Below are 144,179 nucleotides of genomic sequence, written 5' to 3' on the forward strand. Positions count from 1 at the left end.
ATTGCATAGATACAGTATAGGGTGGAGCTTTTCACATATGCAGTCACAGTGTTTGGGCAACAAAAACAAAAAAAACAATAAAAAAGAGAAAGAAAGAGAGAAAAAAAAGGAAGGGTTTTTTTGTCTGTGTATTTTCTGCCCATCAGAAGTGTCAAGTGGTCGTTCTGACTGTAGGTACTCTGTTGGTATTATTACAAACGTGATCACCACGGTATAAAAAATAGCCTTCCATTGAGGTCATCAAGTCTCCTGTGTCAGTGCTGATAGGGGCCCTCGCCAGTGGGGGTGGGGGATGGGGGCGTGGGGGGGTGGGGTGGGGGTGTCGAGGGTCACAGTGCAATGACAAACTGTACAGTGCACGCCGCCCCCCCCCTCAGAGCTCCTCCTTCTTCTTGCCGACCTTTTCCTGGTCGCGTCCTCTCAGGCTGCGCATGAAGGTGGTGAAACCCCCCTCCTGTGGGTTAGAGAGGGACAATAACTCAACCTTTACTGATCCTTTCAAAGCTTGAAACATTGTTAGTCTTCAAATGCCCTCCCTTTTTTAACTCGTCAGTAAACATTAGCTAATCTTGGCCTGATAAGTAAACACAGACTCTGAATATTGTTGCCAAGTTCGGGGTCAATTTGCTGAAATCCCTATCCACAATATGAACCCCTATCCAAAAACTGCTTGCATTATTCTCCGCTGTCAACACTTGTCTTATACTCCACTTAAGGTTGGACTGAGCTGTGTACATGATTATGGCTCTTGAGAGTTCTTTTGTCATAAATAATCCAGTTAAAACACTATTTCTGTCTACTTGAGTTCATCTGTACACTAAAACAAAACAAGATGAACAATATCCAGTAGATTACTTCTGAAATGCTACAGAAACTGAATACACATTTTTTTGCACAGCGAGTGAAAACCAGCAGCCAGATTCCTCATTAATGAAGTAAACCATGTAGCGTGACACAAACAAGCAAAGACTGAATTGATCTTAGAAATCTTTTTAAAGTAGCCAAATTAGCATTCTCATCAGGCTCTGAACTCTGCGGTGTGTTCATGGAGCTTATGCGCAGAGCTCATGCGTGCCATATTATTAATTCATAGGTCTAAACCAGTTGTGAGGTTTACCAGTCAGCGACAGCTTATTTTGGTGCCGAAGCAAAGGAAGGGTTTGTCTTTATATACCGATCGTGCACACGGTCTCATAGGTGACATAGATTAGTGTATGAGTATGAGAGGATGTGGTATGGTGTAACTTACCCCACGATCTCCGTTGTATTTTTCCACAAACTTGCCGTAGTTGTAGTAGTTGAAGGTTGGGTATCCCTCCACCCCTTCCTGCTTACAGAGCTCATGGTTCTGGCCTCTCGTACAGTCCACAGCAGCATATGCAATCTGAGGAAGCACACACACACACACACACACACACACACACACACACACACACACACACACACACACACACACACACACACACACACACACACACACACACACACACACACACACACACACACACACACACACACACACAGTTCAGTGAGCTGTTATATCAAATATAATTCAACAACTTGTGGAGAAGTTACACAATGAACAATAGGTCCTGCTACTGTTCTCTGATAATAAAAATAATGCTAAACGTGGTTCATTATAATGTAAAACTGGAAATATCGGCAACTGCATATATTAAAAATACACTAAAAATAAAAAAGAACAGATAATATACAGTGTAGGTAGAAGCAGAAAACCTGAATGGGCTCATTTGAAGCCTCCACCTAAAAACTGTTAACATGTCACCATGTTACAGACAATAAATTGATTGAAACTAAATAATAACATGAGTTAAAATGAGTGTGAGAGTGTGTACATGTGTTTGTGAGGAGGATATAGGTTTCTGTATCTGTATATGATACATGACAACTACAGTATGAGTGAAACTAATGAAACATAGATAGATGGAGAAAAGCAATTAGAAAGCAGCGTTAAACGTTCTTCTTCTTTTGTAACAGTTTTTTGTCAGGTGGAGAAACCCTGTCCATAATTCGGTCCCACCTAAATTGTATCGAAATTTGACCTCTGCAAATGAGAACTTAAAGTAAGTCTGAAACTGCTCAGGAATATTTCCCTTCACTTGAATGTATCTTCTAAATAAAGACACTTATATAAAAAGTATTGATGTTATAAATAAGTTCTCTTATTGTTCTATAACAATGAATTTAAAACACACTTGGCATTTTTATTGTTTTGGTTCAATTTGTCATTGTTTCTGAGTCTCTTCGGCACTCACTGTATATTCAGAACCACAAAACTTTATTATAATTGAAGATCAATACAAAAAAAATACACATGCTGACTATTAGAGGAGAATGTGATAGAAGGGTTCATTTTACAGCAACAGTAAAATGTGCATTTACAAGCAGCTCCTCATCCAAATTTAGACCTCCTGTTTGTCTTTTCTATGTTACAAGCCATGACATGATACATCGCTCTTCAGCTAAACTGTTTGGAGCGGGTGGCGGAAGAAAAAAAAAAAAATCCCACAACAATCACTCCCACATAAAAACAACATGGGAGATTTATGTTGCGAGGCCGTTTCATCGATTAGCGACAAGCTGCCCCAATGAGGCGAACACGCCGCCTCGCTGATACATGGCTCACTCTGCGTGTCCTTTTGGACAGCTGAAATGTCACCCTCTCTCTCAGGGCACTGAGCGCCGCACATTCAACTTGTCACCATCGAATAATCGCTGCCCTCGTCCGTCTGTCTTCTGGAGGTGTGTGTGTGTGTGTGTGTGTGTGTGTGGAAATGACAGGAAGGAAAATGTTATGAGACACTTTCTCCGCACATTCTACCGTGAAGTGATGATTAAAACTTCTTGTCCTAATTACAGAATACAAGTGCCTCTTTGTTTTGTTTTTTCTTCTTATGCAAATACAAACACTCAAATGTTAAGAATCTGCAGGAGTGCCAACATATTTTGAATGGAGTACATTGTTATTGAGTGTTGATGCCATCTGTTAACAAAAAGCAACACTAGGAAAGAAATAGTGTATAAAAGAAAATCCCCCACCTAGGGTCTGTTAAACAGGTGTCTTAAACTAAACCTTTATGTGCTGCAGCAAAAACACATTTTGAAGGACTGTTTTCAGCCGTACTGAAGAGTTCACTAACAAAAAAAGGAGAACGAACTTCAATGAAATTTAGCCTACAACACTCCTACTCATTCATGTAGATAGATACTTCTAGTCAAAAACACGTCTGTAACAAGCAACAAGCTAAAATCATTACTAATAATAGTGCCAGAAAGTGTACTTGGCAGCTTTTTCTATTTGACCAGCTCTGAGTTAGGACAGTATGAGATACACATGGAGTACTTTAACCAACAGCAACAACAGAAGAATCAACCAGTGACATAATGTAGCTACTGTCTCCATCTGACTGCTCATCCCTGCATGTAATCAATCACAGTTGCTGTGAATTGACATGGGAAAATTAAGACGTGGAGTTGTTGTTTTTCAAGGGTCTGCAGCCAATTCCGCTATTGATCTATCTTCAAGTGACGGAGGACCACACACTATGTAATTGATCGGACTGCAAAATTTGTGAGGAGCAGCATATTAACAGCTGGTCTGCTGGGCTCACTCTGTGACAATGATCAAACTCAGAACTCACTCTGTTCTCAAACAGTTCCTTTACTTTATCTCTTTACACACTGTTCATATTCTGCACCCTCAGTACGTTCTGAGTCAACTTTGACCCAGTCGAAAAATCTCCTCGTAAAAAGTGTCTATACCTAATGTGTTTAGAAAGCATCAATAGTGGATCTGACTGATCAATAAATGTAATTAAACCTTGATTCATGTTTCAGAGAGCAGAGAGAGTGTAGTTTTTAGTTTTTACACCAAAAACATCTCCTATCACACAATATCATGTCCTATTTTACCTAAGACATGAAAATATAACATAGCAATAATGATGGAAATGTATTTCATGTAAAGTGAAAATGAGCAGAACTTTATGGAAGTGTGGGGTTTATTGTATAACCATTAGAACCATCAGTCTTCACTGCTACATCATAAACACTACTATCTTATTAAAACTATTAATTATTCATTTCACTAAAACACATGTCAGTAGATTTAACACAGAGCAGCCTCAATGGACAAACATTTGTAGCATCTATACAAAAGTAGAACATTACAAATATTTTCAATTTAGTGCATTTTGGGCCACTTTAGGTAAAGTCATCAAATTTCAGAGTAAAAGACATTTGTGGAGTTCTTACAGCTGTCACATGTCAAAACGGCTCAAATTTAAACCCGAACAGCATGTAAGGGTTAAAGTACTGAACATGGATGACACAAAGTGGTCTGCAAGAGTGATATTGGAGCAGATGGACGATTATAATTGTATCAGCCATATAAAAAAAGAGACTATAGTTACATAACTTAACAAACTTTTCCTTCTTATTTATTTATTCCTGTATTTTAATCCAAACAAGGAGCCATACCTGCCGTCTGTGCTCAATTAAAACATACAAAACTAATGGAAATTTCCAGTATGAAAAACCTCTCATCTTTTTCCCTGTGTTTCACCTCTCAGGTCACCTTACTTAACAGGAATGCCCGCAGACACTGTTCAGGGCAAAATAAGATAACGCCAACTATGTTGTTTGAGCATAAATAAATGAATCTCATCTGTTTGTATTTACAGTGAATAATCTCCAAAAAGTATGCTAGAATTAAACATTCCAGCACTTTCTAGTAAAGATACATATCAGATATCTATAAGACAAACTACAACAGCAGGATATACAAAGACTTCTGATACTGCCATTATTCTAGTATATTAACAATTCCGTTATTTATTTGGAGGTCAAAAAAAAAGAGCACAACAATCATGCCCAAAACTATTAAACTAATACTGGCAATGAACTGAAATGATCATTTCTCACATTAAATGATTATTCTGAACTGTAACTATCAAACTCAAGTTAGGAAGCAAAAACTCTTTCTACTTGATCAAAATGAGGTCATGTTAAACATTGATGGTTCACAGTAGGGCTGGGCGATATATCGAGTATACTCGATGTATCGCGGCTTGTTCTCTGTGGGATGTAGAAAATGACTATATCGTGAATATTCGAGTATACATTCAATTTACACGCAGTTTGTTTTTAGTCGCGGCCCGTTGAACTACAGGTTTCTCTCACTCTCTCATCTCTCCGCACAGAGAGATAAAACAAGCGCACCTAGGTACGTACATCACATTCTGTTGTGCGTGCAACGTCATATGCCCGGCAGCATGTAGCAGCAGTAGCAGCGATCTCGAGAGCGGCAGCCAAGATGGCGCTCTAATCACCCGCGTTTGGACGAGCTCCGCAAACCTAACTGATTTTTAAAAGTGTAAAGTGCGAACAGACGAACTACCTTAATTGATAACGACTGTATCTTCACCCGGATACTTCTGGAGAATGTCGAAATCCAAAACGAAAACTTCTGAGAAAAGAAAAAGTGATGCTTTGAAGATGCTAGCGAGCACTGCTAACTGTGCTAGCAAGCCTGCTACGCCCACGCCTCCCGCTCCTGACGGGCTAACTGGAGCCAAGAATGCACTCATTGACACCATGCATGACTACTTCGATGCGAACAACGACCAAGTACAGGTATCACTCATGGAAGAAGAGTTTCCACCTCTACCCATTACACCGTCGAAGCCTCCTGCAGTTAAACAGAGAAGAGTTGAAGACACGGAGACGGCTGCCATCCTGTCCCAGTTCTCCTCTCTCTCGCAACTGATAAACAACAGAGCGGACGCCCTGGAAAAGATGGTTAGTGGCAACTCAAGAGTGATTACAGAGGTAAAAGAAGCGGTCAAAGAAAACGCTACACAGATTACAGGTCTCCAGGAGGCTTTTGAGTTTATCTCTGCTGACATTAAGACCGTGAAGCACAGAGTTGATCGCGTCGAGTCAAAGATTAAAGAACACGAAGCAAGCCATGACACACGAGAGAAGCGCTTAGCTCATCTGGAGAGCTATTCCCGCCGCTGGAACCTGAAACTCTATGGCTTGGAAGAGAAAGAAAAGCAAGACGTTCGAAAGGAAGTCATCCAGGTGTGCCAGGCTCTTCTACCAGAGGCCAAAGATAAACTACCAGACGTCGTTGACACGGTGCATCGCCTTGGGCCCAGGAAGCCAACCAACAACCAACCCAGAGGCATCATAATGCAGTTCACCTCTCGCATTTACCGCGATGCCATCTGGCATGCGGCGAAGAAATCATCCTTCCTGAAGAACAACAACCTGAAGCTAGCTGAGGACTTGTCGGCAGAGGACAGACTCAAGAGGAACCAGCTGTGGCCCGCTGTGGAAAAGGCACGCAAAGAAAACAAGCTGGCTTTCTTCGTTGGTGGCCGTGCTTTTGTAAATGGAACTGAAATTTTCCCACCATAGAAATATGACTGGTGAGCCAATGAGATGTTATCAGTAAGGTTTGCAATATGACCTTTCATTTCTTCTCTCTTCTCGAATAATGCCAGAGCCTGAGGGTTGTATGTTTTTTTTTATATAAATATATATTTTTAACAATGGGCATAACATTTCAATAGCAAGGTAATCCTAGTAAGGAATAAAGTGCCTTCAAGTTAAAAGCTGCTATTTTTTAGTTTACTTACAAATATTACTATTATTTTTAAGATACATTATAAAAGATGTTTCTAGATACAGTCTAATGCAGCTGTTTTTTAGTTGTTTACCTGCCTAAAAATGCAACTCTGCTCAAAAGAGAAGAAAAAAAGAAAAAAGAAAAAAAAAAGCATATAAGTAAGCATATTTTATTATCTCCTCAGTTTATTCCTCTACTTGAAACCACACCATAGGTTCGCAACTGTTTAAAAAAGGGTTTGCTCTTCTCATCTCCTGGTTAGTAAGTACACTCTTAAGGACCGTAAATTTCCTTTACTTGGTCTAGCACTTAATCTTTTTTACATTTCTATTTTTCCTTCTTATCCCTTATGTCTTTATCTGTTATTTCACTAAATGCGAGAGGTCTAAGAAACCATATCAAACGTAAAGCTACATTTCTTTATTGTAAACAGTATAACACTGACTTCTGTTTTATACAAGAATCTCACTCAACTGAGCAAGATCTTAATTTTTGGAGGTCACAGTGGGGGGGGGATCTATGGATGTCCCATGGTTCAGAACGCTCAGCTGGTGTTTGCATTTTGAGAAACCGTTTTAATGGGAAAGTTTTATTTTCAGAATGTGACAAAGATGGTCACTTTATTCTCCTTGTTCTTGAGATCGCTAATTTATATTACATCTTAATTAATGTGTATGGGTTTAACTCGCAAACAGAAAATATCACTTACATTGATACATTAGAAAATCGACTGCTCCACTGGCTTTCAAAATTTCCAAATTCTTCAATACTATTTGGTGGAGATTTCAACATTGCACTGGATAATCAATTGGACAGGTGGCCACCAAGAAACGCTGACTCCTCCAGTTCTCATTTGAAGAGGTTTATTGATAGATTTATTTTAACTGATGTTTGGAGAGATACACATGTATCACAGAAATCTTATACATGGTCCAATAAGTCAATGTCTAGTTTGTCACGTATAGATTACTGGCTGGTCTCTAAAGATCTGAAAAATGCCTTAACAGACATTCTGCCTTCGCCGTTATCTGATCATAAAACTATCAGTATAAATATTCCTTTATTGTCTTCCCCCTCCCCTGTTAAATCCTCATATTGGAAACTTAATAGCACCATTCTCAAATATAAAGATGTAACTACTGAAATTGAAAGATTGATCAGACACTATTGGAACAAAGCTCTGATTGAAAATGTATATAGCAATAATTGGGAATTAATGAAATATGAGATTGCTAAATATCTCAGGAAATACAGTGGAGACTTAGCAAAAGCGCGAAAAGCAGAAGAAAATGATACAATACTTAAGATTAGTTCTTTATTATCCAAACCACTAGAGGCTCTTAGTGAGTCAGAAAAGATTGAGCTCACTGAGCAACAACATAGGTTGGATGAAATTTACAAGCGAAAAGCTGAGGGAGCATTTGTTAGATCACGTAGAAAGTGGCTTGAAGAAGGGGAGCAGAACTCTGCCTACTTTTTTAGATTAGAAAAACACCAAGCTAAAAACAATACTATACAGCAATTGAAAATAAATGGTTTAATTACTGAAGATCAACAAAGAATAGCTAATTATTGTGCTGAATTTTACGGTAATCTCTATACCTCCAAGTACTGCCATCAATATAGCTCTGACTTCTTCGATTCTATTCCTAATATTAATCAACTGAGTGAAACAGATAGTTTTTCTTGCGACCAACCTATTGTTTTGAATGAAATCATCAATGCTATAAATCATTTAAAGATTAATAAATCACCTGGAATAGATGGTTTTACAGCCGAATTTTATAAGCAGTTCTGTGAAAATTTAGCCCCATTCCTAAAAGAAGTATATGCAGAAAGTATAGACAGAGGTTCACTCCCCCCTACACTATGTCAAGGTCTTATCACCCTCATCCCTAAACCTAAGAAAGATCACCTCGTATTAGATAATTGGCGCCCAATATCATTATTAAATAATGATTACAAAATTTTTGCACTTGTATTAGCTAACAGGCTTAAATCTACACTAGATACCATAATAGATGAGTGTCAATCAGGATTTATGCAAAACAGACATATCTCTAATAATGTAAGGTTAGTTTTAGATGTATTAGATTACTCAGATCTTATTCAAGACGACAGTTATATTCTTTTCCTAGACTTTTATAAAGCTTTTGATTCCTTAGAGCATGATTTTATGATGGTAACTCTAAATAAATTTGGTTTTGGCAATTTCTTTTGTAAAGCAGTAAAAACATTATATACAAATGGAAATAGTTCTATTAAATTAAGTCATGGTACCTCTCCAAGATTTCCCTTAAATCGTGGTGTTCGTCAAGGGTGCCCTCTGTCTGTATACCTCTTTCTTCTAGCTGTACAACTACTTAATCTACAGATCAAAGCCTGCCCTCTAAAAGGTATTACTATTGCCAATAGGGAAATAATCATCAATCAGCTGGCAGATGATACAGCTTTATTTCTTAAGGATGCCTCTCAAGTGTCAGTCGCAGTCAAAACTATCCAGTCCTTCTCTAAAGCATCTGGGCTTTATCTTAATCTTAACAAATGTGAACTGTTACCAGTAAATAACGGTACAGTGTCCTCAATTTTTCACATTCCTGTCAGAGACTCTGTTACATATCTTGGTGTTCAAATTGTTAAAGATAGGAAGCTCAGAGGCACTTCAAATTTGGTTCCAATTATTGAAAAAACACAAAAAGTCCTCAACCACTGGCTACAAAGAGACTTATCTCTGAGGGGCAGGGTTCTGCTCACTAAGGCAGAAGGAATTTCACGGCTCACCTATGCTGCTCAATCATTGTATGTGAATAACTCCATATGTAAATCTATTGATAGGATGCTCAGCAACTTCTTATGGAAAAACAAAACACACTACATGCGAAAATCTGTTGTTTTAAATGAATATGACAAAGGTGGACTAAATTTTATAGACTTCAGCTCTCTTAATAATACATTTAAAATAAACTGGATTAAACAATATCTAAAAAATCCAACCTCTATCTGGAACTTTATCTCTCATCATGTCTTTTCCCATTTGGGTGGCCTTAAGTTCATTCTGCTTTGTAATTATAATATTCAAAAAATCCCACTTAAACTGTCCAACTTTCATCAGCAGGTACTTTTAGCTTGGGCGCTGATTTACAAACATAATTTTTCCCCACAGAAATGCTATATTTGGAATAACTAACATCTTGTACAAGAATAAGTCACTATTTTATGATAAATGGTTCACCAACGGTATTCTTTTAGTGAGTCAATTGTTTAATTGTAGGGGACTTTTGTACAGTTACTCTGAATTTCTCGCCCGCTATAATTTACCTGTAACTCCAAAAGAATTTGCTGTAATCTTTGATGCAATCCCATCTGGTCTGTGTATATTATTTAAGAATGCTGACCACTCTCCACCCGTTTCATTGTCACCTTCTGATCCATTAGAAACCCCATTAGGTAAATTTTGCTTTTCTTTTAATAAACGTATGAATTCAAAGGTAAGAGCCCTGTTTCAAGGGGATTTGGTTTCTGCTCCTGCAGCAACATTTTACTGGAGCAATTTTGTTAGTAATATTAACTGGAAAAAAGTTTGGTCGTTACCACAAAAGTTTCTTCTAACTAATAAGGTAAAGGAAGTTTCATTTAAACTGATACATAGATTCTATCCAGTCAAACATTTCTTACAAAAATTAAAGAATGATATTGATGTAAAATGCTCCTTCTGTGAAGCTCTTCCTGAAACATGTTCTCATCTTTTTTGGTACTGTGAATTTACTCATGATCTGTGGAATGAGATTAATAGATTTATAGTTACCTGTATTTTCCCAGACCTTGTCTTATACTATAAACATGTTTTATTTGGTTGTTATGAACACAGCTGTAAAAATGAGGATGCTTTTTTTCTTATTAATTTGATTTTACTGTTAGCTAAATTTCACATTCACAAATGTAAATTCACAAGCAAAAAACCTAACTTCACTGTGTTTATGAAAGAAATGGATCAGTATATTTCAACAATTTCCCCCTCACAGAACAAAAAAGCGATCAAAACTCTGAGTGTATGCTGTACTTTTAAGGTATTTACGTAATCTGATAATTTATTCTCGCACCTCTTTATTTTATTACTATTTATTTACTTTTATTGCTGCTAATATTATTTTTATTTTTCTCTCTCTCCTTTTTTTTCTTTTTTTTCCTTCACCTCTCATCTCTTTGTTAATGTTTTGTTCTCTCGGTGTTGTGTTGATGTTCACACCAGCAACAACGTATTGTATGGTATTTACATTTGTATGTGCTGGTCACTTTCAATAAAATTTTTTTGAAAAAAAAAAAAAAAAAAAAAAAAAGTAGCAGCGATCTCAGGTCGCGGGAGCAGCAGGTGATATTGACAAGTGGAGGAGGGAGATTAATTCCCAAAAAAACAATTCAGGATCCATCATCTGGCGGTGGTTTGGGTACAAGAGGGAGGACGTTGAACAAATAACCGTAATATGTAAAGTATGCCATAAAAGCGTCACCACAAAAGCTGGTAGTACAGCAAAGTTATATCACCATGTGTGCTTGAAACTCTGCAAAAGCACATCTCCGGCCAGTGACATATTGAAGAAAGCACTGACGCAACTGAGTCTGGCGTCTGAGTCTAGCGTCTTCTTTTTCCAGAACAGCAATACGACTAAAACAGTGAAAAACAGAAGGAGATAACGTCCGCAGTAACACACCACACAGAGAAAGACATGGCCCCAGTGAGTGTGGTTAAAAGCCCGGTTTCAGAAAGATCATCGACACACTTGATATAATCTACCTAGCAGAGACAGCTCTACCTTTATATCCTAGTGGCATTATGCACAAAATGTGCACTTTAATTTAGTGTTATTTTGATGTGTCATATTAGTTACATCATGCATAAAAGACACTATATTTGTTTTGAAATGACATGTTTTTGCCACTGCTTAATAGCTGTTTAATAAATACAGTTTTGATGAATTTGTTTAGTTGTGATTTACGCTTTTGGCATGAATGTTTAAAATCAGCATATATTAATGTAGTATGAACAATGTTTTAATGTAGAATCATCATACTGGTATGATTGTATGCATCAAAGTGTTAATTCAAGGCTAAGGCAAAATATCGAGATATATATCGTGTATCGTGACATGGCTCAAAAATATCGGGATATTAGTAAAAGGCCATATCGCCCAGCCCTAGTTCACAGTGTATTAGTGTTCAGTGAGCTGCAGAGGTGAAGTCGCTGTATCAATAGGGAAACATTTTCCTCAGGCCAGTCTTAGTTTGTTAGATAAACCCATCAATAAATGTCAAACTCTGTGATAAAATTGTTCTCATTAGTGACATCAGACAGCTTTCTTTTTTTTTCATCTAGCAGTTTGAGCCAATCTGCAGCTTTAATGCTGCTATTGATTGGAATTTTGGGGAAATGACAAAGAGCTCAGAAACAAACCCTGTACACAAATCCCTCGCCACCATGAAGCACAGAATGAGGACTTTAATTGTTTGCATCTTCAAAGCCCCAGCTTATCTTGTGTTTGTCTTTGGTAAATGAGGCAAGGGCAGCTAATAGACTGTGATCAACACTGGCCTGGTACAATACACTGGGGCTCAGCATTATAAATAGAAAGGATTGGAAGTAAACACATGGCCGCTTCTCAGATCGACTCCTTGTACAAACACAACTTTGCACCTCCGCCGGCCTGCTGGAGGGACGACGAGAGGGGAAGAGATCTTTATACTTGTGCTTTTATATAGAACCTTCAAGCGATAGGAGGGTCCCCTGGTTTGGCAGCTTGTAGAGATTGCATCATGAGCTTTTCAGATCCAAACACTACAGCTGAACGGTGAAACGATGCCAAAGTGCCTTAAGCTGTTATGGCCGCGAGATATCGAAAAAAAAAACAACCTCTCTGACTGTTCTGAAAGTCCTAACTTCTCTCCTAAAATACAAAGTCAATATTTTTTCCAATAGGTGCTTTCAGTACAGTACATTGTGTTTTCTTGGTGTTCCATTAAGCTTATGTTTGTTAGACTGACCTGTACCTCGCAGCATTTTATATACTTTATGCTGATTGTGGATTTCACTGTTTGCTTTGACATTGAAAGAACCAACAAAAAAAACTAAAAAAAGGTATGTATTATCTCCTGAGGCTGCAGCTGAAGGACAGTACTGTGAGACTAGTACAAAAACATTACAGCTCATCTTTTGAGAGTTGAAAGTTATCTAGGAATGTTACAAAGAATTGCCTCAGAAAAATGGGATGATGAAATTGGTCCGGACACGTCACCGCTTCATTCCATCTGACAATGATTTTGAGAAATTCCAAACAAATGACAGAGCCTCTGCAGCCTGAGAGCCACTGGAACAATGTGCACTTAACATTAAGCATCACAATGTGACTGTACAATTAAACAATCGGACGTGTTTTTGGACGGGGTCGGCTCTGTACGCACACCAAAGTCCACGACTGACTGACTGACTGAGTGATGAAGTTACGCCATTGGTTGGCTGGATGCTGCCTTTTCCTGTCAGCTCCTCAAATTAAAAGCCCTGCAGCGGTGCAAACATTAAGAAAGTTTTGACCTCGTCTTGTTTTTTTATGACTAGCATCAGCGTGAGATGATGAATTGCATCGCTGAGTTTCCGCCAGACACACACCAACAGTTTTTGTTTTTTTTCAAAGCATGCGTATGTTTGCGTGTGAGTGTGTGAGTGAGTCACACATTTAAAGAGGTTTGGAAATACTGAGCTCTGCAGTCAAAGGGTATTGCTATTTACAGGGAAAAAGGAGGAGGAGTGGGAGTGTGCCGGGACACGAGTCCTGAGGGAAAAGGAATGAGAGGGAGTAAGATGATGATGGAGAATGAGGATTATCGTGTCTTGTTGTGACTGTTTGAACCTTCAGTGACCCAGAGTGTGCTGAAGATTTGTGCTCTTTAGCTAAGTGGTTGAATATCTATCCAACACGTGGACAAATATTCAAAATGAGGATGAAAGGAGTTGTGAGACCACCGTTAGAAGATTTCAGATTTGGGGTATGAATAGCTGCTTACTGTATTAAACATATATAAAAACGATTTAACTGTAGCAGAGTAAGGGGAAAAAGTGCAGCAAATGACAGATAATACAGTTAGTAGATAGCTAACTCAGTCATGTTACAGATGAGCACCTAATCCAGTTTGCAGGAAGTGTGCTGGCCTCATTTCAAGTATTAAATATGTAATTTCATTATGCTTTACGAGTGCATGTTACAGGAATGCTCTTATTTTGAAAAATATGCTTGTTTCCTTGACTTGAGACTGATATGTATTTCTTTTCTGTGTGTCCAGTACAGACATGCTGTATGTGCAGGTTGTGTTTAGCATAGCTTAGCACAAAGACTGGAAGCAGAGGGAAACTGCTAGCTTTACTTTTTACATTGTTATTTACACACTGCAACTTGTGTACTTAAAGAAATGGTGAACAACACATGTTAACATGCACATAAATAACCAGGACAACATTCTGTTTTCTCCATCAAACTGATTTCTTTCATTTTATGTGAACCAGAAACCTGGTTTCTATAATCTGGGTAGTGGATTAGAGAAAGCTGGTTTCCCTGGGTAGACTTCTCTACTGTGTATACACATAACTGGGTTTCTAATTGGCTTTTCACGTGTAAGCATGTGTATAACAATAGAGTGCAGACAGAGAAAGCACAATGCAGAGTGGCTGGATGAAAGGAGAGATCATTACATGGTGCAACACGTCTGTGTACCTAAAATAACTCCATCCAGTTTTTGACAAATGAAACTAAAACAAAGTAGCCTGTCAAAGTCTAAATAAGCCAGTTTCCCCCACTGAACATTTGACTGGCTGTTAAATTTAGACTCTTTTGCGTAATGAGGTAAAGCTCCACTGTCTCTGTCTGTGTGTCTGCTTGCCTGTCTCTGACACTGTGCTGCCAGGCTGCTCACACACCAAATTAAAAAGAAAAAAGGCAGTGTCTCTTATCAATATTATAAAATATTATAGTTTAATGGTTGGGAGAGAAATCTGGTTAATGATCTGCTGCATGTAACCTGGTTTCTCTGACTGTTGTTCACTTCATAACCAACAACAGACAGGACTATATACAGCATCTTTGAAATCCCCTCCTAATATTGGGGGGCTAGAGATGCGCCAATTGGACTTTTTCAGTCCAGATACTAACATGTGAGCTTTGGGTATCGGCCAATACCGAGGTCTGATCTGATCCCAGTGTTTAATGAATAAGCTGTTTGTCTTTCATGTGTTAGCAACATCAGACTTGACTTGCTTTCCTAACTTTGTAAAACATAATGTAGCAAATAAATACGTGAATATACATTTGCTGAATTGTTATTTATCATTAAAAATCTTCAAAATTTCAATTCAAGTATAAACTTTTTAAATGCAGCAACAAATTGGTCAGGGATAAAATTCCAGTCTAAAACAATACAACTGCATCAAATGAGAAGAAAATGTACACATTAAACTGACCAATCAAGCTATTTGAGTCAGTACTGAACCCATATATGTGAGAAATGAGTTTTTTATGTATGTAATTGAATATATATTTATAGAAGATAAAGATAACTTGGTTAATTGATAAGTCAATTTATGTGTAAAATAAAGATAGTTTATAATGATATATATTCTTATACGATAAAGCTAACTAGTTAATTATATATGGATATATTATATGATAATGATGAGTAGTCAATGCATATATAGATATATTTAGTATAAGAAGTAAATAGGATTACATTTGATATTAATACACATTATGAATGTATGCATTATACAAGACAAAATGTATGTATCTTTTTGGGCATGTAAATTAGTGTGTTTATAAGAGTGTGTTTATTGATTTCACTGTGTATTATACTTTCATTTCTGGGGGGGTTTTGTGTCATTTTTTGTTTGTTTTTATTATCATTATCATTTTTACATGTTTGAAATAAATATTCAATCAATCAATATCCGATAATGGTATTGGGTTAAGCACTAGTGTAAGTGCAAAACCCAGAAACCTTTTGGATGCGTTACGTTTGGCTGTCTAAGAAATAAATAAGTCAAAAAGCTGGTTTGAAATGCTCTCCTCTGCTTCCTGTCTTTGTGCTATGCTGGGTTCAACATGTTCTTTGTGCTGGACAACAGAGATGACTAACTGTTGATGAGATGATGGCTTTTTCTAAAAATGCAGGACTGTTGCTTTGAGTGTTGAGCTGGAGCTTGAAGGATCCCTGCAGCACTCTTTACAGCTCGCTGTGAAAATGCGCATGCACTTGTACTTTATGTGTGAAGAGGAAACACTTACCTTGCGGTCCTCTTTGAAGAGCTCTGCTGCGGTGGTGAAGTGGGGGACGGCGTTTTTACAGTGCGGACACCCTGAGAGAAGAGAACACACAGGTGAAACATTATTACAACACACACACACACACACACACACACACACACACACACACACACACACAGGGAAAGAAACACAAGCTTTATGTCACATAAACATGACATGACTATAAAGCTGTATGCACATATTACAAACACGAACACAATCACTTCCATACATCATTTACTCCATCTCAAACATGTTCATAAAGCTTGTGACCCCATCAAAATCCTGCACTGACTAAGAGCTTTATCCCACATTAGAGATGGTTCACTTGTATGTTATGAGAGACTGTAAATCTCTTTATTGCCATCATAAACACAACCTCCCTGGCTCTCTCTGCTCCAGCAGGCATCTGTGTATAATACGTCAATACTTTCACAATAAATGCACCACCAGGTACCACAACTACACATCACATTCCCAGCGGACTATTTCAATTCTAGGAGGTGGATGCAAAAAGATTGAGGTAAGTAATAACAACTGACCAGCTTGTACAATAACTTATCATTCGTCAGGATAGATTTGTTTGTGCTAGATACATCTTGCTACAGTATGTAGGGATGGATGTGTTTCTGTACTGCACTTGCAATCAACTTGATTTTTTTTCCTTTGAATTTCTGTTGACTTCCTGTTGTTTTGATTTTTCCTGCTCATGTCAAGCACCCAAGTTCCTCTTCTATTCATTACAATCAAACTGTTGTTGCTTTTGGAAATGGAACCAGTGGGAAAAAGGAACTTGACTTTGAAGAAAAAAAAGCAAGCAAGTAGAGTGAAAGTTTTCATGTATGCATTTAAGGTTGAATCTCTACTGTCGGTCTGGGAAAAAGAGCTCCAAATGAACAATACTTCTGGATGTTGTTTACTGCTTTAATTTGTATAAGGGAGCAGATTTTCTCTGTGAATGTTTTTCCATAAGTTTGGACACCTGAACATTACACCTGTATGTGGTTGCTGAGCATCTTATTCTAACACAACAATTAACAGAACAGGTTTTTAAGCCTTTTTAAAAAATAGTCTATGGTCTGCAGCTCTCAGATGGTTAGGAAAGCTGTTCCACAAGCGCGGTACAGCACAGCAGAAGGCTTGATGCCCCCATGGTACCAAGCTTAATACTGGGGGCTCAGAGGAGCAAGCTGCTGGTAGATCGGAGGGTGTGGTTGCAGGTTTATGGGTTAATGGGGCACCTGTCTGTTGATAGATTTGTGTGTCAGTATCAGGACTTTGAAGTCAATCCTCAAGGAGACAAAGAGTCAGTAGAGGAGAAAGGTGCTAGATGAGAGGTGGAGGTGCTAGATGTGAAGTATACCATCATGGAATAGGTAAATCAGGTATTTGCAGGAGGTATTTGCACAGTTTTAGTTCAGCCTGGTGTATGATTGCTAAAGCAACGCCAACACCAGAGCTGCAGGCTGTAGGCAGGACAGCAGGCCTCATTAAGCACAGAGTGGTCCCTCGGTTTGTGCCAGGTTTCAGTTCAGCACATGACATCATGGCCCCTGTCCAAGATAAGTCATGTATGAGGAAGGACTTATCAGTGAGAGATTTTTGTATTAAATAGCTCCATATTGACAGGAGTTATAGTTGAGGATGGAAATCTCTACAAATTCCACAATACACTGTGATCCACTCCATATTCTGCATCCACCTAGGTGGTATAGGTTAGTCTCAAGATGAGGCAAGTCTCTAAGGATCCAGCCAGGTCTACTTCTTAAAATACCATTTTTTTGCAGTGGGTTAAAACCCCTTGTTGGGTGTAATTAGGAAGTGGTGTTAACAGTTGTGTCATTTGGGCGGAATGGCAACGCTGGTAACAGCAACAGTGATAGTCACAACCTGAAGACCGTTACAGCAAACGTGAGGGGAGTGCTAGATGAAGAAAAACCTCAGTCACTAGAGTCCATCAGGGTAGAGAAGAGCAGGTAGGAAACACTTTTGGGACCATTTGCTGGACAGGGATTAAGTCTAGTCCGACACTAGACTTGTTGCTCAGTGGATACTTTCACAAAATCTTGTGTTTTGTCTAGGATTAATCTTAATCCCTGTCTGAGAAACTGGACCTTTATGTTTAATAATCCAAAATCCTTGCGGCAGTCCTTATCTTTAGTTGATCCAAAGTCCACTAGTTTGACAGAATGTATTAAACTCAGGCAGTGATCAGAACACACAGACAGAAAACGGAAAACCATAAAAAGCTCTATCCTTCGTAATGCAGAGTAGTCTTTATCCCACCACAACACAAGCACCACTTTCTACCAGATGTTGGAACCTGGCTTCAGGGATTTGTTTCCATTCAGTCACAAAAGTCTTAGTGAGGTGATGTTGGGTGATAAGGCGTCTCAGTTCACAGATGTTTGATGAGGTTGGGGTTAAGGGTTCTGTACAGGCCAGTCGAGTTCTTTTACACCAAACTGCAAAAAACATTTCTTTACAGACCTGGCTTTGTGCTTGGGGGCATCCAAACAGAAAAGGGACAAACTGCTGCCACAAAGTTGGAGGCACACCATTGCAGAAAATATAATTTGTACGTTGCAGCATCAGGAAGTCCCTTAATTTGAAATGCACTTGCTCTAACTAAGATTCAAGCCACATTTCAACGTGAGGCATCATCCAGATAGAGCAGTAGGCTACATCCTATCTTTCAAAGATTTTATACCACTAAGTTTGTAACCACCAAGTTATGTGTACATTCAGTTGAACTCGCCAAAAGATATTGTAGGTCTAACAAAAGTGGTGAATGTATTTACTTCCTCATAAAACATTCACAAAGCAGATTTATTAAATAACGTTGGTTACATCCATGTTTACTAGCGCTTTTATCAGTGGAATCCATATGCATGCTTTGTATCCCATCATCCACGTGCACATACATAAGTGTACAAGACATCCATAGTGCTACTCCAGGTCACAAACCACATAGGAGTACCGCTATCATTAGCACACATTACCCACTCTAAATGGATTTACAGGCTATAAAAGCATTGATTGATATGCCCGTAGTTATAATTAAGTATTTCTACTGTAGCATGTATGCCCAGAAGCACACACGTGTATATACCTTCAACTTAATTATACAGCAACTCTATAACCATCCATTTACTTTCTTTTCAGAGCAGCTTCTCTAAGCCAGTGTTCACCCACCACTCGGAAAACAATTTCCTGCTGAAGTAGCTTTTAGCTGCAACATTAAATGGCCATTAAACCTTTAAAGGTTCTGTTGCAATTCTGAAACTAATGTCGGCTATCAAAAAAAACCAACAACACAGGATGTGGAGATTTTTGGGCTTTTTTTTTGGAGAATAGAGTGACCTAGCAGGTCACTGTGACTGCTCAGAGACCTGCTGTGAGTAGAGAAGGAGATAACAGATACATGAACAAAGGGCAGGTAGCATCACACTGCATCCTAAGTGCAGGAACATTTCACACCTAACAGACGTGCTGTTATCCAAGTGGCTTAAAAGCCGCTAAAAGGCAGTTCTGCTGTTGATAATGAGACCTGCCTTTCCCCTGTTTTTCTTCTGTCCGCACAGACATTTTCACAGGGTGACTGTGAGGTGCACAGAAAAGCAGAGAGATGAATACAAAGAGTCTTTTTACCATCACTCACTGATAAAAAAAAAAAAAAAAAAAAAAGTGCCAACTGGAGAATAAAGTAAAGCAATATAAAATAACTCAACATTCAATGCGGCAGAATGTTTTGTTTGGAACTGAGCCACACTTAACACTATTTAAACTGATTGCTGCGAATGAGTATTTAGGAAATGAGACAGCGCATTCATTTAACAATGTATGTATGCAGCAGTGTTGCCTGAGGTCAAGACAGATGAGAGAAGAGAGAGGAGATGTGATGTGATGGCATTTAGTTGCAGTTTAGGTTTAATTACGCTTCAGGCTGGAAGTTAATAACCCAAACCTTTGAAAAACAATTGATTGTTGTGACTGAGGCGTCTCCAGCCACGATGTTTTAGCGAGTTGCTTTATCTCATCAAATGTTCTATTAGACGCGAGCTCCCTCACTGATAAGACACCAGTGAGCAGGGTGCAGATGGGGTGGGCGGGCAGCATGTTGTTACTGTCTGATGTGCATCTGGAGTTTCTCTTTGTAGAAGGAAGCACCAAAGGGGCCCCGACGGAGGCAAGCAGCCTGACCGCTGTGCCCTGCCTGGCTTTGAAGCCCTCATCAGATCAGGCAGAGGTGTATGTGTGTGTAAGTGTGTGTATGCATGTAGTGATAATTAAGCACGTTAGTTACTCTGTATTCCTTCTGTGTGTGTTTTAAGAAGAAATGTACAGGGTTCCCACTCTTTAAAACAATTACTTTTCTAGGACAAGTTCAACCAAAAAGAACAATGCTTTTCTTCTTGTGTTAAACTTAATTGTTACCACATCTGACTGCAATTGATTTTAATGATGCGCCTGTTTAAAAAAACAGCTGGATTCAATTTCAGAAATCGATTCCACTCAGTATCCAATAATTTGAGACTTTTTGACTTGTCAGAGCAGGAAAAGCACAGGTAGAACACAGAATGTTAATGATGGCTTATTTCCCTTCAAGTGCCCTACAAAGCCACACTTGTTAACTATCATGCATTGCACCAGAGTCATGAATAGGAAAAAATGAAATGTGATTCAGCCATCATTAATTGCACCTGTGCTTTTCCTGCATGTTAAAATGTCTGTTATGTAAAAGGTCTATTGTGTGTGTTCGTGGTGATCTTTACGGCATTAAACGATTTTTTGAGCCTAATAAAAACACACATTTGAGATATTATCACCTTTTTTCAAGATGTAATGGCTAATACATTAGCAAACCATTATCTTTTGGCACTTCCAGCAGATATTAGCATTCGTTTGAGGTCTTGTTTTTTTTGTCCATCTAATGAGCAAAAATCCACCGTGCGCTTTCCTTTCAACCCCTTTACAAAAATATGTGGCTCCTTACCTGGTAAATGTTTCACTTTCACTTGCCTTTTTGTGGAAAACAAGGTTGATGAGAGCACTGACACTGAATCATCCAGTAAATGAGCCGTAAAACAACTCAGTAGAGCACTAGAGTTGGTGATAAATCTATGTGGGTTCATCACCACCAGAGAGCACCTTGGTTTGATTTATTGTAAGTGTAAAATATATTGATTAGGGGTGTAACAGTATGTGTATTCAGCCTGAACCGTCATGGTACGGATGTTTTGGTTCGGTGCGTGCAGTCATACTCAGAATACGCTCTGCGACCCAAATAATTACTGTCAAAATAGTTTAATATGCTTAAACCAACGTGTGGAACAATGATTCTAGAGCATGAGTTCCACCTCATGTATGACAAGCCCAGAGGAAGAGCACCAGGCGTTGAAACATTTTTGGCGTAGTGGGCGTGGAATTACCGCAAATGTTCTAGGTCTGACAGGAGCTCAACTAGCATTGCTCCTGCACAGAATCAACTGTAAAATGATAGATACATGTTTTGAGTGTCACAACCTCCACAAAATGACTCATTTCATTATCAGGATTTGACCGATTCTGTCTGATAACATTTGAAAAAGAATTGGTTTAACCACATTCAAGTTAGCCCTCTTGGCATTGGAAGTCTTGTTGCACATGTTATATGGGTGCATTGGGCCTAAGGAGTGTACGCAGTGTGCATCCATCTGGGTAATTTCTTAACAGCAGGAAGTGTTTTTTTTGGCTTCATGCATACTGAGCAACTTTCATAGAGATGAACAGTCCCTTCCTTAAAAGCTGTATCCAGTTCTCTTTATACATCCATGACATATGCTAGCCTGGTTACCCTGTAGTGAGACCCATCACACTGACCAAGTGCAACACTATTAAAATAAATTTTCTGACATGGTTAAACTGCATGTCATAAGAGCCAGTTCTGAGAGAGAAAAATGCAGTTATAAAGTACGAAAGTAAAAGTAAATGGTTTGGTCCTTCTGACTGATATATTTTTATTCAACCTTTATTTCACCAGGATGTCTCGAGATTAAAAATGTCTTACGAGGCAGACCACGAGAGGTCAAGACAGCCACCATGACGGCACACCAGCTTCATTTTAAGTAGAAATAAAACACACAAAGAAAAGACTAAATCCAACTCAATTAACACTGCTTTAAGATTTCATATTTGATATCTATTATAATATATGACATCATTAGATTATTAATAGTGAAACATCAGTGTTAGAGCAGTATGTTACTGTTTAGCTGCTGAAGGTGGAGCTAGTTTACACTACTTTATATACAGTTAGACCATAAATCAGCATAAAATAGCTGCCAGCTGCTGTCCTAACTCTCTACAAGAAACAGAAAGCTTGTTTTCCTTTTTCCACTGCAGCAACTAAATAGTTTCAATGATAGTTATGACCAACGAGCCATTGTTGGTTGTTTCCTTTCTTCAAAATAAAATATATCTTCTACCTTTCTTTTTTACTGCTGTACTAAAATGGTACCAAACCTTGAATTTCGTATCATCGATTGAACTCTGAGAACATGATGCCACACAATTGCAACTCTTCCTCATAACTGACCGGGCTGCCAGCTGATGCCAACATTTTACAGGACAACTAACTTTTATCAGACCCTTTCATGATTGTTATGGTTTGCCACGATGCATGGGAACTCTGAAGTGAGAGGTTGAACATGTGATATATTGTTCTCTTTTTTTACTCATGCACAAATCTATTCTCAGTCATCTAAATCATTCCTTCAGTCTCCCTATGGCTTAGGTGGGGTTTACATGCTGTGTGATGAGGAGCTTGGCAGGCAGTTCGTAGTTACGTATGTGCACTGGTTTAAACCCAGGATATGATTACACCAAGGCCAACCGAGCAGAACTGTGATCGTACTTGGTTGCAAGGACTTCACACGCTTTACATTTTAAACAAAACAACCAAGCATATGAATTTCAAGAGTCTGTCAAAAAAAAAAAAAAACACAGCTGATGCCAATTACAGATGAGCCTTTCAGGGTAACTTTTAAAAATTGTGTTAAACCAAGTATTGGGTAGAGTTTGTATGATCTTAGCTCTTACATGGAGCGTAGAACATGACCAGAGCGTGTTTCTTCTTCTTCAGCGCCTCTCGGAAATCCTCTGATCCAAGATGGCTGACGCTGGAAGGCTTGTCCTCCCAAGACTGCTCTGGTGGAGGAGGGGCCTGTGGGCTGGAGACATGAAAGAAAGCAAAGCAATATTTATTATAGATACTGCAACCAGCGAAAAACACTGCTTTGCCTTACTTGTAAGAAGTAGAAACAGTGTAAAAAGATGTATGCATGTATATAGTATTAGTCCACCGTGGGAATCTAATATGTGAATGCTAGTTATGTAATAGAGGACTGAATGAGACTTGATGAGCCATATAGAAAATGACGTCTGTTGACCTCTGGTCGCAGACGTTTCCTTTATGGAGTCTATAATTACAACAGCTGGACTGATGTCATCACTGGTCTATTACTTTTCACAGTGACCCTTTCCAAAGTTGAATCTACTACACTAGGAGGACATTATGAAAAAACTGTTTGTGCACTTCATACATTTTGTTCTAGAGGGTAAAAATAAAGAAAGCTGTTTGGCACACAAAAGAAAAGAGGGAGCAGTTGAAATGTTTATATTCAGGAGTAAATTACTGCAATGCACAGTGAGTGTGCATCGTGTCTTAATTTGCACAGGCGGCATTTGTTGAACAGAAGCAAAGGATTGGTTGAGCTGCCTGTTAATTGCGTGACCTACTTGTGCATAAACTCGATGATCTTCTCCTTGCTTCTGAGATGTGGCAGCGTGAACTTCTCCTCACCTTTCTCGAAATACTTAACGGTAGGGAAGCCAGAGATCTTGAAGCGATCCCCTGCAGCCTTGTGCACTGTGGTGTCCACTGCTGCCAGCACACCTGGACTCTGTGGAGAGAGGGAAAAAGGTAGATCTTTAGTCCTGCTGGGAATTTGCTAAAATATTACCTATAGTATGTTCAGTTAGACCAATAGAGATCCCCTCTGACTAACCTTCTACATGACACCAATTAACACCAACTGCAACCTTTGGAAATGATCCAAGCTCAACTGTTGCAAATGGACCACAGAGCTTTTTGTGTGTGTGAAGGTGCTGCATTAGTAATACTAGCAGAGAAGCAAAGAGGAGAAAAACTAATGATATGCTGGGTCTTCAGGGCTCAGGGTGAGTCCATCCATATTAGATAATGGCCCGGCTTTTCCCACTGACCTCCAATGCCGGGCAGAGAGCCACAAGGAGAAGGTCCAAGCCACGGGCCAGGGGGATGCTCACGAATGAGATAATTGCTACAGTCACCAGACTGGAGTTTTATAGGCCCTGCCCCTGGCTGGGGAGCGTTAGATTACCACAGAGGACAGAATGGCGGAGTGAAGAGGTGAGGAACACGCCCAACTAATCAGAAACACATCGAGAGCTGGGCTGCAGGACAGACCGACCAGCGTGTCAGCTGCATCAGCCAAAAAGCCTTCAGGCCAAGAGGAGGGATTAGTATGATCTGCTAATGAGGCACCACTAGACCCATGTAGTTCTGAGTGTTCACATGTTTGACATATGAAAAATGAACTAGTGTAGTATGCTACGCACATACATATAAGCACAACAAACCTACCTCTGCACCTTTGTTCAGTATTTCAGCAGCTTCATCATATTCTGGCTTCATCTTCTTGCAGTGGCCACACCCTAATGGATGCAAATCACATATTAGTGTCTGAATGACGCAATATGTCCGACACTAATGAAAATTTAAAACTATTTAAAAAACAACATATTAATACAGCAAGGATATTAAACTTCAGTTAGGACAAATAAGGGGAAGAAATCCATGAAAAAAGACCCATGTAGCACATTTATGTACTAAAAGTTTAATTTGCATGTTGGCCAAAATATGCACTGATACCAAATCATTTGTGATAAGCCAATTGTGGAAAATAAAAGTGAATGACCTTATAACTAATATACAAATACATATTTTATGTTGCGACTTATGATAAAATGAAGTGAAAACAGAATTTTAGACATGTTTTGCAAATGTATTAAAAAGGAAAAAGTGAAATATCACATTCTGACACTTTGCTATGGCACTTGAAATTTAGCTCAGGTGCATTCGATTTCTCTTGATCATCTTTGAGATGTTTATATACCTTAGTTGGAGTCCAATGTGGTAAATTCAACTGATTGGACATGACTGGAAAAGGCATATACCTCATTATGTAAGGTTTCACAGCTGACAATGAATATTAAGAGCAAAAACCAAGAAGTGAGTTTGAAGGAACTGCTTGCAGAGCTCAGAGACAGGATTGTGTCGAGGCATAGATCTGGGGGAAAGCTGCAAAAAAAATTCTGCACCATTGAAGGTTCCTGAGAGCTTTCTTAAATGGAAGAAGTCTGTAACAACCAGGACTCCTCCTAGAGGTGATAGCCTGGACTAACTAAGGTGACCAAGAACCTGATGGTCAGTCTGGCTGAGCTCCAGAGATCCTGTGTGGATATGGGACAAACATCCAGAAGGACAACCATGATCTGCAACACTCACAACAGAGGAACTACAAACGCTGGAATGGCAAGTCATAAAGTTCTTTGAAAGTAGAGATATTATCATAAAAGATAGGATCAAAGAGGCAACATAGCAGCTTGCCATACCCTTCCACGAAAGGACAGCAAAACAAAGCCTGTCATCAAAGTTCTGTTTGTGAATGGGAAGTACAAAACTGAGCTAGGTAGGTCAGAAAGCTGAGGGGGACAGGGGTGTACTTAAATGAATATCTTACAAAAAAGGAACGCAGAGATTGCCAGTCATGCATGAAAAAAAACAAGATACAAGCATAATGGACAGGAAACGGCAAAGTGATGATACATCTAAATGGAAAACCGAAATAAGCCAAAGTAGTTTCAACAAAACAGATAAGGAACTAAAAAGGTTTGCCTGTTTGTTATGATATCATGGAATATTTCTATTTGGACACATTGTTGGCTGAGGATTGGATTGTGTGGGCAATTGTGTGGACTATTAAAATTATTATCAGTGACAGATCATGATGAGGATTATTTGTTCCTGTTCAGACACATTGAAGAGGAGGAGTCTGTAGACATTGGATTGGATTGTGTGGGCGGTAATAGACGATATACTCAGTATGCACATTTGAACTATAAACTTACAAAACAAACTATAGGAGATTAAAAATTATATCAACTATAGAAATTGTTTTGAAAACTACCTGCCTTAATTCATTAAATGCTAAATCAACTGGTACGTTTGACAAATTGAATGACGGAAAGGCTTGTGATATTTTGATTGGTTAAAACCAAATGGACACAAAAATACAATACACAGCAACGGCTTTTTTCCAACATAGTTTATGATCAATTATCACACCCATAAATATGTTTTTTTTCAGATATTCTTTCTATTTCAGTGTCATGTTTACTTGATAACCAATATTCTGATAACCAAATATTATAATCTTTGTTTTATTTAAATACAATAATTGATATTAACATGCTCCAGAATAGAGCTATTAGATGTGTAGATGAATCAGATTATTATGAACAAACAAACTTACATACATTGGAATTTTGTGATGTAGCTGATCATAAAATGTACAATGTACAGCGCACAAAGTAATTCATTTCCTAATTGTATTCACAGGTTGTTTGAAAAACAAGATAAAGGACGGATATAAAAAACAGATGGTCATCTTTTCAAAGTGGTTAACCTGCGGAGGAGTTGAGACAAGGAATTAAAAATGTGTAGTTCACTTTGCAAATGTATTTATTTAAATAAGGTTGTAAACAAATATAAAACTGAGGTATGATCTTCAATGTGTGCACCTAAAAGACCCTCAGACGAGAAACAAGATTCTATGGTGATGAAACCATGACTGAATCCTTTGGCTTCACTTCTAAGCTTCATGTCTGGAGGAAACCAGGCACTGCCCATCACCTGCCCAATACCATCCCAACAGTGAAGCATGGAGGTGGCAGCAGGGACCAGGGGAACTGATTAGGGTTGCAGGAAAGCTGAATAGAGTACAGATATATCCTTAATGAAAACCTGGTCCAGAGTGCTCAGGACATCAGACTGAGGAGATTCACCTTCTAACAGGACACTGACCTTAAGCACACAGCCAAGAAAACATAGGAGTGGCTTTGAGTCAACTCTGTGAAACTGCCAGAGCCCTGACTTGAACCTAATTGAACATCTCTGGAGAGACCTCAGAATTACTGTTCACTGACGGCCCCCATCCAACCTTAGAGAGCTCAAGAGGATCTGCAGAGATGAAATGGCAGAAAATCCCCAAATCCAGGTGTGCAAGCCCTGTCCCATCATATCCAAGAAGACTTGAGCCTGTAATTGCTGCCAAAGGTGCTTCGAGTAAAGTGTCTGAATACTAATGTCAATGTGATATTTCAGTTGTTCCTTTTTAATACATCTGCAAACATTTACAAAATCCTGAGTGTAGATTGATGCCAGAAAAAAATTGTTTGAACTATTTTAGCATACGACTGCAACATGAGAAGATGTGAATTATACATTCTAGATGCAGTGTATGGTATTCGTCTTTTAGGCTAAATGACACAGCTGCAGACATCACCTCTCACTCTTGCAAAACATATAAACGAGATCTAACTATATGTTCCTGAGGAAAATGACTTCCATAAAAGCAAAACTAGCAGCTTTAATGCTGCAATCTTTGCACAACATTACACCCTCAGAGCTGTCTTGTTGAATTGATGCGTCAACAGCTGGTGTCTTGCTGTTTCGCTTGGCTTTTTTCAGGGGGTTCAACTGCTGCCATGCAGAGGGGGGAACTGTAAATGGGATGACAAGAGCCTCTCATGTTTACTGAGAGGGTTTAGTCATGTCTGATTACTTACTACATGTCTCACTCTCGGCCATGGGTGTGTTTGCGTTTGAGTAAGCACGTTAAGGAGAAACTGAGTGAGACTAAGAGCTGGGTGTGAGCGAGCGATGAGGACAGTGGAAGGAGAGCAAGGAGAAGACTCCTTAGCAGCGCCGAAATGTAGGCACAATAGAAACAGAGACAGAACCTGTGACCATGGATACACAGATCTCAAAGCTCCAGTAGAGGAGGGTATAGATTAGTGAGAGGGAGAAATGGAGGGGAAACAAAGTGGTGGAGGAGTGGTGAGGGCTGGACTATACGGTTGAAATCAATATCACAATTAGCGGTGTGCTATTGGTATGATACAGATAATACCAATAAAGTTTAAGGAAAGGAAAGTGGTCAGGCTTCAAACATGGGCTCTAAATATAAACTTAACTACTCCATCGACTGCACATTATGTCTCAACCATAAACTCGTGCCTCCATGTTTCTGCAATTAATGATAAAATATTTTGAAGTATTTATCATATTATCATTAATATTAGTTCATGAATGTCCCTGTTTTAAAGGCAATAACCTCTGCAGCAAGAAAACTACAGCTGAAGTGAGAGTATTTTCATCTGCTGTTCATCCCTTCAACTCGGATGACTCCCCAGAGATCATCCATATCTCTACAATAGGTCTTATATAAAATAGTCAGACTGATGTTCAATCAAACAAACTGTTTCATTATTATGCATAGCAACAGACTTTTCTCCATACTTTGTGTAACACAGAAGTTTTTTCAAAAAAAGAGTAATGAGTCATCATCACTATCTGTTTCCACTGAAAGTCACTAAATGATAATATGAATCATCTCCCAGCTCTAGATAGAGGTGTCGGTGGCTTACTCGACTTGAGAGCAAAAAATTCAAAGAGAATGAATTCTATCACATCAGACAAATAGTGCACGTCCTCTGTTCTTAAACTTTGAAGCAGGACATTGTTGGTGTTGTTTTAGCTTTGTAGACTAGTATGAATGTGTGTGTTTGTTTTGCGACTGTTCTTTTCAACAGATCCATACATGCTCCGAGCATCATGAATAAACTTCATGTTTGAGGTGCACTTAATACTTTATGAGCCGTGAGTGACTGGCAAACATTTTATTTCTGGATTTAAAACAGCTTTCAGATACATAAAACAATATTTGTCTCATACAATGTACAAGATGTTTCGTCTTAAGATGGAATGAATATGCTGTTTGATCAGGGATGAGCTGTGAGTGTATGTGTTCACATCGCTGTTGTGCACAGATGCATGAAACAAACTTGGTACATTTCCAAACGTGGTAAATTGCCCTTGTCATAACTGTTCAGGAATTCCTTTCTTCAATATACAATACAGTGCTGACGCAAGCTATAAATCAAGTGTGATATGCCTCATGTTTAAAAAAAAAACACAAAACACAAAACGCAAAAAAAACTGCCTTTCTTTCAACTGAGTCACTGTAGTGTGTGATCATACAGGCTGTGTCGAGGCTTAACAGAGGAACAGAGTGACTGAAAATACTTAGTCTGACCCTTCAAAGTGATGAGTAAGAGAGAAAATGTCCATCCTGCTCTCTGCATCAGTTCTGCTCCACATTCAGAACAAGTGGTGCATAAGGGGCAGGGTCAGTGTGTGTGTGTATATGTGTGTGTGAATGTAGGGGCTTACAGTAACACACAGAAATATTGCTGATTCAGACTGAGCGTGGGGGAGAAGAGCTCAGAGTTGAGAGAACAAACAAACTGGCCTTACACCACTGTAACTCTAATAAAAAGTAAGCCTAAGCGGAAAAAGGGCTGGTGTGTTCCCTCTGCTTTACAGCAAATGCTAGGTGTTTGGGTGTTGTAAGGTCATCTTGTCTGGGTCCACAGCAGTAGCAGCAGAGAACTGAGCCTGCGGCTGCTTTCTGAGTGGCCAATCAGGAAGAAATGTTAAAAACAGACCTAATTGCTTCCTAGTGTACCAGCTGCAGCTCAAACACAAACATTTAGGGGTCAAGCGTGGTCATATTTCAGGCTTATCTGCTGGACCATGATTTTGCAGTGCTTTTTTTTTTTCAAATAACACCAGCAGAGAGGAACTTTTGTTTTGGAGTGGGACATAATCAGGCTCGCTCTGGGAAACAGAGCGTTCAGTTGGAGGTTTTCGCCGCTGTACGAAGCAGCACGCAAACAACCCCCGCTGAGTGCTTTTCAGAGGACGGTGAGAATGGTCGCGCTGAGAGGTGGACAGAAATGCAAGCTGATGGTGGTGGTTTGGAGACTATTAATCTCACACTGACAGCACAGCCATTAAGAAACTGCATCAAAGCAGCAAGAGTGGGCATCTGTGTGTGTGTGTGCGCACGCATGTTTTTGTTACCTCATTGGGTTCCAGCATAAACACCAACGTTATGGGGACCAGTAGTCTTGTGTGTGTGTATGTGTGTGTTTGTGTGTGTATGCGTGTGAGAGAGAGACAAAGAGAGAAAGATATACGGTGTAATTGTGTGCAATAATAAATGTTTGTGTCATGATGTGAACAATGTCTTTGATATGTGTCATTTGTGTACAAATATTTGTGCCAGTGTATGTGTGTGTGTCTGTGTGTCTGTGTGTGTGTGTGTGTGTGTGTGTGTGTGCATGAGAGCTGAAAGGATTTGATGCAGCTGGTTTCAGCTGGGTGCCCTTGATCTGAGTGTGTGGGTGACTGGCTGCTGTCCGCAGGGTGAGTCAAGTGCAGGATAAGCGTCTGTGGAGCTATGACAGTGCATACAGAGAGGAAGTCTCATTCCAGCACTACTCAGACATCCACTCTAATATTTTTTTTTATGTACATTCAGGAGAAGGAAGGTGAAAAAAATGTAATCATCTGTATTTGCCCTAAGTACACCGAATAATGACACTAAAATCATCTCTGTACACTCATAATGTGTAATGTGTTTCAATACTTTAATTAATGGTATAATAAAAGGCAGGCAGCAATTCTGGGGCCAAGTAACTACATTTTATAATATTTAAAGTGAACAAATTATATTTTATCACATATGGCATTTCTTGGCAAGTGGTATAAGTGGGATAAAACCCTCCAAGTTATTATCCATTGCAATCATGGAGTGCACAGCTTTATTATTCCTTATATAAGGTACTGTACGCTATAGCATCAGAATGCTAAAGAATTTGATTTTGGTACCAAGAATACTTGTGAAAATGATCAAATGGCATTAAAATATTTTGGACAATGTCTAATTACAGGTCAGATTAGAAGATCGTGCAAAGAGACCAGCCTGACCCTCATGGAAATTGAGTTCAACAACACCAAAGCTGCTTGATTTACACGTTATCTGTTTCTATTTAGCTCATGCAGAAATAGAAATGAGACATGCAGCTAGGTATGCACTCAAGCTATGTCCTAACCAAAAGCCGCAAAAGCATCTTACACTCATGAGGGTATTGTATAACTGTTTGTTTTTACATCCCAAACGGATTGCTCTGATAAATCAAATTCTATCACTTGCTTTTTCCTATTCAACACATCACATTTACAGAAAAGCACATGACAAGAACGCAGTGTTAGAGATATTTGACGTTGTTTCTTGCCAACTGGCAGAAGTATGATTAAATAACTATTTTTCAGTTTTAGGCAGTGAGTAATGATAGCAGCTACAGCAGGTCCGACTGCAGTGTGACTGTTAAGGATGTGTTTTAATCACTTCAACAGCTGGAGAGTGTGTTTGCCCTCTGGGTGGAGTGCAGTGCTTGCAGCAGCCCGGAGGTATGAAAGCTCTGCAGCTCTGAAATTTTGAAAACAATGAATCATCATTATAGTGAAAACTACGGAAGAGGACCCCATTTTTATTTACTCGTTTATTTTTACAGCATAGGGAGATTGGATACAGAGGAGAAGGGATGAGGGGTGACGTAATCAGAAGTAAAGAGGAAGGTTAAAAAAAAAAAAAAGTAATCAAAATGTCCCGAAATCAGTTGTGACTATATTCAGATTGTGTCGTGTGGCTGTTGCACTCACAATGTGTTTCTAAATGGGGGAGAATCTATTTGCATGATTTTACAGCTATAGGTCACATTTATCAACATGCAAAATCTCCCTCAGACAGCTTCCTCACACGCAGGAGGGCTGAAGGAAAGCAAAGCAATCTGGAACTGGGGGAAAAAATCTAACCCACTAACAAAATCTGGCATATTTACAAAGTTTTGCGTAACAACAGCAGTATGGTGCATGAATAAAAATGACAAGCGGGCTTATGTGAACCATATGGCAACAATGAAGTATTCTGTTGAGAGGATGTATGTATGTGTGTGTGTGTGTGTGTGTGTGTGTGTGTGTGTGTGTGTGTGTGTGTGCTACACAGAAATGTAAAGTTACTACAGGAGTACTGGGTTTGTTTTTCATTTCTAGTCTTTGTTAGGTTACTTTCTCCAGTTGACAGTTAATGCTGCGAATGATGGTGAGACTGTGCTATTCAGAATCAGAATCGAGTTGAAAAAAAGGTTTACACATACAAGGAAGTGGCCTTGGTGGTTTAATGGTGCATATTTTGTATGACTAAATAAAAGTTTAGCCTGAGAGAATCTGCAAGAGAATGCTTTACTCCACAGACAGACAGGGATGTCAGTGTAGAACACTTCTTGCACGTTTTACAAATGTCTCTGTCTCGGATGGTGAAAAGAGAGTTCTCTTTCAACATTTATGTCTGTCTCACTATTAAACACGCTTCCCATGAAGCTGCTTTACTCTACGACAGTCTTGATGGGCAGATAGAAGTCTGTCTGCTACCTAGATGAGTGATTCTTTTTGCTATAAAAGCCTGAGATTACGTTCTCCCTTCAGTCTTAAACTTCTTCTCGCTCCCAGAAGCAACCTCTCAGATGGCAGGTATGGCTAATAGATTAGTAGTTCATAGAATGAGCTAACCCTTCATTGGCTGAAAGCTACATGGTGCTACGTAGAAATCTGAGTTCAGCAGCTAGGCTGTCACAAAACTGTAGCTGCTATTGTTAGCCACCATGCTAACTGCTTACCACAGCTTGACGCCATCACACAGCTAACCCACCCTGATGAGCTTGAGGGCAGCTTGATTGGACATGGACATTGCAGGGGACGAGTCCATTATCATCTGAAGAACGAGGAAGGTGATGACCCCTTTATCCTCCCATCAGCTGCAAAGCCAATGGCAGATTTTCAGACCCAACTGCTGGTATGGACCTGCACAATGTCTGCAAGAAGCCAGCTGCAAAGCTTGACATTGTGTGGCCAGAAGTCCTCTCTAAGGTCACCAAATCTCATTATGAGGGAAAAGCCTAGTCTACCTAACATCATCTACCAGACACCCCCTCCTGGTGGTTTATCCTGAGTGCCCTCATTGCCTGGAGCCAGGAGGAGGTGTGCTTACTTAGACTGGGGGGAAAACGTCATGTCAGGCTCTTAAAGGAGGAAGAAGTCCCTCCTCTAGAGAGCAGATGTCACGTCTCTCTGCCAGTCAAGACTGGTGTAGTGTAAAATAGCTTCTGGGGGACAGCATGGGGAGCGTGTCCCTCAATCTTGTTTCAGGCAACCAAAGTTTCTTAACTTAAAGTTGTTTAAAGGGCAAGGCTTGTGATGTTCTCACTGTCAACAAATCCAATGAAAAGACCAAAACCAACAATGAAATAATCCCACAAAGTATTATGTGTATCCAAAGCCTGAGATATCTTATTCTGTGAGCCACATGACATGTTCCTTCATTACAATGAACACAGCCACTGCAGTTTATTTGGAGTCAGTCCCACATACACTGTCCTGCTGCCAGTAATACTCACACAAGCACAAAATAGAAATTCATTTGCAGCTGAAAACTGTCCACACCAAATGCATTTAACCCTGCACTACATTTGCTTGTCTTAAATCATTATAAAGTCAAAGTTAAATCTGTCTGGGTCTCTGAATATCATTTTGACATTATTTTGTGCTCTGTGAAATTTTGATGTACAATTCATAAAATTGCACTTTTTATAAATCAAGTGATTGATAAAGAACATGATCATAAATTTGAGTCTTGCTCTTTTTTTAACTTGCTTTCTTACTCACAGGGAGCGTAGAACATGATCAGGGCAGCAGGATGTTCCTCCAGGAAGCTGTCAAAGGACTCATCGGTCAGGTGGAAGACTGGCGAGTCTGTCTCCGACCACGGCACCTCGGGGGTCTTTGGCTGGGGGGGCTGAGGGCTGAATTAGGAAACAAAGACAGCAAGGGCAACAGAGGTGAGGGACATTTAAAAAGCAGAGACATTCCAGCTGGTGTGTAATCTGAATGGAGCATAAATCAGACGCAGCTGTAGCCCACACTCCACCCAACGTGTCGCACAAACACACGCATCTGGACCGAAGTAGACCCGCCTTGATGACAGAGCCCGGCGCTGCAGTGCCAAGAACGAGTCGACACAGATATAAACAAATGCATACTTCCTTGCACTTGCGCACACACAAGTCATTCCGCAATCTTTTCTCATCCTCACGCACTCTGGCTGGAGTCAATGTGCAAAAGACTGATGTGGTTGGATGTTTTTTAACAACACTAGGTCAAATCCTAGTCTATGGCTGGACCATGAGGACACTAGAGGGCTTTTAATGTTTATGCTTTCCACTAACTAAATAACTAGAATTATTATTCCATGTAGGAGTAAGTGGGCTATTTAACTATTTTGACAGTAATTGTTTGAATCATGGTGGAGCATGTGCGGGACGAATACATGGACTCATACAGCCCTATAACTCACCTATGGAGTAACATCAAGGTAATTACTATATTGACATGCTGCAGTGCAACACTTTGTACTGGTGCTAGGGGGCAGCACTTGACTCACCATGGTGCTGTGTTTTCAGCTTAAGTTACACTGATTTATATTACACACCATTCTCCTTTGGTACATACTTCTAGAACTACTCTTGCCTGAAAAATACTCAAACTTAATAAAGTGTTATATCCAAAGTCCCTCAGCAATTGTTACAACAGTGTGAATGTCAGTGTGAAATGTGTTCTGGGAAACTTTTGCCTTCGCCCAGTCTGTCAATGACTCAGTGACTCAGTGACGGACAGACCAGTGTATAGGGCTGGCTGAAAGTGACAGAATGGAGTGCTGATAAATGCTGCATTTCCTCCACTTTTATCCAGAATGTCATTGACACTCGTGTACATAAAAAGTATCAGAAACTGAAGATACATTGGAAAGTCAGGTGACATCTTCAGGTGCTCTTCTTCAACATGAGGTGCAGTTCCCTCCTGTGCTCTCAGTATACAAACCACACCACTTCAGTTCTACCCTGTTATCGGTGTAAAACTGCAGCAGAGGACACCAAGCATACTTAACTCTACTTCTGTGTCCACTTATTGCCTTGAAGCAAGGATCCGGTATCAAGCAGATGTCTCAAGTGATGTTATGATATGCAAAGCACCAGAGGATGGGACTTTTCCAATGGTGTGGCTGGAGAAGAAGTGCTACATTACGACCTCTATTGTCCATTGTTCCTTAAACAGGCAATAGAGGGTCAAACAGGAGATATTAATTGTGGAATTAAAAAAAAAAAAACTGAGACAGCTGAATTTGAACAGAAACTTCAGCAAAACCTGGGAAGCGGAGTACACCCATCTTTTTATACCCATATGCAACACATTTACATGCAAATAAATGGTTGAAATCTAGTCCATACATGTGAATTTATTTGTCATGTTGTGCCAGAGAAAGAGGCTAAACCACTACGTTTAACCACTCTGCAACACTGTAATTACACTCTGATTATCACTACATTTAAAACGTAGCAACCATTTTGTCTAATGGATTGCCCGATTAACAGCCTGGCAACCACTACTAAAACTTACAGCTGGGTCCTGAAAAAGCAGAGCAGTAAAAAGAAAAAAAAAATTCGAGCTAGGGAAAACTGTCATGCCTGTGAGGCTGTAGAGACCGGAGCTAGAATACATCCTCCGCCTGTCTCGCTCCGTTTCCTGCGATAGCTGTGAAAGTGTTGCTCTGTGCCCTCTGGCTGCAGCTCTGTGGACAGTTGAGGCTTTCCTGCCAGGCCACTTAACAGGCACGGGAACGAGAGGTGGAAGGAAGAGAGAGAGAGATAGAGAGGGAGGATACGGTCAGAGAGTGCGGGCCAAGGTGAGAGAGAAAAATGAGCCGGAGAACAGAGCAGGTGCAGATTGATGACACGGTGGCAAGGTGAGTCAGGTGAGGAGAAGAACGGAAAGCTGTGATGGAGACCACAGTGGAAGGAAAAGGTGATGCCAGACATTTAAGGTGAGAGGTGGAAGCTGTTTACTTATTGTAGAAGGCAGAGGGCAGAGATGTATTTTTAATAGCTACCAAAAAAACCCCAAAGCAAAACAAAACTTTGGATGGATTTCTTAACTTTAACAAGTCTTAATGCTTAGAACCATACTCACTTCTTCATCCAGTCTGCAATATCCTTGGCTGTAGCTCCATAGTTTTCATAGTGGTGGAGGAACTTCCCCTTCCTAAAAGATAACAGAACACAGGAAAAGTTCTGTAAATCATCAGCAAAAGGACAAAATTCTGACATGTTAAGTTCCAATATGATATCTGCTGTTTGACACAAAGCAACACTTTTTGTGACTTTTGTTTAGGCATTATATTTATATTTTTACAACTTTTTTATTTAATCTAGGATTGGATAATGCTACAAGAGTAGTTAGTGCTTTTTACAGATTAAAATGTGTCAAGGGTTAGGGTTAGGGTCAGGTTTGTTGTCAATCAAAACTGTCTGTGATGATGTATTTTCAGGGGAATATTCCTTTAACAAAACTTTTCAATTACAAAAGTCATCTCAAAGGAGAACTCCACATAAAGTCTGTTTACAGGACCTAGAGAGTAGCTACTGTAAAATATTTGTATAAAGCCTTCTGTGGCTCCAGAGGGAGCTGCACAAAATCTGATGAATTGCCTCGAGTGATGTCAGTTGGAACTGAAGACTACAAGTTTAGGAATGAAAAATAAATCTGGGGGTGTGAAGTTAGAGAGAAGTGAGGTTACCAGACTTCTGCAGCCTGCTCCTCATCTCTGCTGGAAGCTAGAGGCTTGACACTACATTAGCCGCTACTAGCATAACACATCCGAATTTCTGACAGTTGCAATTGGCAAACCTGCCGGTAGTTGAGTTGCATGATGGGTAATGTAGGCACCAAGAAGAAGAATATGTAGAATTAAAAAAGATGACATTCTTTTGTAGTGATTCCTTTTTAACCATTTTGGTCCTTTTTTTTTGAGGGGCAGGGATTTTGGGGAAGATAGCAGGTCAACGGTACATGCTATATAGAAGTGGTACATCATCTAAACCTGGGAGGCTGAAGATTAATTTGAGATGCAGCTCAGCAGTGCGTGTCAAGTTTTAATCATATATCTGTAACATTGTGTTTTGGTTAGGCGTCCATTCAAATTTTGAAAGTTTAAAGTGTATAAGGGCTTAGAAATGTATGATTCAAGTATATGATGGCCATTCCCATGCTCAACTATGTCTCATAAGTCGTTAGCTATTATAAGTCAGCTATTTTCAGGAAGTTCAAAAATCCCTCCACAATACTACATTTGGCACCAAGACTTTGAGGAACATCATAGAAAATTTCATGCCATGATTTGGTATCAAATGTTTTGGAGATTTCTGTAAGATGTGCATTTTTTCAGGGGTTGGTTAGACGGAACTTCTGTTCTGCTAACATTTGGCTCAGAAACCACCTTGCTGTCAGAATACTTAGGAAAGCCATAAATCCTCTGAGTGCCCGAGGTTTTTAGTTTGTGGTTGTAAAGTGTCCTGGGGCTATGATTATTCTGGAGGTCACAATAGATCACTTTATTTAGTGAGAAAAGCTACTATGGGGACTAATATCATCACACATGAATACAACTGGGCTCATTGATTCCTGAGCTTTGCAGTCATAACAAATTTACAGACTTCCAGGACTGTTTAGGGACCCCAGTTGGCAGAATGATTCAAATACACCATTTTTCAAATAGAAACAACGCATTTATACTAAACTATAAAACTGCATGGTTTTTATCCAAAACTGCATGGGGTCAGCATAAATAGGAGACTTGTGGGTACCCATAGAACCCATTTCCATTCAGATAGCTTGAGGTTAGAGGTCAAGGGACCCCTTAGAAAATGGCCATCCCATGCCAGTTTTTCCTTCACCAAAATGTAGCCTGAATTTGGAGTGTTATTTAGCCCCCTTCTCAACAAACTAGCATGACATGGTTGGTACCAATGGATGCCATAGGTTTCATATGATACCAGAGTCTTCACTAGCTTTACAACGGAGCCTGCTCCAGCCACTGAAAGACAGCAATATTGTCCACAACACCAGCATCCTTGTGGAGGTTACGAGGTTAAAAAAACGTCTATCTTGAATCAAACAATGTCTTTAGAGTGCAAATCAGTGTTTATGACAGTTGATGTTGAGGACGGGGCTCGGACAGCACTAAAAGAGTAGTGAGCTTTGATATCTCACTGCTTCCTGCAGGAATGTCACTGAAGAAAGCCAGTAATCCAGGTCATGTTTGGACTGAAGACAAGATCCTAAACACAATCGTAACCACAACATAACCCAGTTTCTAAAGACAAAGAGCTGGCTCAGACCTCTGAAAAACACAACAGCTCAAAGCTCAAATGGAAATGTTTTATGAGAGCTGATAAAAGACTCTGCCAAAGAGTTCAACAATGATTGATAGTATTTCCTCTATACTATATTCTATATATTCCATATATATATTCATATATATATATATATATATATATATATATATATATATATATATACACACACACACACACACACACGATGCCACTGACCTGCTGTAATGCATTTGAAATGAGCTAGAAGCATCTTCTCGGCACCACGGTGTGCAAAGATTCAAAACTTAAGCAGATTTTCCTCTCAGGAATGAGTTTATCTGCTCTGCTTTTTTCACTGTGATTAAATGAATGCTGGAAGGTGGATGCGGTGGCTCAGCCCAGCGCCAAAGGATCAGTGTCAGTAGTAAACTGGCTGTGGGCAGTATGATTCTGCTAAACACACACACACACGCACACACGGGTGGTGACGACCGTGGTTACAGCTCCTGAGATACGGAGCGGACACTATTAAAGGTGATACGCGATTACACATGCTGGATTTTGTGGCTTAAAACTTGCATTTTAAATGAACTGACAACTGTGGAGGAAAAATGGCTGCTTTGAATTGAATGGGTGAGATTTATGGCTAACTCTTTATTCGTTTGCTTTATCTCTGCTACTGTAAAGTACACTGGAACCTTGTAAAAGAAAAAAGTTTTGAGGAAATGTGAAATAAATGTCATTTGCACAGTCTTTGGTATTTTTCTTGGTTTAAAGGACACTGCGAGGACGAAGATGCTGAAGTAGTTTCACTTTTATATTTGATTAATTGATAGAAAGTTGTAGATGTGTAAGCCTTCGTAACAGACAGGACTGAAAAAGAGAAAAAAAAAAAAAAAGACCTTGAACGCTTGGACTTGCATGGTGGGTGCAACAGTGAGATAACTCCAGTGGTGTTGATGCTGATTTACCCTGCAGTGATTAGCTGCTGTTTATCAGTGAGGGGCTCATTACTGAAGCCAATGGGCTCGGATGGTCGTTAGCTAGCCCTGCGCTGACACTAATGTGCTCCCAGCTAAAGTACTGGCTCCGACTCGGCTACACATGAATGCGCGGGAACACACACACACACACACACACACACACACACACACACACACACACACACACACACACACACACACACACACACACACACACACACACACACACACACACACACACACACACACAGAAAGAACTGCACACACAGGAATAGGGAAAGCACACACACACATACACACACGGACTAACCACAGAGGCACTTAATCAGTCCCGGTCTAATTAAAAGGCCAGACTGGAATGAGAGAGTGTTTAATGTGGAAACAGGGATGATAAAGCTGGTGCAGGAGGAATAAGAAGCAGAGAACAGAGCACCAGCAACACGTTTAACAAAATAAGAGGTAAATAAATGAATAATAAATATGAGGACGGTGCAGGTATGCTCTGGCTGGGGGGGGTTTGCATTAAACATAATCACTCAGTCATATTCTCCTGCTGCTGCTGCTGCTCCTGTTGTGTGTGTGTGTGGTGCGTATGTGTGTATGCATGCATATTCAGAAGATCATTTCCCAACTCTAAAAAAGAAATAGGTGCTTAGAAGCCTTTACTTAATCAGGCATACAAAATATTAAAAATGCAAGCTTGTTGTGAGTCGTAAGTCCATGTTGAGACAGACAACAGCACTATGTGAAAAATGTAGCCCCTCCATTCATTTTAATGGGTCTACAGCGTTGGCACAGTGTGGTCCCTAAAGTAGATGGCTCGAGCAAAAAATAAAGGGTAAAAAAAAGTTGAACTTTGCTCAGCTTCTGCCGCAACACACACATGTATATAATGTAGTGAAAATGGCCAGATCCCAATCACTGGCCAATATCAGATCTCCAACTCTTCCTGACATCTGTATTAAAAGCTGCATCCACCAGCTATGTCTGACCCAAGACTTTTCCTGCCTGATCATTCTGCATTTTGCAGCCTACTGAGCACTCAGATGAACTCCTGAGCCTTCATGCTGACGGCTGACCTGCATGATAGACCCCCTGCCCGAGCTGCAGGAGACCGCCTACAGACTGCACAGTCATCCTGCAGTCATCCTTCACCGCACGCTGCCACAGGTCCTGTCCATTCATCATATTAGGTTCACCAGGCATTCCGAAGTCTTTTTACTAGAAATAATCGAATTCTCATATATTTCGGGAGCAGGTACCATCATAGGCTATCATTAAATCTGGAGTTGTCATGTATTTTCATTATTTCCATCTATATTTTTTTTATTTGAATCTATTACATGTACTGGTTCAGTCATTGATCACTCTCTCGCTCTCCCACCAACATATTATGATCATTTTATGATTTATTTTGAGACATTGCTAACCTTAACCCATTGATATATTCTCTCTGTGTTCATGATAAGTGTAAATATGGTAAATAAATAAGTATATAGCTGTTGTCATTACTCTTTTGTGTGTGTGTAAATCTTAATCTTAGTAGTCCCTGCAGGTCACAAGAATGAAAAGTGAAAGATAATGTCTGGTTTATTACCTGAAACAAGAACTTTGCATTCCCACTGTTTACCTGGCTATCATTACAAAAGACCTTAGTATATATGTGCAGTGTTTTGGTGTCTGATAAGCCTTTAAACTCATACATCTACATCTCTAACCGCCTTAATTGGCTCACTTTTCAATGTCTCGCTGAATTAGCACAAATGGACCTACACAGCCCCTCTCCTCGTTTTAACTCAGGGATGTTACCTGTCTGAACACCAGGTGACAAGGTCTTCAGTTATTACATACGGTTCTTAATGACATACAGTTATTCATATTGCGAAGTCCCACATGCAAATCGATTGTACAGCCAATGACAATAAACGAGAGGTCGAAGGTCATAGGCTAATCAAAAAGGGTGTGAGTGGAACAACTTAAATGTCATGCACTGATCATTAAATTTATCATGATCTCAGTACATCACATTGCTTATCCCCACACTCCACACTTACTTCACATATCTTCATGGTCAACCATACAGCACCACCTATATGTTCCCCATGCTTAACAGTGGCATACAGGTGTATTCAAAACCCTCAAACCCCTCCAGTGAGTTTACTTTTATAAAGAAGTGAATACCCTTGAGAAAACACATTTCCTTTGAAAATGCATAAAAGGAGAAAGTTTCTGTCAAACTTTCTCCTTTGCACCTTTTAGATGCAAGTATTGAACCTTGAGGGCCAACTTTGTCATCTGTAAGTCTGTCACCATCTTGTCTGCTTCTGTTTAAGTGACCTGGATCACACTATCTGTTTGAAATGGCCCTGCTCTGATGTTCTGTAGCTTGGAAGTGAGGGCTAAGCGTTACGTGAGACAGATGAGAGGACCCGACTTACTCAAAATAGCAGAAGGTCGGGTAGCCTTTGACGTTGTACTCCTGCTTGAGGCCGTCAAACTCACCCGGGTGCACGTTCATCCCCGCCAGTACCTTCAAAAGAAATAAATAAAGGAGAAAATGAGGCAGGGGATGTCAGGGAGGTGACGAAAAGTGAAAAGGTAATAAGACAAGAAAGAAAAGACGTCAAACATCAAAACAGGTATTATCAGAGGACTGTAAAATGAAAAAAGATGGATTGCTTTGAATAAGAAAAGAGACTGCACTGTGAACCAACATAGATTTATTGAATGTGTATGAGCGGGCTGTAATGAAACACTGTCACTTCTGTTTTAGTGATTAACTTTTTATTGACTTTTAATGTAAATAAAGAGGCAAACCATGGAAATAGTTTGTTAGCAGTATTAAAATAGTCTATTATGTGAGTTTAGAGATGATTAACGCTAACAAGAACCACCTGCCAGTAATTGATTTAGACAGATTTATTTTGCAACATGACTGGAATAAAAGTCTAGCTACACTACCAACCCTGGGAAGCAATACCAAAATAACACTGTTGGGTTAATGAAAAGAGACAATGTTGCTACTTTTAGATTTTTCCAAATTGTGGGACAAAAGAAAATTAAGTTTGTGCCAAAAGTGATGTCAGAGAAAAGGCCATGTTAAGTTTTCTCCCCTGTATAAATATAAGCTGGACTCAGCCAGCCTCATCGGCATATTGATATGCTATTAATATGCTAATGTTAGCATTCAGCTAAACGCACTGCTAATGTTAGCAAATGTTCACATTTTAACTTACATGCCAACTACAGCGTACCAGGTTTACTATATGCTAACATTTAACTTTTGAGGTGTCAAATATATGCGTGTTCTCATGCTAATGATAACACACTTAGCATATTAAAAAGCTCATAGTTAGCTAACATTCAGCATAATGTATTCTAACATGCTAACATTAGCTTGCTAACAGGTGTAGAGTGAACTTAAAATGTGAATATTTATAATGTTCATATATTTTTAGAATGTTAAAATATACTAGGAAAGTAGCAATACTTCACAAGAGAGTAAATTTGTAATGATTCAAATCAGTGAGCGGGAAATTGAATTGTGATACTCTTTTTAAACAGCAGAGTTTTGACTTTGCTTGTTCAACATCCTACATCATTCGCCTCAGTAACTGTGTCAAGTTGCACATTTCAAAATTGCCATCCTGTTTCAAATTGGAGGTGTGGCAGCATTTTGGTTTCACTGATTAAGAAAATGAAGAACCTGAGAAGATAAAAGATAGGACAAAAACAGTGTGCTAATATGGAAAAAGAAATGGATAAGTACAGAAGTGAAACATTTCCCTCACAAGCTGGATGCTCAAACATTGTAAAAATACCAGACACCTCTATGTCTAGTGAAAGGTTTTTTCCAACAGCAGGGGACTTTGTGAATGTCCTGAGATCTCAGCTTCTGCCTGACAATGTAGATACGCTAACACTCTTTTAAAAAGAACATCCAAGCTTGGAACACGGGCCAAGCCTTAGTTTGTTTATTTGAAGAGATGTTCTTTATGTGTATTATTTGATTTGGGATTTGTTTTCAATCCAATTTAGTTTTTTTGTTATGCAAGACAACAGATAGTCAGTTTCATTTGTACAAAGACAAGGAAATATGCATGATTTTGTATAGTTTATACTCTATACATATGTGTAACATGACAATGTTAAGCATGTTTGCTGTGAGCCTGATATGTTACCAATAATTCTGAGATTAATTCAGCATGAAAAGAATTTCACCATTACTTTTGAAGATATGTGGCCTTGTGATTTTGACCTCTTGGCGTTGTTACATGAAAGAGTCAGGGGATCACTAAAGCAATCAGATGAAAAGTTGAGATATTTAACTTTGGAACTAAGTGTTGGATTGATGAACACGTTCATTATAAAAGGTTAGAAAAGGTTATGTAAACTTTATTATGAGAAGAGTTGATTGTGACTTTTAACATTAACTGGCTTTGATAATTTAGTCCTGACTGGCTGACTCTGCCTTTTAGACAAGTTGATTACTGTGGTATGTGACATTATTCAGTATGTTACATGCTGAAAGGTGATTTCCAGGAAGATAAAGTACACACTTGAGTGTTTCTGCCTTTGCAGGAAAATGAAGAATACTGTGCTTTTTTAACAGGATACAGTTTTCATTCCCAAAATGAGAAAGAGTCAGCCTCAGGGACAATGACACCTACGCACATTTAACAATTAAAAGTGAAACATCAAATACATAAAAAAGAGTGAGATATCTTCCAATTCAGAGATTTCTCAGCTACAAAGTTCTTAGTACCCTCTGAGGAAATATTGTGCAACAATACACTGTTCATGACAAAAATAGCTGGAAGAATGTCTATGAGTCATGATGAGCTCTCGATGTCTCCTTCACTTATTAAAAGTTGACACTGTTCTTCAACAACATCCCCTGTTATGTACTATGTATCAAGACTGGTGCAGGGAGATAGTATGGAATATGCTTAAAAATGCAGAAATGATACAGTTCACACAACCTCCAGCGTTAATCTGTGAATCCTTTGGCTCATGGCTACTTCAACCTGCCAAGACGCAACACTTCAAATGCCACCTTTACGCATTCTTGTTCGTATGACACCAAGGTGAGAAAAGTGTTGTACAACCTGGCTGATCACCAAACCTTTCAGTGTCACTATGAGCCTCTTATAGTAAAAAAAAAAAAGCTCAGCCTCAACAGGGGACAAACACTTCAGAGTGCTTGTATGCATGTTAATTTGCAGTTGAGAGGCTGAAATATTCAATACTCATAAAGCATGCTTGATAATCAAATAAACATGCAGTCAATTATCTTTTCATTCATTTCCCGCTTCACGCGAGGCGAACACGATACGCTTCTCTACTTCGCCATCTCCTTCAGGCGGCTGCCTCTCTCAGCTCTCATTGTAACAGGACACTTTCCCTCAGTGTCTCCTTCTTCTTCTAGTGCTCCAGGAGAAAGTGTTGATGAACACAAAGGGTTTGTTTCCCTAGCTGATTACACAGGCCTGCGATTCCTCTCCAGGGCTGTTAAAAACCATTTCGTCGGCTTTGGAACGGTGCACTCTCACCCCCGCACCTACCCACCCACCCTCCCATCTTAATATTGCCTGTCTGCAAACTGACAACGTGGCTTTTTAGGAGACCCATGAGACCAGACAGGGGTGGAAACGGGATGAAAACAGGAGGGAAAAGTAAGAAAGAAAACACTAAGACTAGGCAGGCTAAACTGACATTTAATCTATATTAGAGGTTGTAAACTTCAGCTGGAAGGACATTAGCTCTTAGTTGCAGGGCTGCAGGTGCCAGCTAAAACCAGGCAAGAAACAAATCTAATACAGTCGCTGATTATATACCTGTACAATACTATAAAGCACTAAAATCATTAAAAACAGACTGCTGAGGTACATTGCTTCAAATGAAATACAGTTATTGCTACGTTGGGTCGATGCAAACCCAAAATACAAGATAACTTATAAATCAAGTCAAGCAGGGAGGAGATCATGGCCGCTGAATTGCTTTTAAAGGCCATTTGGGTTATTACCCTGCTGGACCAAAAACAAAAAGCTACGGAGGAGAAGTTGCTGAGGTGTTGTCCTGAGCTTTCATTAGGCCAGACTGTTTGTTTGGTTTTTTGTCTGAACAGGCTAAAAATGTAGACGTTGGCTGCTGACACATCTCATCTAATCTGAGAATTAAGAGTCAGAGGATTAATGCAAGTGGAGACAGCGGCCCGATGTAGCACACTTACATATTTCCCCTTCGTCTCTGTTGCCGCTTGCTGAAAGATGGGCTGCATCCTCTTACAAACACCGCACCCTGCCACAAACAGAACAACAGAGGTTATTACAGAGAGCTCGATGGGAACCGTTCTGCTCTGACAGCGTCGATACGACTGTCAAAAGATTTCCCGTCATCTGTTTGGGGAATGGTTTTTTTCTTTTTCTTTTGTTTTTTATGTCAATAACAGCTTGCAGAGGGCTATTCACTGTGAAAAAATATGTAATAAAAACCACTGACCAGAACTGAGTAAAACACACAAAGCTCATATACAGTAACCTATTCACTATGGAGCATCAACCATGGTCGCTTTTTTTTTGGTTACAGCTCAAATGATCCTTAGGTTGAATTTAACTGTCAACCATTTAAGAAATCAATTATTCCTTTAACTCCAATTTGAGGACAATGAAAAAAACATTTACAGTCTCCAGCTCCCCAAATATAAGCATTTCATACTCTTCTCTGCTTTATATAATTGTAAATTGAATATCTTTGTGTTTTTGTAATGCCGGTCAGACAAAACAAGCAATTACAAGTTACCTTGTGCTCTGGGAGAAAGCTTAAAGCAATTTTAACTACTTTCTGGGATTTCACATTAGGCTGAATTGATTGGAAAATTGTCAGATTCATCAACAATGAAAAACAGCCATTAGTTGGAGCCCTAGTCTTGATTGTAAACACTATTCAGTATTCAAAGTGAAAGAAGAAAAGCCTCTTTTACTTGCCAGGTGTGATTAAAGTAGAAAAACTCACTGCTGTATTGATTATGACAGTGTAGTATTGCCAAGTATGCCCTAGTTTATTGATCTTGTCCCTATACTGTAAACTCTGTCTTTGAATGAACCGTCTTATTCTGTAAGGGGAAGTTCACTTCATATTTATAGGACAGTAATAGGTGCTGTCACTTTCTGCTGGTTGTCCAATCACGAGCGAGCAAGAGGAGCAGCGAGTGAGTGTAATAAAAGCACTCACAGGGAGCGTAGAACATCATAAGAACCGGCCTCTCCTCTCTCTTCAGCAGCTTCCTGAACTCCTTCAAAAAAGAGAGTGAAAGTGGATGAGAAGATGATTAAGAGGGGTTTTTTATCAGATAAAACATGTAAAATGCATAAAACGTCTGCGAGTGGAAAAGAAAATGACAGATGTTTGCTAAAGCTCAGCGTCAACAGTGACATGTGTCAGCATGATCCCTCCAGCTCGCTCCAGGGTCTTTTTACCCAGAGTGTGTCTGCTTTACATTAACTAAACAGGCCATCATCTTCACCACCTTTCAGCAGTTTATCACACTGCATGTACATTACATCACTTCAGCTCATGAAGTCATAGAACGTTCTTCTGGACGCCCCCGCACCAGATTCACTCCCTCGTTATCACCTTCATGAGCTCAGCTATTTGAGCCAACCCAATATTCAGCAATATCTTTTGTTGACACTTTCAACAAGCCTCGGGGCATGTGTGGAAAAGGGGGGTGAAAACTGAAGGGTCTGCTGTTCATTAAATTAGAGGGTTTTAAATATGTCTTAAGAGTGTCAGGTTGAGATTTTTATTTTGATGCCATCTGACCCAAGTGGACACAAGCTGTCTGGAAAACAGACAGGGCTGTGTTTGCAGACTCTTTGATGATAAAGCCTTGATATGATGCTTTTATGTTCTGTGTTGTAGAGGTGGACATGTTACTGTGTCAGCTCCAGAAGCAGATCAAACCCCCTCAACAGGACAGGATCATGCATCATATTAACTGTGTCTTAACATTAATGTTCTGTATGTCTTTAACTACACAGTGCAAGAAGCTTCTTTATAATTGATCAAAAAAAGCTCAGTAAGAAGCTCACTACTTACTTTTTCTGTTTCTATGTGGACGACGTCTTTCGCCTCGGGGTTCTCCTCCCACAGCGGAGGACCTGACGGGTCTTTTAAAAATGCTACCATAGACTGAATGAAGAAGAAATAGATAGAGAAGGAAAAAAAGATAGAAAAAGCAGAATGATGAATCTGTGAGAGTCTGTACAAAAAGCAACATGTACACCATGAAACAGTCTGTCTCTGGCCTAGAATCTCGTAGTCATTTAGTGAACAATAGACTGGCTGGTGATGATTTACGTTACCGTTCCAGAAGTCGTTCCTAAATTTAGCGCAGGCTACACTGTAGGCTGTACTAGACGGACGCTCGCAGACAGCAACGTGTTTGTGAATCCGAGAGGTGTCAAAGCTATTTCAATACCTCTAAGTGTCTGGTAATGGCCTATACATCATGTACATACAATATGTCTGCAGAGGAGACAGCAGGAAATATTTCATTCAGCAGCAGCTATAACAATAACAGTGTGGACATGGGTGGAATGTATGATGATCAGTATGTTAATATCAGAGACATTTTTACTGTTTCCATCTGGAACCTGGGTAAAGTTCCAGCAAACAGGATAATAAAATCCAGCTCCCAGATTTCTTTAAGATGAAGTTCTCATATACTCATACATAAAAATGTATTTATTTTATTTGCTTGTTTCTCTACTATTCATATGCATGATTAAAGCTGGTTTCCCAGAAGAAGAGGCACTACTCCGTATCCTCCTTGTTCTGGACATTTATCAAGTCACTGGCCCAGGCTTATGGCAGGCTGGGGTGGCAGGTGGCACTGTCAATAAAAACAGTGTATTTAAATGCAGGTTTGGCTGAGCTACTATTTTTTTCATTCCGGGCAGACAGAAGACATCTGGGAGACATATCTGAAGAGACAGCCTGCTGCTGAACAGGTAAGAGGTAAGAAAATCATTTTTTTTTTCTTATTATATTATTTTTCCTAATTTTAGCATCAGAAACTCTATGTGATATGTCACAAATAGATTTAGAGGCTATGAAATCATTTGTTCTGTTGGTCTGGGATGTTAACATTAGTGGCATCAAATCATTATTGTCAGACCTGCAGCTTGTGGGCAAATATGTAGCTAATATGAAGAAAAATAATTACTTTTGAATGACGTGATTATTTTTATGAACATTGAGTAATATGTGTAGCACTTAATTAACATCCAGTTAAATGTGACCTGCTTATAGTTGACTACACTTAAATTGGTTTGAAAAAAAGAACCAGAGAGAATTCAAACCTCAAGCAACCAACAAGATATCAGTATGTAGACCATCAATTCAGGCCTGGAGTTTCATTTATAGAACATAATTGCAATCCAAGTCAGAGAAATCAAAATTCTACATTTTTCCTAAATTGTTCATCCCTAATCTTAATAAAACAGGCAGAGTGAAGTTGCTTTTATATACCTATTGAGTTAATTAAGTGAACACAGTCAGAATAATATGACTGGCTATATAATTAATACAGGCAATGTGAAGAGACATTAGTAAACACTAGACAGAAGCGAAAAGACCAGCTGTGCCACACTCCAGTTTAAAGCGTGAAAAAAAAAAAGAATTGCAGCACAGCAGCTCAGCTCTCACCTTGGAGGTAGCAGGCCTGTTGTACTCTGTGTGGAACGTCCCATCTCTGCAACACACACAGGCATAAACAGTGAACAACATGCTCTTTACACTACAAACATGGTATTTCTTTCCAGAAAGCACTGAAGTGTGGAAGTGTCTGTCAGCCAGCTGGATTTTCTGGTTGCTCACTTGTAATGCAGCAGCTCGGCCCCTCCGCTTTTGGAGCTTGGGTCCACTTTCACTTTCTTGCAGAGTTTACGGCCCTCTGAATCCCTGAAAATGACAAACACCATAAAACAAGAAATTAAGGTTCAACTCGACACATTTTTAATACCAAATAATCCTCTGTTCACTGTCAAATTTAGACTTAAAACAGAATTTGTCACCAGTTAGCAGCTGGAATGTGTCATAGAACATTTTCCTCCAGAGTCCTTTCTATTTCATTTAGCAGTAACTACTTGATAAATTCCTCGTAAAGCACTGTTTATACATTCATTGTATGCATTATGTCCTAAGCAACACATTTTTGGTCACTTTCCAATAAAACTTAGCTGAATAAATTGAGAAAGGAAAAGAGAAGATGGCTGCCTGATGAAAGGACTGCATTAACATTTCATCATATGTAGGGTGTTATACATGCTCAATAGGAATGCAGTGTTGATTACAACCTATACTGTACAGCATGTCAGCATGCATAAATTCTCTGTTTTTTATAGGCTTATTTCCATAATTATAAAAAAAAAGAAGCTTGTAGTTGGAAAGCAAATACATATGCATCTAGCCACCTACACACACTTCACACTTGCTACAGTGAGGTAATACGATCAGCACAAAGTACTCTTCCTCTTCTGTAATAAGAGTGGAAGAGCAAAGAAAATATGCATTCATTTAGAGGGAGAGAGTATTTGCTTGGGAGGTTTGATGCTAACAGAAATCCAAAAGAGATGGAATTCAATTACAGCTCCCAGACCCACGGTGAGACAAATATATATGTTTGGTGTAGTTTTGTATAATGTGATGGAGAGTTGTTCCGTGTGCAGGCGTTGACAGACAGTGTTTCAGGTAATGACTGTGTGCTTAAAGCCATATTTTTGCCAAATCATGAAGGCAGATGGCGCCAGTCGGGGCACACCAGGAGCAGATGTGACCTCTACACTTATTTGGAGATGACACGCAGTCATCCAATTCCAAACCTGTCTGCTTCTTCCGACTCCTTGAAACACTGCCACAAGTGTAAAGAGCGAAAGCTACAAGGGCTACAGTGTTCTCAGAAAGATTGGAAATCTATCACATCAAGGAAATCCTGAACCAGGGACAAGTAGAGCAGGGACCCTTACTTCAGAAGGCCATAGCTAGAACATTTTTGTTGTTAGATGTCATGTATTACTTTTTTTTCTTTGCTTGAATTGGTCACTGATACACATGCTGTCCTGCCATTAATTGAAACAGTAGCCAGAACAAATAAACAAAGGGTCTAAAATAGAGCTGGTACTGGTCAATTTTTTAAAATGACTAGATTGACTTGTGACATCGTTACTGATCAGAAAGTATTCTGTGTTATTAATACAATTTAATTTTACACTTAAACAAGTACTTTACTTCACTTGCTTCATGCTTACATCTGTGCATTTTTGAAAACGTCTTAATACCTGCATAATAAATGATAACTCTTACTTTTCACAGTTTCTACATTTACATTTATATGCATCTACTCTCAGAATGCCGCCAACTTAACTCCATTGGACTTGTGCAATAAAACATTCTCAGAAACTAATTTCTCAAACTAGATCAGAGTGAAAATACAGTAACATTTTTCAAAAACTTGCAAGACTATGAGCAGCATCAACTCGGTCATACACAACATTGTCGAGCATGGAGTTTCAAGTTTCGTCGATATCTGCCAGGACTTTTTCAGCAAGGTTTGAGGACTGAAACTAGACCCAGATGAACCCAGGATGTCCTATGACGTTACCTCACTCCAGTCCTCACATGTATTCCAACTACTGAGGCGATGGAGAGCGCATTGAAACAGCTGCTACGAGATAACACACTTGGCAACAGAACCATCCTCAGCCCGATTCCAACCTCTACACAGAGATATTAGAGGAGAGTGTTTTTCCCTTGTGGAGAAAGGCAGACTATCTGTACATGACTCGTACAACAAGTTTGGACCACTTATAAATTTGTTTTGTACCCGAGAGAAAACTACAAGAAAATTGGAAAAAACCTTCCATTCTGTTAAATCACTCCTACGTGAAACACATTGTCTAGTTAAAGTATTGTCAACTGAGTTGAACTGAGTTGCACAGTGCTGGCAACAATACCACCAGGTATTGTAGAAAGGCACTTTTTAGAAGACAATGTGAATAGGCCACATTCCGGAGTACGGGCCAATAGAACAATGGACATGGGCCTTAAGCCTCTGACTCACTGTGGTCTTATATACACAGTAATACTGACTCAGAAATACTAAGCTGCAGGCCATTATGTCTCTAAGCAGTTACCAGCTGTGTGTAGGAATGAAGAACCAATGACACAGCAGTCCCCTTCAATCAAATAATGAAAAGACGAGCAGAAAATTTAGGATGCCTCACCAACTAATGTTCAGTACAGAAAGAACAAAAGGCCATGAAGGCTGTTCGGAGGCCTCGTCACTAGATGAACACGTGTAACGTCAGTCGATGAGTCAGCACGGCAGTGAGCGGGAGGTGTACGGCTGGTGAAGCTGAAGGTTTGAGCGGAGGTGAAGCAGGGGGTCAAGGCTGACGAAAAGGGGAAAAGCTCAATGGGACTGCAGATGCCAAAGGTAAACTATTGTCCGATGGGGTGACGCTACGATATTAGACAATCAGAAATGTACATGTTCAGTAAAGGGTTAATGTGGTCTTGGTACCCTCCAAACTTCTGACTCCAATAGTTCAAAAAAGGTTGTTCAGCTACAGTACAGCTTTGTATACCTTGGGTTATGTTTGTCAGTAACTGAGTTCATAATCTGGATGGTTTGTCTGGTGTAGCAGATTCTAGTAGATTGTACTGTTGAAACCAAATGACACAATAACTGCTTTGATCACAACTTGGGTCTTGTGTTGCTATGTGTTATGATTACATTGTACTTATCATGTATGGATCTGGTAATGTATGTAATGTGCCATCAGAGTTAAAAAGAAATCTGACAGATTAAGAAATAAAAGTTTGATGAGCACATACAAGTAGTGGCATAGTGTAGCAGTCTGCTACATCATATCTGCTGTGTAAATCTCATTCTATATTCTCCACTGAGGAAAAAAAAGGATGATATTAACATTCTTTGGTGTAATGATGGTGCCCCCCCATCTTTGCCTTAATTTGTCAGAATATTATTCATTCTCTGTTTACATAGTGGGGCTAATTTTTTCCTGCTGTCAATCAAACATAAAGGCTGACATCATATTTCCCCAAAGACCTTAACCCTAACCATTTTTCTTTTAATGGTAAAACAACATGAACAATACATTTTTGACAGAAAAATGATTAATAAATGTGTTTTCAATTAGATTTTAACTAAATATTCCAATCAGTCAAATTTATTTGGACAAGAAGTGAACAGCGAACACAACCCAAACATCCATCACAGTTTACAGCCCAATATCATGGTCAAACTTTGATCGACATTTCAGTTGATCTCCCTTCATCTGTCTCCAAGAAGTAGTACATAATCTGTCCAATCTGTTGGACAACTCAATACTACCAAAATAAGACCCAATTTACAATAAACTAGGTTTTTAGCACAGAGGCCAAAACATCTGTGCTCCACTTTACTAATAAAAAAAAGTGAAATATGTGAAGCCTGTTAGTGAGTGCTAACTTTTTCTTCTACTTTTAGTACATTTGGTTTGAATAGAGGTACCAAACTACTAAAGTCGCTAAGTAATGACTGAACATGTTGCAGCTCCTTTTATCAAAGTGACTGAATGAATCATTAAAATTAAAAAAAGTTGGTGCCAAAACTTTCCTTTTAGCCAAAGTCAACTGAGTCCCTTGTAAAGGATTAATGATGGATTCATCATGCAAAGAGGATGAAACCCCAGCATGCCATTCAATTATAACTCTCCAGAACACAAATCCTAATCCACGCCATGCTTGTTTGTGCTCTGCTATTCCCATCGATCCAGACAGGACCCATGTTTCTTCTCGTGTTCTACGTCAGCTCTAAATTTCCATAGGAATGGGAGGAGGACAGCAGTCCTTTACTTCCTTCCTGCATGAGATCATCCATCCCTCTGGTGGATCCCAGTTGGCCAACACTCAGATCCCTGTCATCTGTTCAAAGTGTCATTCTGGCCTTGGTGGCCCTCTTCCTTGGCAGGGCGAACCATTCTCACGCTGTGATATGCGCTCCGCTCTCTCGCTCCCTCTGTCCACCATGAGCTGTCAGCTGGAGCTTCGATTTGGCGCCCATCCATTTGAGATGCTGGAGAAATATGCCAAATAGCACAATGCCTCGCTACAGAGGCTGGCAGCGGATCCATGTGTCCTGCAGTGATGAACCCGGCTCACTCTAGCTCCCCTGGCAGGAATCTGGCCCAAGATAAATCTCTGCTTAGCATTAGCTCACTATAGCGTTCTGAAGTTGTTGGAGGAGGAAGAGAGAGCTTGTATTCTCTCAGACAAAAACAGTGACCAAGTCGAAAAGTAAACATTGAAAAAAAAAAAGGACTTGTGATCATGGAGTGTCTTTGAAGGGAAAATACAGACACAGACATTTCTGACAACTTCTTCAGACTGTCTGGAGTGTAGTTTCTTTTCCTTTTTGTCCATCAGGTCTTGGATCCTGGATAAGCTTGAGAGAGATTGTGAATGGTGCAATGAGCTCTAGGTGTCAAAGGGAGTTACTGCCTTCCTAACGGTTTCCTGTTTTATGACACATTCTTTCCTCTTGAGTGAAGATGACGGTACGTGCAGCTGATGGGTTGACAGGTATAAAAAAAAATAAAGAATTAAACTGAAATAAGTGGAACTGAACACCAGGAAAGGCTAAAAGAACAACAATCTGAAGCCAGATCACTGGAGAGTAAAGCGAGTTGTGCTAAGAGAAAACAATTCTCGCAGATGTCTCGGGAGTATTTTGCATTTGCTTAATGTAAACATTTTCACAGTGTGGGCTGGAGACAGATGTGCTCTACAAAGACTGATGACACATGTACTGTATTGTTCTGCCTTAAAAGAAGAAATCGTGTGAGGAATGTGAAGGCAAACCTTTTCCATGTGACTACAGCTGAAAGTACTGATTATAACACTTTTGTTTTATAGCTTAATTCATGTCGGTTACTTTTCAATTAACTGATGAACTGATTATAGTGGGATAGTGAAAAAAAACACACACACACACACACACACATATATATATTCAATTTACAATAATATAAAGCAGAGAAAACCAGCTGAATTTATATTGAACCAAAATACAATTATGGTACCAACCAAACAGTGTCTGTCACCATGAATGTTGAAAACTGGTAGGCCTGCCACAACAATGAAGTTATCAACTTATCATACAATGACGTAATTATCAACATTATAGTATGATACGTGGACATGTCCTTGATCATTTTTTGCATCTTAGTATTGCCACACTTCACATTAGCAGCTAAGAGGCTATTCATGTCACATTGGTTAAACAAGTAGTGTCCTCCATTCCTCACTGTGTACGTCCTGAGTGGAGACTGAGTGAGGGGCGCCGCTTATATTGGATTAAAGGTAAATTACTCTGTCCTGTCATAATGGCAGTCAGTGTTTTTAGTGTAGCACTCACTCTCCAATCCCAGCCCCTGCTATTATATCATCATTATATCAGTGGTATAAAATGATCTTCAGATGACGATACTATCATTTATTGCGATTATTTCTGAGACAATATATCGTAGAACAAAAGTAGTTATCATGACAGGTCTAATAACTGTCCCAAGTATGGCTGCAACTAATTCATATTTTCAACATCAATTAGCTGATTAATGGTTGGGATCCTAAAGTTCAAGGTGACAATAATCACATGATGACGCAAAATGCTTAAAAAAGCTATCCATTTTAATACTGAGAAGCAAGAACGAGTGAATGTTCAACATTCCTGCCTGAAAAGTGACTTGAATAAATAATTGATTACCAAATAGTGGCTTATCACTTTGTGGTAAGGATCAAAAGTTAACAGTGATCAGATCTTTGATACCCAGCCCTGGGATCATTTATCAGTGATTTCTCATTGATACTTAACATGTACTTACACAGGGCTACTGTATCTTGCCTGCTGGTATTTCAAAGATTAAACAACAGAGACTAACAGACAAATACAGAAACTCAAAGAACGACATTGAACATATTCCTTTGTCTCCACACTTGAAAAGACAAAGAAACACCACACAGCAACAATCGGCTGCTTTCACCATCATTCATTCATTATTTTAGGATAAAAAATACACAGCGAAGAGAGTCAAGGATTCGATGGTTTCAATAGGCTCGGTAGCTCCAATAAGTGAGAGGCTTCCTGTCAAATTGTGTCTGTATAGTAAAACAAGCGGAACAAGGACATTTACACCCTGGTGGAAATGCCGTAAATTGTTCAAATGGATGGCAGTGGAGATATTCTTTGGAGGAGTAAATTACTCTGCCTTTATAACTGCTGTCAGAAAATTCCTGGGACAAAAGAGACCGTGCTGTTGAAAAAGACAAGGGGGTCAATGGGTGTAATGGAGGGAGAAAAAGTCGTAGAATGTTTTTTTGGGGGTTTTTTTCATCGCATTACTTACCCACAGTTGACCCAGGCGATAGTCCCCTGGCCCTTCACTGTCTGGGCCACATCTGACAGCAGCTTCAGGTGGGAGTCTCCTGATGTAGCTGCAGACACAGAGAAGAAACTATACTCAGGACAAGCCAGAGTCTAGAGACACAGAGGACACTTGTTATGTCAAACACAGTGAAGAGGAGTTGAGTTACCGTGGAGCTCAATGTCTTAATAAAGCACCGAGTGATGAAGAAAGAGATCACTGAGTTTGTGTTAGGGAGGAGGGGGGCGGTGATGGAAGATGCTTTTCTAATACCTTTCACTGGATGGGTTCGGGGAAGGGGGCTTGAGTTACATCAGCTTTCAACATCTTACAATAGTGTGACTAAGCAAGAGATGGGAGGATTATATGGTGACACAAAGACTCCGAAGCGCACCGACTTTTTCTGTGAATGGAGGGGGAAGCGCAGCAGGTATGTTTTGGTGAACTACGGTTAGTACCTGCCGCATGCTGCTTTCGAGCACATTCAGAGCCGTGAGGAACATCATCCGAGAGCTCGTTCGAGGATGGCACGGAGCGTTTGAGACCACCCGAGACTTGCGCAATCTACCGTCGGAGAGAAAATCCGGCTGTGCTGTACAGTTTACTTTCTGTGCTAGAATAGAGGAGAAGCTAGTGTGCAATAAACTGTGCCAGCTAAAACAACACGCACTGTAATATTAGTGATTTTCATCAGATATGGCAGGCCGAGTAGACTCCTCTGAGTAAAGTAAACAAAGTGTAATATTCTAGTCTTTGTGTAATACATCATTCTTATACCACCCCCCCCTTGAAACTAAAAGTGTTTTATTCACTGTATGAAGACAGCAATTCCTCTGAATGCTCCAGACCAAGGCTATATTTAGATTTAGGGGCACTGCCATGACTCCCTAGGGTCCCACCTCACATCAGAGCGGTAACGAAAACATCTGGTGATTCAGTGTCACTTTATTACCATGTACGGAGCAGGAGGCGAGCACATACTGGCTGCTGGATTTTCTAATGGGCTCGTTGTTAAGGTTTGATGAGCACTAACCGGAGCAAAACTGGACAGGGGTGTGAGGCTGGTGATGGGTCAGGGAGACGGCGCTAGACATGAATCAACATGAATGCGATATAGCTTGAAGTGGTTAGACTGGAGGGAATTAAAGTAGCATGAGGAGGTGAGGCGATCGATGGGAGGAGAGTATATGTGTGTGTGTGTATGTAATCCATGACCGAATTCTGTCAATGTGTTACTTATGGAAGGAATTATAGTGAAAATAAATGATTCCCCTTTTTTTTGCTGGGAGCCCCCTCAAGGACCGCACTAATGGTTGGAAGTAAATGCTGGCTTATGACTGTATGACTGTATTAAATGTTCTAGTTCCTATCTAATGATTACTCTAATTCTATAAAATATGTATTTCCAAGTTCATTACAGGGAAAGAGCAGGCTGCAGGCTGCTGACTAAAGCTGCTCAAAAACTGAAATAGATTATAAGATACTGAGGGTAACATTTTTTTTTTTAAATTCTATTAACTTGATGTTTTAATGTTGCACAATTATAGAATTTCAAATTATTAAATCAAATACTGACTAATTAACACAAGTGACTGCGCTAACGTGTGCCTATTAAATTGTTCTGCACTAACTGTCTTTTTTCTTATGTGAATGTTTCCATAAAATTAAAATGATCAAGAACATCAGGTAGAATCAGACTGTGCTTACTCACCTGCAACTGAAAGAAACTGCAATTAAATGGCATCTTACGTCTCTTATTTGATATAGTTTCTGTTGTGTGTTGGTCTGAAGTGCTGCACAGAATGTCCTTTTGCCACAAATGACATGTTCTTTTCTCAAAAGCTTTTAGGCTTTGGTTGGCTGTGGTGTCTTTCAATTAGTGCAGGTTTGGCACTGCTGCTAATCGAGTCACTTTGAAGCTGTGAATTTCACATTAACACTTTCTGATTATAATGAAATGATTATAATTGTTTGTAATTATGCAGTACATAATGACGTCAGTACTAAAAATACTCTGCTCTCAAGGAGGTAAAAGGATGAGGATTGTGACCCAGTGATACAATCATGTAAATCTACTGCAAGAAACGGTGAATGTTTAATTGATGTTTTACAGTTCAATCCATCAAATATCCGGACATCACAGTGGATGTCTGTCTTCTCTAACCTGTCTTGGTGTAGAGCACCAGAACGTTGGTTCTCGTCCTGAGCAGCTTCTTGAAGTCTTTGTGGTCGCTGACCTTCTCAATGAGAGGAGACACCTTTACTGCGTCCAGCACCGGCAGCAGCCACACCTGGTGATACAAACACATACAGAACCAAAGTGTTACCACAGCAGTCATTGTGTGATCATGCCAACACATAACCAACAGGGCTGGGTATCGACCCTTAACACTTTTCATTACCAAGCAAAATGTGTCCATGGCCCCCCCAAGTATAGAAAAAGCAGCTGTCTGTTCATTGTCAGGCCAACAGTTTTGACTTCATACTTCCATTGAAGTCGATCCATGCATATGCTTTACACAATTACCTATTCTTTTCAACTACAGCACAAACAATATTCCTACCTTGTATCACAGTTTCAACATCAAGCTGCATTAAAGGTGGCTTCAAAGACAACAACAGGTGGCTACATCTGCACCACTGGTAGTTGGACTAATGGTAAACACCTAATATGAAAAACAAAGCCCATACTGAGAGGCTTACACATTCATCAAAGATGACTAAGTTAAAAAAAAAAAAAAGAGTAATCACACTCAAGGCGTATGAAGCTAATTCCATGCATTCTAATTGTATCTGTGCCATCACCATTTATTAAAAAGCCCCTCCATTCTGCTTACACAGAAGTAAATTAGACACCGAACATCGTCTGCTTGCTCAGCGTATCCTGTCTGATGAGTGATATCACCTGGAATGAAAACAAGCACCCATCAGGCTCATTTTCTCATTTTATTTCCCCCCTAGATGCTCCTCTGAGGTGAGACTGAAGGGAATTTGAAGACACTGCACTTTGCTCATCATTACATTTGCAGGTTAAAAGGAAAGAAAAAAAAATTGAAGTCAGTTTTTTATGTTGTTTCTTAGAGTCGATGCGTGATTCCGATTAGGTGGATGTGAAGATAAACAGTATGTGACAGGCTGAGACCTGCGGGGGCCACGTTGTGAAGGGAGGGCTAATTAGAGGCTGGTTAGGTGACACTTGTCTGTATAGGTGGGCACCGGGTGGTTATGGAAGCGAGGAGCTGGAGGCAAGATTAGGAGATGAGAAGAGATGGCAGGTTGTCTTACTTATCCAAAAGTAAGACAGGAAATGTGATGCTCGATGGCCGTCTGGAAGGATTAAAATGATGCAAACTGAGCAGGATTCTTACTCTACCTAAGTAGCTAAATCTTCTCTGCGCCTGCCTTTTTTTTTTCAAATAATGACGAAGTGAAAGCTCTAAGACAGTGAATGCTATCCAGCTTTAAATGATACCTATGATCTACTACAGGTGAGAGGCATAATCAATTGTGGCACAATATAGACAAGTAATGATATGGGGGGCGGGGGGGTTGGTTATTTTTTTGCCATTTGGTCTTTTTTGTGTTTATTTAGATACCTTAAATGACAGATGGCACAATTAGAGTCAATCTTTAGAGTACAAAACACTCCAGACATTATCAAAATCACAGTTAAACACTTTATCAATTATCATCACACATTTCTTTTATCTGTTTTACTCAATATTCATCCATCAACTTAATAGAGTCCCAAAGTTTCGTCAAAAGGATGACTGTAATACCTTTGGACATTTAAAAGATCTTTCTATTGCCAGTTGGATTAAGTAGAAATCAATGTTATATGTTAGAAGAAAGGATTGTGAGAAAAGGATTGTGAGAATAGGGCTGTGTCCACGGCAACGAGTATAGAGAAATGTCAAGTACCATGCTATATATTTCATCATTTTTTCAATTCTAGTGCTGATTTGATACTTGGGTCTTTGAACCAATACAAAAAGAAATGTAAAATTCAAAACCTTACGGAGAGGAACCTTTATATAAAATTTCACCAAGAGAATCCAAAGCTGTCAGTGGAACTCAATTATGAGCCAGAGTCACAGTTAAAACTTAGAATATATCAAGATACCAGTGGAACATATTAAACCATTCCAGCAGTATCTGCATTTCAATAAGATTCAAAATGTATCAATAAATACTGCGTGCCAATTCCAGCAGAGCATTGGAGCTCTGAGGTGAATTGGCACACATTGAGAAGAAAGTGAGTGTTTGAAACATACAGCTGCCAGCCAGGGACCAGCCAGGGACCCCGCATTCATTTCAGAAGTGCAGGGGACCAAAAGTGCATGTATGTGTGTATGTGTGTTAAGGCCTTTATAAGCTTTATCTTGGACATAGCAACGTCTAGCAACTGCTTTATTATGAACAATGCCACAGTACAAACCTGACTCTGTATGTACCAGCTGACCTCTTCATATACAGTCAACACAGAACATTAATTACCGTCAGATCCTGTCTAATCCGCACGTTAATGGAGTTACCGCTGCTGTGCCATTATGTGAGTAAATGCACACATCACTCTCTCAATTTAAAGACGCTCTCATCCTTCCTGCCAATGTGTGATGCTGCTGCAGGTGTTTAATAAAAAGTTAAAGGACAGACTCTGACGCACAGCCAAATGTAGACAGCAAACATAAGATCAGCACTAATGTTTCTTCCACATGCAGCTTTGTACTCACTGACACTTGAATGACATTAATGTAAGATTCAGACAATCTAACATGTTTCAGACCTGCCTGAGTCACATTAATAGCTACATATTTTGACATTTCATTAAAACTTAAACTAAGATAAAATACTAGAAGCAAAATACATGAAAGTTGGTTTGCTCATTAAAAACAGGCAATTTGAGGTTTTTTGCTCTTTGCCATTTTCATTATGGATCAATCTGTGTGCTGAAATGTGGAGAAAAGCCTGAAAGACTGGAAACCACTCACTTTAAACAGTAACTTTATTGCCTGTAATAAATCCATGGACTGTATGTATATTGTAATGTGCACATTTCTCCCCCTCCCCCAGCTGCTCAAAGTTAAAGTCCTCTGTTACACTCAAATAGCACTTTAAAGCAGCAGAAATATGCAGGGTTTAGCTCAAACCATTCAGGGCCGAAGCAGTGGCGGCCCACAGGACCTACAGGACTTTTAGTGGAATATACCTTTAAGTTGGGTTTATTTCCAACATTATTTTGTTTAATACAGGTAAAGATCTGCTTGTAAAGCGCTGGTTTTGCTCACTTTAAGCTTACATAGAAATAAATAAGAAGCCTTTCTACTTTGTGTGTTTTGAAGTGGGTTGATGGCTGTACATGAATCTCATTAACATGTGACATTAATGTGCAAACAGACACATTTCAAAGTCTTTTTGTATTGCACGAAATGTTCTGGCTGACACCTCCACCTGCAGCCGAGGCGGCACGAAATGACACCGCCGCTGTCTTGAAGCTGACATTGCTGATGCCTCTGATAGCAATTCTTCCACCAACTGCAGCGTGCGTCATCTTTCAGTGACAGACGTACAAGAATAGAAATAACTAAAGATTGTGCTGACAGTTTCCACACAAAGCCTATAAGTGACGGGGCCCCATTACTGCACTGCTGCTGATTTAAGCTCAGATTTATTACAATGATGAAGCACACGCACAAGTCAAATAGAACTGTAAATACCAAGGCGTGTTATGTGTTCAGATGATATGAAGGGTGGAAGTTACAACAAAAAAGAACAAAAAAAAAAATCAAGTGATAATAAAAAATCCAATATATTTTCATGATTTGAATTTATCTGCTAAGCGTTAGAGCTTCATCCCTTTCTTGAGCTGCCTGCCTTGTGCAATAAGTGGAAACTTTAACTGGAAATGCTAAATGCCAGACAGTGACGATAAACTACAGAGAACAACTCCATTTTTTTCCTTTTTATCAGATCACAGCAGTCCTAATCAAAACATTTGTCTTGTTATCTTCCAATACTTCAATTCACAAGCATTTTCATCATTTGTACCACTTTTTTCCCTGTCTTAAGGAGACAAGCCGATTCATAAATATGAGCAAATTATATACGTAATTAGGCTTTGTTTTATTGTAGAGGCAAAGTTTAACTTTACCTTGCAATGCCAAGTAAATCATATTTGATACATGAGTTTTAAAGAGCTCTACATCGTCATGGTAAAAGCCTGATTTATACGATCAGAGACATGTAATGCACAGATAAACCACCAGGGGACCTTTTATTTAAAGCATCCAAGATGGACGTTGTCAATCAATGAGCCGCAATTTTTGAGGCCTGGATAATTTTTGCCAATTTTGAAAAAGTGAAGGTAAGAAATACATTCAGTTAGTTAGTGATACTTCAATAGGAATAGTTAGTGGATTGATCCAATGTTGAATGACTACATATTTTGTAGTTTATTTGATGGTAAATTCCTGTTGAAAATGTGTGTATCAGATTAGATACAGCAGGGTTAGGGTTAGGGTGGTTCAGACTCTTAATAGTTTGAAATATAATCATGAATTTACATTACAAATTCATATCACAAATAAAACCCAACACCAATAACTTAACACTTAATTACAGTTAGAGTAGCAATCTCAGCATAATGAATAGTGAGTTGGGCTCAGTAAGTGTCACATTGCTGGTTCATGTACTTGGTGTGTGGAGTCACGCGAGCAGTGGAACACAGAGCATGGCCAGAAGCTTCATTCAATTTGACGTGTTCACTTTTGCATAGCGGCAGGAAGTGGAGACACGTCGTCTATATTTATGTACAGTCGATGGTCAGCAGCGTGAATCCATGGACCCAACCTGCCTGGTGTCAACAATGCAGGCTGCTGGTGGTGCAATGGTGTAGGGAATGATTTCTCAGAGCACTTTGAGCTCCTTAATACAAATCAATCATGTTTTGAATGCCTAAGCCTGTCTGTGTATTATTGCTGATCACTATGGCTACTTCCTTCTATTCCGGTTCTCAATTGAATGGATGGATGAGGAGGCACAGTGTCTTACTCTAGTATACTGTATGACAAACTATTCACTCCTGTCCTTGTCTACAATGCAATATGAATCATAACTAGCAGATAAGATAAATGGTCTTGATGAAGGTCACGGTCGGCAAAGAAGAGAGGGTGAGTGAGCGTGAGAGTATGCAGGGTTTTTCATTTTAAAAAGGTTAATTGTATTAATGAATTAATTGATTTGAAAGCATCTTAAGAGCCTTGTGCCTGTATGAGGATAATTCAATCAAAGTGTCATTTATTGAACACCTTTGGGATGTGGTAGAACGGGAGGTTTGCAGCATGGACGTGCAGCTGACAAACCTGCAGGAATGATGTGATGTGATTGTGACAGATTGGGTTTTGTCCTTTTTTGCAGCAGACTAGATTGTCATTGGGTCTGGTGTTTGTGTGGCTGGCTTGTGCACATTTTAAGTGTGCTGGTGTGCAATTGTAAAGGTGTTTATTTCTAATGTTTCCTTGTATTGTATGTTCATATTAATGCGTGCTTACTGCCAAAATGTTTGCCTCTACTCTCTGTCCTTGCTCGTGTCCCGTCGGCACACCCACAGTAATATCACCTTGCTTCCAGCTCTTGTTTAACACGGGGTCGGTTATGCGTCAAGGTAGGCTGGCTTAATTTCATTTCACTAACTTTAAGCTTCTTCTGTCTGGCCTCCAGCTGAACACAACTCTTTTCTTTTTAGTCTCTGATCTGCTGTCAGTAGTGACTGAGCTGCGGCTTTCACCCTACTGCTGCTGGCAATCTGTGCCTTGGCTCTTTGGTATGTATACACGAGTTTGCATTACTTATGATTCCGGTGTAGTTCCCACCTAGTAATCTTACCGTTTTATATCTTATGCATATCTGAGCGACTGCTGCTCTGTCTCTCTATACATACATCTACATTTATGTTGCATACGTACTGATTTTACTTGGTTCAGCTCAGCAGATTGAATTGAGTCATATGGTCCTATTTATTAATTAGTTATATAAACCCGAATATAACTACATTCAGTTTACTGGTAGTTGAGAGGTTGTTGGTTTTTGTATTTTATGTGTTTTTGTTGCTTTGTTGTTGTTTTTTTTCTTTGTTTCTATGTGGTTAGAGTTGTAGGTGTTTCTTGTGGTGCCTTCATATTGGATTAGCTGGGTGTGTGTGTGTGTGTGTGTGTGTGTGTGTGTGTGTGTGTGTGTGTGTGTGTGTGTGTGTGTATGTGTTCAATCACAGTTGACCAGTGGAAGGCATTTGCATTTGTATAGCATTTAGTGTAGTGAACTGCCTGCAGTGCCATTTGATATTTTGGAAGTTTGTCATTTCAAAATAAATTATTAATAAATAAAATGTGTTTATATAATCACGTCTAGGTGTTTTTAAGCCTGTGTGACCTTTTTGAGAAGGAGAATTTCTTTGGGAGAAATGCGCTGAGGTGGAGTAGTTGACACTATTTAATATGAGAGCAAAGTCAGGCTCTAACCAGTATTAGTGTGGTGTTCCTAATAATGTGTTCAGTAAGTGTATTTGTGTTCAATAAAATATGTTGAAAATGGATGATTTGGTTTAAAACGGTACAGAGTAAATCAGATAAATCAAATAACTAACTAACTACTTTGCAAGAATACATTTGTGTCATTTATTTCAAACCTGAGTGTTGTTTAAAGGTGGGGGCCCACTGTATTGTGTTCTTCATGCAATACATGAATCAAAATGGAATGAAGGCTATAACTTGTATTCAGTATGAAACACATGAGCATATTCCTGGATTCTGGTCACCTAGTGATGGTAATGAAGGTAAGGTGGTTTCTATGGATTCAAGGTAAAAGAGTTCATCATGCCTTCTGCAAAAAAAAAAAAAAAGGTGCACTTTGAAGTTTTCAACATCTAATACCCCCGCTGACTTTGGTAGTACAATCTGGGATGATAAGGCCTGTGTGAAATGCATATATGCATTTTGATGCATTATAACAAGGATGTGATTTTGTATCTTTTCTTTGAATTTCTAATAATCTGCCCTCATTAAGTGGGATGCCAATTCCATGAGCATATGCATGTTTTCTAACACTGAATGCATAATGCACTCTCAGTTTCCTGTGACCCATTAGAAAGACCGACCGCAATTACAAACGGCATTTAATAGAGGCAGCACATAGTTTAAAATCAATATATTTACAGTGTTTCCTCTATAATACTACAGGTCTTGTGAGCAACTCGGCCAATGAGAAATACCTCGAGGCCAAAAAGTAATGCCAAATATCCATTAATTTAAAAATCATTTGCATTTAGGAGCCTCTGTGCAGCACTGTTCCGAACCTCTGTGTCGTTGCCCGGGAAACTCCTGGTAGCGTAGCTCCTGTGAGGAGCAGGGCAGTGTGTAATGTGTGTGCACAGCGAGTAAGAGAGTGAGCAAATGAGATTTTTCACCATTTTTCTTACATTTTATGGACAAAGCAATTAATGGAGAAAATAGATAAATTGATAATGAAAGTAATGGTAAATGGACTGCAGAGCTTTTCTGGCCTTTTCAAACAGGCAAAGCACTTTTACACTACATGGCACACACACACACACACACACACACACACACACACACACACACACACACACACACACACACACACACACACACACACACACACACACACACACACACACACACACACACACACACACACACACACACTGTTGGTGCAGCCATCTGGAACAATTTGGGGTTTAGTATCTTGGTCAAGAACACACCAACATGACTAAAGGAGCTGGGAATCGAACCGCCGATCTTCCGATTAGTGGACAACCTGATTACATCCAATTTCATTGTATTTGTGCAATGACAATAAAGATTCTATTCTATTCTCTACATCATGAGCCACAGCTGCCCTATTTATTTATGTGTTTCTATTAAATTTTCAATTCCATTTCAACAAAAAGTCATCGTTAACATGGTCTCAAACTTGAGAAATAAACTTTAAATAAGTTAACTGTGAAGAGAACTGAAAAGTGTCAATGGGACAACTAGTAATGATTAGGGGTGTCACCATCTCGATCGAAATGACACCACGATCTCGACCTTCGAAATCAATGAAGGAATCGAAGGATGTAGCCACGCCCACCAATGTCACGTCCCGCAGGCGAGTCAAGAGGGAAAAAAACACAGACATGTTGAAATGTGTCTACATTACCTCCTCTAACCTGAACCTGCAGCCGATAAAAAGACACCATGGCAACCGCTGATAGAGGACAAACATCAAACAATGTCTGACAGTAAGGCCTTAGTGTGGTACATTGCAAACAACTGATGGAGATTGTATCACTCATGACTAGTCTAAAAATGGCATAGGCATCTGTGCTAAAAGATTGAGAATCAAATCGAAAATAAAATAAAATCAAAGATTTGGAGAATCATGACAGCCCTAGTAATGATGGTTAATAAGTTGGTTTTTATCATCATTCATCATTGTTTGTGTGTTTCCTCTCGGTGAAGGACTTTGGATCAACTATGCTATGTTTAAAGTGCCATATAACTAATGTTGAAGCTGAAGTTGAAGTAGTTTTAAAATCCACTAATGATGTCCAGCTGAACTCCTATGAATATGTTTGCAGAGTAACAGAGTAACAGAGTTGAATTCAGTTTGACTAAGAAGTGTTAACTTGAACAACCAATCATTCACCAATAGGCCTATCATTTTACTACATATTATGATGCCAAAGAGTACAATTCAACAGCACCACAAACTGAACACTCAAACTGATCTGTCAGTACACTGGCAGTAAACAGTTAAACCTGGGTTCTGCTTAAATGCCACAAAAGCTGCCAACTCCCTCTGCTGGCACTCACACTTAGACAGCAGCTTAAATGTCAACTGGCATGTACCAAGTGTGACCTCCCAACAAAAACCCCTCCTCATAATGACAATCTACCTGAGATGCTTTCATCATGACTCACACCCACACCCTGTATGTGATAACTCTGTTAAACTGGATCACGACTCAGCGCTCCACAAACTCACACTATAAGGAATTGCATTAGCGCTCCGTACATTGACCTTTATCTTTCATAGAGGTGTGTCCTGTCACGTTGCTGTTAAAAAAAAAAAGAAAAAAAAAGTGTGATGCTTACTAAGCAGCAGGTGCCCGGCCCCTGCCTGCGAGCCCACACCCTCCATCTGCTGTGACAAATCTGCTTAATAAATGGCATCCAGTTCTAGGGGCAATTCTGAATCAGCACAAATCACATTGGTGTTTGTCAAGCGCTTTGCTTTGAGTTTCCTCTGACTAATGAGCTGGTCAGGTGTGTGTTATAAGAGTGTGTGTGTGTGTACTGATTGTACAGGAGGCGATGTGATGCGGCGTTCGATAACACAGACGGAGTGCTGATTTAGAGGATTTTTTAGCTCTCAAATGAGCAGAGGAGCGATCAATTAGCAGCTTTAGCGTCTATCACGTTTCAGCTATCAGTGATGAAGTCATTGGAGAAGCTGCTTACATACCAGCCAGCCTTGTTGTTGGATATGACTGGGTATTGATCGCCAATACCTTTTGAGACATCGCTTGAAATGTGACTTTACATCATAGAATACTAAAATCTGTCACGTACTGAAAGTCGGCACCAAATGTCAAGTCAGATTTACTCATTTAAGTCATGCATCGCCTGTTATAGTCTTATTTATAGAGGCAAAGTTCAAACCAAAACACTTTCACTCCAAAAAGGTTGCTCATATGAAAATGTGCACATCATCAATAATCATTATGAAGAATACCATTTGTTCTGGTATAAAGTAGCTCAGTTTGAAGGGAATTGTAAACTTCATGAACCTAAAATTCATGGATCAAAACAAGCTAAGGCGATTGGATTAGCTGTTTTATGCTTCAACACGTTTGGATGGGAGCTTTTCTGTGTGCAGTTTAAAAAGGTTGAGCTGCAGAAGCACAATTAGTGCATTTCTATGGGATAATCAGCTCACAGCCAAATACACTGTTAAATACTTTGTACTTGCTAACATCATTGAGTTTCAGCTTCAGCTTGAAATTGCATGAATAGACTTATAAATCATGTAGTCTGTGTGTGTGTGTGTGTGTGTGTGTGTGTGTGTGTGTGTGTGTGTGTGTGTGTGTGTGTGTGTTTGGTGTGATGTTATTGATGTGCTGGACATCTAGGGAAGACAAGTCAGTCTACTCTCTCACTAGTGGACATGAATGTGAATTCATTGATTAAATGATAAGAGGATGGTCAGAAAATTAATTGGCAATCACTTCGAAAAAATGCCAAACATACATACCCTATGTGCCAGCTTCTTAAAAGTGAGGATTTGCTGCTTTTCTGTTTTATATCATTCTAAATGAAATATTTTGGATTTTTGAACAGAAAAATCAATCTGAAAATGTTAAATAAATAAATACATAAACATCATAATTGGCTCTGAGGATTTGTGGACATTTTTTGTCATCTTCTGACATTTTAGAAAATAAAACATCAATCAAACAATGTGATGTTATATCAATTTATAATGAAAATAAGTTACAGCTCCTTGTTGATGATTGGCTCACTGGTCTGTGGGACTTCCTATTCTGCCTCCATCCAAAACAGATGAATAATCTGATAACTACTGTGTGCATAAAGACCAGCACACTTGCTGTAGAGTGAGGACATAGAGCCACTGTGGAAGTGTTAAGCATTATCACATCTAGCTTTTCCTGCTTTCCTGCAGCGTGCTTGCTGCAGATTATACTTCGCCTCACACGACCTCAGTGGCGACACAGAGCCCTGTGGCCAGCGGGGGGGTCCCTACAGAGGGTGAAGGGGGGGGGGGGGGGATTCATACCAAAAAAGTAACATAAAAGAATAAAATGAAACAAAAATAGCTCTCTATAAGAATCATACTAAACACAGCAGTCATTAATTGAGTTATTTATTGTGGTAAATCAGCTGTGAGCTTTGGATTGGTTACAGCGCTAATTTAACTCTCAGTCAGAACAACAGCAGAGCCCCAAAAACAGTCTGTCATACAGTGTGAAACAGCTGTATTTGTCACAAACATCCTCCTCATAGTGTAATGTTACTAATAAATCACTACTACTGAAACTACTGAAATTGTAGTGTTTAGAGCAAAAAGATGTTGGGGAAAAGAATACACAACACTCATCAAGCATAGTTTAAAATGAAACTGTATACTAGGGCTGGGCAATAAATCAATATTATAGCAATAGTGTGATGTTTTACAGATATCGTCTTAGATTTTGAATACTGTAATATAAGTGTAGTCTTTTCCTGCTTTTACTGTTGCATTACTGTAAGTATTTTGTGAAAGCACCAATAATCATCCCTACAATGTTGTCATAATATCTATAATTGAGGTATTTGGTCAAAAGTATTGTGATTTTGATTCTGTCCATATTGCCCAGCCCCACTGTATATGTGTTATTATCTACTACACAGTCGAAATACTGTCATATACTGTAGTTATGGATCAGCTGACAATGTTGAGAGATGTGAGTCCAGGTGAGAGTGTTTGTATTAGTTTTACAATAAAGGATGTATTTATAGTCAAGTTCTAACTGATTTGAATATAAAGTAATAGATAATCATTCATATCATTTACCAAATTAATAAATACAAACTCACTTTGTAAGATTTATAACTTTGAACTTCTAGATTAATATTTTAAATCTAGAAGAAATTAAAAGTGCAATTATTCACACAAAATATTCATGTTTTTTACTGTGTGCTTTTATTTTGTTGAGGCGCTGGAAAAACATACAGGAGTTGGATCCACTACTGTCACCCTTTACTCTCTCTGTACCGCTACTGGAATCACTGGTGTGGAAGTGATAATCACTTCATCTGTCTTCATATTGGTTTTTGCATTGCCATACAGCTCAGTACCACTGCTGACATCATATTTATCCTGTTAGACATCAATATAGTAGATACAGTAATATACAGGCTTAATAGCAATTGGTCTTCATCAGGTTTGAGTTAAGAAAGAGATGCTGCTGCTGTGTCATATGTAGTGAGTACAGTCTAAGAGACAAACTTTAATTAGGGCCCCCGCCTCCAAAGGTCTGGGGTCATCTCTGTATTACAGTGATGTACATGTGTGTTATGTTTGTTGTTGCAGACAGTGTGCACAGATTATGATTCAATAGGAAGAAAAAGTAGAAGTCACCCAAACTCATCCAAACCTTTTGGGGATCTTTTTATCCAAACTGAATACAGAAGGATTTATTATCCGAGTTCATAAAAGAAACATGAACTGTGGGCCTTTTTGTCTGAGTGATTATGAGTGTGTGTGTGCGTGCAGTGTTTGTACATTTTCTAAAGGACCAAATGCCAGCAAAAATCTGGTTTTGGTGGAAAATCAATAAGGGCCACCCGTCCCTCTGGCTGCTGACTCAGCAAATTGTGTGAATCTGTGAACTAAATGCCAGTGAAAGGAGGTGGGGACAAATATTTATTATTCTAGCCTGGCAAAAAAAAAAAGATATATAATAATAATTGACAGGGCAACAACATCTTGAGTTTATGAGCAGTAGGCAGGCCAAATACTTCCACTTGTAAGTTTGTGTGTGTGTGTGTGTGTGTGTGTGTGTGTGTGTGTGTGTGTGCGCGCGTGTGCGTGTGTGTGGAGGGAGTTGGGATTAAATTGTTTTGACACAGGGACCTCCACCACCGACACAGCGACTCTCCAACTAAGTGCTGCAGTGGTTTGTCCCTCCCTGCTGGAATCACCTCTATACACACCTGCCAGTCCAGGCACACACAGATAACACACAAACACACACACACACACACACACGGGTTCAGAGATAACACAGTAAACCAGTGCTGGGCCATACTGACAACATAAATATCTCAAACATTCTTGCAATACTGACTGACACAATGATCAGTTGATTTATCAATTAGTTGTCAACGATTGTATTAATTGGGACAATAAATTGATCGCTTTGAGACCTTTTTAAGAACAAAAAATCTCAATTCTCTGGTGCCATGTTGCAAAAATGTCAATATGTCCTGCTTTTAATCCTCTGTGACATTAAACTGGACGTCTGTGAGTTGTGGACTGTTGGTCAAACAAGCAAATCTATTAATAGACAACATAATCATCAGCTTCACTGTTAACTAAAAATGATCCTTAGCTGCAAACCTAACGTTGACATTTAAAAAGGTGCAGTGTGTAGAATTTAGAGGCATCATAGGTATGTTTTAATTAGTGTATAATCATCTGAAACTAAGAATCCTGTTTTGGTTACCTTAGAATGAGACCTTTATATCTACATAGGGAGTGGGTCCCCTTCCATGGAGGCTGTCATGTTTCTACAGTAGCCCAGAACAGACAAACCAAACACTGGTCTTTCTTGTTATCGACCATATTTAGGTGTTCAACCTCACCTCTGGATGGCATTAAATCCTACACACTGCATCTTTAATTAAGGCTGCAGGTAACTATTATCTTTTTTTTTTATTATTATTATTATTATTATTAATTTATTTTCAATAAAAGTGGAATGTGTCCATCATAGTTTTCAAGACACAAATCTAAAAAATCACTTTGTAATGAAAAAATATGGAATTTTGTATCTTATGGCTTTTTTTTGGTTGGAAAATGACTCTGGTGTTTAATTATCAGAGCTGCTGTCATGTTCATCTTCTGACAGATCAATCAATGAATCGACTAACTCTCGCCGTGATGTTCATTTGAGCGTTTAACATCGCACACTACAGAATTCATGTCCATCCGACGTGCGTTTCTCTCTCTGAAGGCCACACTGAAGGACACAAGCCTCTGAAACAAGCAACAAGTGAAGGCAGCGAGCAGCAGCGCAGAGCAGGCAGACAATCAGCGGGGAATACCAAGTGTGTGACGAGGTGTTTGGGTCAGAGACTTCAGACCGTCACTGCCTGCAAAAAGATATCACACTAAATATGGAGGATTACGCTCATACTCATCGTTCCATATCAAGCCCAACCAGCTTTGGTCCGGAGCCAACATATCAAATAGTGCGGTTTTGTCTAACTACATACGGAACCTAGTGCAAATACACACCCCAGCACCACCCTTGTTTGCAAAGGCAGTCGGACAACAGGAAGCAGAGCAGGAAGTCTCAGTATTCATCACACTGGTGTTACATTATAATCCCAACAGCACCAGCAGAAAAATTAACATAGATATGATGACATGCTATTACTTAACTGGAGTTGACTAACTGGTTTTATATTATACAGAAATGTAATGTATGTACAACTAGACTGACTGGAAAAACCGCAGCAGCAAGCTTTCCACAATGCTGAGCTGTCACATAAAGTAAAGACGATTTGAAGCGAATGGACCAAAACATGCAAAATCTCTGATGTAATCATGCATGGTGATTTTATTCTCTAGTCTTGGGTGGGTACATTTGGGTGGTAAACGTTCTTCTCGGTTTGAGCAAGAATGTGGGGTATGCTCTAAAAGCTCTGGAACGGCTAAGTAAGAAGACCTTGAGTTTAGATCATTGAACGGAATTTGATATTAATCAAACAAACACAAAAATCTGCATTGTAATGGAATATTTGAAGGTTTTGGACTGTTGGGCTGATGCACGTTGTACATTTCTCTCTGTTTACTCACATTTTATAGACTAAATATTAGATTGGATATTGTATTGTAATAACTTCTAGGGAGGATTAGGGTAATATGGGATATTAACTAAAGTGGGACAACTAAGCTCCATTGCATTTATCTCTTTTTCTATTCAATTATTTCAAAGCTAACTAGTATATGCATCCTGTGTAAGTTATATTGTTGAAAATTACACATGTGAACATACAGGCTGCTAGTTTTTTAACCTAAAAACTATGGGTACGCACATTTCAGAACGTTTTGGCAGATAAGCCTGAAGTATTTCTTAACCTTAAAAAACTAATGTCCCACTTTACAAAATCTGCTAATTCTGAAACGATTTGGCATAAGGAACATAACTATAAGTGTCATCTTCCAAAAACTGTCTTCTGATTTAACAAGGAAACATCTTTGGGATTTCATAATGATATTAGGTGTTGATATAATGTACTGGATTCAGATGTAAATAAGGTAAACAAGTCAGAATTGCAAAAAGTGTCCCATGTGACCCTAATCCACCCTATTACATGACATGGAAAAGGTTATATACTTGTTCTAAGGGGGGGGGGGGGGGGGGGGGCTCAGATATCACTACAGTACATTGAATGGACTAATGTGTGCATGGCCAAGTTACAGCTTTCAGTTCCATTTACAGCCTCACATGACAGTGCAGATGTGTTCCTGTTAACTGTGAGTCCTCTGGTATTAATAACTGAAACCTCACCCGCTGTATGAGTGAAATTAGACTTTTAGTGTTAACGTTAGGCGGGAGAGAGAAAGGTGAGTTCATCAGGTTTGCTCGTCAAGACGGGTAGTTGTGGCTCACACACCGGGGAGGGACCCCCGTGTCGGTCTACACAGGCGGTAGTTGGGTCACCGTTCAAACCTGTGATTTATACCTGCGCCACACTAACTAAAGTCCCGCCACATTATACAAGAGAGTCAAATATAAACACCAAGTTCAGTCAAGGGCTGTCAACTTTACCTCCTGCACGGACAGGCGAGGAGACGAGGAGCTATTCGGGATATTTTTCCCTTCTTATGCATTCCTTAACCGGACGCACTCACGCGCAGCTCGGCGCGGGAAGCTCGCGGACAGCAGCACTCTCTGTTTATACGACATGTTTAAAAAAAAAAAAAAAAAAAGCTTGATTTGACTCACCAGCAGCAGTAATGTAAGCATTTTCGCCTCTCTCATCCGACTCCCGTAGCGGTTCCAAGAGGCCATGATGCCGTTGCCACGTCTGGATACGCAGGCGCAATCGGTTTTCCATGGATTGTCAGGCACGGCGCAAAGCTCGCTGGGAAGTGTAGTCTTTAGAGGGGAAAAAAAGGAGGCGGGAGTGTTGCACCTGCCGCCTCCAACCACACTCTGATAAGCCAGGGACATATGCCATGTCATTGGTTAACAAGGAGTGAGTGAAAGAAGCCTGTTATGGTTTTGTTCTTATCAGCATAATGCAGCAATATATTAGAGGACAATTAATTACATATGAGGGTGGCTTAATTAGTAGATGGGGCTGGTGATTGGATCGCTCCTAATTAGCTCTTTACTTCCATTCCTTTAGACTATTAGGATTGATTATAGCTGTGACGTGTTTATCACATTTCTGCTGTGCTTCTGCCAAAGTTGAAAGTAAAAGCATAGAAATTAGATATCAAATAAAACCTTTGTCTATAAAACTCTATATAGCCAATGTTATAATGAACTGAAGTCAAATAAACTGCAACAGCATCAAATTTGAAACCAAAACAAAAAGGCTGGATGGAATATAAATGACTGTAACTTTAGATTTAGATTAGATTTGCACATCAAGGTTAGTTGTAGATCTACTTACAAGCTGTCAAAGTGCAAAGAAAGACGAAGTTACTTATATAATAAATAAGAATGATAAATAGGCTAAAATCAAACTGTCAGCAACTGTATCAAACTGAGGTTTATAAATAAGATGGAAGCAAAGGACGAAAATACTTTAGTGATTTTATGATTTATTTTTTTGTTTATAGGCTACTAATTGTTTTCTTCCTCGTAAACTCTACCCACCTGTTTATATTCTACATCTGGTTTGTGAGTAGAATAGAATAGAATAGAATAGTTGTGCGCTATCAAATGACCTGTAGGCCTAAATAAAGAAAACAACACTAGCCTAATTTATGGTTTTCTACATTAAATGTATTTTTCTTGTGTTTTATGTTTTCTTTACAGTGATTCTGTCATCATTAATATGCTCTATCGCCTACATAGTTTAGAATAGAATAGATCCACGTCCATTCAGTTTTATCAGGTTTTGTATGACGTAAAAAGACAGAAACTTTAATTAATGGTTTTGTAAATTTAGTTTGTTGCTATTTTAATTTTCTTTACATTGATTATTTTCATAATCATTAAAATGCTATATCTAGATACACCTACAGTAGAATAGAAAGAAAAGAATAGAATAATAATCTGTCTAGTTTGGGCAAAGCAACACAGAAAACACTTATATTCCCAGTGGAGTTGTATTACCAGGTTACCCCTACACACACACACACACACACACAAACACACACACACACACACACACACACACACACACACACACTGCAGGTAGCCTACTGTGGAGTCCCAGACAACAACATCGCGGCCAACCTTTCCCAGAAGTGTGTGTGTGTGTGTGTGTGTGTGTGTGTGTGTGTGTGTGTGTGTGTGGCTCTCAGGTCCACGCTGTGATTCTCTGTTAAACGCAGCTCTGCTTTGGCTCTGGACTGGCGCGCTGTTGCGACACTCTTCCAGCTCTCCGGGGGTGTTCATGCGTAAGCCCCCCCCCCCCCCCTATTGCGCCTGCAAATCTGGCCCATCTTTCCCTTACTCTCCCCCCCCCCCCCCCCCCCCCTCACTCACCTCCCCCCCACCACCCCCTCCTCACCAGCCCTCCCTCCTCAACCCGGTGGTATCGTCCGACGCTCAAGGAGAGCCAGAGCGCAGTAGTCGGCTGCAGGTCGCTCGGAGAGGGACGCACACAGCCGCCGAGGACACAAAACACTATAGAAGCCGTCTGTAACCGAGCTCTGCTGCTCACAGTGCGACTCTCTCCTCTTCTACCCTACTGGCTTTCTCATCCACTTGGGGAATATCTTCGAAGGTAAAAGGAAAAAAAATCACTTTTTTCTTTCTTTTGTTAGGCTAAATACCTGAAATGACTGATACAAAAGCACTTTTTGGGTGTGTTGTGCAGCAGTTTCCAGCTTGTATCCCGCTTCAGATTTGCCATCACGGGCGAAATGGATGTTGCTCGACTTTGATTGAGGTGCTGGATTTTTTTTAAATAGAGGACTAAGGAGATAAAATAGCCTGGTTTTGCTTGAGTAACCTGCTTAGATTAAACAAACAAAAAAAAAATCACCCTCCGTCACCAATGGACTCCGATTTTTCCCCCTGCCATGCTGTGGGGTCCGTTTTCCTCTGGACCATTATTCTATTTGGAGCATGGTTTGAGCAATGTGATTTTTTTTTTCATTCGTTATGTCAAACTCTTTTCTCTCCCTCTGTCCACTTTGGCTGTTTCTGGTGAGGTGGATATGTGTCTGCTGATATAGCATGTGTTATTCAGAGCAGTAAGCAGGTCCTTTATGCCACGCCAGTTTTACTTTCCACTCACGTTTCATCCCAGGATCAGAGGAGCATTTGTGGGCTGCAGGAGCTGCCTTTGCCTGCCACATTAGCACCGTCCTAAAAACTTACTTTGTGCGCCACGCTGCCTTACAGTTAGGACACAGACTGGATGTCAACTTTAAACAAAAGATATCCTCTGGGAAATCTTTGATGTGATCTTTTGGAACAGTCTAAGCTGTTGTGCGTCTTACATTTGTCTTAATTTGTCCATATTTAAACAGCATAGCCTCATTTAATGCACATATCTGCAGTGTAAATGTCTTATATTATCTCCTCTGTGCTTACTTTGTGAGAGAATTTCTGTTGTCCGGCTTAAGACTAGCCACAATGACCTCATTGCTTATCAATTCCAATTAATAGATCGGCTTTTACGCGCTGCACATGCAGCTTTGCGCACAAGCTGCCGATTGTTTTAACATTGCTTTCCTCTTTTTGAATCCCTGCAGACGTTTTATGAGACTAATTCTGCATGAAAACACTGAAAATCAGCTCAGAAAGTCATTATTCATGAGCTTGTCTCTTGGATCAATCGCTCCTCGTTTCTATCCGATAGAAACAGACACTTCAGATGATTAGATTTTTTATTTTTTTAATTGAGATGACAGTCCAGGATGAAGTTATCCAGAATAAAGAAAGTGTGAATTATAAAAGAGGACATTTCCCACTGGTCTGGGTTGAAGTTGATCATTGTGAGGTGCATTGTTGGGAGCGGGAGGTAGGCTGTGTTGTAGCAGGGCGACAGAGGGCAGTGTTGAGCAGCAGAGTGCAGCTGTGATAACACCTTTGCCAGGTGAAGTTTGCTGCATCATGTGCTGCTCTGCTCTGTCTGCTGTGGCTTTCTAGAAGTAGACACAGACACACACAGACATTGCAGGCGAGGTTGTCTGTGAATTAAAGAAAATATATAAGACTCTGCTGTAATTGATTATTGCTTTCCCTTTTTTTGCTTCAGGTGATTAAAGGTCAAGCACTTCAGCACAGGCTTTTATCTGCCGGTGGTTTTTTTGACCAGCTTTCAGAGACATTTTTTTTCAAAGCTTAAAAAATCACATTTAATCAACTAAATTCATCAAACACTTAAAAGCTATAACCCCGCACACACACACACACACACACACACACACACACACACACACATCACCACCAGAAACCACCACCACTGAGGCTTTTAGAGGCTTTTTTAGATCTGCACTCTCTTTCATCTGCAACAATTTATTGAGCCTCACTGTCTTCAACAGCGTCAATGAAGGGCACTTTATTATTCATTAACACTCAAATGGCTCTCATATGCAACTGAGCGCGGCTGGTTCCACTTTTGGGGAACTGTGTTAGATGACATAATAAGTTTGTGTTGCAGTAAAGTTGTTTTTTTTTTGTTTTTTTTTTAAACCACTTTGCTTCTCTTTAAAACAAACCAGTGACAGGAAATATTTATGTTATTGCCTCAAAATCATTTTACGACTCTAGTTAGTGATGAAATTATGCAAACACTCATATCATTAGTTCCTGTTTTTGCCCTCAAAGTACACAAGAGTCCTAATTAAACACAGAATGAGATCCAGTTGTATTCAATGCTACAGCTTCATCCTGGCTGTTAGGAATGGGTAAACAGCAGTTTTGGCGACAGTCTTGTTTTTATTTAGTTCATTCATCAACACGTGTGAAAGTCTCATATCAAACCCCCCCCCCCCCCTCCTCTCCCCTTCCCACATCTCATTATTGATATTCATATATTCTTACAGGTTTTGTCCATCCCACATGCTTGTCTTATGGATGATTAACGCTTTTGTTATTTGAAGAGCTGTTTTAGTATCCTGGGTCAGTCCTTTTCAAATGGAAAGCAGGTTTTCATCTTTGATGAACTTATGAGGGCTCTTGACAGGTTCCCGGTGGGGGGAAAACCAGACAAGTAGAGCAAAAGAGATCCAAAACAAAACAAAAAACCGGACGGGACGGGACCCCCTACTCCTCCTACTCCTCCTCCTCCTCCTCTTGGACCACCTCTAGTCACTTTCTCTTTCTTGTCCTTGCAGTTAAAAAACAAGTGTTTTGTTTTTTGCTTCTGTAAAGGTCTGTATCTCTTTAAGCATCTGATGTCGGGTGGGATGAATAATTCATTCCCATTAACAAATATGATAGGTGTGGAAGAGATGAGCCGGCACCCTCTTCATCAAATTTTTAATGATGCATATTTAAAGTGCGCCATGTGGATTATTTCTATTGTCGGGAGGAGGGGGGGTGGGGGGGGGCATCATTTGAGAGGGGACAAACGGATATGAAAGATTAATGTCTCGAGAACTTGATCTGACTCCTCTCTCTTCTCTCTGCGATATTACCACTGAAAGAAGAAATGTTGGAGATGGCTCTGACCCTCACAAGTGTGTGTGTGTGTGTGTGTGTGTGTGTGTGTGTGTGTGTGTGTGTGTGTGTGTGTGTGTGTGTCTAAAGAGATAACAGACAGATCCAGATAACAAGTATGATTCTGTCTGGTCTGAGCTAACACCCTGCTGCTGCTGCTGCTGCTGCTCTTCATGCTGTTGCCCTTCACATATTTCCAAGTCTATAAGCGTATAAACTAAGGACAAATAAATCATATTCAATGTAAAAAAAAATCATCTGTCACCCACTGCTGTCACACTATTTTATCATTTTAAGGTGCTGCTTTTCACCAAACCAAGGCGGAAAGTGGAACAACTTCTACTTCTGTTACTCTGTCATTCAGCTGTTTGGCTTTTCACACCTGTCAAGTGTACACTCATACAGAGCAGACCTCAGCTTCATTTATGCTCTATAACAACTCATACTCTTCTTCTTTTAAAAAAAAATTCTAACTCAAGAGGGAGCGTGACAAAGATGCATTTCCACGCTTTAAGTCCAGGAAGGATGCTCTAAGCAGTGAGTGGCTGCATGTGACATGCTCCGCCGACCATTGATCTTGATTTTGCCCCCCCCCCCACCCCAACCCACCACCAAAGCCTTAGCCTGGTATGTGAAAGTGAGGCATTTTAGACTTTTAAAGTGGCCTTCTTGAACAGGATTCACATGGTAATTAGGTCAGGGCACACTGAGGAAAAACAAAGCTGTCCGCATGCAGAGAGAGAGAGAGCAGAAAACATACAGCGCTTGTGTTTGAGATGTCTGGAGGAGACACACACACAGAGAGATCATTTCTTGAAGTGTGTCTTTATACTGTATATTCAGGAGGCTTGAAGTCACATTTGGAGTGCGTGTCGCTCTGTGTTGTGTCAACATAATGCCAGATTTGAAATCACAGCTTCAGGCGCTGTGGCTTGTAGTGGCAGTCCTCCTATTCAATATTCACTGTGGACTCAGAATACAAAGCTCTGCTTCTCCTTGTTACCTGAATCCTGCATGTGATTACGTCGACCCATAGTGCTTGCATAAATTTACCCGTTTTCCCATTCAATCTCTCCCCAAAGCCTGATTGAGGTCCTGCGCCTGAGTACACCTCGTTTTATTTGAAATCAGTTTTCTATTTGACAACTTGTGCACAAACATGCAAATTTTAGGTAGCTTTTTTTCTGTGTTGATGTGTAAGTGTTATGTTGCCACTTTTACAGCCAGGAGCAGCTTTGCCTCACTCCACCCGCACCTTGATGACAATCTGCAATGACGTTAGCTTTCTCCTCATGATGGAGCGGCCCTGATGGCGTGTACTTGCTCTTAACCAGACAGTTTGATCCATCAGCAAGAGGGGGAGGCCTCCAGTGTGTGTGTGTGTGTGTGTGTGTGTGTGTGTGTGTGTGTGTGTGCGGTGCAGTCTGAGCTGGAGGATGGAAATGAATAATTCCACGACGTCTGTCTGGGTCCCCTCAGCCTCCCCAGGTCAGGCTCTCATTGTTTCCGAATGCAGACTTGCACTTGGCGTGGCCTTCGTCTGTTTGTTTGTAACCTGGCCTCTCTCTATCTCTCTCTCTCTCTCTCTCTCTCTCTCTCTCTCTGCCTCCACACGCAACCTGTGAAATCTGATGCGGCTGCAGCGTCTCTGAGCTCTGTCTGCAACCCTGCTAATTAATGCCTGATGCGACCCAACAGGCTCAATTTGTTTCTGGGAATGTTATCATCATTGTTTGCCCTCCCCTTTCTTGTGTTGTTATTAATGCACCTTTGCAACAAACAGGGAGGATATGAAAAGGGCAAGCTGTATGTGAAGCAGAGAAAATACGCTCAGAGGGAGAAATGTTCCACTGAATAACTAAATGTTGATAAATCAGTCAGTTTATGAGTCTATTATTTAAGACATTTGCTGTTTCCACCTTCTTAAATGTGAAGATTTGCTACTTGTCTCTTTTATATAATTGTGAGTTGAATGTCTTTGAGTTGGGACTTTAGTTCAGACAGAATCAAGCAGACAGAAGTAATTGGAAGATGTCACCTCAGGCTCTGAACTTGTGATGGACTATTTTCTGAGATTTTAGAGACTTAATAATTCATCAGTTAATTAAAAAAAAACAATGTCAGCTTAATGAATAATGAAAATAATGATTTGTTGCAGTCCTAGTTTGATGTAATGGGACATCATTCTCAATCCTGCACTAACTGCTTGCAAATCATCAGGAGAAGATACAGTCGCATTGTGTTTCTCCTCTATTGGCCATTTGAAGGACAGTTTTTCAACTGGATGTGTTTTCCTCACAGCGTCAAAAACCATTCAGTGTTTTCCTCCTTTTCACACACACTCTTGGTATTAAATGAGGTGTGAGTGTGCAGTGTTTGTGTGTGTGTGCAAGCATGCGCTCATATGTGCGTATGCGCATGCGTGCATGTCTGAGCAATTTGATTTTTTCCCCTTTTGTGTTGTGTGCGAAGCGGACGTGAAGGCATGTGCCTTTTCTCTCCTTGGTCCCTCCTCTGTTCAGCCCCGGCAAGGTCTGAGCAGGGCGAGAATAAAGGGGGCGCGAAAGGAGGAGAAAGTGCTCCCACAGTTGATTTGACCATTGTAGGGGGGAGGAACACTATTCCCATTGATGCTCTGGACGCATGGCTGAAACCCCCAGAAGCTTTAGGAAGGGGGCTTATTCAGGGCTTGATGTGACCTGGAGGAATGGGTTGGAAGATGGGTGTTGAGCCCATTGTGAGGATGGTGGGAACATTGTCCCCACTCAGCTGCTTTAATACCACTCTGAACCACTGGCTCTGTGAGCTGGACGGGCTCTCAGGTTGTCTACTTTTTCCTATACAAGCCACTAGAGAGGTCCCTCATGTTAGAGGTCCTTGAAGTCCTTAAAATATCCAAACTATTACTGATGGCTTTCATAAGAGAATCTATTGTGATTTTGGATTTAATTTGAAACTATAGTACAGAGTTGTGCTGGGCTACATATTGTTATAATAGTTCAATTGTCTCAAATCGGAAGTTTTGACACAAAATTTGAAGTCCCCCAGAAAAATGGTAGCTTTGGTCATTTATTTAAACTATTAAAGCAATCTGTAGTATGTTACACTTTTCTTGTAACTTGTGTTTGTGTGTCTCCAGTCTCAATTACCAAAGAGGAAGTAGTCTTGTGTTATATTTCTGCAAATCTCTCAGGGAGGTCGGGGTTCGTGTCCTGCTTCTTGTCAAACAGTCAAACTTGGCCTCATTTAGGTCGCTTTAAACATAACAGGACTTGAGTCGCAGAGGTTGGTGTAGTGGAAATTTAAAGATGAGATGAGAGATGAGTTTTATTGCAATAACCAGCTCACATTTGCGCATGGGGATCACCAGTCTGCTAGGCAGAAGAAACCCTGTATAAAACCCAGATCATCCCATATTTATCATCCTAACAGGTGTCTTTTAATGAATGCACAATGTTCCTTCTATTCATACATATCATTATCTGTTTCAGCCTTGGAGAGTTTTCTTCTCTGTCTGTGTTTACTGAGCTGTGGAAGTTGAAGGCCAAATCTCACCGCTCACTTTAATTAACTGATCCACACCTGTTGGCAACCAGCAGTGAACCATGTTCACGTGGATTTATTGTTCACTTAGCTGGAAGACAGTGTAACATAAAGCAATATGACATCATTTAAAGATGATAAAACATAAGGGTAGAAGCTTCCATTTCAGGCGGCAGACTAGAAAATGCTCCTATGGGTCGTTTCTGTGTTTACACCCATTACTACTGTTTTTCTTTCTCTTTTGTGTTGATATCATCTGAAATCATCATAATCATGTCATCACATTAAATCAACAAACAGGCAGGACGACGGAATAAAGGAAAAAACAACATTAAGTATCCTCCACCATATCAAGTCTCTAAAATCTATAGTAGGGATGAATACCATTCTTCCAAGACATATTTCCTCATCTGGTGTTTCATGTTGCTGCAATATCTCATATCATTCACATCAGTTTTATATCTCTTGGCTTTGTTTGGAAACATTTGAATTTCTTATTTTTCTCCACTCATTTATTCACATTTTCCCTTTAATTTGTCACCTGCTGATGGTGGCCCAGATTATACAGGTAAAAAAGAAACAAAAGCAACTTTCATACATAGTTGTATATGAATTTTGCAATAAATTGACCACAGCAGGCAAAATGATACGATAGGATACAATACAATAGGATACAATACGATATTATACAATACAATATGATACAATACAATATGATACAATACGATATTATACAATACAATACGATACGTTACGATACGTTACGATACGTTACGATACGTTACGATACGTTACGATACGTTACGATACGTTACGATACGTTACAATACGATATGATTTGATACGATACGGTACGATACGGTACGATACAATACGGTACGATACGGTACGATACAATACGGTACGATACGGTACGATACGGTATGATACGGTATGATACGGTATGATACGATACAGTACAATAAGATAAGATACAAAATGATATGATACGATACTGTACAATAAGATAAGATATGATGCATTATGATACGAAATGATACGATACAATACGTTATGATACGATACAATACGATATACTTTAATGTCCCTGTAGTCACAATAATAAATTACACATAACCAAAAAATAATAATAATAATGGTGCACATTCTCTCAAACCTTATCAGAAGTCCCATTCTGACAAAAAAGTGCTACTAAATCTATTCTATCTCTAATAGACATGCACTATATTATAAACATGACATTCCAAATGATAATATAGTATACACGTACTACTGTGTATAGTACTCAAGCGTTCTAAAGTGCCTTCATTAAACCCTTTTGTTTGTCTGCTGCATTCCTCCCATAGATCTCTGGCTTTCAGGTATTTACTTTGAAAAGCCTCATTGTGCACTGCTTTAAGCAAGAAGAAGCAGAAAACCCTCCTAATGGAATAAGGCTCATTTTTACCCTGCCGTGCCCTCTCAGATGGTTATACCTCTTCCAAATGGAGTCACAGGGTGAGAACTAAACTCCTTTCTTAAGTCTGTGCTCAGTGAAGTAATAGCTTTGCGGTAAGCCCTCCAAACAGCTTGGATTAAGACACATTATTTATAAAAAAAGAAAAAGGATAGTTCCAGTCATTGATTGATGATTGGCTGTAAAAAAAAAAAAAAAAAACTCTATAAACACACACCTGTGAGTGCATTACCTCAATATTAATGTGCCAAACAAATGGTTTCAGAGTTTCTTGTGTTTTTTTGATTGACTGGGTCAGTTAAACCTGGATGAGTGGTGCAAAGAGATGGAGAGGATGGAGGAGGATGATAAAAAAAAAAGAATGGAGAGGAGCGGAAATTAATGGAAAAATTAAGAAAAAAAGAAGCCAGGACTATTAAACAGATTATATGGTCCATGTGCTGTTTTCAGACCTGGTGTACCAAAAAATATCTGCCTATTGATTTTTAATCAATCACCAAAATGGAGCTAAGCCTCTCTCTGTCAGTTTTATTCCACTTTGAAAAATGGGAAAGGTGAACCCTTCAGGGCTTATCCGGTACATCAATGATCCAGAGAGAGACAGCTTAGGGCCGTTGTTAGGCATGATGCGGTGTCGTGCCTAACAACAGCCCTTAGCTGCTCTAAAATCACCATAAACCAACCTTTATTTTGAAACTCCTGTCATATTAATCCAGCAGGTATTTACACACTGAAAGGAAAGAGGCGACTTTATAATATATTTGACCAATTTTCCTATTGTGTTTTGGGTGCATCATCTCAACAACACCAGCAGGTTTGGAGTCTATTAGCCAAAGCAGACCAGACCTCTTGACTTGTGTTTACCTAAAGTTTTATTAGCATTGGTTTGTTTCCAGTACCAGACTTTGATGAACTGCCTCTGATAGGTCGTATAACTGGCTCATTAGAGAGCACAGCGGATGCATCTCTGTCGGTCAGTAGTCTGGTGGTTTTGCGCTTGCCCATTTGTTTATTTGTTTGTTTGTTTGTTTATCCATGTGTTTGCGGCCGTGTTTGCATATGTGTGTCTGCTTTGGCTTGGTGGATCCGCAGCAATAGCCAGGAAATCAGCAGTTAGCGATAGAAGGCAGCTGGTCTCCGCTTTTCACTGTTTGCACCCACAGCCCCTCCATCCCTGTAGCGCGTGTAATTGGACAACCACATGTCAGGGTGTGATTTGCAGTATGAGCGTTATGAGCCGTGATTTTTCTTTTTTTGCAACATTAAATTCCATGAGAGCAGTTGTCGGGATTGTCTGGAAATTCACTAGAGAGTAGAGGGTGACCAACCAGGGAAGGGAAAACTCTCTCTTTATTGTTCCCATCATGTTCTCCTGAACTCCTGAGAGGATATGTACCACTTCCTGTGATGCCTCATCCATACCAACCCTTTGATGAATAAAATGAGCAAATGTAGCAGTACAGATGGACTATATGACCTACAATTTTTTGACTTTATCTTGATAGTGATTGGTGCTGCTTTTAAGGTATCGACCGAAATAAACTGATACCAGCTAATATTGAAATGTCTCCCGTCAAATGATACCTGCAATCAATCCTTTTTGCACCCAGAGCTAGAAAATATGACTATTTGTATGGACTTGCTCACACATACAATTAAATGTTTCACATGATGGGTATCGAATTAAATTGGTATTACCTAGCCAGCATGTCCATGTGGGCCACATAAGGGTTAACGTTTGGCAGCAAATATGGGTGGGTTTGTCCGCAGTTTCCACTGGGTGAAACCCATGTCAGCCCCATATGTTTGCCCATATAGGGTCTAAGTGGGATCAGAATGGACCTTAAATGTGGCCCATTTAGCCAGCCCCCATGGGCTTCACATGTGGGGCCCGTGTTTTTGAAACAATATGGGGCCCATACAATTTGCCCTAAGTGCCTGCTTAGCACACTTACTGTACATCCCTTATGAGGCTCATACAGTCAGCTCACATGGGCTTCACATTTGGGGCCCATGTTACTGAAACCATGTGGGATCTGCAAAATTTGCCAAGTTCAAACCCATGCCCACGTAGCCCTCATTTAACCCATGTGGGGCCCACATGAACATGCTGGCTGGGCAGTATCACTTTAAGGGTACTTGGATTGGTACCAAACCCTAATAGTTATAAATGTGAACTTTTCTTTCTTGTATTTGCTCAGATTTTTATTTGTTGGAACTGATTGATTATTGTATGACCTGATTCTGGACTGTTGGCTGAATGGTTGGTTGAAATTCTAGTTCTGCCATTGGTTGTTGTTGCTAGATCTTAGTATTCAAATCATTTGAAATATTTGTATTTTTTTTGTATTTATGTTTTTAAAAAGCACACTTACACACACATATGTAAGTTTCCCCACAGCTACAAAGCGACCCCAAAACTAATCTCAGCTGTAGGTAACTTAAATCCAATTTCAGACCCTCCTTATATTTCCCATCGCGTCTTGCTCCTGGCATCATAACATCCTTCACATTTAAATGTCACCATATAGTGAACCGCAGAGCAGAGTGTACCTCACAAATAGCCTTGAAAGTATTGTGAAACACAGCATGGACAGGTTCAATGACAGGTGTTGTACATGCTGCAGTACATAGATAAACCAACATTGCTGATGCTGTTCTTATAGTGTTCTTATACTTTATTTATACTATGACAAGTTCATCTCCCCTCCTTAACATTTAGTGTATAGTAAGTGTTTTATCCTGCATGGGTATTACTGGCCCTGACACCTGTACATCTCCTTTACAGTCTTGAATATGTTCTATACTTCCTTCAATTTCCACTTGATAATATTACCATTCATATGTCATTCATACTATGTTCAATACTCCCACAGTGTGCTTTCGAGGTGCTTTCAAGGCCAGGGGTCAATTACATTTGGAAAGTCAGTGTTCAGCATTTGTATGTGGCGTGATTCTGAAGTAAGGAATGAGAGACAAAGACAAGCAATATCGGAGACTACATGTTTTTTTCTGTGTGGCAGCTATAAGCCTATTTCACATCTCAGATGCCAAAACATTGCTGCATTCTCACAGACAATCAGACCAGACTATTACTCAGTGTCTGCGCTTGTTTGATAGCTCTTCTTATATGACCTGGGTACCAATGAGCACCTTAGCCGCGCTCCAACTTAACCTGCCAGACGTTCAGGAGAAATTATTCTATTCTGTCTTTTGACCTTTTTGTTTGGCTGATGCCAGAAATCTGTTGGTCGTAAGTCAACAGGCAGACTTTCTTTCCTCCATCAAAGTGAGTGATTTGTGATTCATGTTGCGTGTGAGCTGTAGTCTCATTTTCTGGAGTTGAGGCTTTCACGGTGGGGGGAATAGTGCTGCAAGGGAGAGCTAATCAAGAGCTCATTAGTTAACTGGTGCTGCACATGGAGTGTGGTATGACCACATGTCTCTGAAATGAGCATAACAGCCAACATTACCCCCTTCAGAATATGACCTTAGTCCTAATTTGGGGGGGTTTGAGTGAAGGGTAAGCTGCAGTGCATCACACAAAGGTTGTTTTTGTCTGTCAGTGGTAACAGATCCGGCAACGAGGGGAGAATAAAAAGTTTAAGTCAACAAGTTGGAACAAAAAAAACTACGATGCATATCAGTTTTTTTCCCCTTCCTCGAGCTTAAAGCAGTCAATCGTAAACGCATTTTTCGTGCCCCACTACCTACGCAGGCGCTGCTGAGTTTGGTGCGCTGGTCGGCTTTGGTTACTATGGCGATAGAAGTGGCTCTCGGCAGGGGCAGGGGGCTCTGTTTCAGACGAAGGCAGACAGAGAAAAGAGAGGAGTGTGACAGTGATTAATGCCCTGGCAGAAACAGAGACGGTCGGCGTTCGGAGGCCCTCCTCATCAACATCAACGCCGTCCTCCGTCCAACCAACGCCTCGATGTCCCTCTCGTTCTCCCTCTCTAGCTCAAGAAGTTTAATCACAATCATTTGAATTATTTATTATACAAAAATCTATTACTTTTCAACTTGGAGGATGAAAGCTGGAGTAAATTGAAATGTTGGATTAAGCCAAGGAGGAAATGAGATTCACCTGTGTGTCTGAGAAAAAAAATCAATCCTCGCTATCCGGGCTGATTAATGGCGAAACATTTGTCTCAGCAAGCATCCCCAACTTCCCCCCTCCAGCACCCCATGCCCCCCCCCCTCCCAATGTCTCCTGGTCGCTTCTCATTCTAAAAACATCAAACAAGTGCAGGTGGCCTCTCCCAGCTTCTCAGGTGACGTGGAGAGAGCGGCCAGCTAGTCCTCGACCGCCGGGAGTCACGCGACGCTCCGGATAGCGCATAGCGTGTGTCGCCCTTTTTAACAAGGAAGTGAAGTGATGGAAGACTGGAGGCACAGACGTCTGCATGATAGAGATAAGCAGCCAATTGTGCTTTCTCATTTCCAACCCCCCCCCCCCCCAACCCCCCCTTCCTTCTCTCTTCCATCCAACAACAAGAAACATTGCGTGTGGATTTCTGACCAGCAGGGTTTGAATGATGGAATGCATACAGTATAGAAAACATTACCTATTGTATTATTTGGATGCTCTGCCTCTATTCTCACCTGCTTTAATTCTTCCTCCACATCGGGAATACTTTTGTGTAACGGAACAACCTCAAAGCCCCCCCCCACACACACACACACACTGTACCTGCTCCTCTTTCATGTCGCCCACCTGGATCTCAAGGTCCATTAGAGCTTCTTCTGAGAATCTTGGGGTTTTTTTCTTTTTTTTTTCGCACTTCAACGCACTTTCCCTCCCCTTTTACTCCACCATTTCCACATAACACTGCAGCTGAAAGGAGCCTCTGTTGTTCTGCTATAGAGTGTAGTGTGTGTGTGTGTGTGTGTGAGAGAGAGCGAGAGAGAGAGAGAGAGAGAGAGAGAGCACTATGTACTGCAGTTAAAGCTTGTCTTTGAACAAGAAGAAGGATGGGAAAAAAAGCTCCTTCTTCTCCTTCTTTTTGGCGACCTGTACACCTGGCGTCACCGCCCACTACCTTCAAACACTCTTTGCTCTTTGTGACCTGACCCTCTGCCTCTACCGCCAAACGTCGATGGCGGCACGAAGCAGCTGAAAGCACACAAACTATGCAGAGCCAGCACAAGATTTAGAAAGGATGTGATGAATGAGCTTCAGACATACATGCATTCCTTTGTGTATTCATCCAACTGCGGGAGGTAACATTACCTTGTCATTTTTTCAACACCTGCTCCCTCTTCTTCTTCTTCTTTTTTTTTCATACGCGTGTTTACAAAATGCAAAAAGGTAGTGCTGAGGGAAGGGGAATGGAGCACTTTCAAGCGATGTGTAAATCAGCTGCTGGATGTTTGATGGCAGAGTAAATGTCTGCCCCCGCTCGCAGCAGATTGCTCTTGCTAGTCTTGGCCAGCAGCCCCATTCATCAGCCACCACGATAGCAGCTTTAGTCAGCCTCCTTTTTTTAAACTATGGCTTCAGTCCCAGTAGTGGTCCTGAAACTTATAGTGTTCCTCAAAATGACAAATACATACATTTTTAAAAACATTTGGACACATTGGAGAGTGTGGTAGGAATATCTAGCTCTTATTTAACCCTTACATACTGTTCATATTCTACACCTTCACAGTATGTTCTGGGTCAATTTTGACCCAGTCTAAGAATCCCCTCATAAAAACTCTCTATACCGAATTTTGAACTACAGATGTGTTTAGAAAGCATCAACAGTGGATCTGACTGATCAATACATGTGTTTTTAAACCTTGATTCATGTTTCAGAGAGCAGAGAGAGTGTATTTTTACAGATTTTCTGGAGAAAAAACAGATTCTATCACACAATATCATGTCCTATTTTACCTAAGACATGAAAATATAACATAGCAATAATGATGGAAATGTATTTTATATAAAATGAAAATGAGCAGAACTTTATGGAAGTGTGGGGTTTATTGTATAACCATGAGAGCCATCAGTCTTCACTGCTACATCATGGAAACTACTATCTTAATTAAAATATTAACTATTCATTTCACTAAAACACATGTCAGTAGATACAGGTCAAATTTGACCCAGAAAAGCCTTAATGGACACAAGTTTGTAGCATCTATACAAAAGTATTTGTAAAGTATGTCAATTTGTGGCCGCTTTGACCCAAACAGTATGTAAGGGTTCTGTCCCCTCTCATTCTAATATGTCTCCGCAGTCCCTAACTGATTCAGTGTCCAGTCCACAGGTCTGACACTCTTGTCTTTGTCTCCTCTCTGAAGTAAATCTACTCAACATCTAACCCACTGGGCTTTATTTACCTCTTGTTTGCTCATAAACACCTGGCTGAACAATAGAGGTAGATAGATGAATGCTTACGTCATGTCACTGCAACAGCACCAGCAATTACAGCAGGGGTCAGACAGGCAGGTGTGTGTGAGTGTGTGTGTTATTTAGACACATGCTGCTCTCTCATTTTCTGTGGCGCTCTGGGTTTTCGCTTCTCATTTCAACTCCAGTGAATTACGACGCCCCCAGGGGAGAAGCGAGAAGACAACAGGAGAGAAATACTCCTCTTCTCACAGCTCTCTCTCTCTCAAACAACGTTCAACAACTTTTTGAAGTTGTTGAACGTTGAGCACTGATGGTTTTTGGAAGCCGGAGAGTTTGACATTGAAGGGGCATGGCCTGGTTGAGAAGGCTGACACGACTTAAATACTGTTATTACATGCAGATGTCTCAGTTCATGGGTGGAAGGGCAGTGTGTATGTGACTGAAGACATCGTCTACTTGCAAGAATAAATCTATATTTAGCCCTCGGTTTGTGTAGACGGTGACTTTGAACCTGTGGCCCTTTTAGATCGGGTTCATGTGTATTCATTTTTGGGGAATAAAAGGTCAAAAGGTTGCCTAGGGGTTGAAAACCTGATGTCCTGTGCTGAATATTAACCAATGACAAGAAAGACTAGAAATGAGTATGTGTTTCTGTTACCCTGCATGTCTTTCTTCATTTATTGTTGCTGTTATGTTCAATTTTCAGACAAAACATTGCAGCAATATGCAATTTTGTTGAATTTGCTGTTCCAAAACTATGTGTAAGTGTTAATCTGCTGCTATAATAGCCTCCACTCCTCTGGGAAGGTTTTCACAAAAAGCTCTCCAAGTGAGTTTGGGAACTGGTTGCAGGGATTTGCTCCCAGCCACAAGAGTATCAATGGGGTCGGCCACAGATGTTGGGTGATGAGGTCTGGCTCGCAGTTGGCTTTTCAGTTCATCCCGAAGGTGTTAGATGGAGCTGAGATACAGTTTCTGTGGAAAACTGGAAAACTATTTCTTTATTAAAGTTGGTTTATATAGGGTGAGGTCATGTTGAAGCAGGAAAGTGTCCTTCCCAAACACCAGTGGCAGGCTTAGGACCCCAGACCAATGTGGTGATAAAAAATGAACATAGAATCTAATACCCAGAGCCCCGTCTCCTGGAAATTCAGCATATTTCAATAGGTTTTTTTGCCTAAACTGGCTTTACAATGCTGAAAGATGAAACCAGTCACACGAAGCTGGCTATTTAAATATGGCATGTAAACAACTATGCCACATTATTTTGTTAAGATCAATGAAACAAGTCAAACACATTGACATATTTCATATATATCTCTGACTGAAATGAAAGCAATTTCCTTCTGTTCAAGAACTAAACATATATCCAATGCTAATGTAATTTTTGCATTTGTTTGAGCTTAGGCATACTTGAATTGAAAGTAGATTTAATATCTATCTGTCAAGACTAAAAGCAGCAATGCCATGCAAATAAGTTAAATGTAGATATCAGTTGTCTTATACTGAGCAGCCACTAGCTCAAGCTCTTTGTAAGCTATGCTCGGCCATTTTTCACTGGCCATTAATTAAGCCATTTACATCCATTTTATGTCCATGGCAATAAAAGTAGAGATGCAAATTGCAGGTTTACAGCGTGCTTCTTATGAATCACATAGAAAACTGTGATTATCAAATGATAAAACAAATGTATTTATTTCTCACTGAAATGTGTCTTGACTGCAGGCTTGTTAAAGGAAAACACATTTATGTAACACAGTAAAGACTAAGACACAAAATTGAAAAGAGTCGACCTAAAATCAGAGTTACAGTTTTAATTATACAAATGCTCACAGATTGACAATAAGACCAGTTAACAACCAGCAATTTGTGCCAATGAAGCAATCAACAACAACTTTCTGCTTCTTTATGACAAGCAAAACCATCATGGAAAGTTTGGAATTTAGGGATCTATTTTCAGAAACAGCTAAATCTCCTGCAGTGTTCTTGTAGAATTTTACCCAGAGTAAGGAAACAAGTATTTTCATGTTTCACATTCAGCAGATAGAAAGAACTGGGAGTTACTGGGCAGTAAATTATCAATGAATTCAGAGGCATGTTATGTGTGGTATGTATATGTTTGTAAAATAATGTATTAGTATATCTTCAGTCAAACTCTGCCTTAGCGATCTTCAAGTTACTGCCATGGCAATTGCACAACATACTTATCCTAGAACTTAAGTAAGAACCATACCTAGTGGCCAAAATGGAAGATTGTTCTACAGTCACTTAACCGTCATACAATTTAGTATGTGGCCTATTAATTACGACAAAAATCAGTCATCTGCACCAACAGTTAAACTTGACCAGGACTTGTCGTTCTGTTGTCTCTTTTTTACTTCGATCTTGGGTCGCTTGTCCACTAAATATCCACAAATGCCCAGTAGATGAAGGGATTTTGTCCCACCCACAACCCAACAAAATATGATTGCTTAAGACAACTGTCAAAATCAAATTCATGCCCTCAAGACTTTAATTACACAGGCATTCATTACAACTGCTCCAGGTCCTATCAAGGGGGTGTCACTGATGTTAGGTTTAGGGTTAGAAGGTTAGGATTACAGTTATATTAACCCACTGTTTGCCAAGACATGGGTTAGAGTTAGGGTTAGTAAATATATTTTTCTTAGGTTTTCACTGAATACCTTGAAGGCCGAGACATTAAAGCTGGAATCATACTATTGTCTAAAATATCACTTCATACTGTAGCATCAAGATTCCCTTACATTGGAACTAAGAAGCTTAGCCCAAACCATGAAAAACAGATTAAAGTTCCATATGTAGAATGGTTGTCCACATATTTTTGGCCATGTAGTGTATATGTATATTACAGCCAACACACACAGTAGAACTAGTCAATTATTTGTCCTCTTGCCACCTCTCTTAGCTTCAGTCTTGAGGTCACAAACCCTTCAGACTGCCCCATGTATCCTACAGTAACCCGCTCTATAGTCACTCACGATGCCCCCCGCTGCTTCGACAACATGCTCCTGCTGGCACCATGCCCAGACACCCATGGCAATTTACAAACCAGCGGTGATGATGGCCGGGCCCACGCGTCTCTGACTTTGCTGAAGACGTGCTCCCATTCATTAATGCGGCACAAATGACAGAGGGCTGCTTGTATTCTGCGGCAGAGAGGGATAAACAAGACATAAAACAGAGGAATTGTTGGTCAGGGACAGCCAATTTGCACTGGTTAGACTGTGTTTAACTTCAGGTGTCCTCTCACCGTTCCTCTCTTCTTCTTCTGTCAGTCCCTCACTTTGTCTTTCTCCCATGTGGCGACTTGTTTTTGTATCAAAAAGCTAACCTGCAGGCAACTTAAGTGTTTTCCAGTGGTTGCATATTTCTGTGAGAGATTTATGTTAGCAGGGAGCTCCGGGTTTATCTTCAATTCTTTGTACTTTCATGAGTTGTGAGCCTTGGATTAGTTTCATCAAACAGTAAAATTCATTTTAGAATCTTCAGTAGGTATTATCATTTGGAATCCTGGTACTCTGTAAGACCTGAAGGAGATTGGGGTTTTAGATATTTGTTTTGCCTGCTAGTTTTCATGAGCTTGCTCTGCAGGTGTTACCAACCCAATATAACAGCTATCATATTTGAGTATTGTGTTTACACAGCAACTTGCTCGTAATGAATTCATACATCCATGCATACAAGATTGTGTAAGATTTTATATCATGTACCATCCTAACAATCCTGTTAGCACTTATTACAATACCTCAAAGATGGGACTGCTTCCAATATGGAAAATGAAATGAGGACTGAAGAAAATGATTGTCTACTTTGATAATGTATTGATGAATGCACTAGTCTGTGGAAAATTCATTGAAATCAAACAGCTGAAAAGCGTCAAACCCATCTTGAATTGACTTTCTGTTCTGTTTTTGCATGTGTCACTTCATCCCTATTCATCCTATTTTTAGAATATTAATCTTATTGTCATCAGAGTCGAAATTGTGTGACTATGACAATCAGTGTCAGGCAGAAAGGCTTTGATGATGAGATTATGAAACACTGACTGTGGATGTCCCCTGGCGCTCCACTTTGTTCTTATTTCTTTAGCCATGTTTTGGTGTGTGTGTGTGTGTGTGTGTGTGTGTGTGTACTTGTATGGCTAGCATTGTGAGAACCAAGTTTTATACATTTCAGGAAAGTGAGGACATTTTGGCCAGAGGGCTATTTGATGCTTCAGACTTGGTTTTAAGATGAAGGTTATAATTGGGGTTTGGTTCAGTTTAGGGTAAAGGTAAGAGTCAGACATTTAGCTGTGGTGGTTAAAGTTAGGGTTAGGTGCTAGGGAATGCATTAGTTCAATGAATGTCCTCACTAAGATAGCTATACAAACATGTGTGTGTGTGTGTGTGTGTGTATGTGTGTGTGAGTTAGTGTATTTCTCCATCACCAAGCTTAATGAGCCTGCTATTTGAGCAGTATTCGAATTTATGCTAACAATGTCACATTTACGTTTTAAATTAATGTCTGCAGCTTTTTCATGTTAGCAATAATGCATGAAAAGATATCTTAATAAGAGGAAAAAATGGAGGAGATCCATCACTACTATTTTAGCAGTTGTTTATAGGAATCTTAACAAAAATGTTTCATCCAAGAGTTACCTCATAGTTTATGGCTATAGTATTTACTATTGAAGGAACTAACCTCTGTTTCATTACTGATGGGCAATTTAATATCTAATAGAAGGTTTCTGTCATCAATTATACTAAAACATTGGAACATACTGAGCTTTTCTGTATGTAATTCATATAAATGAATGGCTAATAGAATTTGAGCAACATGTCACATTAACAATGATAAAACAAAAATAATTTTATTAGCTTTCAGCAGCAACAAATCCCATTTAATTTATCTTCAGAGGTGAGGTTATGAGAGCATGTTGCAGAATGCCAACAGTCTTTTATCCTTGTTAGAATTACATTGCTCACATTACTACGGTTCAGTACAGTCGTGGATACTCATTTATCTCATAATATGGAAAGAAAACCCCAGCATTTTGTTTTAAGCGAGTGGTACAGACGCTAACAGGAAATGAATTAAATGATAGGCCTTACATTTTCCTGTGATGTATGTTACAGAAAGTAGTAACTTAGTGAGCTGATATGGTTATGTAGCCTCTAAACAGGGGTTTATTTTAAATCAGTATTAAAAAAAACCTTAAAACGGTAATGGTGACTTTGTGATGATGGAGGCTGCTAAGCTGCCTGTGTGATGCAGCAGACTGACCTCGCTGCCATGAAATATTTTGGAGTGAAATCACCTGGCCTGGATCCAGCACAGTGGCCTTGCCTCTGCTGACAACAGCCATTTGATACTGTGGACAGAGGGCAGAACAAGTTCTCTATGCTACTGTATAAGTGTGTCTGCCGGTGTGTTTCTGACACTCCCTGTGATCTAGTGTGGTTGCTGTGGCCTCCAGGGACGCCCAGACAGCTGGCTGGCACAGGGATATGACGATTAGTACAAGTCTTAAGCCACCCAGAGCCATCCTCCTCCTCCTCGTCTTCTTCCAATGCCACTTCTCTCTGTTTTGTCTTTCCTCTCCTTCTGTGCCAGAATCTGATGCACCAGATGATTTTTCAAAGCCTACTGTAAACACAAGGCTATGAGCAAAGAATCGAAGATGTGCAACACTGACATGAGCAAAAAGGGAATTTTCTGGCAGACGATAAAAGCCTTACTTTTCACTCAATCAGAGGTATCGGTATGTACTGCTGAGTGCATTGATACTAAACATATGCTCTATTTTTTGTGATGGTTGCTTGTGTGGTAAAGCTTTAGCGTATCTTGTTTGGGTTTTTTAATGTATGAATAGCCACATTCTCTATAATTGCTGCTTTTTATGGGCTGCCTTGCGGACCAAGTCAAACCCATTTTAGGCTTACAGTTTTTTTATGCAGCACATCATCTTGCATCCTCACTTAGTTACATGGCCACTTTATGCTTTGGCTTCTGTTTTAATTTCTTAATTCAAAGGCTCTGAAAAAGCATCTTCTTAAGCAGCTTCTTACTTAGAGCTAGATATCAAATGAGGTGAAGTCAAGTTTATTGATATAGACCCAAATCCCTGTTCACTCTATGTCCATTACACATTCATGTCATTAACAATGCCTGACTAGTAAATAGTGCCCAAGTCAACATTCAGACTGTAATTACAAGATTGCATTTTTTGTACCAACTAAAATGTGTCCACAGCATAGTTACTAAAAACTGTCAAAATTCTGAAAGCTTTCATTATCCATTCATTCATTGGCAGATGCTTTTGTTTATTTTGGCGTAAACCTTTGCCCAAAGACAGACTCCTGATAGTTTCATTTAGGCAAAGTTCTTGTATATCTGCATCTATTATTTGAGAACTTTGGCTTCATTTGTTCAAAGAATCATACAAAAGTATCACCTTCATATTGGCATCTTTGATACAGAAACTCAGGTATCGTCGACATAATACCCAGCCCCATTCTTGCTAAATATAAGTCATTCGTTTTTCATGAACTATTCTAAATTTCGGTATTCAGTTATTTCTAGTGCTCTTCTCTGTACTCTAAAATAGACAGGGTCTCTCTTGGAAATAGGTGATGTCAGGTGTTTCCATGCACAAATGACAACGATACACTGGTGTTACATTATCATTAGTTCATAGCTAATGTTGTTCATCTCTAAGTTGAAATGACTGAATGATGATTGAAAAGTTTTCAAGTACTTTAATGTGTTCAGTTGAGTTCGTGCCTCACAACTCTAGAAATAGTTTGGAGTGGGCTCCCGGATGCTCTGAAGATAGAAAATGAAACAGAAATTGAATAAAGGTGGTGTTATGGTTGGGAGCAACATTGGAGAGGTCTCATTCATGCCAGATTGAATCCCAGTAAGCTTTGATCTGCTGCTCTGAGAGGCTGACAGAAGAGGGGAGGCTGAATCACAACACGGATTGGGTCATAGACTTGGGCGAGGAAACATTCTTTCTTTGCTCGGCTGATGAAACCTGAATTAATTATGTATCACTTGCAAACTGCTTTGTGCCAACTCGAGCAGATTGTGAAAAGGACACCTTAAGTTTTTATAGTGTTGTCACGCTTAAGGTAATTTTGTGTTGGCTTGAACATTTCTGTGTGAGTTGGAACGCAGACTTTCAGATTGCGAATGCACACTGATGCTAATGCGCGTACACATTCAGACAGTGTTGCACGCATTAGCGCTTCCTTTTATCCCCCCCTCCCGCCTTCAGGCCATGCTCTCTTTGAACCCAAATGAATAGCCTCCTTTACTGTGTCACATATAATTTGAACATGTCTCTCCGTTCTGCAATTCAATCTTAATTGCTAAGTACTTCCATTTCAAGAGTTGTTAAGCAAACGGGGCGTATGACGGATGAGTCTGTGGCAGTAAACAGCAAATTACTTAATCAAATGCTCTCTCTATCTTCCCTACTGCCTTTTCTGAAAGTCAGGAACTCTTTGCTGTCGTCCCAGGAGAGGGGGTTCGATAAAAAGACAGGGGCATTGGTTACCTGCCACTTTCTTTTCTTTAGTTATATCCTTGCACCGCAATGATAAATGAGGGTTTCATTCCTGCACTTTAAAAGATGGATTGGGAGCTTGATTCCCTACCCTCCGTATGGTAAACGCTCTAATTCTTGCTGTCTCACACCCATTGTCTTGTCACTGTTTCAACATTTATCTCAGTCTTTCATCCTCTCCTATTTACTGTGTATCATCCTCATCATCTGATGATGCATTTAAATTCCCGACGTTACTCTTTTCTGGCACTCTCTTGTGGCGCTCTTTTCATTCCTCACTTGATGTCTCTCTTGTACATATTTTTCTTTTCACCACCACCACCACTTTCTCTCTCTCTCTCCCAATTTTTTGGGCTCTTTCAGCCTCTGCTCCAGGTGGAATTTCCATTGATTAACACCAGACGTGGCCAGCACTTCTGCTTTCATCTGACCAAGCCTGGTTCAGGAAGATGAATCACCCGCAGCCCTTTCTATCAGTCCACTGCCTTTCTGCATCCATCCCTCACTCTCCCAGCTGTCGAGTCCAAAATGAAATGAGCCTCAGACTGATTGTGTGTAGGTTTAGGAGACAATAAGGTGGTCAGCTTTTTTTTCTTCTCCATCAGGTTTAGTTCGTGCGTGCATGCAGGGTTTTGTTGGAAACCCATAGTTGCATCAAGAAACTTTCTGCTAGACTCCCGCTATATGAAAAGTTAAAGCAATACGGAAAATCAATCTTTTGACTATCACATATTCATGTCCCGTGGGTTTGACAGATGAATCTCAACAGTGTGATGCTCTGTGGTGCAGGACAGCAGTTGAAGACGGCTTGGATCCACTTGCAATGAAGTTGTGATAGCTTTGTTTTAGCCTTTTAGGTCTACAGGAGATACGTGATTGATCGTGAAAAGATACAAAGAAATAGTACAAAAGTTTTCTTTGTTCTTCTGCGGTTTTCATGAATTGTACTAGGCTACTAGGTCTTAATGTGACAGCATTCAATAATATTTTATGTATCCTCATATTTTAGCCAACAGAGTGCATCCAACTTCGAGGCTACAGTTTGGGACCTTTCCTGTTTCAATGTGACAATGTTTACATGAATGAAGCTAGTCTTGTGATAACAAACAATCAGAGATCTCTGCCTCATGAAGTCTGGGGATTTCCAAATACACGGTAGTTGTTTGAACCTTGGCGAGAACCCCTTACATGTCATTACCAGAAATGCGGCTCTCCACACATTCTCCTCCGTAGTGAACTGCATGTCATCGCCCCATTATGAAAGGCTGTTCTTAAAACTTTGGATTGGTTCCGCAATGCAGTTGAAAAAACAACTCTTAAACTCTTTCTGCACAGTTTTAACAATGAAACCAGGGGGAATGTCCTCAGTCTTTATAAGCGAAGCATTAAAGAGATGTTTTTTCCAGCTTGCTGTGGAAGAACTTGACTGACCTGAACAGTTCAGCCCTCGATGAACTGGAACACCAACTGGACAACATCCCAGCATCAGTGTTGGACCTCTTTAATGCTCTTGTGGCTGAATGGGAGCAAATCCCTGCAGCCGGGTTCCAAAATCTGGTGGAAAGCCTGAAGCCAGAAGTGTGGAAGCTGTTATAGCAGCAGATTAATGAACATGGTTTTGGATGAGAAGCTCACATATGTTTTTGTGTCCCCATATTTTCTTTTTTACCATGTAATGTGGATCATTCCTCTAGCTCCAAAGACAATAAGGGTGCGCGCCACCTTCATGTTAGAAAAAATCCCTGGCAGGGTTCATTTAAATTCTCTGTATGTGTTTGTGGAGAGAGTTCTTCACTCACATTAAGAGCTGAGACTTTGTTTGTAGCACCGCAGACTGAAAAGCTGTGTTAGCTTAATGCACATAATACATTAGGATGATGGGAACATTTCACTCAGCTTTATACTTGTAATTCACACAGCGGAGAATATAAAACCACACAAAACATATGAGCTACGCAGCTTCACCAGCCGAAAAGACTCTATTGATTGCCATAATAAAGCTGATTCCCTCTCTGTTTGCCTTGATAACATACAGCTAACAAAACAGACTTAACCTGTTCAGATCCTCTATCCAACTTTTCTAGGATGCGTACATCCGTGGTTACTGTCATATGACTCTACGTGAATGCACAAGCTTATTTGATTGGATGTCGATAAGCCAATCACAGTGTTTCACATCATCTAAAGTGGGCTGCATGAGACCCAAACCCCTTTTTTCAGTTAGCATGGCCATGAGGGTAAGAGGACATTTGAATCCATTAATCACATTGTTAAAGTGCATCATTTGTGTTTAACCTGTATTCAAAGCAAACATGAGATGTTATATTTACCTATGCATGTCAAATTATCATATGAAAGATTTGTAGCTTTTACTCAGGATTCCCATCGACTGGTCAAAACTGACCCAGTTTAGTTTGACTGTCTAAAAGCATAAGGTATAAATTATCAACCAATTCTGTGTTAGACCAACTTCATTCCAACTAATGAAATTATGGTCAACAGTTCTCATTTAAATGAAAGTATACCTCATTTTTGAGTCAGGGTTAGAAAATGATCTAAATGTTTCTTAAAATAATACAAAATATATATGCAGTGTTTTAAAGCATCACTTTATTCATTGATATGAGTTAAATAAACTCATGTTTCTAATTGAAAAAAGGCCATTCAGACTTCTCATGTTCAGATTCAGAAAGTAATTTATTGCAGTTTTTAAAAAATTGTTAATGATTTATGAATGAATTTAGAGTAGAAATCCACCATAACAGCATGTATTTGTGTTTGGAATATATAACTGGGTTGTGAATGGGTTAAGTTTCAGTTCTGTATAAGGCTTCTTCAGGCAAGCTCTCCCTGAAGGTGTGTTTTTCTCTGGATTTGTGTGGTGCTGCAATGCGCCCTTCCCCTCTCATCCCTCTTGTTTCCTCCTCCTCATCGCCCACTCTCTCTCTTCCTTCCTCGGTCGGGGTGATACTCACTGCTGCTCCACTTGGCTCAGCTCACTCCTTTTCCTTGATGGCGTCTGACCAGCAGGGAAAAAAAGGTGGCGAGTTATCCTTTTCTCATCCTCCCTCTGGAAACCAGTCCCCCCCTCCTTCTTCTTAATAAATAATTCCTTCACCTCAGTCCTTAGCTTTCTCATCCTCAGAGCCCAGTGTCTGCTGGAGTTAATATGCATGTGAGCGTCAGGTACAAATGGTTTTCTTCTTGTTTCAATGCATCATATGGTTCGCCCTCCTAAGAGAGAAGTAACTGCTTTAGAGCAGCACGAAAGAATCGGTTCTATCTCCCTGTGTTTCTGAGTGCAGCTGCTCTCCACCCACAAAGTCGAGGGATTTAGCTGAATCGTATCACTGTGCATGTTTTAATGATGCAGCTACTGTCAAGAGTTTTTTTTTCTCTGTTGAGATGGGAGGTAGGAGAGAAGTGAGTGGGGAAACGGAGATCAAGTGTTTTGGATAATGAGGGATAGAGGGTTTGAATGCGCACTGTTGGGGATGTTCTCACAAAGCTACGTTTCTAAGATTCAAATTTCAGTATTAGAGATGCTGGACACTGTGGAGCAGCCAACTTGTGTGAATACTTAGTATCTATATGTTCTGACCCTTTTTGACCACTGTAATGGCTAGGATTGTGATTTGACAACATTTTTACACACTTTTCTATCAGATTTCATTATTGAATCCAACTTCAAATCCTGGACTGACAACTTTTTTATATATCTAGGGTTGAGGTTCAGTTACATTTTTATCATATCTGAGTTCAGTGTTGAATTTAATTAAGTTCAGCTTTTAACATTATCAAGTTACTAAATGAAAAAGAATAACTCAAACTCAATGATTCACCAGAGATCTGTTATCATGGTTTGTTGGCTGAGAAGACAGAAAGAGTAAAAGAAAAGTTTTTAGAGTTTGACAAGCTTAATCCACACAACCTGGAATAAGATGAGCAGCAGAAGATATGAAATGTTCATTAAATATGTAACTGACACATTGAAATAACACGCTTTATTTCTCACAAGACACAAGACACAAGTATTGGAGATCCTGATTCAGAACCGCTGAGAACGTTGAAAATATTTGTATGATATTCATGAAAGTTGAACTCCAATATGCCGATTGAACTGAGATGATCAGCTAGACAGAAACTCACCTCTCTGCGGGTCATGTACTGCAAATACACACCATGCACTCCAGATATAGTTAGAGAGAGGTGTTTATTTCTAACACAGACAGAGTGCAGATGCTAACCAGACAGCCAAGTTTCATTTTCGCCTTACTCATGGAATTAATGTCAATTAGCTGATATAATCTCCTGCTGGTGGTGTTATTTTTCATTTTAACTGGTGGAACAATGACAGTCAGTGCGGCTGAAAATAAGAACATTACCTGAATGTTTTCTACATTGTAATAAATAAGAATGGGACAGATAACAAATTTGATTTAAATAAAACCTAACTTTTAGATATTAGTTTTAGTAAAGGGAGTAAAGACAAAAATGAGATAAGAGATTTAAGAGAGTTAAACACACATAATAGGTCTGAATCCAACCCTGGTGATCCTGGATGACTTTTGTGGTGTCTGTGTTGTTTATGTTTGAATTAAAAAAAAAAGAAATGTAAAGCTTAATTGTCTCCAGTAAATTAGACTCTCCAACATTACGAATGCTCCTGTTTCACCGATGTTCTCTTCTAGTTTGTTTTTCATTCTACACAGTTCATGACCACGCTCAACAGTCACGTCAAGTTTGCTTTTTCGGCTAATTAGGATGAAAACACATAGAGTCGGAACAGGCCGAACTAATTACCGCAACACGTCGAAAAAAGAACCTGCTGATTTCAGAGTTTTAAATCAAATGTGGCGAATTCATCCAGCAGCCTAGGATCTGCCGCTTAAACACAATAATGTAGCTTATGATGTGTTTTTCATGTTCGTGTCAAGTGCTATTAAATAGATCCAGGTCTGGTTCTGCTGGCTTGGAAAGACCAGCTGCTGCACAATTTGGACGTGTGGATCGATATTGAGCTCGATAAGTATAAATGTTGTGATGAAGCTGAGGTCGCCGCTCCTGGCTGCCTGGAGAGAATTCAGTCAACCCCCCCCCCACACACACACACACACACCCTCACCCCCTCCCACAATGCACTTCACTCTGCACTCACACAACAAGCTGTAATTGGAATGGCCGAATTCACTTACAGACACGTGAGCAGCATCTCTCACAAACAACTAAAGGACACAAACAGAGAAGTGGAAAGACATGCACTCATAGACACGCACATACGTAACAAGTTCAATCACACACACAAACACACAAACACACATACACACACACATCTAGTAGTGTAACCACATTTACTCCACTAGCAGACTAATCAACAGCCTCAGGACCACACAAACACTCTGATGGAAAGAATGAATCCCACTGCAAACACCTGGTTCAGGGGAGTAAATGTACTCACACACACAACCACACACACACACACACACACACACACACACACACACATACCGCAAAAGGAAGGACACATAGTTGTTCAACTCGCTGAAAAGAGTCCAACTTGCTGCAGGTCTCTTTTTTATCTCCTCCTCTCTAAAGTCCATCTTCACGGTCATTCTTCTTGTTTTCACTATTTCGTTGCAACTGTAACTGAATTCCAAATGAATCTTGATGGATCAATGAAATATATGAAAACTGATTTTCTGATCCAGTATTAGAGAATTTTATAAGAGCAAGTAAATAAAGAAAATCCTGCAAGATGGGGGATAAAATGAGCATAGTCTGTGGCTTATAGTAGATACTTCTCAATCTGAACATATGTACAGGATTAGTCCATTTTTAAAGTAGGATGGAATTATAATAAACAATGGTTCAGTTCCATTTAGGCAAGTACACACATGAACTATGCTAAAACTCAATGGGAAGTGGTTAAAGGTAATTAAAGTATTAGTTACACCTGTGCTTTCCGGTTATCACATGTCAAATGAACTTCAATGTGTTATTGCTGTAACTAGACAACAGACAAATACACACACATTCATTCAAATAATATATTATATAGTTGGATGTTTGAGCTTCAGTGTTCAGAATGATAGAAAGTTTCTGTGTATTCACTGAGCAGGATATGTGACATTATTCCATCAGTATTCAACTTCTGGATGTGGAAACAAGAAGCTTCAAGTGCACAAACACTGAGAATAGACTTTACAGTGAAGCAGGAGATGGCTTGTGTCCAGTAGTTAAAAATTACCATATTTATATAGTCTGGAATATTTAATGAGGAAGAAGGAGTAGATGTCATTTAATGGATTTAATGTGGTCATTTTCTGGACACACATTATTGTTCCAAACTGAGTATTTCTGCATGTCTTAATAATAATAAAGTCTGGGGGAGATCTTTTATTATGAAATACTTGATAGTTTCTGCCTTAACTATCGGATTGGTTATGAAAACTTAGCATTAAATAGAAAATGACCATATTAAGTAAAAACATGTTGAGGTCATAGCAGTAATAGCAATGTTACCCCTCATTTGTATCCCCAACATACAGTAATATTACAAATACATCATTAATATTTAGTATTTTGCCCAGCTGTATGAGTCAGTGTCACGTTTGGGGAGATTTGATGCATTTAAATAGCATAGTTAACTCTCCATCATCTCTGTGAGCCGGTCGGTGAGCCGTGCAGTTTGTAGTGTTAAAGCTTTCTGCTGATGTATTAGCAGCCGCAGGCTTCTTTAATGGAGGTGCCATTTAATTACCACGGAGACCCACTTGAGCTTAGTGAGCAATCGGATAGAAACACATAGGAAAATGGAAGAACAGGAACACACACATTTATACAACGCTTAGAGTATAAACATGTAGGTGTGGATGTGGGGGCGGGGGGGGGTTGTCCATGTCGCCTCTGTTATATTCCCTCCGCGCTTTTTAAACTCTAGCTCTTGTTTACACCTCCGCCTGTAACCTTTTCGCCATTTGTCATGACGACTCTCTGCAATAACACCCAGCGACAAGCTCTCCTCGAACTTGTGGAGGAGCTGTCTGCGAGGATAAGGGAGAGCGCTGGGGGTCAGAGGTCACGCCGTATATAAACAGGTGTCAAGTGCTATGATGGAAAGCCGGGGGACATACGAAGCCGGGCCTGGAAAGAGCTGGAGAGGAGCTGGGAGAGCAGAATAACAAGGGTAATGGATGACTTTGCCTGTCAACGTGACGCCATGGTTTCAGGTTGTGCAAGTTAAACCGCCTCCTCTGTAAGAGTCGACCTTTTGGCAAGCAGCATGTGTGTGTGTCTGTGTGTGTGTGTGTGTGTGTGTGTGTGTGTGTGTGTGTGTGTGTGTTTTGTTCTCGTCTGCGTGCCCATGTGTCCAAAGCCACTTGTCTACAACAGCCTCCAGCCTCTTGGATGTGTTAGATTATTTAACTAAGTTAATTGCAGCTGTCTCGCTCCTTCTCTCTCCAAAGGCAATTCATTTGATTTATCGTGTTTTATTAGCAAGGTAAAAAAAAAAGAATTGCACATTTTTATTGCCTAAGTCTATTTTTTTCCCTTTTTTTTGTCCTTGTTAAAAGGTGAGGGGTGGTTGTAAAGCCCTTCTGAGACAAATCTGTGATTCTGGGCTATGGAAATAAAAACAATGTGATTCAACCTGATTTATTAGATTGGAGTGTCAACAATAAAAAATGACACAGCAGAAACAAAACAAACAAATGTAATGAGCAGTGTAGTGAAACAGGAGGATATATTTCAGCTCATCAAGACAGCAGAAGTCAAACAGTGGGTCACTACCTGCTTAGACACTGTTAGAGGACACCTTAACCCTTTTAATACTTGGATGGACATGATACTCTCCTACTTGAATCATTCAGCAGTTTAAATCAGTACATTTTTAGACTCTACGTCATTTTGGATGTAATCAGTGACTATGACGCAGAATGCTTTGTTTTCCACTGCAATGATGTAGCGTTGTGCATTTGGTGCTGCTCTGATTAACAGCTGATTGACATCTTCTCCATAGCATTGTAATGTGAGGCCCATGGCTGTCCTAGTACTGTATGTAGAAACATTTACCTGTGTTTCAGTAGCAGCAGGCTGCTGTTTGAGCTCAACTTTTGTTTCTATTTACCTCCTGTTGCTCGTCATAGAGAAACAGTTGGTTAATTGAGTTAAAATGAGAATTTGATCTCTATGATACCTCATCATTTCACTCCAAAAACATTAATGAGGTAGCAGCCGACTGGAGAGAGATCACCAGGGAGGTTTCTGGTTAAGTCGCCGTTGGCAATGTTGTCATTTCCAGCAAAAAAAAATTGAAATATCATATTATATAAAGTGTGTTTTCTGTTGAAATAGTACAAAAAAGTCATCACCCATCTTTTACATCACCAGTCTGACCTTCAGTGCAGACGAATAAGTATGTGGTGACACAGACAGAGAGGGGAAAAAGAAATAGTAGATTTAGGTAGCTGATGTTATAGGTATGATGGATATTTACAGTTGAAAAGTAGAGATGTTTCTGATGTTTCTGTTGAGTTATTTAAAGAAAGCACAAAGATTCAGTGGTGCAAAATATGTTGGTTCTTCTTTGTCCCTATCATGACATAAAATGACAGCCCTATTTCAACTTTAATAGAATAGATTTATTATAGTGTAATATCTCTCCATTCGTCTATTCTCCATACATATATGATTTGTTTTTTTGTGGTTAGGTAGTCCTTTTAATGTCTTTTTGTCTGATAGTAATATCTCTCAATACATATTGGGCAGATAATAAATAGCACATGAAGGCCATTTCTATCTCTACCAGTCAAATATCACAATGTGAATACAACACAGTCTCATCTCTCTCGATAATCATATTGCCTATCATCCTTTTTTTATTTAAACATCCTGCCTGTTCTGAGACTTGGTGCTTTTTACTCTGATTCATCCTCAGGTGAATTTTAAAGATTCAGCTTAAACGTTGAGGGAATTTATTCTGCTCTGTGCTTGGACCTGTAATCGTTTAAATGGAGGTCACGGTTTTTCCAAGCTGGGTAATGGTCTGTCTTTACCCTGCATGCATTGCTTCTATTGTCTTAACACAGGAGTTTCTCACATTTGCTACATTTTGGAAATATTTCCTTTTTACTGATTCAAATGTTTTCTTCCACTTTCCTGGAGTCTATATATCTATAGAGAACATATTAAATATTAATTAATTAGATAATGCTAAATAATTATGAAATAAAAAGTATTTGCTTGTAAAATGCTTAGTCTCTCAGCAATTGTCAGCATTCTTTATAAATTGATTCCAAATGTAAGCCCTCAAACTTTTGACAAGCACATGACCTGAAGCTGCTCTCTGATTGGCCTCCTTCAGTTTTCCCGTGCAGCTCAGTGCGCCTCGGACACGCCCACTTTTATTGGCAGCGAATTGTTGTTGTTTTATGTTCTTTAATCTACTGTGATTGGACAATTCTGGCTGTCATTCACGCCCTCCCGTCAGCTACTGTCGCTAAAACTCCTGCTGACGGTAGTTTCAGGAGATAACGTTTTAAAAATAATTAAAGAAGATTATTTGGTCATTTCTATACAAAAACATAATTTCACAAGACTTCCATTTGAAGAGAGAAAGAGGATAAAAGCAGTTTAAACCGGACCGGCTTTAGCAGCAGCAGGTGATATAGGACAAGCTGAGACCATACAGTCTATGGCTGAGACCCGGAGCTTGTCCCGCTGCTGTTATGATAGACGGAGCTGGCTAGCTGGACGCAATGTGAGTTATTCCTTTTATTGTTTTATCTGTTTGCTGTTTCAAAGTGTCAGCACAAAAGTAGCTGCAGCCATTAAGACAATAGCATGGAGCTAAGTTGTTTTTAGCAGACTTAGCATTGCTGAGCTCTTTCTGCAGCTAAAAAGACTTTATAAAAGACATAACTATGAAGTGTAAAAAACTGAAATGCATAAATGCAGGATAAGAAATGATGGAAGTAATTTTGACTATTACAGTTTGGCATACATTTCATTATTAAAATAAGTTAAATTAGTTATGCTTAATCACAGCAGTGTATCGCGCTTAATGCGCCGTCTAGTGTCTTGTATAGGTATTGCAAAAACTAACACATTACAGTGAAATCAGGACTGAAGACACAATAACTACAATATAGGTGGTGTCTCTTTTTAAGCATACTACCTTATTGGTAACTCTGCTTTAACTGCTGGTAACTTTAGGTGATGTGAGTGACATGGGCATTTTATCATGTCTAATTATATTTTTTATTCCTCTCTGTGGGTCTGAGATATCATACTGGGACCAACCAGGGGACATTATAGTGTATTGTGTTATTTTTGTTGTTCTTATTTTTATTTTTATTTTTTTGCTGCAGTATGAAGTGTTGAAATGGTTTGTTTGACACAAACTCTAGGACCACCAACCATCAAACTGCACTCCCCCAAACATGTTTGTTTGCATCAGCTGCCACTGCTAGAGAATGTATATTTTACGGTATAGAATCTGTTAGAGGGCTGATATTAAAAGCTATGTTGGGTCAGTTAGTATTCAAAACAGTGAGAACACATAATGCAGTAGTGGTGCAAAGTAGTGCTTGAGATGATTTAGAAACGGTGTCATTACAGAGTGTATCTGTCAGACTCACTGTTTACTCTGCTGAATGTGAGTGGGCAGAGAAGCTCAGCTGCTTTTCCTCTCTGTTACTCACCACATGCTTCAAATGTGCTGCGTTGCTACATTTTTTAGAACACACAAGTTGATGTGAAGTGTATCAACATATGTTAATGTTATCATCACATATCTGCTTTTTTTCTTTTCTTTTTTTAGAGCCAGACAGATATTGGATTTTTTGGGGTGGATACCTATATCAGGGAACAAAAAAATTTGGTCGATAATCTGATATATACAGAATATATATATAAACACACTTTTTTTCCAAATGTGGTTACCAAACACTTATGACAAAGATACGTAATGGAAGCTGTGTTATTATATAGTTTAAGAATAAACTTAACATTTATATAAATCAGTGCTCGGAAACAGAGTTAATATGTATATTAAAGTTGAATTAGGAAAAGGGATTAAATATACATAAAGCCTATATATCTTAAATAAAATATCGGCACATATCAGATAGTGTAAACACTGATACATCTGTGATACGCCAATATGCGCCAATAATATCAGTCAACTGATATATCAATCAGGCTCTAATCAGAATTGAGAAAGAGGCATTTAACCTGCTGCTGACAACACTGATGTAAACAAAGGCTTGAACATCATAATAAAGCATTAATATTAATACATAACTCATTATAGATTTAGTTGTCGTCTAGTGTTGGTCTCTGGAGTCATTAACTTTTAAATGCTACATCTATGTGTGTATGTGTGTGTGTGTGTGTTCAGATTGTAGAGTGTGCCTCCTTTATTTTTCAGTAGCTTGGCCTTATTCATGATTCCTCCACCACTACTGCTGCCCAGTGAGAGTCCAGCTGGGCATCCTAGCTGTTGCTACCAGTTGCCATCAAATGTCACATTTGTACACACTGTGCAGGGATCAGGAACTAAATGCCATCATGCATGAGAGGAACTGCTGCTCAGTGAACAGCGTCTCACATGCTCTTTAGTGTGTTTGCATAACAGGAGGTGATGGAAACTGCACTGATTAGATTTCTTTCCTTAAACTTTATATTATTTGAGGCATCATTTAACGCCTTTATTGAACAATAGAGCGATGACAGGAAATGAGGGGAGCAAGAGATGAACAAAGCTCTTTAGGGTGCCAAATAAATCATGACCCTCTGTCAATCATTAGACCAGCTGCACTGAGCTCTGATGATAGAGTTGTTTAGTTTTCTAGTGATCAGTTCTGCACTACACAGAATTGAAAGTGTTTATTTCGTGCTTATGAGTGCAGCTGTATCATTTGATATCATGTGATGTGTCCTTGGCAGAGTATAAACTGCTGTTATGATAAACTTTAGGAGGCTTTTTAAAAAATCTGGAAGCTGCAGGCTGCAAATTAGACATGTCCTTTACAGCCCTGAAACAGGAACATGAGACTGCACAGTGTACAGTTTACATGTATGTGTGTGTGTGTGTGTGTGTGTGTGTGTGTGTGTGTCTGTGTTTACGTGTGATATAAACACCATGAGCTGTTGAATTGTGAGACGCCGCTGTTTCATAACTCGCCTCTTCACCCGCTCCCTGCTAAGTCTCCAATTAAACTGTCTGACTCAGTTAGCAGTAACCGGAGCTTAATTAGAACAATTCGATTTTCTCTGCTGGATCTGATGGCAAATGTTGATAATCACTTCTTACTGACAGAAATAAGGCAGACGCACCGGGGAGAGCTGTAAAAGTTTAGACAGGCCCTAATAAAAAAAAAAAAAAAAAAAAAAAGTTCCAGATTGGACGTCGATGTGACTGTGATCTCAGCCTCTTAAGCGCTTAGCGAGCCTCATACTGTTATCAGAGGGCCTGCTGCTTTTTAGAGCATCTCGGATTCACCGCACACACACACACACACACACACCACACAACAGGCGGATGACTTTCAAAGACTGATTCAAGCAGTGCAGAGACAGAAAATAGCTCTTCTAACTGTTGCTTTGTATATATCTCCTGTGTGTGTGTGTGTGTGTGTGTGTGTGTGTGTGTGTGTGTGTGAGACAGAGAGAGAGAGAGAGAGAGAGAGAGAGAAAGAGAGAGAGAAAGAGAGAGCGAGAGATCAGGAGGAATAGAGAAATAATTAGAGAACATCAAGAAAGTAAAAATGAATATAACACCAGATGACTTTCAGAGGAATGCATGAGCTCAAACTGCTTCAGCACTAATATAATGATGAATATCATATGATTATATATGTATAGAAAGTATATTGCTATGATTTGCTCAAACATGTCTGCACAGCTGACATCAGGCTGTGAGGTCATTCTGCTGAGCCAGTATGAAAGCGTGAACTGAAATGTGTTTGCAGGCTTGTGTTAAATAGTCAAAGTGAGCATGCTTGTTTGCACACATTATTATACATTAGTACTGTATGATAAACACAAAGCAGACACCCACTTGTAACATTGCACTAAGTATGAATGAATGAATGAATAGTTAATTTCATACATTACAAGGAACAAAACTTAACAGTTGGTGCTGGTTTGCAACTGGTAAACATCAGCATACATCAAACTCATTTCACAATAAAATACACTTATTATTGCCTATGCTATACAATGCACATGATAACCCAGAATATAATATATTTCTGATTTTTTTAAAAACATTTTTGATATCACGTGTCAACAACATTACATACAGTCATTTTAATTATGTAATTATAGTCTTTTCTTTTTGTCTAATTTAATTTTATAAGATAACACACATAGAGCAAGTCATTTTCAAACAACATGAAAATGGAGTGTTTTCCATTTTATATATTTTTTATTTTATTAAAAATAATTGGGTGAAAGTATTTTAAAATAAATGTACAAAAGAAGGGCGTTTAGGGAAGTATACATTCTCCATTCCTTCCAAATGTCCTCAAATATGCATTGCTGAACCCTCAAGTTACTTTTAAATTTGAATCATTTCACATCATTATCCTTAATTGTTTTATATTTAAAGGTTTTTTTGAAGCTCAACAGAGAATTACACATTCATCCATCATTGAGACCATTCCATAGTTCCACTCCTAAAGCTGGAACACATCTATATTCTCTATTAGTTCTCACTTTACATATTATGAAGATACACAACCCTCTTAAACGATCATTTCCTTCTCTTGATTTAATAAGATTCTTGAATACAAACAGGAAAGGCTGTTATTACTCACTAGTTGTAAGTGGAAGAGGTACAAAACAATCTATATCTATTTTATATCTACTGTATATCAATCAGCAGTGAGTGAAGTGTCCTATCAGCGTCAGTTTCAGCATTGGTTGACATGGCAACAGTTACTAGGAGCAGTTAATATTTGGCATGCTTCTTTCCATCGACTCACAAAAACTTGCACATCTCCTCTTTCTCTGTCTCTACTTTTCCTGGCTCCGGCTCAGGAAGACGACGCCCGTGTTCTTAATCCGTCCAGTAAAGGTTCTGGTTGTCTTCCAGCTGCAGAAACAGCTGTCCGCTGAACACAGGACCTAACTGGAATCACTGGAAGAGATTTTGGCAAGCGACGCGCAGATGTCTGGAAGCGAGGCTTGGCTTTGTTTATCCGCTGTCATTAACTTATCTGTGTTGTGTTTACCCAAAAAAAGCAGAAAAAAGAGCTGTGCAGTGTGTTTGGTGTCACGCTGAATGTCACATGCTGTCTCTGTCAGTCATCTGCTCATTAAAGTTTTACTGAATTTGAGCAGGGTCGAGTTGGTCCCAGACTTTGTTTGTCTGGCTGTCTGCTGGTGATGCAGGAGAATGTGCTGTGTGTGTCCTGAAGAGACTATAGGTCACACACTAAGCAGTTTATGAGAATTCTTCCTCTTCACTTGTTGCAGTGAATAAATCCTGATCCCACCCTGACATTAGAGATTATGGGGAGTGTTTTTTTTCTTTTTTTTCCTTTTTCTTTTTTTGTTTGAGCGGACACTTCCCGCTGCTCAGCCTTAAATTCTCAGCTTAGCTCCATAGAAAATCCCCTTTACTGCATTTGTCTACCTGTCTTTGTGGCTGCTCCGAGTCTCAGCATCCAGCGGGGGGGAGGGACTAGCGGAGCAACTTTGTACGGGACGTTTAATTATTAAACAACTATTTTTGTCATTTATTGGTACCAGCTTCTCAAATGTGAGGATTTTTATATCATTGTCAATTGACGATGTTTAGATTTTGTGCTGCTGAACAGACAGAACCGATCATCATCACCGAGGATGTCACTTGTAACTACGGCAACCTCTGATGGACATTTTCATTCGTTTTTGACATCTCTGACTCAATGGTAAATAAATTACAGTTGGTTAAATATGAACCAAAACTACTCAATAATTAAATTAAACATCTGTCGCACCTCTTAATACTGTCTAAGGAATAGCAACATCCTATATAAGCATATTGATTAGTGATCAGCTGATAATAATCAATCCCCCAGTTCTGTGTGGCAGTGGAAAGAAAGAGCAGCCATATCACGGCGGTCGACGCCACAAGAGAGGGGGGGTGTGTGTGGTGGTTGGGGCAGCAAGTCTGAGCCGCTCTCTCAGGTTGCCGTAGAAACCGAGCAGGGCCCATTTGTTCCAATTTGCTCTGCGGCGCAGAGATCAAAAAAACCCTTGGAACCCCAAAGTGCCCTCTGCATATTAGCGTCCGTGTTTGATTGGACACAATTAGGCATCCGTTCACCTCATTTACATCTATACTGTTCATTTACAGTGAATTTACAGCAGCGCTTACAAAGCAATACGGCTGTCTTTATGTCACACTGGGGTTTAATGCGTTTGAACTGCGCTGAACTTTTGCGGTGTTGTTATTGTCCGGTTAGGCCTTCAAATGATGTAAAGGCATCTCACAGCCCCCCCACCCCCCCACTCCCCTCCCCCCTCTCCCCTCTCCCACTTCCATGAAGTCTCAGTTTAAATGCCGTTCCCGCTCCGCCCTCTCCGCTCCATTGAAAAGTTTGGCGGTTTGTTTACGAGAGCGCCAGCACTTCTTCTTTGTGGCACACAGCGCTCTGCTTATGAGAAGGAGGTGAGCAGCAAGTGAAAGACTCACCCCCCCCCCCCTCCCCCTCCTCTTCTCTCTCTCTCTTCTCCCAGAATCAGTTTGAAAAGGACAGACGGCCCTCTCAGCCCCGTCCCTACACCCCAGTGATGCTTAGCTGGTGAGTACACCTCTTTTTTTTAAAAATAACTTTCACTTTCATGCATCTCTTCAGTTTGTTCTTTTTCTTTTTTTTTAACTCAATTTCTGCTTTTGTATTTGTTGTGCAATTATAGTTTTCCTTCTTCTTACGTGCTCAATTTTGTTGTCAGACGCTGGGCTTCTCTTGTGGATCTTACATGTCTATTATGAGGAGGATTGCTTTTATTCTTTTTTTTTCTCACTCTCATCACGTCACTCTCATTTCCTCCCCCAAATCTCTGCAGTCTCTGTAGTAAAAAGTAAGGCAGCTCTTTTTTTTTTTTTTTTTTGGTGAAAGCCCTTTATTCTGACTGAGTGAAGTGATTTGAAAAGCAGCGGTGAGAGTGTGGCAGCGGAGGCGGAAGGGAGGAGGAGAGGTTTGTTTGGGGCTCACACAGGCTGCTAATGGAGGAGTTTTACCTCTCTCTCTCTCTCTCTCTCTCTCTCTTTCCTTCTCTCTCTGTGTGTGTGTGTGTGTGTGTGTGTGTGTGAATGCGAATCACTCCTCTTGCAGACAGCCTTGAGCCTAATTGAAACAATTGTTAAATCAATGTTAAGATGAGATGTGACAGGAGTGCAAAATCACCTTGCGACATCAGCGCCACCATAACAGACTGAAGTCACTGTCAGTGCTCTTACCCGCTCGCTGTTAATTTGATTAGAACCAGAGTAAGACAATACTCTCATTATTCCACCCATCAATACCCGAGTATCATTGTTTTCAGACTTTTATTAGATTATTAGAGCTGACACATGGGAGGGAAGTGAAGGAAATTACATGTAACTAAAGTCTCCAGCCAGACTTGAATCATGGTTATTGCAATTTTTCTTTTCTTTAAAAAAATCCCCCAATTTAATCCGTTTTTCTATGTTTCCCAAAATCATGATAAAATCCATCTGCAAACCCTTAAGAGCTTAAGAGGTGTTTCCCAAAAGTATTGACTCACTATTAGAAATGATTATAAATAACCAAATGCCTCCAGCACACTCACAGGAGGTGAAAGATTTTTAACCAAAAACCAGATGATTTTTCATTTAATCATGGACACTGATGTTCTTTGTTAGGTGGTGTCTGTAAAATAAGTGATGGTGTTAAAATTTTAATAAATGAAAATTAAACTAAACTTACACACAAATGAAATTCATTCATTTGATTTGAGAGGATAATATACCGGTGTCCCTCTTCTCACCTAATAAATTAATCTATTGTGCCACTTTCCTGATGCTGTATTTTCCATATTTTCTTCTCTTATTATTTATAATGTGTATGTTGTAAAGTAGGTCAAATGTTGACCAAAAGACGGTGACTGGCCGGTCACTGTCGTAATTTCCGGTTTTCGGCCGATCAAACTGACCCGGATGCGCGGTGCGTAGCAGCTCAATGCGCCCAGAGCAAAACAGCCAAAAACTAGCAAGACTCAGGAAGAAAACATGTCGCTGATTTGGACTTATTTCACTTTCTGCCAGGACGACCCAAATCCCCGGTCAGTTTCACAACGGGGTACAGGATCATCCCTATGTTCCCCGGGTCCTATGTTCCCTGCTTTGTATGTGACTGGGGAACATAGGGATGATCCCGTCTACAGTTAGCCAGTTAGCTGAGTTAGCCGCCGAGTTAGCCGCTGAGTTAGCAGCCAAGCTAGCAACCGAGTTAGCCGCCGAGCTAGCAGCCGAATTAGCCGCCGAGTTAGCAGCCGAGTTAGCCGCCGAGCTAACTGTGGAGTTAGCCGCTGAGCTAGCAACCGAGTTAGCCGCAATCGGGGAACATAGGTATGCTCCCCGGGGTACTAGAGGTACCCAGAGGTACTGGAGGGGTAGTCAATAAATTACATTGTACCAGACAACGGCTTGGACGTTTTTGAATGTTGTTGTTTGAATGTAAGTTAGTTATTGACCTGTAAACTGGACTGAATGTTATAGTCAGTGTTGAAATTAAATCTGCTCAGGAGGCACTGTTGAAACTCTCACTCTATTTCTTATTCCTGATGTTTTATTCTTGAAAAGGGGGGTTATGATAGCATATAGCCTACCACTAGTTGCAGTTATATAAGCAAAATGTTGTCTGGGAGAAGGGTACTCAAGCCAAAAAAAATATAGTGTCTATTATATGATTATAATTATTTCTTAGATAGAAAAAACGGTTTTAGCAGGTCAGACCTCCTTAAAAACCGGAAATCGGTATCGGCCAAGAATTTTGCAATCGGTGCATCTCTATCCAGATCTGTTATTTATAGTCTGGAATATCTTTGCATGATTAACAGTTGGAAAAGCTTCTTATTTATGTCATGCTGACCCTTTACGCACCCCCTCACTTCAGTGCCTGTCTCTTTAAGGCCCGCCTGCGATAATCCCACTCTGTTTTGATTGGTCAGCTATGTCAACAAACCATCCAACAAAGGATTTCACTACTTTTCTTTTCCTCGCTTCAAAGTCGACTTCTCAAATACATCCGTACATGTTACAGCCGTAATCTGATCTGAAATATGAGAGTGGACGACGTGATAGTGCAACCATGGCTAAAGAGCAGAAAGCCATTTGTAGGCGTTTTCGACTAGCTGACGTCAGCTCATCAGCAAGGTAGAAAAACCCATCGCAAACGAAGCGTTCAGGGCAGGTGTAAGCCCTGATTTTTGACTTTCAGGCAGCTTTTCTACATAAGTTGACCTCAAAGTTAAAAACTGTGTTTGCATTAAAATGTCCTGAATCAAACTTTTTGTTGATCAATAGATTATACAGATTCTGTTATCTTCCTACAATTATAATAACAGATATTGTGAATAAACATAGTGTAGAGAATATGAAGCATAAATATCATTCAGAGCCACGTTGTTCTCTGATGTGCCAGTAAGGTTTTGCTCATCTAAAGAATCAATTCAATCCGTGAAAAATAGCTGATGAAAATAAATGTTGTCATTGACATGCAGTAGATAAAGACTACAAGAGAGCATTTAAGAGTGTGTTTTTAAAGTTTGAAAAATGAACAAAGACCAAAACCCATCGACCAAGACGCACATCCTTGTAAGATACCTGTTGATTTATCTGCTGCAGACAGCTGGTTGCTATTTTACAAGATTTATTTGTAACAAGATGAGGAAAGCAATCTGTTTATCATTTCATCATGGTGTGGTTAAACTAAGAGCCTATTTCTGATGGCTGAAACAATACTCTGAGGCTGAACAGTTGACTCGTCAAACAAACCTTTCATTACTGGAAAAAGAGCACAGGCCAATTAATCTTACAAATACAGACCACTTGTGCTTTAATATCACCCTCTTCTCAATCTCTGCATTTTAATATCCCCAAAGGCCAGCCCTGGCATTTGCTTATGTTCTGTTATTGTACTCCCCTTGCTCAGCAATCCCCTCCTTCTCACTTACTCCACTCGATTCAATTTGTGGCCTAAATGTCTTTCCCTAATATGTGTCATTGGAGCAGAGCAGTGGCGCTCCCCTCTCTGGCTGCTTTTGAAGAAGCTCCTTCTGTATTTGTCTTGGTTCTCTCTGCTCCTCTGGGAGGAGATCAGGGCTCCAGTCGTGGTTGGCATGTAGTCTCTTCCAGCCCTGCTGTTGTTTGCTGATATTTAGTTCAGGATGACAAAAAGCCGGAAGAAAACAAGCTCCTTTTAGGCCAATGGGAGAGAGAAGGATTGGACTGAGAGGGAGAGAGAGACCTAGAAAAAAAGGGGGGGAGACAGGGGACTCATCCCTGGATGGGGATTCTCTTTTAAAGCTTTCTGTTTGTGGCCCCTAGGGCCGAATTAAGGGAGCGTCATTATCCCTGGCAAATTACCACGCTGCCTTTGTGGTCCGGCCATGGTACATTAGGGTGCCTTAAAACGTGGCCGAGCCGTGCCCATTCAGTGCACAAAGAGAGGGGCCGCTGGCAGATCCTTGGCCTGGCTCACAGAGGAGGCATTCACACCACATTGGGGGGGGGATGGTGACGGTGGTGACGATGATGGAGAGGGTCTCCTGAGATGAGTAAAACTCACTTCGGCCAAGGCCAATGTGACATACTCTTAAAACCCGTGCCAGCTGATGATGTCATCCCTTGGCTTCATCTGGAGTTTGATCAGCCGAGGAAATCCTGGATCTAATAAGGAGTCTCATGAATGTAGTTTCCATCCAAGTTGGTGTACTCACTCACTAAGACCTGCATGCATCCACCTGTTACCTACACCAGGATCCCATTCAGTCTTGCAGTGGACTAATTGATAACTAGATATGTAGTAACAAATCATCAATGCTACAAATTGGAACATGTTTTTCGTCATCGACTTGAGGAACTACATCTATTATCAGAGCTTTGTCTCATTTTATAATATTATGTGGAGGTGTGCGTGGTGCTGAGGACTACATTATTAGACTCCTGCTGTAGAGCCGACCAGGTTGCGAAGGAGTTATATTGGCCAGTTTTGAATAAGACTTATGAGATTTGCAACATACCAACAGAGACAGATGACAGATGGATGCCAAACAGAATCCTTTGTTCCTGTGTATACTCTGGCTGCTTTTTAATAATGCTGTTAAATCGCAATCAAACATTATTATTTGTATTTGCTTGAAAAGCCACTAATGATGATGATGCAGTGCTGAAAAATGATTAGTTGATTAACCAAACAGTCAATCACCAGGAAACTAATAAACAACACATCTGATTAATTATCATTCTTTAACAAACAACGTCCAATATTCCCTCATCGTTAGTTTTTACAATTTCTTTGTTATGGTTGTAAATGGAATAGACTGTTGGTTGGACAAAACAAACAATGTTAAGATGTCATCTGTTCTCTGTGAACCTATGATGGGCAATTTCAACAAATTTTCCACATTATGTAGCGTCAGGGAAAAATTAAGTGACAGATTAATTGATAAAAAATTACAGCTCTTCTAAAATGAATGTGTTCTGCTTTCTTTTTAACTTTCATTTCAAGCCAATAATTATAGTCACCATCAGGATGTGGCTGTTACTTTCAAGATTGAGATGTTTGAAGTTTTCAGTGTCAGGCACAACTTTCCAGTCCGTGAATATCAATCCAATTTGCCCTACAAGTCGTCATCACCAGCTTTAGAGAATAAACGGAGCAGAACATTGAATTCCCATTTTAGTAAATGTTCTCAAAGCGAGAATGCCTGTGGACACCTCAAGCCAGTATGCTTTCTCAATTAGCTGGCTGCTCCTAAAAGGTATCAAGAACACTGGTCTTGCTTTAAGGTGTAAGGTAATGAGCATGTGCACAGCCCAGGGGAAGAAGAAGAAAGACCACGGGGAGTTCCATTGTTTGACCTGGTCAGTGCTTTCACGTTTCAAGGGTCATTTGAGATGATTGGATGAACCCCGGTGTCTTTTATTCCTCCACCACTGAGAGCAGGATTCCTCAGAGGCCGTATAGGAGCTGATCTGAGAAGAAAAAGCAGACATTTTTTAGTCTGTGTGATGGATTGCAACCATTGCAGATTGCTTGCAACATACAAACGTTTGTCAGTTATGGATGGCATCCGCTACAAGCTTTTGTGGAAGTTTAGCCTTCGTTTCAAACATCAGCAGGTAGCTCAAACTCGGCGCTCAGCGTTGATCCTCTGGGCCTGAAACGATTGAATCGAGTTTCCACCTAACGCCCATAAATTCAGAGTGCACCATGAGCTGTAATGTCAAACTCTTCAAAGAAAACAAAATAAGAGGGCTGCTGAAAGGCACTGTGAAAACTCCTATAGTGTGTGAAAAGTTAGTTCCTGGCATCTTGCCTTTATTTATCATCTAATCAACTGGAAGCTTTACCTTGACGATGGATGTCTCCTTCGTTTATTCTTCTTTCCACGATAGGTGGGAGATTTCATTACTTTCTAACATTGTTTCCTGGTTTTATGAACTCAATCCCTCTGCTGAAGTAGATGAGGGTAGGGAGGAGGCTTTTGTCTAGGGGCCGTAGTGGAAACCCTGAGCCCGTAAATCCTGCACTGATCTTTGGATCATTAAGTTGTGAGTCCTTTGGTTCTTTATCACCAGGCTTGGATCCCAGGCCATAATGGAGGCTAACTGACTAATGATTAGCTGTCTTCTGCAGCTACTCCAGACCTGACTGCTGCTGCTTTACTGAATGAGAGGAGTCAAACATAGGAAAACGTATAAATCTGGCCCCAAATACTTTACCTCTAAGTCTGTCCAACTCACTGTATCAATCTTTAGATCTATTTTTCACCAAGCTTAGTGTAGAATGTAAATGTTTTTTACATCTAAAGCTTTGTCGATTTAAACTATTGCTGAATTGTATATTAAGTTGTTCGTGGCACCAAAAAGTTGTAACTAGTTTGTATTTTTGTGGAGTAGTTTGAGGACAGGTGCTTCTGAATTTGACAAAAAGCATTTACCTCCTCTAAGTGCTGTTGTCGAACAGATTGCTTCGTCTATAAACAGTCTGTAGGTTTTACAAGCAGAGAAGATGATTGGCTTCTTTGAAATTAAGGTTCAGAAGCTGTGTTTTGGATAATAATCGTTCTTTCTATCAAAAAATCCTTCATTAACTTTAGTTATTCTGTGCAGGCATGTGAATGTGATACAAAACAGAGACTCAAAATCAAAGATAGAAAATAACAATGATCGTCTCTTCAATTACAAAGTGGACTTGGAATAAACTAGTTTTCAACAGTGAGGCAAGTTCCCTGTAGCATCAAGACTATCTCTGTACTCTGTATTCTCTGTATTACATATTTCATGTATACGAGGAACAATCCCCTTGTTAGATTTCCACGTGAGTCAAGGTGCAGTGTGTGTTGAAAGGAGTTAAAGCGTGAATCCACTGTCGGGACTAGGCATGCACCGATACCTAGGCTTTGCGTATCAGTCCATACCCGATATAGATCCGATAAATTGTTGAATTAATAAACCGTATTTCGCGCAGCGTGGAAAAGACTTACACATTGCTTTCCTAACTTTGTAAAACAAAATGTAACAAATTAACACATAGATATAAATGTACTGAATCTGATACACAATCTAACTATTTAGTCAATATCAGGGCCGATATCCGATATTATATTGGATCGATGTATCCCTAGTTGGGACCCGTGCTGAACATAGATAATTTAAGTTGGCTAACAGCAGGTGGGAAAAGTCAACTCCCCCATCAAGCTAGCATCTCTCTACCTTCAGTGCAAATGAAATTGAGGTATGGAGTTACACTGTAGATATGAAACATGTTATAAGGTGAGAGATGGTCTCAATATGAAAGAGAATGTATGTTTACATTGTAACCTTGGTTCTCTTAGTGTGAGAGTATCTCTCCAGCTGTCAGGCCGATCGGAGACATGTTTTGATCAAACTATCAGTGATTACACCCCAGTGCAGGTGCTTTACAGGGCGTACGGAATGACCCTACGAGCCGGTGTGTCTTAAAGACATACTGTATCCACGTACCTTAACAGCAGGGAGGTCATTTCTTGTATATGAAATATGTAACTGAACAGAGAGATACTTAGAGAACCAAGGTTACAGTGTAAACATTCGCTCTGTTAGGCTGCCAAAATCAAGTTAAGATGGGGTTATGCTTCTGTGGCAGGTGGTATGATGGTCCTGCAGACATAGATAACATATTGTCAGCTCATATTGTGCGTTCATTATACAAACTAATCATGTTTGCATTTTGTCTTCATGATATTGTGATATAGAAAAAAGGCATTTCCATGCAATCTGTAGCTGGGTAATCATTTGATAGAGAGTGACGGCCACCATGATGACAAGGTTTGTACAGAAGATGCATTTTCTCAAACCTATCAGCAGACACAACCCTGATCCTGCAACATCTTTGAATGTTTGATTGAAAGGTTTTTAAAAAAAAAAATCTTTTCTTTATGTTTAGTACAAGTAGTTTGTTGTTGGTCGTTGACTGAATGCACACTGAAAACGTTCTACATGCTTTTCCGGCTCCCTGACCCCAACACCCTTACTTTCTATATCCCTTCATAGAGAAGCCCTCCATTAGCCCAAAGAATCCAATACTTACGTAATTCTGAATAACACTGGTTGTTTTGCTACACCATAAAATAGAAGATTACTGAGCTTTTCCTCTCATTCGTCTTGCTCTTGTCCCCACTGTCACAAAAGTCTACCGGTATTAGAAACATATAGGAGCTGTTTAATCACAGTTCTTTCTTTCTCACCTAGTTCAACTTTTAAGAGGGTACACATCAATTCTAGCGGAGCCTGTACCCCTCTTATGCAGCAGCATAAATCCAGCTTTAATGTGTTAACATCACTTAAATCCTATTAGAAACTCTTGATGTATTTGAGGCTAAACCAGCCTCACCTGAATCTGACCACAAAGCAGAACTCAACTCGTCAGATTTTCCACACTGTGGGAAAAAACCCACTTTGACTCTCCACAGCCGGTTGGTTGTGGACTCCTGGCTGTAAACTTGTTTGCTGCTTAATCATTCAGTAAGGATTAGCGGCACTGTGTGTTTTCTAATTATAGACTGTGCTCTCTCCTCCCTCCTGTGGGGTCAAATCTAGCCCACCAGGCCCTCAGCCAGCCGCTTTTACTCAGAGCTACTCAACTGCTACTTTCACACATTTCTTTCTGTGTGGTTAACTTTTTTTTAATTGTTGCTTTTTTTCTTTGTGTCCCCGTATGCACTCTTTTTTTCCGTCTGTCTGTTTGTCTTTTTCTCCTCGTCTCTCTATTGTCAAGCTCACAACAAAGACTTTTTTTTCATTTGGATAAAATAAAACTCAATGAAGTAGCTGTCAAAATAAATCACTTCCTGTATCTAAGAGGAAACAAGAAATTGCCTCAAAGAAAAGGACACTGATTCTTTTTTTTTTTTCTTTTTCCACGCACACAATCAATCAGTTTCCTTTCACGTCTTTTCACGACTTTTCATTCTTTGGGGGGAACAATAGGTTTGATTAACCCTTCTGGGAAAGCTCATTATCCATTTCCATTACAAAGGTGTTTGTGAGACACTTTTGATTTGAAACGCCTGAGCAACACACACACACACACACACACACACACACACACACACACACACACACACACAAACACACACACACACACACACAAAAACAGATCAAAGGAAAATACTGATGCCCATGAGCCCTGTGAAGCAATAATAGAAAAAAATGATGGCTGCCAGTCTCAGCTCAAACATCTGGCTTGACAACAGGCCAGATGTGTCAAGTGTTTTTTGATCATGTGGACAGTTTTGTGTCCAGTTTATGAATTGATACACTTGAAAAATAAGACACTGAAATGTTTTATTCAGCATATTTATGAGCTTATTTTTACCATCAGAGACCCTGTTTTGGTCTTCTGGGGGAGGGGGTTCCATTGTAAAGCCAAAATCAATTTCACTTCTTCAAGGGGACACCTAGGAAAGTGGTTCAATCACATTTTTTTAATCATAGCGCTTTATTAAGCTGGAGTTTAGATCAGATTAGCGTGTCTTATTTTTTCCATCAGTCATTTGGTGAGCCCGTGATGTGGAACCCCCCACATGGCGGTTGTGAAGATAACTCTTCGACGTTGTTTGAAATAACCTCCCAAAATAATTTATTTACATCATGAAATGACACACAGGATTTAATTAACACTCTGACATTTTGGGAAATGTGCTCGTTTGCTGTCCCGCCCAGAGTGAAATGAGTGTTGATTGATATGAGTTTGGTCTGTCTGCTGTATGTACTGTAGTGTGGTGTAGCCTAGCTTAGCACAAAGACAGTTAAACAGTATAATATGCCTTCAAACAGCTACTGTTGTATGTAGAATAGACGGTGTCAAGGGTGGAATAAGACTCATTTTCAGCCTAGGAGTGAAATAGTGTTGTTTTTTTTTATATTACTATTATATATATATAGTGATATGCACAATATTAACAAACAGAAACTCCACTATTTAAGAAGTGAATTGTCACAGTACGTCACATGGTCTTCTGTCACTTTTCCACTTTCCTACTGTGCCTTTTGATTCTGCTTTCATTTATTAATTTATTAAAGAACAATGGCTTAACTGTCAGCTTGTGACATTTATAAAAAAACAACAACACATCACTGACAGTTCACATCTTTGACAGCATAGCTTAACACAGAATAGTTTTCACCTGCACAGCATAAAGAAGTACAAAGCTCTTGACTGCAAACGCTACTTATTTTATTCATGTTTAATCGGTCAAAAAGGCGATTTAGCCAAACAACGGTCAACGAGCATCCTTGATCAGTTTGTCTCTGTATGGTATTTTCACTTTTAAAAAAACAAATACAAAACTATTATTATTATTTTTGGGGCATTTTTTTGCCTTTGGTGGCAGAGAGGCTGACATATGGATAGAGATAAATGGGTATAACAGGTAACAAAGGTCCCTTACTGGACTCAAACCAGGGATGTTGCAGGTATATTGCATGCGCTGTAATAGGGCTGGGTATCATTTAAAGAGTTATGATACCAGTACCAATCCAAGTACCCTTAAAATGATACTGATACCAACTGAGTACTTCATTAGATACCCTTTCCACATTTAGTGCACTTGCTTTTATCTATTGTAGTGTAGACACACTTTAGAGCGTTTAGGTGGCATCATGGCTAATTGAACTGCTAAACGCACTAACTCAAATTCATCACGACTTCTCCACCACAGACGGGTTGTAGCTGCTGTGGCAGTGTACCAATCATATGTTGCATTAAATCGAAGTATGCTTGTGTTGATTGACTGTGAGCAAGTCCATACAAAAAGGATCGATTGCAGGTATTGTTTAACGGGAGACGTTTCGATACTACTTTCGGTAGATACCTTAAAGGCATTGAGTAGCGATGCCAGTCCTACTGGGCTATGAGGATGCTTAAAGCAACTATACTGACCTGCTAGTTTACCGTTGTTTACCTTCGCTGTGCACTCAAAATGACACCTAGGGGGCTTGTTGGCAAAAACAGACCCATGACTGACAAAGACAAAGATCGATTGGCACCACTGTAATCTTTTATTTCACCATCAATTCTGTCATCTCAGTCTGCACCTGACTTAATCCACAATACACTGACAGATTACCATTTTACCACTGGTTACCATGAATGTCAGATTAAATGAGGCACACATTAGCAGTCCATTCAGCAGTGACTGTACAGCTGCTAATAACACAGTTGTTCCTTTAGCCTGTCACCTCCTCTCTTTTGAGATTTTTGACATAAACTGGATAAAAACAAATGTTTTTGCCTTAGTTACTCTAACCTTCCTTAGTTATTCTAACTTGACACTTAGTGCATCTTTCACCTGACTCTGTATGCAAATACGCCTTCTGTTAAATTTGCCTCACATTCACCTTTTCAGGGTATCTTGACGTCTCATGTCAGCCTCTCACATAGTTACACCACCATTAAATCCTACATTCCCTTCAACATATCAAAATGGGATCACATGAAAATCCTTGTTCTTGTACAGGATGACCTTCTCTTTTTGGTAGAACGAGCTTTTCTTTACAAAATTAATTACTCTGAGGTTTGGGGGCCAAGGAATTTCTTTGCATTTTCAATCTCTGGCTCCTTTGTTTCCCCTCCCCCTCCACATCAACATTAAAGAGCAGGATTGACAGAGAAAGTCTTATTAGTTCTGCTTTCTGTGAATATTGAAGTATAGAAAAAAAAAAAGACACCTACATCCATACACAGAAACACACACACACACACACACACACACACACACACACACACACACACACACACAAAAAGGAGCCTTAATTGAAAAGTGTGAATATAAAACCAAACAGGCTGTGTCAATTTGTCAATGATTAGACTTGTAATTGGATCTTTTGGAAAATGGAGGTGACTGATGGTCTTAGCTGCAGAAATGTTCACATTGTTCCCTCAGAAGATAACTTAAATTCTGGCACATTATAAAACCATCTACACACACACACAGCCACCCACCCACCCCCATATCCTTTGATGAAGACATCCTCGCTGCAGCCTCCAATTTATAGCTCAGCTTGATCAAACTGCTCATTTACAGAACTAATGAGAAAATGAGCAAAAAAAACCCAGAAGGAATAATTTGGTTGTTGTATTTCATCAAGAAAAGAAGCAGCATTTCTTCTAGGTGATTATATCACAACCACAACACTCGTTGAGGGGGCGCGGCTTCCTTTTGGAATTACAGACCCAATGTTGACGAGGTGTCATTTGCCGGGTTTGGTAAACAACGGCACCAGTGATCAAGACTTATTCTCATTTTCATCGGCAAATTTTTCCCTGGCACGACGCCCGGGTCACACATCAAGAAGGCCGTAACGAGAAAGCGCGTAGTGAGACCACACAGCAATTAAAACGGGATACAAGATGCTTTTTTTGCTTTTCTAATTACATCACAATGGATTTAATTACAGCTTCGTGTTTTGCCAAAGCAACAGTGTTAAAAACAGCGTCAGGCTCGATGGTCTCGTCTATTTTGTCAGTGACAGGATGTTCCCTCGCTCCCCGGACGGTGATCGCTACTCGAGAAGACATTACAACACCAGAGCCTCCGTTTGGGAGATATAGAGTTTATGAAATGGAACAAATGATCTGCCACAGCCTTCTTTTTTTCCCATCTGTGTTTGATACTAACATGGAACCGTCTCAGCAGAATTACAATCATTTACATTTAAATATCTTTTACAACGATGACTTAATGATGAGTAAACACTGATGGTGGAAGGCTCATCCAGAGAGCTCAAGTTGGGATAGTTGAGATAAAAACCATGAATATGTGCACAAAGGCAACAGTTACTTCTTTTTGAAAAATTCGAAACATGACAGCTCCAAAACATTGTACTGTTGTGACAGCTTACAGTGCTCCTGCAATCTTAAACCTCTCTCACCAACACTTCCTCTTCCACCTTTTTCTGCTTTCAGCCCTTTTTTGAAAACAGCAGGGTCTGACATCCCCGAGCTCAACAGTAAGAAGTTGTGAAATAGAAAAAGGCTTCACGGTTACTCCTAAACGTCTGACCATTCCAGTGTGTGTGTGTGTGTGTGTGTGTGTGTGTGTGTGTGTGTGTGTGTGTGTACGAGACAGAGAAAGACATTGTTTTGAAGGAGCTCCAGATTGTGAGATAGACTGCATTCTATCATCTCTGAGAATCCATCTCTCCTGACAAACCTGCCGATCAGATTTGTTCCTGCTCTGTATGCAAGAACACACGCAGCGTTTCTGCACAAGCAACAGAATTTCGCTCCCAGGACAGTGCAGGGCATCTATTGTTACGGAAGACAAACGTGGCCTTGTTTTCCTCGAGCACTCGGAACGTCTTGTACTGCCTCTGTGCTGTTAGAAGCAAAAGATGTGAGAGTCAGCATCGCAGGAATATACGGACAGATGTCTAATTAATTAAAGGAAACCTGAATAAATGAGATGCTTCCATACAGGACATGAAGGCTCAGGTCCTCTACCACCATAGAAAACAAACAAACAAGGGTATATATATATATTAGAAGAATGATATTCTACCTTAAAAAGAGTTAAAGAGACTTAAATGAGAATTAAAGCTGTTGTGGTGACTTATTGATTCTTATTGATTTGTCACCCATCTCTAGGGTTGGGTACCAGTATCAATTCCAATCCAGGTACCTTTTAAGTGACACCAATACCATCTTTATTTGATACCATTCCACATTTAGTGCTCTGTCTTTTATCCAGTGTAACAGGCATGTAGTGTAGACACACTTTAAAGCCTTTAAGTGGCAACTTGCCTGCTGAACTGCGAAGCGCGCTAACTCAAATTCACCATGACTTCACCACCACAGACGGCTTGTAGCTGCTGTGGCAGTGGGCCAATCACATGTCACATTAAATCGAAGAAGGCTTGTGTTGATTGGCTGTAAGCAAGTCCATACTAGCTCTGGGTGCAAAAAGGATCAATTGCAGGTATCGTTCGACAGGAGACATTTCAATACTACTTGGTATCTGGAGGTGGAGTGGTGTGAAATCACATAAAAGTGGACTACATAATAGTAAATCTGAAGGTTTGCTAGAGACACACCTAAGAGGAAACAAATGCACCTTGCCTTCCAGCTAGTTAGAGAAAAAATATTACAAGGACGGTGTCATCTATCATAGCTTTCACGTTGTTCTCTCAATATGTGATTTAGCTGTAGCTCACCTCTGCTTTCCAAAGTTAGATTGAAATAAAAGTGGCTCTGTTCTGTCAGATGTGTGAAAGACTGGAAAATGAGTTTGTTTTGTATGTTACAGAGCTGCAATAGAAAATCCCCTCACATTTATTTCTCATAATCAATGAATCGTTGTCACACATTTGCTGGTTGTAGCATATTGGTGTCATATCTGACAGTAAACTGCATATCTTTGGATTGTCAGTTGAATAAAACAAGCATTATACTATAGCCTCTTTATTCACATGTGTATCCAGGACCACCACCAACCCCCCCCCCCCCCCCACCTCCCTTTCCCCCCAAGTGCTGTTTGTGTGATTAGGTTCCTCTCAGCGTGTGTCGAGCGCGTTGACAGTTTTTAGCCGTCTAGCTGTCAACGGATGACACGAGATGAATTTTAATGCCACGTGAAACAGGAACAAGACGTGTCTGTGTCACAGGTCTCGTCAAATTCAGCGGGAAAAGTGCCAAACTGCCAGGCACACCAGATCCAAAGAGATGTTGTTGTGATTGCATTTCATGTGCCGCCACGACGACCTGTTATTGTGTCGCTAGTGGATCATATACAATATCTAAGAACTGAGGGATTCATAAAGGTGAGGACATTATACAGAAGGATTATACAGAATTTGGCAGTAAATTCAAAGCGAATTCTAAAATTTGAAGATTGACACATATGTCTGATTTTCTTTAGATTTTTACAAATCTTAACCAATGTCATTGACAAGAAATCTTGACCTGAAGTGTGTGTGTGTGTGTGTGTGTGTGTGTGTGTGTGTCTGGTTTGAGTCACTTACAGGGACACAAATTTAAGACCAGTTCATTGGGGACAGCTTGTGCAACTGGGGACAAAAGCTGTCGCCAATGAATAAAAAACTCATTTAATTATATTTATTTTCTCAGTGGTTAAGGTTAGGGTTAGGCTAGTAGTGGTAATGGTTAGGGTTAGGGACGGAAATTGAGAACCGGTTCCGAATTGTCTGATCCATCAGAATTGTATGCCTCCGAACTTATCAATTCCTCTTATCGATTGATCAGGATAAGGGAATTGACAAGGAAACCTGCCGATAAGCAGGATTGATAATGGCATGGTTATCAATAAAATCCCATCAGTTTCCATTTGTAGTTAGGTTTGTGTGTGTGTCCCATATCTGTAGAGATGTGAATGTGGCCTTGAGGATCAGAATCAACAAATTAAAAAAGTAGGATTGAGGAATTTAACACAGATGAATGGAACAAAATACTCTCTCTAAAAAGAATATTCAATCATCTGTATATTTATCCAACCAGAGTTTTATTCAATGATCAGCTCAGTGCAGACGGTCGTATTTTCAAAATGAAAAATATAAAAAGAAGTGATTTATATTTTGGAGTTGCCGTGTGCCAAGACATTTGATGCTCATTGTTTCTGTTTGCAAATCAAATTTCACTGAAATGCAGCAGTATCATTTTAAAGCAGATTTTTACTTGGATTTTAACGCCCTACAGCTAAAGTTGTGGTGTGATCTGCTGAGAGAAGCTGCTCTTGTGACACATGAGCAGTTGATTATGAAACCCCTGAAAGAAATAACAATAACTCATTCTTCTTAATTCTCGTTGAAATTGGAAAATAATGAGCTGAATGTGTATTTTTGATCAGACTGCGAGTGTGTACAGCATCTCTAGGTGTGTGTGTGTGTGACTCTGTAACTTACTAGAAACGATGATGCTTATTATTATATCACAGATCAGACCAATTAAAGGGCAGAGCTGCCGGCGCTGCTGACCTGTTGCACCGAGAGTCTGAGGAGACTTGTTAAGAAGACAGAGAGGCTGTTGCATCATGGGTGATAGATTTTTCACACACACACATACTGTACTTCCTCACACACTCAACTGCTGGTGATGGCCTATTCAATTCAATGTCACATACAGTAGTGTGTGTGTGTGTGTGTGTGTGTGTGTGTGTGTGTGTGTGTGTGTGTGATATTATATTTCTCGCTTCTTATGAGTGTGTGAGTGTAATCTAAGGCTTTTGAAAGTGATTGTTTGCTCGATTATTATTTAACCATCAACAACAAAATGAATGCATAGCTTAGAATTCCTTATTCGGCATCACAAAGGCATTCTTGACAGACTCGTTTGAGTGTGTGTGTGTGTGTGTGTGTGTGTGTGTGTGTGTGTGTGTGTGTGTGTGTGTGTGTGTGTGTGTGTGTGTGTGTGTGTGTGTGTGTGTGTGTGTGTGTTTTGTGCTCAGTTAGCCGGTGAGCTTTTATTAAAGTTTCGCAGTCGATCCCCAGGTAGCACAATGGAAGGGAATGATGAATGCCCACAGCTAAAATCCAATAAGATGGATTTGGTGGGAACAGCATTCACACACAAACACACACACACACACACACATTTCTCCACCCCTCACACACCCCTCTCCCCTCGCTCCATCACACATACGCCCCCCCTTCCCCGTTCTGCTCACCCTCTCATCCACAAATCACCAACCGAAATCATTCACCTGTTCGCCGGGCGGATCGATGCTCTGTAATCAACAGATGGGGGCACAGCGCAGGTCTTTTAATAGAAAAGCTCCTACCTGTGTGCGGCCCGTCTCACTCACACACACACACACACACACACACACACATACACACACACACACACACACACACACACACACTCTCCACGTCTGAAGTGGACTCTCTCTCCGAAAGCAGCCGGGCGCGATAAACAAAGACAGACACATAAGCCGTCTGCTGTTTGTCTCCATTGTGAACGACCGCACGGCGCTGAAAGCTTGCAGCCAGACTGTACAGACCGCTTTGAAGGCTTTCAGCGTGAATGAAATAAGTCCTGCACTTAATTAAATGGAAGATTTTGTATTTGGATTCCTGCGTCGCCGCCTGGCAATGAAGAGCGACCTGCACCGACTTACTGAACGTTAAAACATGTTGCTCATTGTGTTTTTTAAAGTTTAAACTGGAAGAATTATGAAGCAGAAAATGAAGGAATGCATACCTGGCTCGCCGGTTTGGGGGATTTTTCTTTTACAGTCGACCTTTAAAAACATATAATTTACACCAGCTCCAAGTCTGCGTACAATAATGAACACAGAATAGACTTCAATATACAAAAGACTGACTTTGAGATGTGATGTGTTCTTTCAGGGTTGCCACAGCGTTTTGAATGAATAAGAAATTTAAAAAATCAAAAATCTGAGGTTGTAGATTGTGGAAGGTGTTGATGGTAATGAGAGAAATCAGTCCAAAAAAACCCCAAAACATTATTTTAGAATTTCTAGTTACAATACATGACTGTTAATAATCAATTTATACGAATGTGACAACGTATTAGCTTTCTTAATTGTATTGGATTTTTCAGACTGTTGCAGTAATGAGATTTTTAAGGATTTCTTTTGGAAAATCTGTTAAAAAAGATGTTAAATTGTCAGTAAATGTTCTTAACTGAACGCTCACAAACACTGGAGACCTTGTGTTTAGTTTTTTTAAAAAAAAGTAGTTCTCTGGAAGTCTATTTAAAGATTTCATGAGAATCGCCCTCGAAGCTTTGGTGTCATCAAAGAGTTGAGTTTGATAAGCTGCAGATGAAAAAGCTCTTTTTGCTTGGGTTAAACAGCATATTAGTCATATAACTAACTAGTCCGATAGATCTACTGCAATCCTTCATGATTGTTCAAATGCTTAAACAACTTGAATTCTGACCTTTCTGACAGATTATAACCCACACACACACACCCCCCTCTCTCTCTCTCTCTCTCTCTCTCTCTCTCTCTCTCTCTCTCTCTCTCTCTCTCTCTCTCTCTCTCTCTCTCTCTCTCTCTCTCTCTCTCTCTCTCTCTCTCTCATTCCCTATTTCTCAGCACTTCCAACCATCAAACTAAGCCAAAAATACCCCCCCCCCCCCTAAAAAAAGGATTAAAAAATGCTTAATTGAATTGCTTTTGGAAGCACGCTGACAAACTTACTTTGCTGTTTATCACAACTGCTTTTCCTCCTATTTCCTGCCATCAGCGCTTTCTCCGATTTATTAACAGCAAGTTCCACATCTTATAAAATAATAACCGTAGCAATCTATAAACATTAGCGCTCTGAGGTTTTCCTACAAAGCTGAGGCGGTTGAACCTGCAGATTTAGCATTAGTGCTGGCATTTCAACTCAGCATAGAATCAATAATAATGTATTTACACTTCTAAGCGGTCAGTAGTTTTACCATTTACACATGCAAGATAAGAAATCAATTATCATTTAGTTTGTTTGTTTTTTGTCTTTTTTATTATCAGAGCGACACTTATGGAAGTTAACTCTGATGTAGAACTGTGTTCATTATGGCTGTATGAGAATTACTCTACAGCAGTGGTTGAATTAGACTCGTAAAAATTCCATCATAATCTGTTATTACCAGTCATCTTATTTTTTTTATTTTTTAATAAGACACATTTAAAAGCTTTTGTTTTCATTCATTCGTTTTCATTTTTGAATAATTGGCACAGCTGCACCCCTGTGTGACCCGTCGTGGTCCAGAGCGTCCAGTGTGTAGCTCTTCAACACAGGTTCAGTAAGCGGATAACGAGATGCGTTAAGTCCAGTGTGCAGGTCAGTAATGATGCCCACATGCTCTGAAGGCAAGCTTTGATAGATTTCTAGATTTATTTACCTCTGTGATGTACTCTGTGACCAAAATTTGAAAAGATTTGCCTGTGTGAGCTTGACGTCATAGAACTTCTTTCTGGACACGCATTATCAGTTGCTGCTTGTCCTCCATCCTTCATCACATCAATCCTCTTTTTTTCACCACTGTTTTATTCGCCACTATCATCAGGCTTTTTATAGACGCTTTGGACTCTCAGGTGCCGTGACATCTCACTGTAGTATATAGTGATGCGTAAAACCACATAAACAATGAGGTCATGCACCTGAGACACAAAATAGACTAGATAATAGCTAATTAATATGCACACCAACTGGATAGGGGAGTAAATCGTTTAAAGTTCCGGTGACGGACAGATTCTGGTTTTTTCTGTCATTGTTTAAAAAAAAGCCCCCTGGTGGTGAAGTGGTTAGAGCGCATGCTACATTAGTGCAGCATCCCTGGTTTGAATCCAGCCAGTGACCTATGCTGCAGGTCTTTCCCCTCTCTCTCTCCCTCTCTCTCTCCCTGTTTCCTGTTGGCGTCTCTGCCAGGTACTATCTAAATAAAGGCAAAAAGCTCAAAATAAATCTTTAAAAGAATAAAATTCAGTCAATGATAATATCCAGTTAAGGCTACCTCTGCTCTATAGTAACTTTAATGGCACAGATAGGCATGATGTCATCGCTGTACTATTTACTGTTAAACACAGAGACCGTTGTTCCAGCTACGTCATCTCAAACATCCATCGATAGGCTCTGTATCCAATCTCAGCACTCTTTCACTCCTGAATGAAATGCATTCATAGCAGAGAATAAAGCACCTGAAGGTTGTCTTTGAATTCTTGGTCAGTTTGGAATCTTCCACTTGTTGCTTATTGTCGACAACGCTCAACCTTCCTTTTGTTGCTTCCACTAAACTATTAGACATCCATACAGCATTATTAGCATTCAGCCGCGATACTAACTACAGATCTCCAAGGTTGTCATAGCATTTGTAGCCTCAGCTGCTCCTCTTTCCCCATAGGTAATGTGAGATTTTCTGCCACTTGTGAGCCATTGAATAACCCACAGCATAACCAGCTAAGGTCCCAGGTCCAATTATGTACACTCATACTGAAAATGAAAAGCTTTGATGCCAGTTAAGAAGCAGAATGAAAATGAAGAAACACGGCACGCTGGATGATGAGTAAGACCTTCTCAACCTATATCTGAAGTGATTGGTGCGTCTTGATTCTGCTGGCGTCTGCTGTTTTTGTTCAACAGTTCAGCTATTATTTTCATCAAGTGGCGCTCTCCCAAGATGCGATCAGACACAATACTCAATCTGGGCGCAAAACGTCCATATAAATTACCCCCCCCCCCTCTCCTTTCCCCCTCTAGATACAACTCCAAAGCTATTGCAAAGTCTGACAATTTCACTGTAAGATTGTTTTTCACTCTGCAAACTGTTGCAATATTCTCTCAGACAGGAAAAAAAAGGCTGACGTAGACACTTGAATGTAAAGTGTTTTATAAGCGGAGTCTGCGTCGTGTCTGGATAACCGAAGCCTTGAGCTTCACGGCCGCCGTCCCAGCCGTGTCACTCACACCATATTACACACACACACACACACACTCACACACACACACACACACAAACACACACACAGAGAGAAGACACAGCACAGAGCTCCTTAAAACACCAGCCACAAGCTTGTCATCAGGCCTGTCTGTGATTGATCACTTTGACACAGTTCAGCAGTGTGTCATTATTGAGAGAGGCCTTGAAAGTGTGGCTCTTTTTCTTTTTTATTTCTTCTTTTTTTTAGATGAACTGTCATTCCTAATAAAATGTGACTGTCAGCTGCTGTAGATCAGCTAAACGTCGGAGATTAACGTGCAGAATTTGTATCGGTGAATTCTGCTTTTTTTCCCCCACCATTCATTTTGAATTCTGCTTATTGGAATATTCATTCAAACATCTGCTTCGTTCTTTCTGGAAATTCAGATTCCTGCGAGAGACGGCTGGCATTTGCGTCGATCAGCCGTGCTCTCTCTCCCACATTCCCTCGTGTACCGCCGTGTCAATTAAACCTGAGGTCCGCCGTGCTCCGGTGGGCCGACTCTCGTCTAACGGCCTTCATGCGAATAGACCATCCGTAATACAATTAATAATGAGGCGCGCTGGAGTAAAAGGGCTCGGCTATCATCGTCATCTCATCTAGCGGCCAATTTCTCACCTCTCGCTTTCAGAAATAAAACATGAGAAACAAAGCCGGTCAAAAAAAACCCCTGTGAAACTTAGAGTTCACAGCGCATTAAATTCCAATGACTTCCAATCCTCGCCCAGCTTCCTTGTGATTAAAGCTGCTCGGGTGCGTTTCAGTACAGGACGAGTTACAACCTGGATCTATCAAAGAGAGAGAGAGAGAGAGAGAGAGAGAGAGAGGAAGGGCGCTCAAACAGAAAAGAGAAGACGTTCAACAATCTGTCCAGCAACCTGATAAAAGACACATTAATAATTAGAAAATGATAATAAAGGTAAAAAAAAAGTCATTTTTTACGATGCTGCGCTCACGCCAAGCAGGAGGTTATTGAGTGATGTGTTTATTGTTCCAGTGGCAGCGACAGCAAGCCACAGTGTTTGGAATAAATGGAGGTTACGGGTCATTGTCATAAACAACAACAGTCGCCGTGGCTGAATAGACGAAAACAAACAGCATTAGTTCCAGAAAGTCCAAATGATAAACAGAAATATCCCAAGTAAACACAGACTGCAGACACAGAGCTGTAACATACTAGCTGTGTTTACATACAGTCTTTTTATTTCACTGTAGAATAACAATGATGAGAACGCAACGGACTCAACCACGTCAATCGGAACTATCCGAGGCATTTCCTAACCTACGGCTGCTATGGTGAAATTTAGGACACAAAAAGTACCCATTGACTGTTGGTTGGAAACAGAAGGCAAACAAAATCCCTCTCCCTGTGTCAAAATCACACACACACACACACACACACACACACACACACACACACACACACACACACACACACACACACACACACACACACACACACACACAAACCTCCCTGTGAGGTTTTTTTCCAGGATCTACAGCGTCACGCTACCTCTGCCTCTGTCCTGAATTCACTCAGCCACAACATTTTCCTTGTGAGGGGAAACGTGAACATACTGTAAGTTGTTTTTAAGGAAATTTGGAAGAAATGAATGATGCTGCAGTTTCTCACACCTTTCAACTGCTATTCAACAGATGGAAGTTTTATTCTTTTCTTGTCTTAAGCTAGGTTATACATGTCCAGAGGGCTGTTGCACAAAAGCAGAATTAAGTAATCCAGGATCATTTAAAAAGCCAGGCTTGACTAAGTCTCATACTGGCTTAATCTGGTGCACCAATCCAGGATGAAGATATGCGACTATGTCCAACCAGGTCTAAGTAATTTGGATAAGCACCCATTCACTTTCTCAAATAAACCACTCGATCACAGATTTACTGATGCAGACATGGAAAAAACACATGCTTCTAATGGAAACTAATGAGGAGGTGAAACATACTGTATATGTGTACTGTAATAAAACAGAGAGAAATGTGCAACTATCCCAAAAACATTTGCTAACCACTGCTTCACTGAAACATCATAATAATCCATCATTCAAGGAGTTACCTTAAAAGTGAGCAATGGAAGTTAACGTTTACCATGAAGACTGCAAAACTACACAATGCAAGAAAATGTAATATAACCATATGCACCTCTCTCTCTCTCTCTCTCTCTCCCTCTCTCTCTTTCTTGAGGCGTTTAAGATGTGCGCCATTCATTTCAATACACATTTGTGATAGAGTGGCAAACAGTGCCTTCATTCAGATTTCCAGCATCTCTAACTGAATATAAGAACATGCCTTTTGCGAAGAAACACTGCAGCACTGATACGCTGATATCAGTTTCATCATCTGAGCCACTGAGCTGCGAGTTAACGCTCTGAATGTCACAGCGTTCTGTAAAATGAGTGATGTCAAAAATCTGATGTGTGTTCACGAGACGAGAAACTAAATACACATCAGTCCCCAAACCTCATGTTTTATTTCACAATGGTATTTCAAAGACACTGAGATGTTCCTACGAATTGGAAGAAGGAGCGATTTACAACTTGAAGGTATTTGTGTGTATGTGTGTGTGTGTGTGTGTGTGTATGTGTGTGTATGTGTGTGTGTGTGTGTGTCTAGCAGTGTAGGTGTGTGTGTATTAAAACACGTGGCCCTCCTAGCACCATCCGTCCAGGGTGAGCGATCAGGGCAGCCGGCGGGATTGAAGCCAGCCAGGTCTGCCCCCAACACCAGTAACCCTGCAGCAGGCTGAGGGCTCTTTTCAAAGGCCCACCACCTCTTCTCTCCCCCTCCCCCCTGTCTGTCCCCGAGCATGGCCGCTGCTGATGGGATCACGGCTGTGGATCGCTGCTGCTAATAACACCCCCCAACTCTACCCCCACCCCCTCCCCTCCCTCCTCTCTCTAATTGGCATGGGGCATCGCCTGCTTCACACTTCCAAACACAGAACTTTAATTGCCGTGTCAGCAGGCGACTTCCAATCAGATGTGATAACTTTTTTAAAGAATGTCTATTGTCTGCTTCTTTCATAACCAACCATGATGCAATAATATGTCAAATCTATTGTATATTTTCGACACAATTTACTCTCTAATATGAACATTAATCATTAGTATAATTTATTGCACGCACAAAAACAGCAGCTGCAGCTTCATACTGAGCCTTGGAACAGTTTTGGTGTGTTTGTGCGCAGCAGACACACATCACATCTTTTTTTTCTTTTTTTTTTACTGGCTTTGCTCATCATATCAAGCGATCCGTTTTTTTGATCCAGACCCTCTTTGAAGTCGGATGTAATAAATTTGCTCATCAGTTACACAGTCTCCTGCATGTGTGTGTGTCTGCGCGTGTGCTCGTGTGTTTTGTTTGGTGTCCGCTCCAGTTAATTAGAACAGAACGTGTCATGTCGTCCTTGAGATAGCGGCTAATAAGTGCGAGCTGTCTGAATCGCTCGCTCATAACGCTGCGCACTGCGAGAGGAGAGAGGAGCAGGTTCGTGCAGGAGGTGGGGGGGGCTAATGTAGGCTCCACAGTGCTCCCTGTTCTCTGGAGTTCATCTGTGATATCCACTGGTGGGGGGGGAGTGGCAGCTTCTCTAAGAGGTTCCAAGCAGGTTCTTAGAGTTTTTACAACCTCCCAACGCAGTCGTGTTGATTTGCGAGCAAGTTTAGGATTCCTAGGATAGTTTGTTTGGCTCCGACTCCTTGATGTTTGAAGGGAAGAGATGAGTGTAGGTCGTCTTATCAGCTGTTATCAGCCCAGCCGCTGTGGCCCTGCTGGGTCTGTTACTCATCACACACACAGATGTTCTACTACACTGACAACACCAGAGATCTGAATACATGTTAGTTCCAGGAATAAAGCCAACACACCTTCAATGCTTTAGTGTCTCCAGTAAGTGTTGCGTTTCAGGGCCAGTAATGATAATACAATGATAACTGATAACATTACACATGCATAGGCCTGTCACCATAAATACTTTTATTGGACGATATATTGTCTTAAAATAATCGCGATAAACAATATTATTGTCATTTAAAGATCACTTTATACTACTGATATAATGATAATATAATAGCATAATAATGCAAGGGGGAGTTGGCACAACACTGTTGTTATGGTTGGGTTAGGGTATGAGTTATTTACCTTTTAATAGACATGATGATGTTGATAATTACGTTATTGTACGATAATTCTTAATTATTGTGACAAGCTTACACATGCAATTGCAAATATGTGAAAGGAACAATAGATGTACGGCTTTATTTTTCCACTGTGAATTAAATGTATGTGAGCAAATAATTGGTGTTTTTTTTTTTTACTGTTACTCCTCTTTGTATTCTCACTTAAAACAGTTTTTTTTTGACAGGCAGCGGTGCAATTAATTCAATTATCTGCCTGTGACACAGTTATACTTACAGTGTTCATTTACAATCACAGACGAGCTGCACATCACAGCTTTTGTAATTAATTATTGGGCATAATTATATTGGCAACAGAGAAAGTGCATCCTTACTAATTTCACTCGTTAGTTGTTAAATCTGTAAGAGAACAGATTAAACATGCAAATCCTTACAATGAGGTGGCTGGAACCTACCAGTGTTTGGTGGTTTGATTTGATAAATGAATTGAAATGAGTAATCAGCTAATCATTTCAGCACTATAGAGTATTAATGTGTATCTATTTAGGGTTTGTTCAAGTTGAAAAGTTCACACAATCTGCCCAGGAAACTTATTAGAGAGAAAAATATGGTTCACCTTGACAGTCTGTCTTACACCCATCTAAAAAGTTCTTGTTTTTGAAACGAGAACACAAGCTAAGAAGCCTGAATAAAAGCTCGCCCCCCCCCCCTCTCCTTCTCCTTTTCTCTGTGACCTTTGGCTCTCCAATTAACAACCTCTGCTCAGAGCATTGGACGCCTCTCTTTTGTGGCCGTGTCAAGCCAGAAATGTGTCGGACAGAGCTTTTTGTTTGAGCCGTTACTCATGTCTCTGCCTTTTTTGTTCCCTAATAGCCCATCATCTGGTCACTGTCCCTCTGACCTCGCTCCTCTCGCACATCGCTCTGCTCAACCACGAGGAAAAAAAGGCCACAACTCCCAAGACTAGAAATGTACAAATCATATAAGTCTGTTCTGAATACTAATGCGTGCATGGCCGGATCTACCTGTTAGAGGGGACTCGAGGTAAAAAATATATTGTGGGGGCCCCAATAAACCCCCACTAATTAAACCAGTGTTGTGCATAACAGCTCAATAGTAGAGCTTTTCAGGACACTTAAATGGAACTGAGCCAAGTTAACCTGATTTGTTAGGAAGTCGTGTCTGGAAACGGTTTGAAAATGGGCAGAAAAGAACAGTTGATTGGATGAACCATGGATCTATCACAAGGTACACAAGATCATGCAAGAATCCTAACTCGACGCTGATTGGTCCGAAGTCAAGCACGTACATTGAAGCCAGACTAGATGGCTTCTAATGTGATCTTGTGATCTGGTGGAGTAGGCTTGAACCGGTGTTCCTTATCAGTCTCACCCCTATTGCAGCCATTCTTACAACAAGGTGGTCCATTTAAATACACTCATCCTTACAACATGAATGCTGCCACCCATGCTGCTGCTGGCAAAGGTTGCCTCTACCTTTCTGGTTTAGGGTCCCAATGTGGCTCACAGGTCTGAATCTGGGATTCGTGTCTGGCCTTAGGTCCACTTTGTATTGTTGGTTTTGCCCAGTGCCCCTTGTTTTAGCTTAGCATGCTGCTGGCTAACCCAGGGAGCAGTTTAGAATGGTGCCACCAGCGCCAAGCACAACTCTATTTCCATTTGTTGCAATAAATGTAATGGAATAAAAAGTAGAGTATTTCTCTCTGAAATATAGAGTGAAGTAGAAATATAATAAAATCGGAGTACTCAAGTCAGTGTGTGCAGGAAGTGTGACGTTATTTCTTGACGCCAATTTAAAAGCGTCTATCCGTTAAAGTATTTAGTTTGCTCCTGTTGATAAAACCACCAAAATGTCAGCTTGAGTGATGTGAAGCAGAAACAGACACTGTTCTGAGATGTCCATTCAGCGACTCACTTTCCCTCATTTCAATGTACCTCCAATCTTTGGTCACTAAAACAGCAGACTGCCTGAGTGCTGCATGTGATGGTCATTGCTCTGCCATGAAAATAGGACCCAATGAATCATGAGTAATTCCACCAGATTCATTTTCTCTTCTCACATCTTTTCATTTGAATATTTTCCTCAGAGGCTTAAAAAGCGTAAAAGATTGCAGCTTTTCTACAATAAATAAACAGGAAATAGTAGACATGTTTTGTCTTGTTCCTCATCCTATAAATCATCTTGTGACACTTTTTGGATTCTTGGTTGAACAAAAGATTTCACCTTGAGTTCCTTGTAATGCACTTGTAATGAGCATTTTTCATTCACACGCTTCTTCAAAATATTCTATTTACGATAATGAAATAAGGGAGGAATGTATTTTCTTAGTGTATCTTTTCAAAATAAACTATCTGGATTTTACTTTGAAACATCAATTTAACAAAACAAGTGACTGATTGAGGAAATAATTGACAGATAAGCTGAGAATAAAGATAATAATTGTATAGCTGCAGCCTGCTATTGTACATGAAGCATGATGTTTCTCCACATCAGCACCACGTTCATTTTAAACCCCACTGCTTTTTAATTATATAACAACATATAATAATAATTAGGCTTTTTGAAAACAGTGCAGTAGCATGTTTGATGCCTACACAGTGTTTTGAAGCTACTGTGGGATTAGTTTGCCTGTGAGGCCCGCTGCAGCCTCGCTCTCTGTCTGTACACTTACACTCTAATACCAAACTGGTGGCAAAAAAAGTGAACAGGCTCTTACTCCTCGCGCTCCCTATACAAACTAGTCGGGTGAGTTCAAATCAATATAGGGCCTGAGGGCTCCCAGTTCTCTCAATGAAACCGTATCAGGTAGACACGGACAGAGATGCAGTGTAATACTGTATCACATTATGGTTTGTGTGTGTGCGTGAATGAAGGTGGAAGACAGTGCCAAGTGAAATCATAATAGAGTTTCTGAAGGGCCAGACAGACAGAGTGTGTTATTACAGACTGGGGGGATATGGAACAGGTATAAAATAGCTAGTGTGTGTTTGAAGTGGGAGGCTGGCAGGGTCTGAAACTGTATTTGTGCGTATATGTGTGTGTAAGGGGGAGTGGGGGGGCTTTCCAGTGTGAGTCATGTAATTGTACACATGTGTATGCGTGTGTAAGACAAGAAAGAGATGGACTGTGCCCGCCCTCAGAGGACCTGTCAATCAAACCATTGACCATTTGACTGAGCATTAACAGGCGTCTATGTGGCCTCAGCTCATTATCAGCCAATCTAACTCTTCCCCAATCACTCCCCTGCTTAAATCATACTCTACATTTTCTTATCCTCCCCAATTGTAACTGTTATTACAATTTGGCACACTTTTACTAAAAAGCCAACATTTGTTTGGTCTTTTTGTTCAGTGCAGCTCAGTTGAAGTTACAGTATAAAGAGCACATCCGTGTCAAACATCTGCTGGATCATTTGAACATTATCAGAAGTTCTGTGAAAGTGGATGATGCTGTTTGATCCGTTGAAGCTTCTTCTTTCTTTCGTCTTCCTCTGGAAAAACACATTTTGTTCAGACTGGGCAATGTAGTTTCTACTCCATATATATTTGGTATGAGTTGACACAATGCCTCCTTTAATTTATATGAAAGATAAAGAATTATATATATATTTATATATATAAATGTGTAGAATACTATATCCCTATGACCCCTCTTACAATTGATTTTTTTTTTCAGCTTGGGCGGGTAATGTCAATATTTGGGGGGGGGGGGGGGGGGGGGGGTCTGTACAGTAAAACCCAGCTGTCCTCTGATTGGATGGTTGCTGCTCTCTTCCTGACTCACCACAGCAACCTGTGACTCCATCCTCTGCTGCTCCAGTTAGTAAATACTATTAACATTGAGAATGAATTATGTAATGTAACAAAATGAACCAGTAAATCAGGGGCACTAGTTATTAATGTGATGGACCAAATGACTAATTATTGTGTAGAAATGATGTTACAAATGTAGAAACACATTTAGTAGCTTCTCTGGACCTTTTTGTTCATATCACATGGTCTTCATCAACAGATGGTGTTTGCCGGTTGTCATGGCAGTGAACTTTAAGTACGTAACAATATCTGTATCAGAGATGATTCACTCATTCACTATTCACAATATAATAGACACTCAATCCCTCACTACAGTACTTTCTAGTGAGTAAATTGAGATTGTGCATTAACACTGAGTGGTGTCATGTAGCATCAATGTAATTTGACCTTGTTTAAATACAACACAATGCATTCAGTGGATGTTAGTAGAAAGTAGTGTATCACTCTCTTTTTACTATATAGTGTACTACATTAACTTACTGTATACACTACTTTCTGTTAACAATCCCACAATGTAATAGTCCACATTTTAAAAATGTGAAAATGAATGTCATGTGATTCTACTGATGGTGATGATGACACAAAATGATGATGATTAGTTAGTCTGCTAAGAGAGTGATTTCACACACAGCCTCTATATTTTTAGATTTCCATTGTAATAATAATTGATATAGCACTTGTCAAAACACTGTTTTCCATAAAATCAGGTCAAACACAGAAAGAGCTAAATGTTTAGTTGTGATATTGAAAACAAACAGCAATGATTAAAAAAAAAAGGCACAGGCAATCATGATTATAAAACATCATGTCATAAAACAGTAAAACCAACAATAGAAAAGCATGAAAGGAAGATGAAATATTCAAATTAAAAACATAAAAAAGGATGAGGAATACAGTCAGTAAAACTATTAGAAGTGAGTTTGAAGCAGTGGTTTAAAAGATGAAATACTGAAATAATATACTTTCTAGTAAACGGAGTGATTTCAGCTCATGTTGTTTTTTAAATGAAACACAATGACTAAACACACATACAACCATAGACTGCAGATAGAAATAAGCTTCTTGTATGTGGTCCCTTGTGAATAAATATAATAAACTAAACTAAACTGAACATGTCTGGACATATGATTATATGTATATTATATCTGGATATAATATTGAAATTATCATGGAAAATCATTTTCTTGAAATTTTGTCTAGAAAGAAATGGAAAAAAAAAGTAAGAAGCCACAGAGACAGTCAGGTATCATCTCCACAGACTCCACCTGCTGAGAGAGGTGTGCACATACACACACACACACACACACACACACACACATATATATATATATATATATATAGTGTCTTTTTTCCTCTGTCTCTGTGCTTTGCTCTCTCCTCTCACATCACATCTACAGTAATTTATAGTATATCAGATGCCACCTTCCTTCAGGCACCATAATACCTCCATTCCAACCAAAAGCCTCTCATTTGATATCGGACATAATCCCAACAGCGCCTGCCAACCTCGCCTCCTCATCAGCCCTGTCACTCAATGCCCACCCCCCCACCCTCCCCAAACACACACACACACACACACACACACACACACACACACACAGTTTTCTTAAGGCCGAGGTCAACCCATCCTCACTCTTATAAAAAAGCCCATTCTCCGGTTATGCCTGCCTTTTCAAGCATGAGTGAAACGACTCAGTAACAAGAGGTGCCTGCCTCGACCCCTCTGTCACCCTCTCTTTCCACGAAAAGAAAGAGAGAAAGAGAGAGAGAAAGAAAAAAACTTATCTCACCCTGCAACCATCTTCATTGCACATTCCTCCATCCTTCCCCCCCAAGTGTGTTGCATGTTCATCCCCGTTCCCTCGGGACTCTCACGAGGCCCCCTCTTTACCCCCTACCCACCACCCCCCCTCCACCACCACCTATCGTGGCGCAGGCATTAAAAGAGATTGGTCGGGGTTGAGCCATTGAGTAGAATTAGACATGGTCAATGTAGGCCCTGCTGGACCAAAACCCCCCCACCCTCTCCCCTTTTCCTTGAGGGCAAGAGTTAGACAGCTTGAATAGGACATGAATATGGTGGCAATATGCATCCGCAGCGGTGGTTGTCGGCATATATCACAACTTTTGTAAGGTTGGTTTGATTTGTGGCTTTGATTAAAAAAAAAAAAAGGAGGAGTTGGCACATATAAACGCTCACACACTGTACTTGTTCTCACAGATTTCCTCAAGTGAGCAGATATGACAGTGAGGTACAATGACAAGTGTGAAACGAGCCCCGCCGCATTTCCTTCCATTTTTTAAAAAAACCAGCTCGCTCTTACGCAGAGAACTGAAGGCATCTATTTTGTGTTTAGCTCCTTGAGGAAACAGGTGTTATATCCTTCTGTTGTAATTCTTTTTTTTGTATGTGTGTGTGTGTGTGTGTGTGTGTGAGAATACCTACGAGCTGTCGGATGAGAAGGCATCGG

General features: G+C 40.0%; 1 protein-coding gene across 1 annotated transcript; it reads right to left on the reverse strand.

Moving 5' to 3' along the window:
- Window positions 1–288: 288 nt before the first annotated feature.
- pdia5 (protein disulfide isomerase family A, member 5) lies at window positions 289–73,863 on the reverse strand. Its single transcript, XM_053328611.1, has 17 exons — window positions 73,797–73,863; window positions 58,164–58,290; window positions 55,982–56,069; window positions 49,392–49,475; window positions 49,221–49,266; window positions 47,610–47,702; window positions 46,743–46,803; window positions 45,742–45,809; window positions 41,948–42,039; window positions 36,344–36,415; window positions 33,986–34,122; window positions 24,659–24,729; window positions 23,773–23,936; window positions 23,074–23,204; window positions 15,976–16,046; window positions 1,250–1,384; window positions 289–454 (listed from the first exon to the last, which is right to left on the reverse strand). The coding sequence occupies exons 1-17, from the start codon at window positions 73,860–73,862 to the stop codon at window positions 374–376; spliced, it is 1,587 nt and encodes a 528-aa protein (XP_053184586.1). The 5' UTR covers window position 73,863; the 3' UTR covers window positions 289–373.
- Window positions 73,864–144,179: the final 70,316 nt, after the last annotated feature.

Source organism: Scomber japonicus, chromosome 11, assembly GCF_027409825.1.
Source record: "Scomber japonicus isolate fScoJap1 chromosome 11, fScoJap1.pri, whole genome shotgun sequence".
Classification (NCBI taxonomy): domain Eukaryota; kingdom Metazoa; phylum Chordata; class Actinopteri; order Scombriformes; family Scombridae; genus Scomber; species Scomber japonicus.

Excerpts from the sequence above, each read along its gene's own strand:
- pdia5 (XM_053328611.1), bottom strand. The coding sequence starts at position 73,862 with ATGGCCTCTTGGAACCGCTACGGGAGTCGGATGAGAGAGGCGAAAATG. Across the intron at positions 45,810-46,742 it reads TATGATGTTCTACGCTCCCT|GGTGCGGTGTTTGTAAGAGG; the intron begins GTGAGTGCTTTT and ends TGTTTGTGGCAG. Across the intron at positions 455-1,249 it reads AATACAACGGAGATCGTGGG|GAGGGGGGTTTCACCACCTT; the intron begins GTAAGTTACACC and ends TCTAACCCACAG.